The 144,179-nt window shown below is 43.3% G+C and overlaps 3 protein-coding genes across 6 annotated transcripts; 1 reads left to right on the forward strand and 2 right to left on the reverse strand.

The window, feature by feature from the left end:
* Positions 1-20,200: 20,200 nt before the first annotated feature.
* Positions 20,201-39,514, reverse strand: C21H20orf202 (chromosome 21 C20orf202 homolog). Its single transcript, XM_053573784.1, has 3 exons — positions 39,179-39,514; positions 23,874-24,039; positions 20,201-20,718 (listed from the first exon to the last, which is right to left on the reverse strand). The coding sequence occupies exons 2-3, from the start codon at positions 23,937-23,939 to the stop codon at positions 20,485-20,487; spliced, it is 300 nt and encodes a 99-aa protein (XP_053429759.1). The 5' UTR covers positions 23,940-24,039; positions 39,179-39,514; the 3' UTR covers positions 20,201-20,484.
* Positions 38,571-43,521, forward strand: TMEM74B (transmembrane protein 74B). Of its 2 annotated transcripts, none has more exons than XM_053573782.1 (2): positions 38,571-38,933; positions 42,533-43,521. In XM_053573782.1, exon 2 carries the CDS (start codon positions 42,574-42,576, stop codon positions 43,270-43,272), a length of 699 nt encoding a protein of 232 aa, XP_053429757.1. In that variant the 5' UTR covers positions 38,571-38,933; positions 42,533-42,573; the 3' UTR covers positions 43,273-43,521. The 2 variants fall into 2 exon arrangements, with proteins under 2 accessions (XP_053429757.1, XP_053429758.1); XM_053573783.1 differs by having other exon boundaries at positions 38,744-39,170.
* A 9,775-nt stretch (positions 43,522-53,296) lies between these two features.
* PSMF1 (proteasome inhibitor subunit 1) lies at positions 53,297-96,306 on the reverse strand. Of its 3 annotated transcripts, none has more exons than XM_053573781.1 (7): positions 96,012-96,293; positions 89,706-89,858; positions 87,984-88,066; positions 80,551-80,736; positions 59,539-59,592; positions 58,258-58,416; positions 53,297-56,557 (listed from the first exon to the last, which is right to left on the reverse strand). In XM_053573781.1, the coding sequence occupies exons 1-7, from the start codon at positions 96,138-96,140 to the stop codon at positions 56,530-56,532; spliced, it is 792 nt and encodes a 263-aa protein (XP_053429756.1). In that variant the 5' UTR covers positions 96,141-96,293; the 3' UTR covers positions 53,297-56,529. The 3 variants fall into 3 exon arrangements, with proteins under 3 accessions (XP_053429756.1, XP_053429754.1, XP_053429755.1); XM_053573779.1 differs by lacking the exon at positions 53,297-56,557 and adding an exon at positions 57,304-57,732 and having other exon boundaries at positions 96,012-96,306; XM_053573780.1 differs by lacking the exon at positions 53,297-56,557 and adding an exon at positions 57,837-58,059.
* Between the last annotated feature and the right edge of the window lie 47,873 nt (positions 96,307-144,179).

Here is a 144,179-nt window from a genome sequence, read left to right on the forward strand (position 1 = left end):
AAAAAACAAAAACTTGGGTGAATTTCCATCAATGCCCATCTCCACCACAGAAGCAAATTGCTCTGCCCAAACTAAAGGCTGTGCCATGGGCCAGACTGCGGCCCTCCCCGGACAGCTAGAGTTTAATATTCACGCTTTGTGCATCCCCTCGGCTCCACGTCCTCCCTTTCTAGTTTGTGTGCGTTTTGTATCTTGGGAAAAAGTCCAATTTATCTTTGTAAATCGCCCCCAGTGGAGTGAGGTATTTTAAATATAGACTTTTTAAGGGCGGCGCCTGTGGCTCAAAGGAGTAGGGCGCCGGCCCCATATGCTGGAGGTGGCGGGTTCAAACCCAACCCCGGGCAAAAACTGCCAAAAAATACATATATATATATACACCATTTAAGTCAGGGACTTTAAAACCCCCCAAAACAAATTCCTGTGATTTACCATTCCTGAGACGGTGACTTTCCTGAACACTCATTACCTACGCACTTTACCCCTCCCCTCCGTAAAAATCCCCGAGTCCTGGGGGCTATTTCTGGACGGAATTTTCTTTATAGCTGACGACGCGACACGGAACCGGGATCCGGGACGCGGAGAATTCGTGGACGCCAGCCCAGGAAAGGCGGGGTGACAGCGGTGGAGGGACGCAGCCTAACACCGCCCGGCGGGGGCGGAGACCGGGGCGGGACGAGGAGGCGCCGACAGCAGGGGCAGGGACTCCTCCGAGTCCAGGGCCACGAGCTCCCGGGGAAACCGAGGCCGGGAGGGGACCGCGAGCGCCCCTTTCCTCCCGCGCGCGGATGAGGAGACCCCGGTCGCGCCGCAGCCCCTGAAGGGCGGCGAGTGGCGGCGTTTCTGCTTCAGGCCGAGCCCTCCGGTCTCCGCGCCGCGAGCTGAGGGGGCGGTGAGGCTCCCAGTTGAGGCGCGAGTGGGGATGTGAGCTGCCGCGATCCCCATCGCCCAGCCCGCCTACAGCCCACGGGGCCCGCCAGGCCTCTGAGGCTGCGCCTACTTGCAGCGCGGGGTCTGAGGCGAGGCGCGCCCGAGCAGGGTCCGTGAGGAGGATTGGCCACGTCCGCGCCACGGGTCACAGACGCTCTTCTGCGGCGCCTCCAGGTGGCAGCAAAGCGCTCTAGGAGGGGCGGGGCAGTAAGCGGGGCGGGGCAGATGGAAGGCGGGGCAGCACGCGAGGGGCGGGGCAGACAGGGACGGGCAAGGGACCCGGCTGGGACTGGCCAGAGACCGGAAGGTGACAGAGCGGGAGCGGGTTGGGGAAGGGTCGGGATGCACCGTTGCTAGCGCTCAGTCTCTGGTGTTGTCTTACAGCTCAGACTTCCTACATCACCTGAGCCGGGGTACTAAGTATGACAGGTACGGGCCTGAGCTCTATAGTGCCATTGTGAAAGGTGATCCTTCTGTCCAATCTATATACATCCTGATGAAGTAGTCCAATGTCTTTCGTTTACTAGCTAGGGGTCCCTGGAGAAGTTATTTAATCCCTTAAAACTCAGTTTTGCTAATCTGTAAAATGGAAATAATAAAATAGAAATAAATGAACTGGGTATAGTGGCTCAGCCCAAGGCAGGAAAATAGTTTGAGCCCAGGGGTTTGAGGTTGCAGTGAGCTGTGATGATGTCACTGGGGGGGAAAAGGAAAAATAAATAAAGAGATGAAACATGTAAAGCTATAATAAGTGCTCAATAAATATTAACTCTTACTATTGCTATTATTAAAAAGATTATTCACGGGCGGCGCCTGTGGCTCAAAGGAGTAGAGCACCGGCCCCATATGCCGGAGGCGGTGGGTTCAAACTCAGCTCCGGCCAAAAACTGAAAAAAAAAAAAAAAAAAAAATTTATGAAAGGATTATTCACATTGACCTGCCTTTTGGGGACAGCAAATGTTTTCCACTGGAGTATCACAGCTTTCAATAGCTAAAACCAATTGCTAAAACCTGAGCAAAATCATGCCGAGCATAAGGTTCCAAGGCTGGTTTCTTCTCTTGAACTTCATTGTAAATACTAATAAATCTTGGAATAGCAGAAGCAGTCAATATAAGGTTATTGATAAGGTTCAGGCTCCTCGTTGGATATTTTCATAGGTTGTCTCATTTATTCTGCAAATAATCTCACAAGGTAGTAGTCAGTTTTCCCCCTTTTGTGATAAGAAGGTGGCTGGGAAAAAAACCAGCAAACTGTCCAGGAACACATGGTTGGGAATGGTAGAAACAGGATTTCCCATCTCAGAGACCACTCATGCAGATGTCTGGGAAACACTCTCGTTGCCACCCTCCCATCTACTGCCAATGGATCAGCAATCCCATTACTCCAGCTTCATTATGACCTTAATCTAGCTCTTTTCATCATCTTCACCCACCCCACCCCAATCTAAGCTATCTCTCTCCTGGAAAGCTCCAACAGCCCCTTTTGCAGCCTTCCTTCTGTCACTTTCCTCTAACGCCCTTTCTCCTGAAGCCAAAGGGGGTCTTTGAAAAAACAGATCAAATTGTATCACCTCCTAACTTCCCCTTTTAAAGGCTTTTAAGTCTTTGTGTTGTTCATAGAATAAACTCAGTCCCTCCTAAAAACTTCAAAGCCCCGTCTGATCTACCCCTTACTTATTTTTCTGGCTTCATTTCATATGGGTGGATTTACCTTAACAATAATGAGTCTTCAGTTTCAGGGTTCTCACTTGCATGGGCCCCTCTAAGGCCCTAGGAGAAATAGCAATTTGTTCACAGGGGCTGTGTTTTTGTAAACATTGCAGAAATAAGATATTCAACTGTAATCCTTTAAGATTCATGTCTGTTCCCAAATCTCCTTCCGTCACATTGTGTTGGTGGCAATGGAGTACCTGAGGGATGCAGTTAAGGCAAAGATAAGTACATTTAATGTAGCTTCAGAGGGATCTATTAATATTATGTGGTCCATAGTCACTTTGATCTGTACCTAAGTCATTGTTGTCTATCTCAGGTAGGAAAGACTTCCAGGAACACACCTATGGCCCAAGATGCTGACACATCCTGTGCTGTGCCATGAAGATGTAGGGCCATAAATTGTGTTAGTACTCAGCATCGGAGTATGTACATAGGAGATAAGATTTAAAACCCACGGAGCCAGAAGCTAATCCTTGAAAAATTCTTCCAATCATTAGACATACCTAACTTCTCATCAAAGCTCAGTTAAAGCAAAAGTCCTTTTTTGTCAGAAATCTATCTGGCAATGCAACATATACAATTATAGATACCTACTTTTTCTTTTTTTATTTAATAGGAATTGTAAAGTAGAAGATGTCAGTCTTGTGTTTGTAGAGCACAAACATGACAGTACTGTAAACAGAACCATTCGTGAGGGAAGTTGCATGGTCTATGATCTTTATATGGGCTCGTGTCTTCCTTAGCTTATGTACCTAAGCAGCGTCCAGTGCTTACAAATGAAATGGCCTTTAGATCATAACAACAGTAGTGCTTCCTTAAGGGGAATAGACACATTTCAAGTCAAAATAATAAATAGACTTAGGTCATTTGATAATCTAAATAAAATGAATGTATCATATAAATACATTGAGAAATATTTAAATTTCTTGATTATTTGACATGAAATACTGACTTAAAGAAAATGTAGAATTCATACTATACCACCGCAAGAGGGACATCAAAAATAAACTGGCTAATGTGATGTCAACTTAAGGAATATTTAAAATTACCAATTATACAAGAATTACAGCTCATACATGAAAAAACATAGAGGTTTCTCCAAATATGACAATAATCCTAAAAACTTACATGACATCAAGCTTTGCAACTTAAAGAAAATTATTTTAAGTATCCACACGAAAAAGCCGATCCTGTAGAGGAAAGATGGAATTGTTTCCATGGTCTCTTTATAGAAAATAATACAATGAAATGATTATCTTATGACTAGATGATAAAAGATTATTCAGCAAAAAAGAGAAAAATTATACAGCTATGCCATGCAGTTAATTAATAAAAATATTATGCTATGTTTCTAGATTTTACATGTGATATGTGCCAGACTTTAAAATTTTATAATTTATTATTTTTTCTCTTCATTCTAAAAACATTCTCTATTTAGCCTAATTCTGTATATATGGTTTTGTATTCTTTCTCTTAAATGTACTCTAAAGTGTTAAGTTTTAGGTCTCACAAACCTGGATCTGCCTCTGCTCAATCCTCTCCCCCTTACTCCCTGGGCTCTAGCCTCACTGGATACCCTCTGGGCCCATGGCTTAGGAAAGGGCCTGGAATAACAGTAGTATCAGAAACATATTTGTAAATGAATGGATGACTGACTGAAACTGGAATGCTAGAAGATTAACTATATAGAAACATGATTTTGTCTGTTTTATTTGTTGCTACATTCCTACATCCAGAACAGTGCCCGGCACACAGCAGGTGCACGTTAAGTGTTTTTGGAATGAATCCAGGCCTGTTCAACTGCAATTGTAGAGGAACGGACACCATGCTTACAAGGACAGTTACTGATTCTTACCACATTAAAAGGAAACGCTGAGAACAAGATGGTCTCCTGGCAAGCCTAGAGGTGTTTTGTGACTTAGGGGCAATCCCCCAAGTAACTCAGTGTTCCAGAATGAGATAAGATGGGTCACTCATTAGTAAGCATGTATTAAACATTGATGCTTGGTACTTCTTCATGGGGCTTGGGGGAAACAACATGCGAGAAAAGAGCGCATGGCAATCCTTAGGCATGCAGCCTTCATATGTAATTACCTTAACTCTCCACACCTGTTGTGTATAACCTTAATAAATAGCCATTGCGGAGGGGGCTCAGGGACACCCTGCACTTAAGGTTAGCCCGCCTCCTGTAAGCTTATACTTCTAATCCGTGTCACGCCTGGTTCCTTCATGCAGTGACCGAGACCAGGGCCGTAGGGGTCGCAACATGCAAACAATGGGTCTGTCCACTGCCCTCAGTTATTCCCAGTTTACAAAGCACTTTCCTAACATTCTCTCCATACCTCTGTGAGGTGTCATTTTCATATTGGAGTTAAGGCTAAATGGAGGATCAGAGGAGGCAAAGTGACTCATTCCAGGCCAGCTAGTCAGTGGCAGAGCTGAAATTTGAACCCAGATCTGTGGGGCCAGAAAGCCTGTCCTATTGTAGGGCATCTCCCAAAAAGATGCCCTACAATAGGAAAGCACATGATGTCCTACAACCCAGAGAACAGATTCCTAGAAGAATTCCTCCACCTAGACACTAGGTGGCGCCGATGTACAGAGTAGTTACTCTAATGGTACACGGTAAAGGACTCAAAAACACTTGTCACAAGCCTCACTTTGGATCTCCAGCTTTATTTTTTCTCTTCCATCCTGCTTTTGCTTCCTTGGCCATTTGTGTCTCAGTTGTCTCTTCTGTCAAATGGACATATTAACTCATACTTACTAGTCAGATGGTATGCTATGGTGCCTGTGCGTGTTCAACAAACCTGCTGAGAGGAGCCACAGTAATCTACAACTATGTGAAATTTTTCTTAGCCCTGCACATTGGCCAGAGAATGATTTCCAGAAGGAATGAGAGGAAATTTTCCTTTTGATGATCATCTACTGTGGTAGACTGAAAAATGGCCCCCACACCCCAATCCCTGGAGCCTGTGAATGTTAGTTATCTAATGTGGAAAAAGGAGGGGATCTGCAGATGTGATTAAATTAAGATTATTTGTGTGGGGATTATCCTGGATGATCTGAGTGAGTCCTGGAATGCAATCACATGAATTCTTATAAGAAGTAGACAGAGGGGGATTTTACACACACACAGTAGAAGGCTCTTAGAAGACAGAGGTAGAGATTGGAGTGACACTACCTCCAGTCAAGGAATGCCAGCAGCCACCAGAAACTAGAAGAGTCACAAAGGGATTCTCTCTTAGAGTCTCCCCAGGGAGTACAGCTGGCCAACACCCTGAATTTGGCCCCATGAAATTGACTTCTGCCCAGTGAAACATAAGCTGAAATATCACTTGGGAAGGATTTGGGCCACAAGGCAGGGTGGCAGAGACAGGACAGAAGCCTCACCAATGAAGAGGAGCTCAAGAAATGCTGAGAGCAGTGGAGGGAATGCCAGATTCTGGCCTGACTTACTAACCAGGGTGATTCCAGAGATGTTGTCCTGCATTTTTAGAGGTGTTAATAATAAATATTATTAGAGCAACGGTGGGAACCTGCAGCCTTAAGGCAACATGTGGCCTTCTATGTTCTTCAGTGCAGCCTTTTGACTGAATCCAATTTTTACAGAGCACGTCTTTTTATTTTCATTAATGCATCTTTGTTCATTTTTTATATTTTTATTTTAAGTTTAAATTGTGGCAGGCACCTGTAATCCCAGCTACTTGGGAGGCGGAGGCAGGAGAATCACTTGAGCCCAGGAGTTGGAGGTTGCTGTGAGCTGTGATGCCACAGCACTCTACCCAGGGTGACAGCTTGAGGCTCTGTCTCAAAAAAAAAAAAATGATGAATCTGGCAATTTTATTTTCTTGAAAAATAGCTACCAACTTGCAAAGGATTTATGTGGATTAAATATATGAACTCATGATAATATCCATGTAAATGGAATAATAGTGCTTGGCAGCCATTTATGTAAGACTTTTTGATAATATTAGTGAAAAAACAATAATTAATAAAAATTGAGTCAAAAAAGAAAGAAATTCAATGCTTATCAGCATTATAATACTCATAAGGACCACAAATATTTCAAATTAGAGGGGGAGGTATGAAAGGTTGTACTGCAGACATTAAAAGATGAAAAGCAGGGAGGGAGACAAGATGGCGGACTGAAGCCAGCTTTCAACAAAGGCTCCCGTCCAGAAGGAGAGTTAAGGGACAGGAATTTAGTAAGTATCCTGGTGGACTTGAGCCTCACCAAGAGAGAAGGCTGAAGAACGCACATCAACACCGCTGAGGCAAGTTGTGATCACAAGGACGCAAACAAAAGCTGAGACTTCAAGCCAGAGTAGAAGTTGCAATAGGATCGAACAGAAACCAGCTGAAAACAAGACAGAACCACTTTGCTCCACCACACCAGACAGGGCCCCAGTTTCTCAGGCCACAACACTGTACGGGCCCTCGATAAAACCCCAGGGGAAAAACCAAAGGGAGTAAACCATGGGGCGGAATCAGCGGAAAAACTCTGGTAACATGAATAACCAGAATAGATCAACCCCCCCAAGAAAAGATACGGCAGATGTGATTGAAGATCCCATTCATAAACAACTGGCTGAGATGTCAGAAGTCGAATTCAGAATTTGGTTTGTAGACAAGATTAATAAAATGGAATTAGGAATTCGAGGAGAAATTCAAAAGTTGTCTCAAGAATTTAACGAATTTAAAGACAAAACCACCAAAGACTTAGACACACTGAAACAAGAACTTACAGCCCTCAAAGATATGAAAAATACAGTAGAATCCCTCAGTAACAGAATGGAGCAAGCAGAAGAAAGGATTTCTGACATTGAAGATAAAGTCTTCGAACGCTCCCAATCTCTCAAAGAGGAAGAGAAATGGAGAGCAAAAACGGATCACTCACTCAGAGAGCTCTCAGATAATTCGAAAAAACATAACATAAGGGTTATAGGAATTTCGGAGGCTGATGATGTGGCAGCCAAGGGCACAGAGGCCCTTCTACATGAAATTATGAAAGAAAATTTTCCAGACATGCCTAGAGAATCTGAAATTCAGATAGCAGACAGCTTCAGAACCCCAGCACGATTCAACCCCAAAAAGCCATCTCCCAGACATATCATAATTAGCTTCACTAAAGTTAACATGAAAGAGAAGATTCTCAAAGCAGCCCGGCGAAAGAAAACTATAACGTACAAAGGTAAGAATATTAGAATAACTGCAGATCTCTCTGCTGAAACTTTTCAAGCAAGAAGAGGCTGGTCATCAACTTTTAATCTCCTAAAGCAAAAAAACTTTCAACCCAGGATCTTGTATCCAGCTAAACTGAGTTTCATCTATGATGGAGAAATTAAATACTTCAATGACATTCATATGTTGAAAAAATTTGCCATAAGTAAACCAGCTCTTCAGGATGTTCTCAGACCTATCCTCCACAATGACCAACCCAATCCTATACCACAAAAGTAAACTCACTCAGAAACTTCGGATCAAACTCCAACTTCCACACTGGCGAAAGGATTAAAAATGTCCACTGGACCTTTGAAAAACTCGATACCCAAAATTCCACCAGACTTATCCTTACTCTCCATCAATGTGAATGGCTTAAACTGTCCTCTAAAGAGGCATAGGTTAGCTGACTGGATACAAAAACTTAAGCCAGATATTTGTTGCATACAAGAGTCACATCTCAACTTAAAAGACAAATACAGACTCAGGGTGAAAGGATGGTCATCCATATTTCAGGCAAATGGTAATCAGAAAAAAGCAGGTGTTGCAATTTTATTTGCAGATACAGTAGGCTTTAAACCATCAAAAGTAAGGAAGGACAAGAATGGTCACTTCATATTTGTTAAGGGTAATACTCAATATGACGAGATCTCAATTATTAATATCTATGCACCCAACCAGAATGCACCTCAATTTATAAGAGAAACTCTAACAGACATGAGTAACTTGATTTCCTCCAGCTCCATAATCGTTGGAGATTTCAACACTCCCTTGGCAGTGTTGGATCGATCCTCCAGAAAGAAGCTGAGCAAAGAAATCTTAGATTTAAACCTAACCATCCAGTATTTAGATTTAGCAGACATCTACAGAACATTTCATCCCAACAAAACTGAATACACATACTTCTCATCAGCCCACGGAACTTACTCCAAAATTGATCACATTTTAGGTCACAAGTCTAACCTCAGTAAATTTAAAGGAATAGAAATTATTCCATGCATCTTCTCGGACCATCATGGAATAAAACTTGAATTGAGTAACAACAGGAATCTGCATACCCATACAAAAACATGGAAGTTAAATAACCTTATGCTGAATGATAGCTGGGTCAGAGATGAGATTAAGAAAGAAATCACCAATTTTTTGGAACAAAATGACAATGAAGACACAAGCTATCAGAACCTCTGGGACACTGCAAAGGCAGTTCTAAGAGGGAAATTTATAGCACTGCAAGCCTTCCTCAAGAGAACGGAAAGAGAGGAAGTTAACAACTTAATGGGACATCTCACGCAACTGGAAAAGGAAGAACATTCCAACCCCAAACCCAGTAGAAGAAAAGAAATAACCAAAATTAGAGCAGAATTAAATGAAATTGAAAACAAAAGAATAATACAACAGATCAATAAATCAAAAAGCTGGTTTTTTGAAAAGGTCAATAAAATAGATAAACCTCTGGCCAACCTAATCAGGAAAAAAAGAGTAAAATCTCTAATATCATCAATCAGAAACAACAAAGACAAAATAACCACAGACTCATCAGAAATCCAAAAAATCCTTAATGAATATTACAAGAAACTTTATTCTCAGAAATATGAAAATCTGAAGGAAATAGACCGGTACTTGGAAGCACGCCACCTTCCAAGACTTAACCAGAATCAAGTGGAAATGTTGAACAGACCCATAACAAGTTCAGAAATAGCATCAACTATACAAAACCTCCCTAAAAAGAAAAGCCCGGGACCAGATGGTTTCACGTCAGAATTCTACCAAACCTTTAAAGAGGAATTAGTACCTATATTACTCAACCTGTTCCAAAATGTAGAAAAAGAAGGAAGACTACCCAACACGTTCTATGAAGCAAATATCACCCTGATCCCCAAACCAGGAAAAGACCCAACAAGAAAAGAAAATTATAGACCAATATCACTAATGAATATAGATGCAAAAATATTCAACAAGATCCTAACAAACAGAATCCAGCAACACATCAAACAAATTATACATCATGACCAAGTTGGTTTTATCCCAGGGTCTCAAGGCTGGTTCAATATACGTAAATCTATAAATGTAATTCAGCACATAAACAAATTAAAAAACAAAGACCATATGATTCTCTCAATTGATGCAGAAAAAGCTTTTGATAATATCCAGCATCCCTTCATGATCAGAACACTCAAGAAAATTGGTCTAGAAGGGACTTTTCTTAAACTGATAGAGGCTATCTACAGCAAACCCACAGCCAATATCATATTGAATGGAGTTAAATTGGAATCATTTCCACTCAGATCAGGAACCAGACAAGGCTGCCCATTGTCTCCATTGCTTTTCAACATTGTAATGGAAGTTTTAGCCACCGCAATTAGGGAAGAAAAGGCGATCAAGGGTATCCATATAGGGTCAGAAGAGATCAAACTCTCGCTCTTCGCAGATGATATGATTGTGTATCTGGAAAACACTAGGGACTCTACTACAAAACTCCTAGAAGTGATCAAGGAATACAGCAGCGTCTCAGGTTACAAAATCAACATTCATAAATCGGTAGCCTTTATATACACCAACAACAGTCAAATTGAAAAAGCAGTTAAGGACTCTATCCCATTCACAGTAGTGCCAAAGAAGATGAAATATTTGGGAATTTACCTAACAAAAGACGTGAAAGATCTCTATAAAGAGAACTATGAAACTCTAAGAAAAGAAATAGCTGAAAATGTTAACAAATGGAAAAACATACCATGCTCATGGCTAGGAAGAATCAACATTATCAAAATGTCCATACTACCCAAAGCAATATATACTTTCAACGCACTCCCTATTAAAGCTCCACTGTCATATTTTAAAGATCTTGAAAAAACATTACTTCGTTTTATATGGAATCAGAAAAAACCTCGAATAGCCAAGACATTACTCAGAAATAAAAACAAAACAGGAGGAATCACACTACCAGACCTCAGACTTTACTACAAATCGATAGTGATCAAAACAGCATGGTATTGGCACAAAAACAGAGAAGTAGATATCTGGAATAGAATAGAGAACCAAGAGATGAATCCAGCTACTTACCGCTATTTGATTTTTGACAAGCCAATTAAAAACATTCAGTGGGGAAAAGATTCCCTATTTAACAAATGGTGCTGGGTGAACTGGCTGGCAACCTGCAGAAGACTGAAATTAGACCCACACCTTTCACCATTAACTAAGATAGACTCTCATTGGATTAAAGATTTAAACTTAAGACATGAAACTATAAAAATACTAGAGGAGAATGCAGGGAAAACCCTTGAAGAAATTGGTCTGGGTGAGTATTTCATGAGGAGAACCCCCCGGGCAATTGAAGCAGCTTCAAAAATACACTACTGGGACTTGATCAAACTAAAAAGCTTCTGCACAGCTAAGAACACAGTAAGCAGAGCAAGTAGACAGCCCTCAGAATGGGAGAAAATATTTGCAGGGTATAACTCTGACAAAGGTTTAATAACCAGAATCCACAGAGAACTCAAACGCATCAGCAAGAAAAAAACAAGGGATCCCATCGCAGGCTGGGCAAGGGATTTGAAGAGAAACTTCTCTGAAGAAGACAGGCGCACGGCCTTCAGACATATGAAAAAATGCTCATCATCTTTAATCATCAGAGAAATGCAAATCAAAACTACTTTGAGATATCATCTAACTCCAATGAGACTAGCCTATATCACAAAATCTCAAGACTAGAGATGTTGGCGTGGATGCGGAGAAAAGGGAACACTTCTGCACTGCTGGTGGGAATGCAAATTAATACATTCCTTTTGGAGGGATATATGGAGAACACTCAGAGATCTAAAAATAGATCTGCCATTCAATCCTGTAATTCCTCTGCTGGGCATATACCCAGAAGACCAAAAATCACAACATAACAAAGATATTTGTACCAGAATGTTTATTGCAGCCCAATTCATAATTGCTAAGTCATGGAAAAAGCCGAAGTGCCCATCGATCCACGAATGGATTAATAAATTGTGGTATATGTATACCATGGAATACTATGCAGCCTTAAAGAAAGATGGAGACTTTACCTCTTTCATGTTTACATGGATGGAGCTGGAACATATTCTTCTTAGTAAAGTATCCCAAGAATGGAAGAAAAAATATCCAATGTACACAGCCCTACTATGAAACTAATTTGGGACTCTCACATGAAAGCTATAACCCAACTACAACTTAACAATAGGGGGAAGTGGGAAAGGGGGGGGTGGGTAGAGGGAGGGGAATCGGTGGGATCACACCTGTGGTGCATATTACAGGGGTATTTGCGAAACTTGGTAAATGTAGAATATAAATGTTTTGGCACAGTAACTGAGATAACGCCGGAAAGGCTATGTTAACCACTGGGATAAAAATGTGTCAAATGGTTTATGAAGTGAGTGTATGATGCCCCATAATCATATCATTGTATACACTTATGATTTAATAAAAAAATTAAAAAAAAAAAAAAAAGATGAAAAGCAGAAGCAAAGCAAATTCTTCCAAGCAGCAATAAAACCTGGAAATAATGCCACTGAAACAACCTATAAAGTAGCTTATATGCTTGAGAAAAAAGGGAAGCCGTTTAGTGATGGAGACATGGTGGAAGAATGCTTTTTGAAGTTGTAGAATGTTTAGACCATGATAACATTTCAAAGTCCAAACAACTGTCTCTTTCTACAAGAACCATAACTGATTGGCAGTATGAATTAGCCTTCAAGTTAACAGATCAACTTCATGTAGTACTCTAAAGGAAAATATATGTTATTCAATTGCTTTGAATGAATCAACTGATACTACTGACTCAGTACAGGTATTATACTTCATTTGGGTCATAATAGAAGATTTTCTTTGCTATAAAGAGTTACTTGTTTGGGGCACTCTTGTGAACAGAACAAGGGGAATATATATCTTCAGTAACTTTCGAGATAAATGTCATGAAGTTGGACTGAATTTGGTCAACTTAGTGAGTGTATGTACAGATGATGCACCTTCCATGACAGGAAACATGAAGGTTTTATTGCACAGATAAAAAGTACTGACAGATCCAGATGCTTTCATTTCTTTTCAATGCTTTTATTTTGCATTGGCAAAGTCTCTGTGCTACTATTTTAAGTGACACTTTGCAAAAAGTCAAATCAGATCAAAATGACTTGAACATTTCTTTGCATGGTAAAACTAAGTCTGCCTATCATATGTGACCAAAAAAATCTAAGCATTTTGAGAATCTCTTTCCAAAACACTTTTTCAAAAAGATGAAAATTTTCTCCAGTTAGCAAAAACCATCGATGACCATTGATGAGCAGGATGTTATATATGAATTACTCGAAGAATACACAGCTGTTGTAGACCTATTATAATAATCAGAGAATACAATGAAAGGTTCTGACTTTGAGAGTCAGAACATCACACTGTAATTTGCATATCCACCTTACCTAGTTAATATCAGCAAGGCACTAAAGAGCTACAAGTGGAATTGATTGAATTCTCCGTAGATCTCTTACTCCTCTGTAGATGGCATTTTAAAGTCATTATTTGATGCTAAGAAAGATCCGATTGAAATATGGAAAAATGCAGAAAACCCACACCTTCTTGCTTTACAACCATCTATTGCTCCTACTTAACCAACCTACAACCATCCTCCTACTTAACCCAAATCGAGACCCCCTTAAGTTCACAAATAATCGATATTCACCTACAGGACAACTGAAACTGTGGACCTCCATGCTGCAACTAAATATTCAGATGCTCTTCAACAAAAAGCAGACACCACAAAGTAATTAAAAGGTTAGTTAACTTTAAAATGAACAAAATTCTCATTTTTTGATATTAAGTAGTTAGATTTTTACAAAATAATACACATTTTTTACTATATCTAATTGAATTGTCTTGAATGTGACCTATTTGATTACAGCTAAATTATGTGGCCTTCTGACATGAAAAGGTTATTCATCCTCTCCTAGAGTTCCTTTGAAACTGCCTTGTCCCAGACCCTGCCAGAAGCAGGGAGAAGAGGCCACAGGCGGCTGACATGGCTGCCTCCTCTCACCCATGGCACCCCTCCCCCACTGTTACTGATCAGAAGAGCAACATCATATCATGGCAAGAGCCCCGCTTAGGCAGGAGATAGACCTGAGTTTTAATGGTACCACTGCCATTTACTCAATCTCAGTTCCTTCATACATAAAATGGAGATATAATATCACCCTTGCAGAAGCATTGAACAGGTTCATTTCAGTAAAATCTTTACTATGCTTATGGTGCTGGAAGTTAGGACAGATGATTGATAATGATAATAAAGATGACAGTGTTTTGTTTTACATGTATTAACTCATTGATTCCTCACAACAACCCTAGGATAATAGGTAATACTATTATCTCTATTTTACAGATGGTGGAACTGAGGCACAGAGAGTTGAATGACTTGTCCAAGTAAAGAGCTGGGATCTGAACACAGGCAATGATGTTCCAGGCTGTATTTACAATAATTACACTATCCTGACTTTAAAAATGGTAGCTGTCATTATTAATAATAATCACTAAGATTTACTGAGCACTTCTTATGAGCAGCTACATGCTGTCTCATTGTATTTGCTCAACAGTCCTTGAGGAAATTGTTATTATTCTCCACTTTATGGAGGAGCAAATTGAACCATAGAAAAGTTATGTTATTTGCCCAAGGACACAGAGCTGATTAGTAGCAGACCTGAGATTCAAACCCAGGTAGCCTGGTGTCAAAGTCCTAACTTAGATTTATTACACTGTATTACTTATGAATTGATGATGATGAAAAAGAAGAGGAGGAGGAAGGTATAGGAAGAAAAGGAGGAAGGGAAAATAAATGTACCTTATACCAACAGCCTCTGCTATTTCTAGGTGTCAAAAGTTGAGCTGATCAATCAGGTTACCTCTATGGATTTGACTTACAGAAATAGTAGGAGAGTAAAATCTTTAGCAGTGGGAGTGGAACTGAAAAGATGCTGAAAGAAGACCAGAAAGTAAAGCCCAAACCCAGTCACAATGGTAGGAGGAAACCCAGCCGCCTGGAGAGGTCTTGTATAAGTGTTCCATCTGACAGCCTCAGCTAAGGTCCCAAGCAACAGCAAATGCCAAGTGCCAAACATGTGAGCAAACAAACCTTTGAGATGAATGGAACTGCAGCCACCATCAGGCTGCAACGTCTTGAGAGAATCAAAGCAAAAACTTCTCAGCTGAGCCCAGAAGCATGGAAAACATGATTTACAACAATAATGAATGGCTGTTGCAATAATACAGTGATTATTGTTTTAAGTTTGAGGCAGTTTTTGCACACCAATATACACCCCAACACACTGGCCCTATGAGGTGTCACGGCAGGACTGGAGGATGGCTCTGTGGAAAGATGAGCTTCTGATAATTTCTCATCAGTCACAGAATAAGTCCTGACCTGCCTGCCCTGACCCACTCTAGATTTCACACCTTGAACTGTTCTTCTTGCTCCTACATTTTTAGCTTTTGATCTCAATTTTTTTTCCCACCTCTGTTCCCGCCCCACCTTGTCCTGGATGCTGAGTGTGGGTTTGTAGTCCTGTTTTGGCCTTAGCAGAGAAAATCCTGGATTTTCACATGCTCCCTTGATCCACATGCTCCCTTTAGTGCTCACTGGCTGTCCTGGATCACCGTGCTTTCCAGGCCAACCCTCTAGTACCCATGCTGGGGATGTCACTTCCACCCTAGGCCTCAGCATCTGGGCTCAATCTGAGCTTGCTCTGACCTGGGATTAGAAAGTGAATGTGGGTTTCAGATGTTGGGTCTTGGAGAACATAAAATATCCCACCAGAGGGCTAGGCTCAGAAATTCTAGATCTATCTTCCTACATTAGGAGTAGGAAGGTTGTCAGAATTCTTGGTCTCTGGGCCTAGCCAGGGGAGGTGAGGAGAGGCAGAGGGTTCTAGTGGTTGGCAATGAGCACTTGAAACCAGTGTCATTTTTACTTTACATGGCCAGGAAGATAGCTCTCAAGATGATGATAGCTTACAAGCTTGTCCTTTTTTTTTTTTTTTTTTTTTTTTGTAGAGACAGAGTCTCACTTTATGGCCCTCGATAGAGTGCCGTGGCCTCACACGGCTCACAGCAACCTCCAACTCCTGGGCTCAAGCGATTCTCTTGCCTCAGCCTCCCGAGTAGCTGGGACTACAGGCGCCCGCCACAATGCCCGGCTATTTTTTGGTTGCAGTTTGGCCGGGGCCGGGTTTGAACCCTCCACCCTCGGTATATGGGGCCGGCGCCTTACCGACTGAGCCACAGGCGCCGCCCAGCTTGTCCAATTTAATAGTCACAGTTTCACAGCTCATTATATAATAACAAAGCAATAATAATAAGCTGCCATTTATTGGCCTTTTCAGTGACAAGTGCTGCACGAGGTGATATAAATGCGTTATCCTGTTTAATCTGTGCAATAATCCTGTGAGTAGGATTATTATCCTCTCTTTAATAGATGAGGTAACCGAGGCTCAAAGTGGCTGAATAACTTATCTAAGATCAAAAAGTAAATAAATGGCAGTGTTGGAATTACCGTTCAGATTAACAACCATGTTTGTAATCCGGATCATGAAAGTTAAGATCACAGTCTATTACCACTTTACACCATTATATTGACAAAAATTAGAAAGATAATACCAAATGTTAGGAAGATGTGGATTCACAGGAACTCTCATATACTGCTGTGGGAGTGTAAATGGATGGGCCACTTTGGAAAACATGTTACTTGCTAATGTAAGCATTCACATCCCTTCACTGCAACTCTTAGATTTATAAAACTCGTTTACTTGTGCACCGACCAGAAACAAGAACAGAATAGTTCCGGTGGCATTGGTAATAATAGCAAAAATCTGTCAGTCCCGGACAGGTAGGAAACTGAAACCACACCAAGTATTTTAACACAGAGAATTTATTATAAATAAAGAATTGTTAACTAAGTATAAAGTTGTTAACTAGGTGACTGAAAAGTGATAAAAAAAGAACTCTAACTTAAGACATGAAACTATAAAAATACTAGAGGAGAGTGCAGGGAAAACCCTTGAAGAAATCGGTCTGGGCGAGTATTTTATGAGGAGGACCCCCCGGGCAATTGAAGCAGCTTCAAAAATACACTACTGGGACTTGATCAAACTAAAAACCTTCTGCACAGCCAAGAACACAGTAAGTAAAGCAAGCAAACAGCCCTCAGAATGGGAGAAGATATTTGCAGGTTATGTCTCCGACAAAGGTTTTAATAACCAGAATCCTCAGAGAACTCAAACGCATTAGCAAGAATAGAACAAGGGATCCCATCGCAGGCTGGGCAAAGGATTTGAAGAGAAACTTCTCTGAAGAAGACAGGCACGCAGCCTTCAGACATGTGAAAAAATGGTCATCATCTTTAATCATCAGAGAAATGCAAATCAAAACTACTTTGAGATACCATCTAACTCCAGTGAGACTAGCCTATATCACAAAATCCCAAGACCAGAGATGTTGGCGCGGATGTGGAGAAAAGGGAACACTTTTGCACTGCTGGTGGGAATGCAAATTAATACATTCCTTTTGGAAAGAGATATGGAGAACACTTAGAGATCTAAAAATAGATCTGCCATTCAATCCTGTAATCCCTCTACTGGGCATGTACCCAGAAGACCAAAAATCACATGATAACAAAGATATTTGTACCAGAATGTTTATTGCAGCCCAATTCATAATTGCTAAGTCATGGAAGAAGCCCAAGTGCCCATTGATCCACGAATGGATTAATAAATTGTGGTATATGTACACCATGGAATATTATGCAGCCTTAAAGAAAGATGGAGACTTTACCTCTTTCATGTTTACATGGATGGAGCTGGAACATATTCTTCTTAGTAAAGAAGAAATCTCAAGAATGGAAGAAAAAGTACCCAATGTACTCAGCCCTACTATGAAACTAATTTAGGGTTTTCACATGAAAGCTATAACCCAGTTACAACCTAAGAATAGGGGGAAAGGGAGGGGAGGGAGGGGGAGGTGGGTAGAGGGAGGGGGATTGGTGGGGATTACACCTGCGGTGCATCTTACAAGGGTATATGTGAAACTTAGTAAACTATCTGTGAAGCTAGTGAATGATGCCCCATGATTATATCAATGTACACAGCTATGATTTAATAAAAATAAATAAATAAAAAGTTAGTGGAATAAGAAAAAAAAAAGAACTCTAAGATAGCAATAGCAGGAAGTGTCTACCAACCCCAGGTGAGGGAACAAAGAAAAGAGGCAGGAATTGTTAAAACTTAAAAAACTTAGAGGAGGAGCCCTTAATTCAGATATCAGGTCCGGTATCTCTGAGCTCAGAGAAGGGCCAGGTAAGTAGGGAAGGGGCCCAGAGCCAGGGGAGGAGGTACTACCTCTGGAGCTGGTGGCTCTGAACTCAGCAGAGGAGTCCCACCGGGTTGGGACCTAGATCCTGGAGAAGGCTGGAGCTTGGAAGGAGTCACTGTGGTGCGGTGAGGAAGCACTACTGGGTGATAGTCATGGGAGCAGGAAAGCCATAGGATGTGACAGTGAACAGAGAAGGAGCAGGTCCCTTCTGTCTTATCTAGCCTTGTCATCTAACACCACCCTGCAAAATCTGACAGAGTCTAACCAGGGAGGCACCGGCAACACAGGGACCCAGCCCCAGCCCCAGCCCCACAGACCAGGGATTTTTTACATTTTCAAATATTATATAAAAATCCCAGGTTAGTCTGACTACAAACATTGTACTTATAATGCATCCCCTCCACTCTGTTTCACAATGGATTTACTTTTTCAAAGCCGTAGAAACAATATCCTTTTTTGAGACAGTGTCTTGCTTTGTCACCTGTCTTAGAGTGCAGTGACATCATCATAGCTCACTGCAACCCTCCAACTCCTGGGCTCAAGCAATCCTGCTGCCTCAACCTCCCAAGTAGCAGGGACAACAGAAGTGCACCGTCATGCCTGCCTAATTTTATTTTATTTTTTATATAGAGACAGGGTCTTACTCTTGCTCAGGCTGATTTTTAACTCCTGGACTCAAGCAATCCTTCTGCCTCAGCCTCCCAGCATGCTAAGATTACAGGTGAACCATAGTGCCTGGCCCAAACTGATATTCTAACAACGTGCAGGCAGATTAAAAAACAAAGGTCTGCCAATAATTAGACCATCTAAACACCATCACTTTTTATTTTCACCTTTTTTGTTTGTTTATTTTAGTCTTTCTTACAGGCAGATGTAGTTTTTCAGTTATGTCTGTAGCACCTTGTACAACTGAATGTCTCCGCTGTGTCATGAGCCTTGTTGCCTGCTGTTACCGAGGTGGTTGTCACAAACCCTGAGTGAACGAAATGCCATTTTCTTAATGATTCCTCTGCTTCTTTGAACATCTGGACTGTATTCCTGGGGACCACTTTGGTTGCAAATGAGGGAAAGGCTACGCAGATCAGCTTAAACAAAACAAATTGGTGTGTGTGACTGTGTGTGGTGGTTGTGGAATTTACTGGCTTCCGTTGCTGGAAAGAATGTAGAGGTAACTCACAAAACTAGAGCCTAAAACCAGGGACTAAAAAAAGCCAGCACTCTTACTCTCTGTCCATCTCTTGTGTGGCCCTCTCTCCACTTCTCTTTGAAGATTAGCTTCTTTCCTTCCTACTAAGGACAGGTCTTTCCTTGACAGAAAACATGGTCACTGGCAGCCTCAGCTTTGTAAAAGAAAGAGCATCCAGGGCGGCACCTGTGGCTCAGTGAGTAGGGCCCCGGCCACACATACCGAGGGTGGTGGGTTCAAACCCAGCCCCTGCCAAATTGCAACAAAAAAATAGCCGGGCGATGTGGTGGGAGCCTTGTAGTCCCAGCTACCTGTCTACTCAGGAGGCTGAGGCAAGAGAATCACCTAAGCCCAGGAATTGGAGGTTGCTGTGATGCTACTGCACTCTACCAAGGGATAAAGTGAGACTCTGTCTCAAAAAGAAAAAAAAAGAAAAACTTTTTTCTTTCAAAAAAGTAAATAAATAAATAAATAAAAAAGAAAGAGCACCCAGACAGCAATCACAGGGAAGGATTGTGATTGGCTCTGTTGAGTCACGTGCCTCCCCAAATAAGGCAATCGTGTTTTTAGGGCAACCATAGATTCTATAATTGGCCAGGCCTGGAAATCTGTCCATTCCTATAGTCTGAGTGGCAACAGGGCCTATTGTTAGCAGATGAAGGGGAATGGGAAACCTTGCTGGAAAGGCAAGAAAACAGACACAAAGTCATCAAAATACGTTTCAATTTTTCACCATGGCAATACCTGGTAACCAATATTTCACATTTAGCTCCTTCTTAAAGACATTTTAACAATCCCCTTTTAAGAAATTCCCAAGATTAGGATCATGGTACTTGCCAAAGCCATATAACACATTTGCGTTCTCATATCCAGTACCTTAATTGTGCCTCCCAAAGAAACCCTAAGGGACAGAAAATGAACCAGGGCCACAGAGCAGCTGAGTGATGGAGCCAGAGACACACAGCAGATGAAGGCAGAGGTGAACCCAGAGCCTGATGCTGTCCCCCCAAAATATCGCAAAGATTAGACTAGTGGTAGGAGGGTTTAATGTCAGTGACACCTACGGCCAGTTAAGGAAGGGAGCTTCGTCTGCAGTCTTCCCCTCGGAGGAGCTGAATCAGCCCCCTGGAGGAAACATGCTGGCAGCGCCTGCCTTCAGAGCCTGCTCGAGTCCTGATGGGGGAGGCTCCTCCACTGGACCTGTCATCCTCCCATTGGGCACTGTCAGCACGCAGCTCCTCCAGGACACTGTGAAGATGTCTCAGCGTGAGCAGGAGCCTCTGGTCTTGGATCTGCATCTCAGACTAGGAGAGAAGAGGCGTGGGAGGCTGTGTAAAGAACTGATGTTCCCCCATAGAGCCCCTTCCCACCACTGTTTCATCAGAGACAAGCCCTCTTGAGAGTTGCACGCCTTGCAGAAGGCATATCCAGCAAAGCCTTCCCTTCTTCATTGCAAAGTAGAAAGCAAATTGCCTACCTTTCAAGGAGTTTATGATGACTGGTTGAATTAGCCTATTGGAAAACCCTTTCAGGGCGTCAGCAAGGTCAAGATTGCTTCCTTTACTATGTAAGATATTGTTTTCTTTTGTTAACTTCCATTTTCTTATGAGCACACAGTGGAGTTTTCCAGAAGCTAATGACATGTAGTATCACAACAGATTGCAGGAGAAGTAGCTATGAGACTCCAGCTGTGTTCTATTAAGTCAGACTTTAAAGCAATTTGTAATAATGTAAAACAGGGCTGCTCTTCTCACTAAATATTTGCTTTGAAAAATACAGTTATTGTAAATAAGTAATGTTTTATTAACATGTAATGAGTTTATCATTATTTTTAAATGCCTCAGTAAAAAATACTAAGAATTTCTCAGCTTTGGTTTCTAATTCAGTCCATATGGATGGATATAATTCACATAAACAAAAGCTTTTTGGATCCTTAATAAAAAAAGTTTGAAAACCGCTGCATTAGAACTCCACTATCTCCACTCACCTGTCTCCATTCTTTCTCCCATTATCCACTAGAAATTGTTTTCCATACACTTTCCCTCTTTTGTTTTTCTTTTTCAAAATGTTAAAATGTATTTTCTGACTAGGTAATACACAAATTTATAAGCTCCAGAAGGGCATACAGTTAAAAGGCTCCCCGACCCACCCCACTCCACCCTACAACTCAAGGGTCACCTCCTGGAGGAACCCACTGTGAATGGTTCCCAGTTTTCCCCTCCAAAGCTGGTCAAGGCACAGCACATGATCAGAGAATATGTACAGATTCTCAACCCCTCTCTTTCTAAGAGACACTTATTAGCATTATTTTTCCATTAAAAATAGTGTTTTATTTTTGTGATGAAGCAATTACTTTACAGATGAGAAAACCAAGTCAGCATCCTCTACTCAAGCATTAGTGGTAACGCTATCCAGAGAGTAGGTAGCTAGAAAGAGAAAACTTGAAGGTGAAGGTGTAGCCTGCTTCCTGGAGGACAAGGACTCCTCAGGCAGCAAAGTGAGTGGTCCTGGGGCCATCCTTCCCTAATTCCTTGGAAACGTTCAGCCTGTGTTTTCTCAATTCTAGGGTTTTCCTCCCACACAACTTTTGTCCAACCTTCAGTACCAGCTCTAGGGATGTGCTTGTGAGACCACAAAGTTGTACCCAGCACTGAGGCAATGTTAAGGGGGGGATGGACCCAATGCCTTTGGTTCTGAGGATGAGAAACCCTGACTAAGCCCCTTCGATGGTAGGGAAGTGTCTTTTCTCACAAAGCAAGAGGCCCTGAAGTGAGGTAGGCTCTGGGCTCAGTTTGCCCAACCCCTTCAGTGTGAAGCTCCGTCCTGCCTGATGGACAGGTGCCAGGCATCAGACTGGTTTGCTTTTTAGTCACAAGATGGCTACAGCTCTTTCCCTTCTTACAGACCCCACCAGGACTTTGGGGCTCATGAAATCCCAGGAAAAGAGGGAGACATCAGACTGCTGTCCAGGGTAGTCACTGGCCTTCTTGATTTGTCCAACGCTGGTCCTTCCCTGAGGATGGCCAAGTGAGGCTTCTTGGGTAGGTTCCAGAAGGGCCCTTATGGAGTCATAATTCATGAAATTGGGGTAAAAACAAGCTTGAATGGGAAGTTTATGAGTCAGGCTCAGCTGGAAGAGATTCGAGGCTCCGTACCTCTTGGCCTCAAGGAGAAGGAGGTGGTTGGCCCTGAGAGGCTGTGCTGTCGATGGGCCCCCTGCCTCACTGTCCCTCCTCATGGGTGAGAGAGAGGAAGTTCAGTGGGGAAATAGGTACTTTGGGTTCAGGCACCAAGCAGGCCACTTAGGGGACTCAGGAAGGCCAGCTGTCCAGCTCTGGCTGCCTGCGGACTGTGAAAGGCTGCAGCTCCTGCTGCTGGAATCTTCTGGTCCCCTGAGAAACCCTATTGGGTCAGCCCCTCCTTCTGGGGTGAACACAGGGTTGGGTCTCAGCTGGCCTGTTGCCTGGCAACCCAGATAGGTCATTTCCAGATAATCCTGTCTCTCTGCAGAATGAGGAGTGGGCATACTGGGAAATAAAGCTCTCCTGAGTTCCCTGAACTGCTTCCCTCTCTCTCCTGGCTGCTGTCCCCACACACTTTGGGGCTCCTCTCTATTTTTGGACTTGAAAGGCAAAAGGTCTAGCTTCCTGAATAGCCACTAAGGGACTAAGTGACATAACACATGTATTTGGGCAAGTGAGTGCCCATGGGGTAAACTTTTACCAATGGGGAAGAGAGACAGCAGCCCGCTGGGCAGGTAACTGTTCTCTCTGTTCTCTCTCCCCCAAGGTGCAAGGCCTCCTTCCACCTGTGCGGAAACGTCCCGCAGCAGGTAAACCAGCTACCAGGAGACCTCCTAAAGTCCCTTCTGAGGGGGTAGCCAGCTGGGTGACACAATGTCTGGCGTCACTCTCTGGTGTAACATTGGCCTTTGCTGCAACTCCCCATTTCCTTCCACCAAACACTCTGGGCTTGTACCTCCAAATAAATCGTTAGTTCTTGTTTGAGTCTCTGCTTTCTAGAGGACTCAGGCTAAGACAATGGGTATACATCAGGTCCCCCCGTGTCAGGATTATTATAGTCAACATCACATGCCAAGCACTACTGAGTTCGAGCATCTCTTCCCTGAATCCTCTCACCTGCAGCATTGGTACTATTGTCATCCCCATCTTGTGATAAGAAAACTGAGGCTCAAAGAGATAATGCCACCATGAAGGGCCATACACCTAGGACTCAGCGTAATTCTGAAACCAGTCTGGCAAGCACCACACCCAGTGCCTCCCATATAGGCCATGACCTACTTATCCCCACACAGGAGATGACAGTTGTGCTCTGTGTGGCTGGTCCCAAAGGGGAGACTGGCCCATGCCCCAGCCTGGGGGACACCTGGGAGGGAAGACCAGAGAACCTTGGAAAACAGGTAGTGCGGACACAGAGAAACAGAAATACAAAGCCTTACCAGCTCCTTTCTCAGCCACTCCAGGGTCTGTCCAAGATTCAGTGTTGGCTCTTGTGCTGTTTTCATCTCAGTGTCCTTGGAAACAACCTTGACATCGACCTGGTTATGGGCCTAAGGGATCTTTGACTTGTGTAGTCTTCCACTTCCTTCAGCGTGGCAGCACGTTCTGGCCAAATCATTGAAGAGGGAGTTAATGAGAGCAGGAAGTAGCTCACATAGGAAAATGTAATTTGGCTTTTTTTTTTTTTTTTTTTTAAGGGCTTTTGCACCTTGAACAGAACAAGGTAGAAGGAAGGGAGATCATGAAAGGTCTAGTTACCTCGGTGTCTGATGGTTCCAGAAGGCAAAAAGATGTGATGCCAAAAGGATCACAGAGACCATAAAGCTTTAAAATGGTTAAAAAAAATGTTATTATGAAAATAGGTGCTCCTTTTTGAGAGCTTGTTTTGTGTTTTATATATCTCATTTGGGGCACAGACCCCACCTGTCTCCCCAACTCCCTTTCTTCCTTATTCACTTATCTATAATAAACTTAAAGGGAAGTGTTCATTTTCCAAGTTCCCTTACTTCTGGAATACCTATGTCACCCGTTTCTAGCAAATGATCTCCAAGCAAAAATTAGCTGTAAGGCTTCCAGAAAATTTTCATCTTCCAAATAAAAGTAAAAATGCCATTGATGCTTCTCCTTTGTTCCTTCTTTCTCCCTCTTCCTGCCTCTGCCTTGAATGTGGGTGTCACACCTGGAGCTGCAGTAGCCATCTTGCAACCATAGGACAAAAGCCAAAAACAAAAAACTGCAGAGACATTTAAAAATCATTGAGTTACAGAAACAGCATCTGCCTGGTATGTGAGACAATAGACCTCATTTTTTATTGGGCACTGTGCTACTTGCAGGAAAACTCAATCCTAATTGCTACACATTTATTCTTCACATCACAATGTGAAGTGAATATTCCTTAACGCTTGCTTTCATTAAACATTTATTGAGAGTCTACTGTCTGCCAACTTCTGCTCCAGGCACTAGGGGTATCACCCAAAATCAGAGAAATGAAGACCCTACTTTCTTGGAGGTGACATCCTAGTAGTAGTGAATGAAAATAACTATCAAATTAACGATATGATGAAAAGAAATAGGACCTCGTCTCGCATAAGTTTTTAAAAATGTAGATCTGTTCTATCTACATAAACTAGGAAGCGCAAACTAAGAATTAGCATAGTGATTCAAGAAAAAGGTCTGAGATGGCTGGTAAAACAAACTTGACCCATTTTAGAGGAACTTGCCCCCAACTCTGGCTATACAAAATATCCACAAAATTCTCCAGAAGATGAATTCATAATCCAAAAAGACAAAACACACAAGGAAACTATCCACCATGAGTGAGAATCAACAGGCACTATCCACAGCAGGACTAGACCTCTCTTTCCCCAAGAACTTCAAATAAAGATAATTAAAAAATATTCTGAAAAGAATTAAAGACATATAAGAAATAATCAAATCATACAAAAAAGATACTTTTAAAAAAAGATACTTTTAAAAGGCATAAGAATTCAATAGAATTTATGGAAGTAAAAATTACAATATTCATAAATTAAAGAGAAAAGAGTGTAAATTTATTATAGCCCCAGAAGACAGAGCTAGGACAGTGAGTACAGGAGGCAGGTTGAGACTCAGTAGGAGAAAGATGTTGCTTGGATTTCTTATGAGCAGTGGGTATTCAGTCAGTGAAGTACAGAAGCACAGCCCATATGATCAGAGAGACTGGAGAAGGGGCTCCACTGGCTTGGAGGTAGGACCTGGGTCTCTTTCCAAGGGGAAGACCATCTGTGCAGGAAAAGGGACATTACATAGGTAGGCAGGTTCTAGCTCTACCAAACTTTCTATGAGAACTTGTGCCTCATCTTCCCCCTCTTAGGCATAATTAAGCTCAAAATAGTTACCAAAGTGTGTGTGGGGGGGGTGCCTGTGGCTCAGTGGGTAGGGTGCTGGCCCCATATGCCAAGGTTGGCGGGTTCAAAGCCGGCCCCGGCCAAACTGCAACAACAACAACAACAACAAAAAATAGTTACCAAAGTGAGTTGCAAGGAAGGCCACATTTCTTGCACTCTAGGGTTTACAGCCTGAGATGCATTTTGACTGCTACATGCAGGCACAATTATATGTGTAATTTCTCCTAGTTTAATTGTCACTCTTCAGGACCAAAGAGGATCTGAGACATTCCTGCCTGTCACATCCACACCCATTCTGAGCACAAGGAGCCAGAAATTATTCCTTCTAGGTAGGTCATCAGGCTTTGTGTCACATAGCCTTGAAATCATAGGACAACTGCCTGGAACAGAGATTAACACCCTCGCCCAAGACAGCCATCTACAGACCAAACAGGAGGGAGATCCCTGGCTTGTGGGTGACTGGTATTCATGGGGCTGGCTTCTGGGTAGTAGCCAAATGACCCAAACAGGTCTGCTCTTGGAGAGATTGTATTTGCCACAGATAGAGAGGTTGTATTATCACAAGAATTCTGTGACAAACCTCATCCAAACTCCATACTTTCCAACAATGATCATTTAGTTTTGCTCATGAGTATGTGGGTTGGCTGGAATTGTTGCCTGGAGCTGTAGATCTGATGGTCTGAGTTTGCTCTGCAAATCTCTTGTCCTCCTCCTGGAATCATGGTGCTTCTGGGGAATGCTCTTCTCTTGGCAGTGGCAAAGGATAAGACAGCAAGCGGAACCATGTAACGCCTCCTAAGGCTTAGACTCAGAACTGTCACAATGTCACTTTTGTCCCGTGCCATTGGGCAAAGTGAGTTACTTGATAATACATAACCTCATTTCACCTTTAAAACCTTATGATTGCAATTCCCAAACTGTGTGCTCAGGCACCTTTGGCACTGTAGAAAACTCACAGAGGCACATAAAAATATTTAACATTTGAGCGAAATACAAAATCTGTTGGATGCTATGCCAACAACTATCATTAAGTTTTTTGAAGCTACTATTTAATAAACAATTGTTAGGTATTTCTTTGACCTGGTGTTGCCTGACCCAGGAGTCCATTTGCCTGTCAACTGAGTCAATCAATGTAGAAGCAGATAAGAGATCAATAGTTTCACTTTTATTTACAGGAAAACCAGTAATTCCAGAGAGCAGTGGGGATACCTCCCCAAATAACTTCTCTACCCCCTTTTTCCATTTGTTACATTTTATTCACAGTAAAACATCAGCAATGTGATTGCTCATCACAGTACATGTCAAACAGGTTCCCCCTCATAGGTTACAAAGTCACACAGTACCTTCCTATCTTAAAGTGGTTATATCTTCAAAGCATTTTTATTCTAGACTAAATTTATAGTTAGTTAACACTTCACTGGGTGCACAGAGTGCCCTGGGTCCTTGACTGGTACTATGGAGTCCAGTTCCCCAACTTACCTGGACAGTAGGCCCTGGAAGTGAATAAACAATCTCCAGATGTTGGCACGTAGGCTCATCCCGCCTTGTTAGGGCCTAACCAGCAGTGCTCTGCATGAAATGGCTGTTTGGGTTAGCAGTGGCTGGTAACCCTGGCACACTGTGAAAAAATTACTAAGATGCTAAGGGTGCTGTGAACTGAGAAAGTTCAGGATCCTCTGCCTGTGAGACAGGTACCATGATTATATGCATTTCACAGACGATTTGAGGTAAATCCCATTATGAACAACTTTTTTACAGATGAGGAAACTGGGGCTCAGAGAGTCATGGCTTTCCCTAGGATTACTCTAGCACAGCAGTTCTCAACCTGTGGGTTGCGACCCCTTTTTAACAATGAAAATACATTGTGGCATTAGGAAGGTTGAGAACCACTGCTCTCGCAGGTCAGTGACAGAGCTCAAATTAGAACCTGTTCTCCCTGACCTGCGTGGGGAGGGTCTTGCCTGTTGAGATGGTGAAGGGCCCAGCAGGGGCTCAAGCCAGGTCCAGCCTGCCCTCTGCCCTACATAGTGGTGGCACTGAGAGGAGAATGTGGCAGTTAGAATCTTGTGCTCTGGAGTTGGTGTCCCACGCCGACACCTAATTATCCTTGAAAAGTCATTTCTTGTGGTTGACTTGTTTTGATGCACTTTCATTTAATTTTTTCCCCACTCTTAAGATTTTGGTTCAGAGCACATTTTACTTTACAGACTCAGAAAGGCTTGGCGCAGAGGTGAAGGGAGGAGCCTGGAAAAGAAAAGAACTTAAGCCCCTGAGTGAGGAGAAATGTCACTACCCAATATAAAAGCCAGAATGAGCATCCATTCATCACCCACGGGCAGCCAGTAACAGAGCTCCCGTGAACCAGACCCTGACTTGTGTGCTAGGGATATAGTGATGAGCAAGAAAGACCTCACACCTGACCTCTCAAGGCTTATGGCCCAGCGAGTAAGAGGGCCCATTAGCAACTAACTGGTTCAACAATCTTTCTTTATATCACATATCTTTCTCATACACACAAGCACGCACTCCTCTTCGTATATTACACAAATGAATGGATAAATTTGTAAATGAAGACACTATGGCTCATTGGAGATGCGGGTGCCCGGCAAGTCAGGGGCTGTGACAAAAATAGCAGGTTATCCTTCGATGGCAAAAGACTACACTTCCCAGAGTCCCTTGCAGGTTAGCATGCCATGTGATAAAATTCTGGCCAATAGGATACAAACAGAGGTGATGATTTCAATATCTGGGTTTTACCCTTAAAAAGCAGAAGGAGGGTGCCTCCCTTTCCCCCATGTCCTCCTGCTGACTGCAAGGCAGTGAGTGACAAGGGCTGAATCTGGAGCAGCTATCTTGGACCAAAGGACAGAGGATGGCAGAACAAGAAGCTGGAAGAAACCCAGGTTTCTTGTGATTGGGGAACTACCATATCGGCCTCAACTGCCAATAAGATTTTTACATGAGAGAGAAGTAAGTTTTGTTTTGTTGAAGGCACAATTATTTGGAATCTCTTTATTACAGAAGTCAAGTCAATATCCTAACAATATAGCAGCAGAGCTAGAACAGAGCCAAGTTCCCTAATTTCCTCATCCAAGCCTTTCCCACACACCCCACCACCACAACCTATGTATTTAAGTGTCTTATTCTTTTCCAAGTGTTATCTTGTTCATGATCATATCTGCTCCTTCCATAGCAGAGAGAGGACTTCTGTGACCCTCACTAGGTAGACGAAGAAATCAAGATACAAGAGCAGTAGGTGATCTTCTCTGAGTCATGAGGGCAGAGTTATTAGGGGCTCAGAGATGTCCTTTAGCTCTGCCCTTGTGCCTAGTCCAGGGCTCTTCCTACCCTTGAAGGCTGCCTTCTCTCTATTCTGGGCACCTTAGCCCTCATCCCTTTGTAAAATATAAATGAGATGAAAGTCTAGCAAAGAGAAGCTTTTGCACTGTGAGAGCCCTCAAGTCCTCCCACCTTCCTTTCCTACCAGACAAACACATGCCATCACAATAACCAGAGGAGCATGGAGAGAGAATGCAGTTGTTTTGGAGGACCCATCATCTCTTTCTGCAGCTCCTTATCTCCTATAGCTCTCTTTGGCCCAGACAAGAAAGGACAGAATTTATTCATTTGCCTTCTGTGTGTCTTTGTGGGTTCTGAACATACATGCCATGTACTTCTGTATCCTATAGCAAATGTTTCTGAACCCCATCCATATCTCTCCTTGACATATCTTCTCCATGGGTGCCTATGGCTTCCTAGTGCAAGGAATCTGTACTAGCTCAGCCTGTGCATAGGACGGGCCAGAAGTGTTGGGAATAGCCCTCAGCAATGACAAACCAATACTAGTGGCTAAGCATCTCCGTTCCCTCAGCTGTCAAGTGGGAGGATCCAGCAGGACTGAGCGCCATTGCCCACAGTAATGACTTGCTATTGATGTCTCCACAGGGTATGGGCTGCCCTTCCTTCCCATCTCACTTCTCCATCCCTCTACTGTGCTTCCTGGGACGACCTTCTAAATCCTACCACTGCCACTCCAAAGCCTGTCTTGGCACTACTTCCAGAGGAACTCAATCTACAACATGTCTGCAATGGTTTGAATGATGGTGTCCTCTCCAAAATTGTTGAAAATTAATCCCCAGTGCAACAGTATTAAGAGGTGTGGCCACTGGAAGGTGATTAAGTCACGAAAGCTCTAACCTCATCAAGGGGATTAGCAGCCATCCAGGGGCTCAAGGTTGAAGGGGGTGCTTTCTTGCTCTTCCGCCTTCTGCAATGTGAGGATACAGCAACAAGGCCCCATCCTAGCAGAAAGAAGCCCTTACCAGACACCAGTGTTGGAATCTTGATCTTAGAATTCTCAGCTTCCAGAACAGTAAGAAGCATAATTCTGTTCTTTACAAGTTCCCCAGTCTCGAGTGTTTTGATATAGCCCCACAAAGGGACAATGACAATGCCTTATCCACATGTGTCCTGTGTGCACGACTCCCTGCACCTCTTTCTGCACACTCCTGAGCTGTACATGGGTACTAGCTCTTCTGCTCTGTGTGTAATCATCTGTCCTCTGTGTGTCCTTGTGGGTCCTGAACATACTTACCCGTACCTCTGTAGCAAATGCTTCTGAACCCCATTCATGTCTCCTTGACACGCCATGTGTGCCTATGGCTTCCTGTGTACCTGTGTCTTCAATACCTGTCCCAAGCCCATGTATCTAGGACTCCATCCTTCCCCTTCTGTTGGGAATAAAGGGCAGCCCCTGACCCTGGTGAGGTGATGGAGACTCTGGTGAAGCAGAGTGGGCTAATGGAAGCAGCATCCCTTGGCCTCTACTAGCCTTGGGTGTGACTCTGAGGCAAGTAGCCTGAATGATCTGAGCTCTAATTTCCTTTCCTTGTGAATGAGCTCTGGATTACACTTCAGGGTTAGCCAAGCTGCAGCCCCTGGGCCACATGGAAGTTATGTGAGGCCCATTTTGCTTATTTGTGGTATTGGATGTCATGAAAATTATGCATGGACCCTTTTTCTTTTTCTTTTTTTTTTGTAGAGACAGAGCCGTTTATGGCCCTCGGTAGAGTGCCATGGCATCACACAGCTCACAGCAACCTCCAACTCCTGGGCTTAAGCGATTCTCTTGCCTCAGCCTTCTGAGTAGCTGGGACTACAGGGGCCCGCCACAATGCCCAGCTATTTTTTGGTTGCAGTTCAGCTGGGGCCGGGTTTGAACCCGCCACCCTCGGTATATGGGGCCGGCGCCTTACCGACTGAGCCACAGGCGCCGCCCCCTTTTTCTTTTTTCACTCATTAGCTTTCATTAGCGATTGTATATTTAATGTGTGGCCCAAGACAACTCTTTTTCTCCCAATGTGCCCCTGAGAAGAAAATAGGTTGGACACCCCTGGTAGCGGGGCCAGTGAGATAACACACAAAAAGGGACTGCCACACTGGTGTTGCTCCATCAACAACTTCCATCCAGCTTCCTCCTTCTCCTCTCTTTTTGGGCATAACCTCTCCCAAGGGAATGGCTTGAAACCTAGCTACCTAAGCGGTGCTGGTGTGCCAGGCCCCATCCTGGCACATGGGTAAGAGATGACAGTGCAAGCTGCCAGGGTGGGGGGCAGGGGACACTTACTCTTGCAGAAGATGGGAGTGTGGGTCTCAATTTCCCTGCTTCCTCTGTTCCTCTCCTTTCTCTTTCCACAGCAGGGACAGAATGTAAAACTCAAGCTCATTATTCCCCAAGGCTGGGAGCTCCAGTCAGACCAGGTGGCAAGGGAAGGAATGCCAGCTAGGTGGCCTGAAGGTTTGCCAGACACACGTGGGTGTGTCTGTGGATGCTCCTTTCAGGACCTGGAGTGTGCATGTTGGTTAATTTCCTCAAATCCTTGAACCATGTCCCATCACCATGCTATCACGGCTGCTCCATGAAACATTAGAGCTCCAGCAAAACCAGTGAGCAGGCTGGAGCCTGGTGGGTATGAAACAAGTAAATAAACCCAAACACTTTAACTCAGCTAGATTCTGAGAAACAGGGGGAAAGTGAGTGAAGTGTGGGAGGGCAGGCATGTGGCTACTAAGCCCTGGGATTTAAGGTCTATCTCCGTTCCCCTAATCAATCTGGAAGTCACCATTCTGCAAGATACCATGGGTCTGATTGGGACTTCTGCTACTTCAGTGTGGCCATAGGTCAATTTCTTCTCTCCTTGGCACTCAACTTTCCCAAACATGAAAATGAAAGTGACATTAAAAACAGCTCAAGAATTCTGTGAGTGCTTTGAAAACTACAGTGAAACCTAGCATAGTGGCTACAAGCACTGAGCTGGTTTGGTTTTGAATCCCAGGTCTGTGAGATACCAAATGCATGTTTTAATAACCAGAGTTATTGATCATTCTATGCCTCAATTTCCTTCCCTTAAAATAAGGATAATAGTTGCACTTACATGATAAGGTGGTTAAGACAATTAAATGAATTAACATTTGTAAGACATATGCCTGGCACATGGGCAGAGTTATAGGTGTTTGTCAAATAAAATAAATGCACAAATAATTTATTAGTATTATGTCATCTCTGAGCCTTTTAAGTGTTGTTTCCTCTTCCAAGAACACTTTCCTCATTCCTCTACTCCCTTGACCTAGCAACACCTCAGTGTCACTTGGGTTGAGTGAGACTCATTGCTTTTAAATCACCCTTTTGGATGCTCTGCAAGGCGGTTTCACAGTTCTCTCACCTAGAACACTGGTTCAGCTACTCATATACCTCCTAATTTTTTGGCTGCCATTTCCACTTTGATTTACTTATATTTGTCTTTAAACTGACTCTATGAACTAGGGCTACTTCTTCTGAGTGACATAAAATCCCAAGTAATAGTAACTTATGGGAAAAGAGGGGTTTGCTTCTATCATACATAAAAGTATCCCAGGCTGATGTTTCCATCTGGTCATCTAGAATCCAGGTTCCTTAAATTTGATTGCTCTCCCATTCTAATGGACTTCCACTTCATGATTTGAAGAGGGCTGCTCAAGCTTCAGGTCTGCATCCAGGCAGCAGGAAGGACAAAAGGAGAGAAGGAGGGCCTATTCCCTTCCTTTCAGGCCCCTTAATGCATTTTGTCCACATCACCTCCTCTGATATCCTAATGGCTTATCCCCTACTTGGCCATTCCTAACTGCAAAGGAGGGTAAGAAACAGAATCCTTGTTTTGGTTGCAACATGCCAGCTACTATGTACTGATCAAGGATTCTATTCCAGTGGGATAAAAGGTGAATGAATACTGAGGAAATCAGCAGACTTTATTGCACTCACTTCATATGATTCATTTCTTTTCTGCCCTTACTCTAAGCAATATTATCCATGATATCTCTGGTTTCACAAAATAGTGGTGTATTTTTCTAAAATGATTTAAAATCAATACTTAGCCATTGAAATGTATGTGTGCAGATAGAGTGTAGATGGTGGGAGACTTACTTTCATGACCCCCAGTGATCCATGCCTCCCTGCATTTATACCTTCTCCTTGAATCTGGACTGGCCTTTGACCTGCACGAAGCAGCAGAACACAGCAGAAACAAGGTGGTGCCAGCTCCAGGCCTCAGCTTTAAGAAGGTACAACAGTTTCTTCTTTTGTGCTCTGGAGAAAGTTGAGTGCTATGTAAAAACTCTGACTACCTTGAGACCACTATTGTGCAAAAAAGCCCAGCTAGTCACGTGGACAGACCCTGTGAAAGAAAACGGAAAAAACTGACTAACAGTGAGAACCAAGCCCACACATACATGGTGAAGACTGAGCTTTTCTAGCCAGTTCCCAGCTCCTTGTGCCACCCCAGCTGACACCACATAGAAAAGAGTTGAGCTGCTCCAGCTGAGACCAGCTCAAATTGTGAGCAAATAAGTGCTGATTTTCTTTAAGCTGCTACATTTTGGGGTGGTTTCTCATGTTATAAGCCCCTGCCCTTTGGGAAATTCTGAATTATGATACTGTAACGTTCTACAAGAGGTCCCCATTCTCTCTCTCACAGATCACAGATGCTCCCTCTGTATCTAGGTCTCCACAGACACAGAATCGCAGCTTCCCAACGGAGGGCTTGCTTTATGGCAACATGACCACAATAACTGCACCTGGGAGTTCCCTTGCACCTGAGCAGAGGGCCAAGGTTTTTCACAACGCAATTCTGATCACATCCTTCCTCTACTTGTCACTCACCCACTGCAGTACCCACAAGGGGATCTTCTTAGGTTCAACTACACACTCAGATTTAACAGATGGCCATAAGCCACACTTGGTCTTGACCTACTCAAAGGATATAGGACAGGAACTTCGGCTTACAGGCACAGCACTCAGCTGTCAGGTGCTCCTCCTGGGTAGAGTCCTTACTTTATCCAGCAATGCAGTATCACTCAGGTGCAAGAGGAAATCCCCATCAAGTGCTGTGGGAAAATTCCATGTCCTATGGGAGCCAAAATCTTTGGCCCTACCTAGTTTCACAAGTAACCATGCTCAGGAAGCCCAACGTATGAATTTTCCACTAGGTATTTATTAATTCCTCCCAGTCCAGAGGCAATTAACCTACCAGGGGTGTTTAAAAACAACAACTTTATGGCGGGCGCCTGTAGTCCCAGCTACTCGGGAGGCTGAGGCAAGAGAATCGCTTAAGCCCAGGAGTTGGAGGTTGCTGTGAGCTGTGTGAGGCCACGGCACTCTACCAAGGGCCATAAAGTGAGACTCTGTCTCTACAAAAAAAAAAAAAAAAAAAAAAAAAACAACAACTTTATTTTTTTTAGAACAGTTTCAGATTTACAGAAATATCGGGACTTGGTACAGAGGGTTTCCATATGCTCCACACCCACTTTTCCCTACTATTAACTTATTTCATTAGTATGGCACATTTGTTACACTTCATGAACCAATATTTACTTACTATTATTAGCTAAAGCCCATATTTTATTCATATTTCCTTAGTTTTTACATAATGTCCCTGGACCCCATTGAGGACACCACACTTTTAGTTAACTAAATACCATACATTTAGTTACCTTGTCTCCTTAGGTTCCTCTTGTTTGTGAAAATTTCTCAGACTTTCCTTGTTTTTGATGACCTTGACAGTTTTGAGAACTGATCAGGCATTTTGTAGACTGTCCTTTAATTGGCATGTGTCTGATGTTTATCTCATACTTAGATGAAGGTTATGGGTTTTTAGGAGGAAGACCACAGAGGTGAGTTGCCATTTTCACATCATATCGAAGGTATATACTATTAATTATTATGTTGACCTGTTGATGTTGACTTTGATCATATGAATGAGGTGTGTCAGGTTTATTTGTTCAGTTATTTCTATTAGTATGGATTCAAGGGTATTTATTCATAGGGTATTTATTTCATACTGTCTGTTACAATCTAACATTACTTAATTTTGTTGCTCAAAATTTTCCATCTTTCATCATTGGAAGCTCCCCTCCCTCCCTCCTTCCCTTCCTTCCTTCCTTCTTTTCTTTCTTTTGGCAGAGTCTCACTCTATCACCCTGGGTAGAGTAGTGTCATAGCTCACAACAATCACAAACTCTTGGGCACAAGCGATCCTCTTGCCTCAGCCTCCTGAGTAGTTGGGACTACAGGTGTCCACTATAACACCTGGCTTTTTTTCTTTTTTCAGTAGAGATAGGGTCTTGCTCTTGCTGAGGCTGGTCTTGAATTCCTGAGCTCAAGCAACCCACCCACCTCAGCCTCCCAGAGTGACAGGATTACAGGTGTGAGCTACTGAGCCCAGCCATTGGGAGGTCTTTCTTTTCTTTTTTGTTTGTTTGTTTTGAGACAGAGTCTCACCCTGTTGCCCTCGATAGAGTGCTGTAGCGTCACAGCTCACAGCAACCTCCAACTCTTGGGCTTCAGCAAATCTCTTGCCTCAGCCTCCTGAGTAGCTAGGACTACAGGTACCCATCACAACGCCCGGCTATTTTTTTGTTGCAGTTGTCATTGTTGTTTAGCTGGCCAGGGCGGGGCTTGAACCCACCTGCCTCGGTGCAGGTGGCTGGTGCTGTAACCACTATGCTACGGGCACTGAGCCCATTGGGAGCTCTTTTACTTGGCTCCTGTGTTCTTGGACATATGTCCATTGTTGTCTCTGTGTGTGTTTAGTATTTTGTTACTCTCTGGCACTGTAAGATTATGCTCTAATATATTTCTTGCCCAAGTCCTAGAAACAGCCATTTCTCCAAGGAGGCTTGGATCCTTTTATTGGAGAATGGTCTTAGAAACCAAGAACTCTGTACTACGTGCACTTGTTGCTATGGAAGATCATTGCTTCTAGACCCTCTCAGCTGACAGAGCACAGAAATATATATGTGTATGCTAACCCATGTATATACATATCTATTACTATTTCTATATGTTATCATCTACATCTATATTAAGCTAAACACAAATTCATTCTGATATCTCCAATTCTAAACCATCGCCACATGGATAATTCTAGCCTCCTCCTCAGGAGGTCATTTTCTATCATAAGGAACGTTGCTTAGTAACATAGCAGACATATGTTTATCTGTTTCCAGGGAACAAAGCTTGACAGTTAACCAAAGGTCAAATTCTCATGCAGAGGAAAAGGTTTTGTTAACCCTTTACCCATTTTCATCAGTGGGTGCTCACTGCTTTATGGATAAAGAACAAGCTCTGTGGCCTATAAGGTTCTGCGGTGACCTGGCCTGCTGACAAGTCCAGCCTCATCCCCTAGCACGTTCCTTAATGGGCCCTCCATGACCATCACACGGTCTCCTTCAACTCTCATACTCACCATACTCTCTTCTACCCCCTGGGGCCTTTGTCCATGCTAATCCCTTTGCTGGACTTCTCTGACCCGCCTTCTTTAACTGGTTGCCTTCTCCTCAGCCTTCTGATCTCAGCTCAATCCTTACTTTTGTAGGAAATCCAGCCCTATCTTCAAGACTAGGTCAGCGCCCTCATTCGAGGCTTGCACACTGAGGTGGCCTCAGCTTGGTAGCCCTTATGACAGCTGCAATGTTACATTCACTTATCTCTTTCTCCCACTAGAATATGAGCTTCCTGGGGATAGGGATGGAGTCTACCAAGTCAAGCTCCCTAGTTAGCCAATATATAATAGGTGTTCCATAAATATTTGTTTACTTTCTCTGTTCTCTGTTCAATGAGTACTCATCAAGGAACTCCTAGGTGTCAGCCCCTTTTCTAGTATCTGGGGACACAGCAGGGAGGGAAACAGACAAAGCCCTTACTTTCTTGGCACTTACTTTTTAGTGCAGGTGGCACTAAACAAAGCAACTAATGTCAGAAGTAAAGGGTGCTGCTGCTATTTTTTAAAAGGATGGTCCAGGAAGAGTGACATTGAAGCAAAGATGGAGGAAGTGAAGGAATAGAGTGAGTGATGGGGATATCAGAACAAAAAATGTTCCGGGCAGAAGGAACAGCCAAGGCAAAGGCGGTGAGGCAGGACCGTGCACACTGAGAGAAGGAATGGTGAATACTTTCAGAGAAGGTTCTCATCTAATCCCCATCACCCTTTCTAAGTGCATTTCACAGCTGAGGAAACTGAACTCCAAGAGGGGAGCCCTTTGTACAAGGGCACATAAATGTGGGGGTGCAGCTGGGATTTGAACAGGAGCGTGATGCCAGAGTTAACTTCCTTTTGATGCCCCTAACAACTGGTCAGGGCCTCTGGAAGGTGAGGAGAAGAAAGCCTTTCCAGCCTTGGTGCTATGCTGGTCTCAAAGGTAAAGGCACCCAGTTTCCACAGTGACCTCCAGTCTCCTGGCTGGTGAGGACTGCACAGGCCTTTGGAGGAGGATCAGTCAAGCTCTGCCCAGGAGGTGGCTGAGAAGCCCGGACAGGGCCATCTCACTTGCCTGTTCTTCCAGGTGGCCTACCTCTGCAGGCCGTCCCAGATCTCCAGAGCCCCAAAGCCTGCATTTTTATGATCCCTATAGACAGAGGTGGGCAGTGAGGCTCAGAGAGGTTGGAGGAACTGCCTGAGGCTACTGCAGTCAGCTGGCCACTGAGTCCTCCTGGAAACTCTACAATCTTTAGACCAAACCTTTCTCTGGACTTGGTCTGAGCTTCCAAAACGGAAATGTCTCCTCCAATATAGTGCTCTGGGCATTTCACTCAACTCACTTTAATCTCTGCTCTAGAAAGGAAAGTCATTCCACTCAGCACCTTCACTCTCAACCATCTGCAGGGGCTCAGACATGGCGCCTGTCCTTCAGGGGTCGCCAGTCTGATGGAGGAAGCTAGGCATTTAAACAGAACGGCACAATTGTCAGAGTTAAGGGCAATAATGTGGGAAAGGGCAAGCCCAGGCTGAGGGGCTCCCAGGGGAAGGAGCGCGTGTGCGAGAAAGCCAGGCAGGCATACCAGGGCCGGAGGCGCCACAGCTGGGCCTTGGAGGACGAGGGTGCGTGTGATCATTGTCAATGCCCCCAACAGAGCACCCCTCTTGCGCCATGCGCTCCACTGTCCCACGGAGGCAAAAAAAGAGCAGAGGAAGGGGGAAAGGGGGGAAGGGGGGAAGGGGGGTCTCGTCAGATGCTTCCTTTCAAACTTCAGGTGGCGCCCTTGAGCCATGGAGCCGCGCGCGCCTGAGACTGTCCCGACCTAAGGACCTCAGAGAGGACCCTGGCCCCTACCTGGGGGCCGTTTGTGTGAACGAGGAGGGGAGGAGGAGGGTTGAACAGGGAGGAGGGCATCTGGGCTTGGCGCAATAGGGGGATCCCCGGCGGTGGGGGGAGGCAGGCGGAGGGGGAGGGGTCTTCTCCAGCAGCGCCCCATCCCTCCCCCCGCGCCCCGCTCCTCCATCCCCTGTGCCCGGGGACCACGGACTCAAAGCTTCAGTTCCCTAAACCGGGTCGCTGGCGGTACAGATCAGCCCTAAGCCGAGGGGAAGGAGGATGGATTGGTACCCCCGCACCCTTACCCCAGCCCGTCACTCGCTTCCCTGTCCCTCCCCGTGCTAACTCTCCGGACGCCCTCGCCGGCCGCGGGCGGAGCTCCATCCGCGGCGCTCCGCGATCCCCGGCCCCCGCCCCTTTCCCTGTCCCTCTGTCCCCGGAGCCCCCAAGAGGCCGCCGCCGCCGTACGGCTCCGCGCCGCGCGAGCAGGTACGTGCGCCTCCGCAGCGGCTCGGAGCCCGGCCGGGAAGGGGGCGGGAGCCAGGGAGGGCGAGGCTGTGGCGGCCAGGCCCGCGCCCTCCGGGCTGCGCCGCAGGACAGACCCCGGCGGGCGGACGCCGGCTCCGGCTAGGCGGGCGGTCGCTGGGGTAGGACGCACCCTTGCCCGCCGGCCGCCCGGCGTCCTTCGCCTCCCGCGTGGGGAGGCAGGGAGGGAGGCCCGCACAGGTACTCACGCGGGGAGGGTGCTACAGGGGCGGCTGAGGCTGAGGGCCCGAAGCGGGGGCTGGAGGCGCAGGACAGCTAGTCTGACCTCGCGGCTCGCCGAAGGACAAGCGGCCAAGGCGCCCGGTGCGTGCCGGCCCCAGCGGAGCCTGGCCTCCCTGGGCCGCCTGTCCTCCCTGCTGCGGGCGCCGCCCGGTCCAATCAGGCCTGGGCCGGTCCGTCGCATCTGTGGTCAAAGCAGGAGCAGGGGGGTGTGAACGGCGGGCCGGCGGGCGCGCGGGTGCGGTGGGCGGCCGGTGTGCTGGGGCTTTCTGCGCGCAACTTTGCGTATAGCAGCTTGGACCTGCCTGTGCGTATCTGCCCGCCCCAAGGCTTTGTGTACAACTCCTGCGTGTGTCTGTCGATTGGGTTTCGTGAAGCTTCATCCACACCCGCTGTGAGTCCGTCTCCTCGGAAGTCAGTACCGGAGGTGGGTGGGATGTTGGGCCCTGCGGGTCATGATGGATCTGGCTTGGATCTCAGCAGCCCTGGCAGTAAGGTGTGAGAGTTGTGTGAGTATGAGTGTGTATGTGTGTGTGTGTGTAACCAATCCCGACTCCTCCTGGGGTGTGGGTACTAGTGTGACTGCAGATCTGTGGGTCACACATGTGGTTTCCAGGTGTCTGTGGATCCTGAGGGACAGACAGCCCCAGGGGGCTGAGTGTGGAACTGAAGGGTTTTCTTTGGGATCTGACTGCAGATGAAATTGGAGGGTAACTAGTAGGGTTGTGGGGTGTGGGCAGTGGGCACAGCACATGTGTCAATTTATGTTTTTGCTTAGTTTGGGTGATAGGCTGGCCTTGTGGGTATCTCCGAACCTGTGCCTGAGAGAATCAGAGACACATCCTAACTTGGGGGGAGAAGGAGCCTCTGCCCCCTCACTCTGGCATGCTCTTGAAAAAGTTTTGAGATTTTGCAGGGTGAAGGAGATCCCTGCTCCCAGAACTTGTGTGCCCGCAGTTTTCTCAGAGACATGCAGGCATCAGTGTGTCAGTCTGGGGAAGTGATTCCTGGACCACGTTGGTGACTTGTAGTTCTGGGGAAGGTGCTGAGGGAGAGGGTGTGGGGCCACATCTGAGCACCCATATAGCACCCACTGCTGGGGCCTGTTTGTGACTGAGCACTCAGGAAATGTCTTCATTTCAGAAGACAGGTGTTCAGAGTAAAAAGCACTAACATACCTTTCCTTTCTGTCTATTCACTGGAAAGTGAGAACCATCTGGGCCAGAGCTGGTAACCCAGATAGTATTTGGGCATATCCCTGCCCTTGAAATGTTCACTGTTGCTATTAAACAGTTGGATGAAGTAGAGGGTCTACAAGTGAGGGATGGAAGAACCAGGGAATGAGGGCAGAATGATGACACCAGGGTATGGGTTTGCAAAGTTGTAGCGGATAGTAATTACAGAATCTGCATTCAACCTGTCCTCTCTCCCACATACACACCAGTGCGATCTTGGCCATGTTTATAAAATCAAGATAATTCCTAATTGAGGGGCTGGTGAGGTTTATACGTGTACAAGATACTGAGGGAGGTGCAGGGTACAGGGCCCAACAGGTAGTAGGTGCTTAGTAAACATTTACTAAAGTGGGATTTGGAAAGAGGGATGTAGTGATAGAAATGGTTTGTAAGTGGAAATAGGCTTTGTACTCAGATGAAAGGCCCTATGTGTGCTAAGAAGTGTCTGATGCAAGTTCCTATTAGAAGGAAGGTCAGAAAGATTGAAAATATGCCTTTCTACACTGAGGCTCTTTGAGTTTCATTCATTCATTCATTATCACTTCATTCATTTGCTTATCCGCCCCCTCCACACAGCCACAGAACACCACAGAATAAAATCAAGCACAAGAATGCAGAGAATCATTTGTGCATGTGTATGTATGTACAGTGGGCGAACCACTCTGCACTTGGGGGGTTTCTGTGCTGTGTAGGGTCTTGTGTGCCTTGGGCCCTGGATGTATGTACCATCAGAAATCAGTATGTATGTGGAATGGAATAGTTCTGCTGTGGGATCAGGAATTATACGGGCCAGGTTGGGAAGGGGGTTGAGGTGGGAACTGGTCGGGATAGGCTAAACCTACCTACAGGAGGACTCAATTGCCAACTCCAGCTGAGTGTTGTGAGGGACTAGGGGCCTAGGGTGGCCAAATTCTTCATTTTGTAAGAGAAGCCAGATATTCAAATTTTAAAATGTAAAATACTTTCTTTTTATATATTGGCAACTAATTCACCAAAAACAAATAAAAAGATCAGGAACAAAGCAAAGCAAAACTTCTTTGAGCCATATATGGCCCGTGGGCTGTAAGTTGGTGTCCTTTGATGGAATGTCTATGCAGGTGTGTGCTCAGGGACTTTGGCCAGGCATTACCTCTTTGCAGCACAGAATGTGCCCCCTGCTTCCCTTCCCTTCCTGTGTTCCTATTCCACATCCTCCCCCTGCTTCTGTTTACATTAAGAGCATTTGACTTTGACCTTAGTCATGGCTCTCAACTCTGCTCCTTCCTCTTTGTCCTCTTAGCCCTGTCATTCGAACCTGCTGGCTCCCTTGCTGGACCCCTATCCTCCACTCTCTTCCCTCACATCCCAGTAGTTCTTCTATCTTCTGAAAGCTAGGCAATCTCAGCACTTCCTGCTCCAATACCTCAGCTCCCTGTCACTCTTTGGCTTCTTGGCCTGGCTCAGAGTCCTTTGTGAGCTGGCCCCAGCTGACCTCTGAGGCATCCTGTTCCACTTTCCAGAATGTCCTCATCCTGTCTCACTGTTAGAGAATTTCCAACTCATCCTCTGAGGTCTGGCTCAAATGTCACCAATCCCCAGAAGATTCTTTGGCTTTCTCCTCTTTGTTCCTACATCTTTGTCATCTCCACCACATATATACTATCTTATAAAATCCTCATAACAACCTTATGAGGAAGGCATTTTCTTCATTCCCACTTGACAGATGAGAAGACTGAGCCTGGAAAAATCACATCACTTCATCAAGTTTGGTGAAGCTGAGATTCGAGCCTGATGTGCACTCTATCTAAATCCCCTCCATCATAATAGTAGCTCATTGCTCATACTAACTGAGCACTTGCTGTTCTGGGTACTTTATATGGGTTATCTCATTCCCTGTACCAGCACTCTGAAGCAAGGGGTTGTAGTATTATTGTCATTTTATAGATGGGGAAACTGGAGCCCAGAGAGGATAAGTGAATTGCCCAAGGCCATTCACAGACACAGACTGCCTGACGTACCTTCACATGCTCCAGGACAAATGTGATGCCCTGCCACCAGAAGGTACTTGATTGAGTTTTGCTAAATTCGACTCTCTGTTTTCTCTTCTAGCTGCCAAGGGGCCAAGGGATGAGCTGGGGCCCTCCTTCCCAATGGCATCTCCCCCTGGTCTGGAACTGAAGACACTGAGCAATGGTCCCCACACCCCAAGGAGACTAGCTCCCCTGGGCCCAGTAGCCCCAACCAGAGAGGGTGTGGAGAATGCCTGCTTCTCCTTGGAGGAGAATGAAACTCAGTTCCAGAACCCTGGGAACACCAGACTGGGCAGCTCCCCCAGCCCTCCAGGGGGCATCCCCTCACTGCCCCGATCCCAGAGGGACGATGTGTCTCTACATTCAGAGGAGGGGCCAGGCCTGGAGCCCGTGAGCCGTCCGGTGGATTATGGCTTCATTTCTGCCCTGGTTTTCCTGGTGAGTGGGATCCTTCTAGTGGTGACAGCATACGCCATCCCCCGGGAGGCCCGTGTCAACCCGGACACAGTGACAGCGCGGGAGATGGAACGACTGGAGATGTACTATGCCCGCCTGGGCTCCCACCTGGACAAGTGCATCATCGTGGGCCTGGGGCTGCTCACGGTGGGCGGCATGCTCCTGTCGGTGCTGCTGATGGTCTCCCTGTGCAAGGGCGAGCTCTACCGCCGGCGGACCTTCATCCCTGGCAGGAGCTGCAGGAAGACGTATGGCTCCATCAACCTGCGCATGAGACAGCTCAATGGGGATGGGGGCCATGTCCTGGTGGAGAATGAAGTTGTCCAGGTCTCAGAAACTGGCCACACCCTCCAGGGCTCTTAAGTAAGAGCCTACCTTATGTGGCTGCTTTAGCTCCAGGGCCATGTGACCCCAAAGGCCACAGGTTTCGGACTGAGCTCCATATAGGGCCCCCTGGAAGGAGTATGGGTGCTAGAGGGAGAGCCTAGGGCTCAGCCCTGGCCCCACATGGGCAAGTGGCCCATTGATCTGTTTTGTAGCTGAGGTTTTGCATAAGGTTTTGTTTGGAAGATGGCTTCTGCTGCTAAAAATACAAAACATTTGGAAACTGCTGCTCTTGGAAAATGAGGTTTCTTGGCATTTCCAAAAATTGGGAACTGCTTAAAAGATGGCCTTTCCCATTCCTCATGCCTTGGTGAATTCCAGGACCTGCCTGTCCTTATCAGCTGAGTGAGGATGTTAGATGACCTTCGGACAGCCTCTTTTAGCCCCAAGTGGGGAGGTGGCTTCATAATGAGGGGCAAAGTCAGCACTGGGGTGACCTCTCAGTATCCCCACTGACTGAACTGTGATCCTCCCCTTACCAGGCCTCAGTTGCCCTATCTGCAAAGTGAAGAGGTTGGATTGGATGACCCAAGGGCCTCTCTAGTTCTGTCCAGCTTCTGTCTGGCCATCCCTTGAGGAGAGGAAAGTGTCCCCCTGGCACTAACCATTCTCCCTGCCATTTTCTGGCCTGAGCTCAGTGATCTGTCAGCTAGCTAAAGAGCTTCATGGTCGGGCTAGGTTAAACCCAAAGTTTGCTATAGGCTGGATTTGGTTTGGGGTTCTAATTTCCTGCAGCGACTGTTGTTCTGCAGTGACAAATTTTACAGGGCCAAGTGCACAATTTCCCCTGGTTCGCTGGGCAGGAGGGATCTTTTATACAAGAAAGATACGGGCTTTGTTGTATTTCCCTAAGCACGATGCAGGCCTTCATCACCTTCTCATTCTCAGTAGTGTGTCTCTTGGTCCTTACCTTATTCCAGTAGGAGGCAAAAAAAATTTAATGCTGTATTTGTAACTTTACTCTCCCTCCCCCACACACTTAGGAGTAAAGAGCAGCCCCAGTTTAGGGAGAAATCAGGCACTTTCGGGTGGCTTGGACATGCTAGCCTATGTTGATTGCCGATCCTTCTCTTTCTCTTGTGGAAGCTTTCCAGGCTCCTCCAGTCTCTCTTTAAACTCCTGAGCAGGTGAGGAAGTAGGCCCTAGGGGGCAAGGAGATACAGATGTGTGAGGACTGTGGGAGGCATCCTCCAGATGGAATGGTCCTAGAGGGCTTCGAGAGCAGTATGCCTTCTAGGTTGCTTGTATGAAGATTCTAACAGGGCCCTTTCAGTGAGCCCTTGCCACGTGCAGGTCCTGCTTATTCCATATCCACTGGCCATGTGCACCATGGCCAACCTCTCTGCCTCTTGGGGGTAGGAAGTGAGGGGATGGGGTCTGTAGGGTAGATCAGCTGTAATATGAACCATCAGTCCTGTGAATTGAACATCTGGGCAGTGTAATATCACAGCTTCTATGACAGATCAAATATCTGCTCCTGCTGGCAGATTTTGTCAGGAACAGAGGGCTGGGGGAGGACTGGAGGGGATGTATGTTATGTAGCTTGGCCTACTGGGTTCCCTGGTGTTGTTGAAGGGGTGTGGTTTAAAAGAACAAAGCACGAGATAGAGAAAGCACTGAGATAAAGATTCACAAGTCCTGAGCTTCCACTGCTATCAATTTCTCCCCAGCTCCAAGGCCCAGGAGTAGAAAGTGATATGAGCCATTCTAGGTAAACTATAGTAGAATTGGACATGCCAAATAATGGGCTAAGTCTTTCAAATCCACATTAGTAATAATAATAATCAGAGCCATGTGGATTACTGTGATGGTGGGGAACTCATTTGGATACTTAAACCTGTTGAGTGGATGCATTTAGGAACATCGATTCCTATCAGTTTATAGGCAATGAATTATATTTAGGGCCTAAATCTGTTTGAAGATTAAAACCCAGGAATCTCAGGTTTTCTAAGACAGAGAAGCCTGCTTTGCATTCTAATGTAGAAATTCCTTTAGAAAATGTGTATAATGGATCGAGGCAGTCATTACCTTGTCAGTGAATTAAGAAAACTTGAGAGATGCCAAAAACATTTCCCCAAGATTGCAGCTGAGATCTCCAGCTGGTGAATTAGAAACAGGTTTAAGAAGTTGGGGACTTTCTTCACAGGATTTTTGGGTGGTAAGTGTGGAGTCTTCCTGGGGCCCCTGTGGTTGCTGGAATGTGCCTCACCTCCAGAATTGCCTCTCCCACCCAGTATTTCCCCCAGGACCCTCAAACCTTGCTTTTCCTGGTGCATCAAAACAGATATCAATTTTGGAGTTGTTACATGAGGACCTAGGTTTGAATTCAGTTTCTGCCACTGACTGCTGTGTGACCTTGGGCAAGTTACTCAACCTCTCTGAGTCTGGGCATGGTACAGATTAGAGATAAAATAGAGACCTGCAAGGTAAGAGATCTAGGAACAATGACGCTCTCCTTCCCTACCTCAGTTGGGGAGGGCGTAAACACACAATGAGGCCTGAACTCTCAGGGTCAACCCTTTTGCCTTTCCCCACTCACCCCTCACGCCCTACCCATCAGTGGAGCTTGTTAGTACCACTTCCAGAATCTGATCACTGTCCATCCTAGCCTGCTGCTGTCCAGTGCAGAGTACACACTGGTGTTGTGGCTTTCTCTCCTACTCCCCTCTCCAGCCCCCAGTTCTTCCTCCACTTGACAGCCAGAGGAAGCCTGTTAAGAGGGTGCTCAGGTCATGTCATTCCTCTGCTCAGAACTCTCCTACAGTTTCCTCTTACTCCAGGTTAAAGCCAAAATTCTCATCACAGCCAGAGGTGGATTTACTGCAGACCTCTCATTTGCACAGGCCCTTTCCCACACCCTGAATTGGATTTTGTATTTGTAATTTTGATTTATCTTTCCTAAGGACAGCTCCTTAAACTGTAAGCTTCAAGTCCCCCCAAAACCAGGTCCATCCCTCACAGTGGCCTCTGAGTCCCTATGCCACTCTGGTCTCACCTTGACCCCTCGCTCAGTCTCTCCAGCCACACTTGCCTCTTTGTCATTCCTCGACCTTGCCAAGTTCACTTCTACCTGAGGGCCTTTGCACAAGCTGTTTCAGGAACGCATTTTCCCTCGGTGTCTACAAGACCCACACTCTCCCGTCCTTAGTGGCTTTATTCAGATGCTTCTCAGTAAAGCCTTTGATAACCACTCTTTAAAACCTCATTCCCTTTTCTTACCTGTCTTACTTTGCTCTGGAGCCCTACTCACCACTTAGTAGGCTGTGTCCTACACTTTCTGTGTATCCTGCCCACTGGATTGCAAGCTCCATGAGGGCTGGCATTTTAGTCTGACTGGTTCAGGCTGTACTCTCAGTGCTAGAAACATGATTGATGTATAGTAAGTGTTCATTTTTGAATAAATAAGTAAATGTGACAAAAGTTTGCTATGCCTGCCAGTGTAGCAGGGCCCTCTGCAGGTCCCCACAGTCTCCTCCCAGCCGCTGAAACCCTCGTCAAGGGTGAGAATCAGTTGTGCAGAAGCATTGAAGGAGGTTATTTTGTCACTGGGCCCTGCAGTTGGAGCTGGGGAATCTATCTCTGGAACTTGGTACAGCTTTTATATGGAAGAGTTAGGAGCCTCCTTGATAGAGGAAGACCCCTCTGCCCCAGCCTTGTTTGGGCATAGCCAGGTTCCAGCTAGACCTGGGAGACATTTGCTGGGTGCTTAGGAACTTGATCCTCCCTCATCTAAGAACCTTAAGTGCCCAGGCCTAAACCTTTGAAATTTTTTATTTTATTTTATTTTTATATATTTATTTTTTCGAGACAGAGTCTCAGTTTGTCACCCTCGATAGAGAGCCATGGCGTCATAGCTCACAGCAACCTCAAAGTCTTGGGCTCAATCGCTTGAGTCTTTTGCCTCAGCCTCCCAAGTAGCTGGTACTACAGGTGCCTGCCACAACGCCTGGCTATTTTTAGAGATCAGGTCTTGCTCTGGCTCAGGCTAGTCTCAAGCCTGTGAGCTCTGGCAATCCACCTGCTTCACCCTCCCAAGTGCTAGGATTACAGGCATGAGCCACCAGGCCCAGCCTGGACTTTGAAATTTAATTGTCTGTTATCACATCTGCTCCTTACCTCAGGTATCCATCTTCCAGCTAAAGATGCCTGCCACCTGAGAGTCCGTCATATTGCTCCCTTCCTTGTGAATAAGCATGATCTTCCCTGGGATTCTCTTCAAAATGTCCCTCCCTTCAAGTACACATCTATAAACACACATGTACACGAGTGGGGGCACAGATGTACATGTATGCACATGTGCACACACACACACAGTGTTCTCTTATCTGACCTAGCTCAGAAGCTGAGGACATATACTCATATGAAGCAGCCCCACAGAATCTGAGTTCTTTCTTGAGCTAGGCATGGTGGCACAGACTCTGTCCTGAGTATCACAGGCCACAGGCTGCCTGGGGAGACGGCAGTACAATTCCTGCTGTGATGAGGAGGCACAGTGGGCTGTGTGTGCAGGGGAGGTATCTGATTGAGCTGGGCTCAGACCAGGCTTTCCTGGGAGGGGAGTGTCTAATGGGAATCTTAAACAGAGGCCATAGCCAGTATGAGGTGAGAGTGGAAGAGGGAAGGCACTCTGGGCAGAGACCAATAGCAAGAGCAGAGGCTCAGAGGCTGAAAACAGCCCAGGATATACTGGTAAGGAGTAGTTGGGAGGGGTGCTGTAGGTTGTATGCAGGAGTGTCAAGGCACTGTGAGAGGCAGGGGCCTCCTGGGGCTTGGGTTTCATCATCTGATCCGTAGGATGAGGACAACCACAGTGCTTGCCTTAGAGTCATTATGAAAACTCTGAGTTCATACAGGTACAGTGCACTGCACATGCTGAGAGGTCACTGTCAGCAGCTATAATTGCCTGCAGATGTGTGTGGCAGGAAGAATCTTCTGATGTCAGATGTACTGTAGGAGTGACATTGGCACTGGGGCGGCAAGCCCGTAGAATTCCAGACTCTAGCATCCCATGCCCTTTACTCAGGACTCCTTACTGCAGCCAGAAGACATGACCTCAAACTCCATGGTCTCCATCTCAGCAGCCTATCAACAGCTCAATCCCTACTTGGCCTCTGAACCACCAAGGTCAAAGTGGCAGCTCCTGTTCTTCTAGGCCTATGGGAAAGTTAGAGAGTGGAAGGAGTTTCTGGCAGAAAAGCTGGCCCCAAAGGATCAGGGAAGGCAGGGGAAGAAGGTGGCTTGCATGCCAGCCTCTTCCTGGGTGGCAGAGTGTTTGGGTTAGTACTGACTTAAGGCCAATGGCATTCAGCAAAAGCCATCTCCCTTCTCATCTTTCTTTCCTTCCTCTAATCTCTCCGTCTTCCTCCTCTTTTTGATTCCTCTCTATGTCTGCATGTCATTTTATTGAAGTCACTCATGGAGGTTAGGCACCCTCAGGAGAGCTGTTACTACTGCTGACTTGCCTGTCAGGCACCTGACTCTCCTCCTGAAAGTCCTCATCCTCCCCTATCAGATTAGAGCAGGGGCCCAAGTGCAAATGCCTGCAGGACTCAGCAGATGACATTAAGGAACAAAGCAGGTGGCTATGGGCAGCAGCAGGATTAAAGGGGGCGCCTGCCCAGATGGGCTGGGGCTTGACAGAACTCCTGATTTTTCAAGAGCAGCTAAACACCTGGACTTTTGTGTGTGTAAAAGGATGCTGAGAGGGATTATCCTACTGCCTGAGAATTGTGGCTGAGGCCACAGCTGAGGAAAGCAAGTGTGCAATGAGATGCCACCTGCTGGCATCCACCCCTTTGACCCTGACCTAGAGCTTATTAAATCACTAATAGAGAGGGGAGCTAGTTCACAAAGGGGGCTGGACTTTGCCTCCCAGCTGAGCTGCAGGACTTGCAGACCACTTGAGTATTGCCCATCTAGGCATCCTTTACTCTTTCAACAAAGATTTGAGCACCTATTCTGAGAAATGGCACTAAACAGATGAAAAATGTAAGGGAAGTATTATTGAGAGGGCTTGGCATGTATCTTATGATAGGGTATTTGTGAACATGGAGACAAAGTCTTTTTCTGACCTGGAGGCCCATGGGAATAGCCCAAGGTGGCCAGAGAGGGTGGTATGTTATTGAGTCTGGACTCAAGAGAGGATGGTAGTGCTGGGGATCAGGGGACAGGGGCAGTCCTGTGCCCCTCCCAGTGTTCTGAGGTCCTTGAAGGTAGGTGAAAGAAGCCTGGGAACTGAGGAATGGCACAGCACACTCCATCGGGAGATGGGCTATGAAGTCTCTGGAGGACTGGGCAGAGATCCCACCCCTTTCCTGAGAGACAGAGTAAAGCTTTCGCCACCCCCTAAAAGTTATGCATGTGGTTTACTGAAGACCTCAGCATCAAATTAAAACCCCCCACAAAACCTACAAAATGTGGTATGAGTAAGACCACCTCCCCTGACCACCCTCATCATCACAGCCAGTGCAGACAGACACTTCACTTTTCTCCCTTCCTCCTCCCCATCCACTGTGCTGGAGCAGCAGGAGCACAGAAGAGGCCAGAGCCCTCTGGGAACTGGATGTGAGTTGGAAAGGCTTAAACAGGACTGGACTGAATTTCAAAACCAAAGGGCCCAGTTACTTATTGGTTGGGCCCTAGACACTGAGATTAGAAGGGGATTTGACAGAAGTCAGTTGGGTGAAAACACTTCATGTCTGTATACTCCAGTGAACAAGTTACTCATTACATACTATGAATCCTCCTTCAGTTTTCTCTTCGTGCCAGGCCCTCTTCTACGTCCTTACATCTACTAGCCCATGTAAACTTCACAACCCTTGCAGGGGGCCTATCACTACCTCCATTTTACAGATGAGGAAGCTTAGGCACAGATAGGTTATACGACTTTCCAAAGGCCACATAGTTGGAAAAGAGCAGAGTTCAGACTCAATAACATGCCATCATGGATCTAATCAAATTTAATAACATGCAGGCCAAGAGCATGTGGATGGATCTGGGCTGTGGCAGCCATTTTGAAGCCTGTGGTTTATGTGTGAATCGGGAAGTTCTGGGGAAGAGGAGGCAGGCAGGAGGCAGGGTACTGAACCTTGGCCCACTTAAGAGTCACAGATGGGCAGGAATCGCACAGATTGGCAGGGTCTTGAGAGCATCACATCCACCCTTCTCTCCATTTTATAGATGAGGAAAGCCAAAGGGAAGAGGCTTTTCCCAGGGTCACCACGGCTCAGGCCCCTGGCCCACCCATTTCTATAGGCTCCTCACTTGAATCTATGTTCTGGGAACCAAGAAGCCTAAAGGATGAAACAGCTCCCATGGTTCGAATCTGAAGGAGAGGGAGAGGAAGACTCTGTAGTGGAGGTAGGACACTTAAGTTTAGGCCCCCTCCTCTCAGGATGCCTGGATGTCTCCAGGTCGGGCCATGCTGGACTGAGGAGAAGACACTGACCTAATCTAGACCAAAGACCTCCCTCCAGCCGCTCTCGGGAATGTGGCGCTGACCAGGGTGCTGAACCTATATGGCAGCGCCCTCCTCTTAGACCTCCATAACCGTCAGGAGCAGTGTTGAGTGGAAACTCTTTGAAATTGCTGGTGTAATAGCTCATGCCTATAATCCTAGCAATCTGGGAGGCCAAGGTGGGTGGATTGCTTGAGCTCAGGAGTTCGAGACCAGCCTGAGCAAGAGCAAGATCCTGTCTCTAAAAATAGGTGGGCGTTGTGGCTGGCATCCATAATCCCAGCTACTCGGGAGGCCCACTTGAGCCCAAAGTGAGACAAAGTGAAACTGTCTCAAAAAAAAAGAAAGAAAAATAAATTGGAGCCAGAGGATTGGGAAAGTCACTTACTCAGTGCCCCTCGACCTGCTTTTCACCTGAGAGGTGGAGAAGAGTAGTCCCTGTCCTACTCAACTCAGATGGCTGAGGTGAGCATCACTTGAGGCCAGGTGACAGCCCTGCACAGAGCCCAAGCCCATCCCTGTGGCTCAGAGAAGGCTCTTGGGATCTCACCCACACAGAGGGCCTTCGTGGGCCTGTTTCTTCCCCTGTGGAAGGGAGGTTGTGCTAGGTGTGTTTTCAGATGCTCTTCTAGCCATGGTACTCCAGGCATTGTGACTGTAGGTGGAAGTGCTTGGAGACGTGAGGCACACTTTGCAAGCAGCACTGATTTAGGAGTCTTAGACCATCCTGAAGATAGATCAGTGCTGAACAAAGACCAGCATTGTTTGCTTCTCACATGGTCCTCACTTGGTTCTCCAGTTTCCAGAAGGGGTTTCGCCCAGGGATCCATACTCCTTACCTGTGTATAGCAATTCTACTTAAAAGTGCAGAACTAGGCTGATCTGCCGTCCAATCACAGTTTGGCCACCGCTAGGGGTTACCTCCAGCACCTTGCCTAATGCCACTAAGAGTTTACCTCGGCATTGTTAGGATACTACATGAGATGAGGTCTAGCACATAGTGGACGCCAGATAAATTTTTATTTCCCATATTGGGGAGAGCGGTTCCTCTCCTCTTGTCCTTGAACCCTACCCAAACATTCACGTATAGCTGCAGTAATAATAGTGGCTAGCCACACCCATAGGCCTCAACTATCTGTTAGAAAGACACGTTTTTGGTTGGACCTTGCAACAGTTCTGGGGTCACAATCCTGCACAATCCTGCAGTTCAGGGTGGTCATGAGCAAGTTCACACAGTGGTGAGGGGAGGGCTAGGAACCGTACTCATGCCCGACTGATTCTGAGGCCCCTACCTGACCTTGAGCAAGCTACAGGATTTTTCCAAACCCTCTTTTTCTAGTCTAGAAAATGTGAATAATACCTCATTATGGCTATGATTCGAAGCTATCTTATAAAGGCACTGCTTTTCTAAAGACAGATGAAATACATTTGAGTGACCCACAGGGGCAAAGGAGTGGAAGGACACTGGAGGTAAAAATCAAAGAAAACTTGAAAGGGTTCTTACATGTATTCATCATAATGTGCCACCAACCAAGAAGACTGACTCAATTCTTTGTACCTGATATCCAGGTGAAGGAAAAAGACATACACTTTGTACACTTGAACTTCTCAAACCTTAATGTACACACAAACCACAAGGAGAACTTGTTAAAATGCAGATTCTCAGTAAGTCTGGAGTAAGGCTTGAGATTCTGCATTTCTAACAGGTTCCCAGGTGATGCTGCTGCTGCTGGTGGTTTGAGTAGCAAGGATGTGGAAGGTTTTTCCCTCCTTTCTCAGTTCCCGAACTTGTGATCATATGAACCAGAAGAGGAACCTGTAAAAATGGCTTTAAAGGCCTTGAACTGGGGCATGCATTAACAGGTACTCATGGCAAGGACCTCAGGCATGCAAGGCTGTGGCACTGTCTATACCATGGTCCCGGGCCCAGACACAGACACGGGAGATTGGCTCATCATACCTTTGCCCCAAGGCACCTCCCTGAATGTAGAGGTGGGAAGAAGGAATAACAATATTGCCCCAAGATTCCTTGCCACTATGGTTTGAGAGACAATGCAGGTTCCAACAATCAGATATGTTCAATTGAACCTAAATTTGGGACTGAACTGAGTGGGATCAAGATGGCAGTAAGAAAGGCATCCACCTTCTGGCACAGATCTCAGCCAGCAGTTTCTGTGTGGCTCTAGAGTTCCTATTCCTCAGATCATGGCAATGATGATGTGATCCTGCTGCTCTCTGGACCCCTATCTTTTCGGTTAAAAAACTAAATTGTTTATTTACTGCAGCTGAACCCCAGGACTAACACTACAGCAACACCCTCCCACTCCCTCACCCCTCTGAGTCTGTCATACCGACTCTTATAACACTCACCTTATGTGGCTCATCTAGAATACAGCCATTCACATGGTCAACCAGTGTTTTTTACACCATCAGCTTCATGTTCCTCTAAGTAGGAACTACCCTGTTTCCCCGAAAATAAGACATCCTCCGAAAATAAGACCTACTTACAGAAAAGATAAGACGTCCCCTGAAAATAAGACCTAGCGCATCTTTGGGAGCACACCTTAAAATAAGACACTGTCTTATTTTCGGGGAAACAGGGTAGGTCTTCCCCTTTACGCTTCCCACCAGTGGGCTGCTCAAACCTCTTCTCACTTGCTTTGTGAATTCTAAGGTCTCTCCTCAGTCACCTGGGTCTCACCACCTCCCACTGCCCACCATCCTGCCTGCCACCCTTGCCTCTGATCCACGGTTCAGGGTAGAGTCAGGGCCAAGCACGGCTGGAGTGACTAAGGTTGTGCCTTGTGTTATCCTAAAGGCAATCAAGAGCTGGGGCTTTAGAAACCTGCCTTGGAGTCTCTACTTTGGTGCAGAAAGTTGATAGTGACCTATACGCATCCAAGTGTTATGACAGAAAACTGGGGAAATGCATGTAGGGAATCTTTCCTCTCCTTAGCAGGGAGACCTGTCTTATCAGAATTGTATCAAAGCAGCCGAGATTAGGTGAACAGGTAATAGAAAATGTGAAATTCTCTACAGATTCCAATTTTCTTCCTGGGAAGAGGCATGGTAGTAACAGATGATGTTAGAAAGACAGGCCATGAGGGAAGCTGGGTTCCAAAGAGTGAGGGTGTGTGGGACTTACTAGCCATTTTCTAACTATATGTCAATAGGTACTGACCATGCAGCAAATGAATGTAGTTTCCATTGTAAGCGTAAAAGACTCATGATAAGAGCTTATTAATCAGTAAATGAGGGAGAAACACAGCTGGCCTTTAAGAACTGGGAAGGAGGTAAGCCGAGGAGCAGAAGGTGGGGTGTAGGGGCTGGAACAGTTCAAGTGAACTACAGCATTTCAGCATCAAAAGACAATGATTTAGAAACAGACTTTTGCTCTACTTTTAAAGTCACTGGATAAACAATGACCAAAGTGATGCTGTGAATCTCTCTAGACCAGTGATTTTCAACTGGTGTGTTATGGCACACTGGTGTGCTGTAAGAGGATAGGTGTGCCATGAAAAATTTTAAAGACCATTAATTTATTTTCAAAAGAAGTTCAAAGCACAGTATTTTTTTCACTTTTTTTTTTTTTATCAATATCATTTAAGTGTGCCTTGGAAATTTAACTATAGGTTCAAGTGTGCTGTAAGATAAAAAAGGTTGAAAAACACGGCTCTAGACCTAGAAAGGTCATAGAACTTCCCTAGAGATGATGTGCTCCATATCACACACAACCCAGAACCACCTCCAAAAGTCAAACCCAACTCCTTTGTAGCTCATCAGTGATGGTCATCTGACAGTGGATATTAACAAAACCATAGTCTGCTCCCCAAGGGGGACTGGCTCTGGTCTCTGCCTCGCTTGGTCTAGGTCAAAGTTCTCCCGCTTAAAAAAATGGAGGACAATGGGTGGTGCCTGTGGCTCAAAGAAGTAGGGTGCTGGCCCCATATACTGGAGGTGGCGGGTTCAAACCTGATCCTGGCCAAAAAAAAAAAAAAATGGAGAACAAAACCACAGTGAGATGCCACTTCACACTCACTAGAATAGCTGTAAGCATGAAGAATAACAAGTGTTGGTGAGGATGTGGAGAAACTAGAACCTCACACATTACTGGTGGGAATGGAAAATGATGTAGCTACCGTGTAAAACAGCCTGGCAGTTCCTCAAAAAGTAAAACTTAAAGTTATCATGTGATCCAGCAATCACAATCCTTGGTACAGACTCAAGTGAAATGAAAACACAAAAACTTGTACATGAATGTTCATAGCAACATTATTTATAATACAGCTGAAAAGCAGAAACAATGCAACTGCCCATCAACCGATAAATGGATAAACAAATGTAATATGTCCACACAATGTATTATTCAGCTATAAAAAGGAATGAAATACTGCTACATGCTCGTGAATGAATTGTGAAAATACTATGCTAAGTGAAAGAAGCCAGACACCAAAGGCCAGGTATCAAGTGATTCCATTTATGAGAACTGTCCAGAATAGACAGCTCTTAGAGATAGATGTTAGTGGTTGCCTGGGGCAGGGAGGAAGGGGAATGGGGGTGTCACTGATAATAGATATGAAGTTTCTTTTGGAGGTGGTGAAAATGTTCAGGAATTATATATGGTGATGGATGTACAACACTGTGAATATACCAAATTGTATACCTTAAGAGGGTGAACTTTTAAGGGTATATGAATTATATCTCAGTAAAGCTGTTATTTAAAAAAAGAATCAGTTATTAAATGCTGATGTTTATTGTTAAGGCTCCAATCTTTTTGGTTCTACAACACATGCACCTGAAATATTTCCACTTGCTGCTTGGTGATTACTCATATCTTAAAGGAGAGAAGTGGCCCAAACCAAAACAAGCACCAACAGGTTGGCCTGGAAGTTCCTAGAGGCCCCACTTACTTCCTACCAGATAATGTCTAACACATCATCTACACTCCTCCATGTCCTTGATGCAAGAAGACCCCCACAAAAAATGGCTGATTCTACAGACGAATCACTACATTTTGTTTCCAGAGAACAGAATTATGTATGACTATTTTTTTGACCTTTGCCACTAGAAAATCTCAGTGGAAAATTGATTAAGCTTTGCCTTTTCCTCAAATCTCAAAGTCTTAGAAGTTATATACTTTCCCCACTCTGTCTGGTGGTCTCTAGTCTGATATCCCTTTAAATACTTCCTTTTATAATAAAGGATGTTTTTATGAGAACATGTTCTAAGTCCTTTTGGTTGAAGGTATGGTCCAATTCTGAAACAAAACATTCCATTCATCTGCCAGCCTTCAAGGATGAAGGTGATGATCAGTGACTGCATTTGCACCTTGGTCTGATCTCTGGGTCTTTCTCTAGAACAAAGATGTTCTAAAGGCTTCAAAGTGGTCAGCTCCCCTGTCTCTGCGGTCTTTTACTAAATCAGTGATAGGCATGGGTCTGCCAGAAATCCCTAGGGAGCTTCTCATGCCAGCCTGTCCACCTAGGCGTAGCCTCTATCTGAGACCCTAGGCTTAAGTGTCAGGTTAGTTTACTACTCACTCTCACCTGAGCAATCAATCTTAGGCTATAGAAAATCGCCTAGCAGACACCTCAGAAAAGTCTGCTGCCTATGGATAAGTCATACATCCTAATTGAGGAAGAGAATCCAAAGAGTGGAGAAATAAATGGACCCGCCATGGATGAAAGGCTAGCTGTGGAGTGGAAGTAACTAGCGCCTTGATTCCGTGCCTCTTAGCCTGGTGCTCTATGATGCTCTTTCCACTCCAGCACAAGGGCTCATCACTGCCCACGTCTGTCAGGCCTCCGGCTGAAAAGATCCAGAGAACACCAAAGGTCAGGTGGGCCTGGACACAGGGCATAGGCTTCCAGAGGCTGGGGGTCCCTGCTCCTCCCAAAGTTCAGCACCACACTCAGATGAAGCCCATGTTCCTGTGCTCTTGTCTGGGTCCCCGGAGGGCCAAGAAACAGAGTTACAGACTCCGCAGGTTAAGTATCACATAATTCCTGGAACCTTCATTCTTTTCCTTTTGCTCCAGTCTCTAGCGGTTGCCATACACAGAAAGAGACATCGGAATGTTTCAGAGAAGGAAAGGCGCCACTCGTTTTGTAGGCGGGCACAAGGACCTAAGAAAAGGGACTTGCTCAGGGTCAATCAGTAAGTTAATGGCAAAATGAGATTAGTGTTCAGGTCTGTTTGGTTTATTCCTCTGCTTATAGGCTGCTTCTGCCCCGGCACAGATGGATCCAGAGGACTAGCCCAGACAGGAACAACTAGAGGCCTCGTCAGAGTGACGCCATCTTGCCACAATTTGTCTGCCCTTGTGAAAGTCATCCTGTGGCCTATGGGATTTCCCAGTCATTCATTTACATCCACGCAGCTAGACTGGGACCCGTCTATGTGATGTCAAGAGCAACAGCAATTTATCAAAGAAAAGTGCCTGATTAGCAAGAATGGGCCCTTGGGCAAGAAAAGTCATTTAGCCCTAAAAAGACTCAAACTCTGAAGTCTACAACTGGAAGGGGCTTTGCAGTTAAGTAAAAAGAAAAGTGGGAGAACGGCAACATGAATTTTGTATTGACATTTGGTTCTTAATAATAACATCCAAAATGCATTCTGTTCTTATAGTGCTGCAGCTGGGACTGCTTCAGGTCAAGGGTGTATGTTGCCGGGGTCTCCCTCGGGAACTGGAGAGGAGCTGGTGGTGAGAGAGACACACTGATTTCTCTTTGGGACCTATATGCAGCCAAGTGGAAAGCTGCAGCAGGTGCCTTGGCTCTGGTAAGGGGTAGGGAAGCAATCCCAGCCAGGCTGCAAACACATGGGCAGAGTCTCTCGCCCCCAGCCTGCAAGAACACGGCTGTTGGTGGGGCCAGCGGCGGCAGCTCCAGGAGAGTGGAGGGAAAGCTGGGATGTTACATTCTCGAGGCTTTCACAGGTACATGTCATCGTAGCCCGGCGGGGGAAGATGGTCGGGGTTAGGTCTGGAATGGAAAAAGGGGCTGATGAGTTGCAGTGATGGACGGGCCAGGAGCATACAGGCAGATGTGACCCTGTTTGAGGGAGTCTGCCCTCCAGAATGCTGCGGTGATGTGGGGAATTTAAGCATATGCACTTGAGAGCCAGACAACCTGGCTCCCCCAAGTGTCTTTGAGATAAGTTACCTAATTTTTTAGGGCCTCCATTTCTGGATCTGTGAAATCTGGACAGTACTATCTACCCAAGACAGTTGATATAAGCATTCAATGAGTTTCTTTCACATACTTAACTTTCAAGAACTGTTAGTTTCTCCTCCTCCTGAGTCCTCCTCCCTAGAGGAAAGTTGGGGGAAGGGAGGGATTAGGGATAGGGATCTCCTAGAAGGCTCCAGGAGATATCAGCCAGGGCCCTGGAGGAGACGACTCTCTTGGCAGCAACAGGTAAGGGAGAGGCAGGTCTGTGCCTGGGCTCAGAGAACTTAACTGCTGAAGGCAGGTCCTACTCCCCAGCATACCTCGGTGACTACCTACCCAGATGGGCTGGTCCCAATGGGTCCAAAGGGGTCAAAGCGAGCTCCTGGGGGCACAGCACCTGGAGGAAGCCGATTTGGGAGGCCTGACGATGGGTCAATAAGTGCTCTTGGGAAGCCAGACCTCAGAGGATCCACAATCATGCCACCTCTCCGACACCTGAAGCGAGAAAGAAATATAGGTAAGCTGGTGTAGCAGGGACTGCCACTAGAGAAGAGGCACAGGAGGTGAGGATGGACTAAGAACGACTGGATGTCTACTCTGGATGGTCCACGCAGACACAGGGATGGCTGCCTGTGTGCCATCAGGAAGTGGGCAAGAGAAAGAAACAAGCCTGAACAATAAACACACCTCAGTGCTGAGTACTTCTGGTTCTGTAGCGCTTGGTTACATAGGGTTCCCTGAGCCCACAAAACTGGGACTCCTGCCCTGTCCTACACACCAAAGGGGCCAATTTGATCAGGAATAGGAGCCAGAACTTGCCTGGGTCAATGCAGAATCTTCACAAGATTCTAGGCAATATTCTAGTCTAATAATAATAGCATTGAGACAATTCATGATGCTAGTTTTTTTTTGCTCTCTTTCCCTTAAGGGCCTCAGGGTAATTTCTGATTACCTGTGGGTTGCCTAAGTACTGTTCCTGACAGCATCTGTCCCTCACTGAGTTCCATGGACCTGACCTCATGTGTTCAAACTAAGATGAATGAGCTGGTGTTCCCTAAATTTTGAGGTCATTTCTCAAGCTGCCTTGTGGACTTAGGTAATTTCCCCACTGTCTAAAAATAAGCTGAAGATGGGGTCACTGCAGGAGAGGTTACAACCCAGTCTGAATCATTAAGGGAAGATGGTGCACAGCTGAGGCTCTACGGTCTTTAGATGCAGGAGAAGAACCCGAGAGTCCTGTCTTTATTAAGTAAGCTCTGAATAGCCCTGAGCTCCCTAAGGTCTGTGGCCCACCAGATCTGATAAATCCTTGTGGTACCCTCTATCCAAGGGAGGGCTGCTGTCCTCCACTAGGTGGGTGAGGCGTCTGGGAAATGACAGATAATGACAGCTGCCTGCTGGCTTGCTCAGCTTCCCTACAACTCTGCATAGCTCTCCTGCACTGCTCTTACTATGGCAGAGCACAGTAAGTGGCAATGATTTCTCAGCCACTCAGCAATGACTGCCTCCTCACCCCAAAGGAAGAGACTGATGAAAAACTCTAAAATTAGAAGATGACTGGGCCTCAAAAGTCACAAAAGCAAGTTGTGTTGCTATCACCTACCCAGCAGTACTCACCCAAAGGGGTCTAGGTCTTCTCCCCCGACAGCAAATGGGCCCAGGGGATCACACCTGAAACAAACAAGGGACAATTACTACCAGTCACAGAGCAGTCAGCAGCTGAGCTCCCAGGAGCCTGAACCTGATGCCTATGGGGTCACAAATGCACTCCTAGGCATGGAGGACAGGGGAAACCCCTGCGTGAGATCATAACACAAGGGATATTTCAGAGTGGTCTGTGGCCTAGTTTGACACTGATAATTACGTGCAATTAACATTGGTAATTATGTGAAAAGGGTGAAACACTAAGCCAAAATCATGGAGGATCCTAATATGTATAAAGATAAAAATATTAACAGAGGTAAACTCCAGATGGATTTTATTTTATTCACACTTTGTTAAATTTCTCAACTCTGTGTAAGTAACTGAGAAATTTTGTATCAGGAAAATATCATCCGAAGACCAAAAACCAAGACCCCAGGGTTAAGATTTAAAAGGTGCCAGGGTAGAGTGACATCGATGCATGAAGGCACATCCAGCTGCAACAGTGCTTCCCAACCTTTTGTCATATGGCCCCACTATGTAGATATACTATGTATCTGTTCACACACTATACCCGGCTGGAGGGGGACAAACCATTGTAACCTATAGGAAAACCCCCCTTGCCTTGTCAACAACCAGTTTTTATGATCACTGAGAATGCATGAACTAGAAGGAGCATAAATGAGAGCATGCATGCCAGAGAACAATTCTACATTCTCTAATACCCGTACACACACATACAAAACTACCCTACCACTCCAAAGTCATATACCCTATATTCTTTGATCTAGTAAGTTTATGTTTAGCTGTCCATCTTAAAGAAAGAATATAGAATTCAAATTAAAATATGCCCACAAGCCAGGCACAGTGACTCATGCCTGTAATCCCAGCACTTGGGAAGCTAAGGCAGGTGGATCGCCTGAGCTTACAGGTTCGAAACCAGCTTGAGCCAGAGCCAGACCTCCTCTCTAAAAATAGAAACATTGTGGCTGGTGCCTGTAGTCCCAGCTACCAGTAAGGCTGAGGCAAGAGAAACGCTTAAGCCCAGGAATTCGAGGTTGCTGTGAACTATGATGCCACGACACACTACCAAGGGTGACAAAGTTAGACTGTCTCCAAAAAAAAAAAAAAAAAATTGCCCACAAAAACTTTAATCAAGGAAACTGGAATCAGCCTAAATGGGCACCACTTAGGTACATCAGGGTATATCTGTAGTGCAACATTGGAAACAGGAAACAATATTCTTAGACTATTTTGAAAATGATGTGGAAAAATGCTCATGCTCTAGCATGGGGGCAAGGAAGATTATCAATAGCTTAGGGAAAGCAACTGTGAAAAATGTGTGGATGTGTATAAATAAAACTAAAATGAAGCATGCCTAAAGTGTAAACATAGACAGTTACTTCTGAGTGCTGAGTTTCTTCTTTTCTTCTTATACTTCATTTTTTTTTGGTAAAGGATATTGGCATATGTACAATGAAATAAACAGGCATTTTTAAAATTGTGCTTTGTGGCCAAGTGTGGTGGCTCATGCCTGTCACCCTAGTCACTCTGGTTGGCAGGGTGAGTAGGGAGGATTGCTTGAGGCTAGGAGTTACGAGACCAGTGGAAAGAGTGAGACCTGACTTGAGAGCGAGACCCCATCTCTACAATTAAAAAAAAAAGAAAAATTAGCTGGGTATGGTAGTGCACATCTATAGTCTCAGCTACTTGGGAGGCAAGGCAGGAGGATCACTGGAGCCCAGGAGTTTGAGCCTATAGTAAACTATAATACGATGACGCCACTGCACTCTAGCCCAGGCAACAGAACAAGACTCTGTACAAAAGAAAAAAAAATGTGCTTTGGAAGCAATACTTGGGGTAGTAACACAAACCTGACGGTTCTGGGGTACTGGTAGGTCTTGTCAGACATCAGGAAAGCCTTATAAAAAGCAGCTAATCTAAGCTTATAGGTAAGAGGCCATTAGAGAACTGTGAAAAAAAATCCAAAAACTTCAGTCAGTTCTACCTAATGGGCTAGAAAGGATAGTATGAGGTAAGTAGACAAGGCCAGGTTCCCAAGGGAAGGAATTTTTCCTGACCTAGGTTACTATTTCCAAGTCATGGTTCCTGGAGCCAGTAGTCAAAGTTCCTGGTGTTCTCGGAGGAGGTCTGAGAACTAGAGGGAGACGAGGAGGTGCCAGCAGGCATCTCACCTACTTCCATGAGCTTAGCCCCCTCCCTTCAAAGCAGAAAACAGAGAGGGCTTAGAGGCTGTTAGAATGTCAGGTACAACGAGCTTTGATTATTCCTAAAATTTGCAGCCATCTCTATTTTCCTCTCTGGACCAGAGGGTGGGAGGAGGGAAAAAAGCAGAGAACAAAGAAGACTAGAAAGGCAGCTGGAAGGCCCACCCCAATAATTAGTGCACTCAAAACTGTCACAGCATATTCAGCAGGCTCACTGCAACACATGCACACTTCTATGACTCATCATGTACACACTTAGCATCCACTGAAAATAGCACAGGGGTCCGTCTTGTCTTTCTCTCCAAAGGGCCCTTGGCTGAGTCTCAGCCTTGGATGTACTGAATAAAGCTGTAGGGATTTTTTAAAAGTCATTTTTGTACATAGCTTCTATACTCAAGCACCTACTACTTCATTTGGTAATCAACTGAAGGAAAGAGTAAGCCATGCTACCCTACAAGAAAAACCGCATGGCTGGGCCCACTGGAGCAGTATGTCCTGGGGGCAAAGTGGCCCCTTTAGAGGACTGGAGGGCAATCTTGAACATGTACGATTTCCTCCTTATATGCTCTGCTCCTCCTTTCTGTTACATAAAAACAACACACTTCTGGCTTGGCGCCTGTGGCTCAAGCGGCTAAGGTGCCAGCCACATACACCTGAGCTGGCAGGTTCGAATCCAGCCCGGGCCCGTCAAACAACAATGATGGCTGCAACCCCCAAATAGCCGGGCATTGTAGTGGGCGCCTGTAGTCCCAGCTACTTGGGAGGTGGGGGCAAGAGAATCATTTGAGCCCAGGAGTTGGAGGTTGCTGTGAGCTGTGATGCCACAGCACCCTACCCAGGGCGACAACTTGAGGCTCTGTCTCAAACAAACAAACAAAAAACAAACCACACTTCTCTTAGGCACACAAATTTAGCTGACATCTTTCTAATGGCTGAGGTGGCCTCCTAAACTATTGATAGAAAGGCCTCAGGATGGCAGTCAGCAGATGTGCTCTGGACTTTGGGTTTGGGATTATCTAGCTAGTTGGCGGGCGTCTGACACAAAACTTCTGTACTTCAGTCTTTTAAAAGATAAAATTTAAGAAGTAACATTCACAGGGGCTGCCATGACGGTAAAATGCAGTTTTGGACACAAACAGGTTTGTTGACAGGGAAGGCCTGGAAGAACTGAATTAACAGCAGCCGCTGCTATTTACTGAGAGCTTGCTGTGTGTCAGATGCTGTGCCAAATTTAGGCGTTTTTTAATTTCGTTTTTAAAAGATTAATTTTTAAAATTTAACTTTCTCAAGTAATGCAGTCACAGTTTGCAAATTCATGAATAAAAAAGGTATACAGGTTCATAATCTCAGGCTATATCTGTTTTGGAATTTAGTATTTTTCATATTTTAGAAAAGTTAGGTGGAATATATTTTGTGTAATACACCCAAGAAGCACTCTGTAACCAATGCTCTAAAATTTCTGAAAAATGAATAGATATTAACACTTAAGTGGGATAAATGAAATATATAAGGAACTTTGTGCCATTTCAGGTTAGGTTTTACCATGAAGCTTACAAAGCAAACACCTGAAGAGCTCTTGTGATTTCAGAATTGTAAAGATTGTGGACTTGTAATAGTCAAAAATCTTCCTTTTATCCCTGCTTCCCAGCCCACCAGGTATTCCCAAAGACAAATAATAACACCAGTTTTTCTTACATGTTGTTCCAAAGATATTCTGCATTTATGAGCAAATATGTATCTCTCTTACTTTTTTTTTTTTTTTTTGAGAAAGAGCCTCAAGCTGTTGCCCTGGATAGAGTGCGGCGGCATCACAGCTCACAGCAACCTCCAACTCCTCGGCTTAAGCGATTCTCTTGCCTCAGCCTCCAAAGTAGCTGGGACTACAGGTGCCCGCCACAATGCCTGGCTGTTTTTTGGTCGTAGTTGTCATTGTTGTTTGGCAGGCCTGGGCTGGATTTGAACCCGCCAGCTCTGGTGGCTGGCACCTTAGCCACTTGAGCTACAGGTGCCAAGCCATCTCTCTTACATTTTTAATAGATCAATGTGCTGAGCCCCTTACTACATTACCTTATTTCATCTTTGTAGAAGTTCTTTTGGTTATGATTATTATTGTTATTTTACAGATGAAGAAACTGAGGCCCAGAGAAGTTAGTTTCTTACACAAGACCAATGGCAAAGATAGGATTCACACCATGCCTGCCCTCCTTCAAAATCCATGCTCTTTTAATTGGTGTGTTGAGACCATTTATTTTTAATGTGATTATTGTTGTGTTTAGATTTCTAGACCTACTATTTTATTAATTGGTTTTCCAATTGTTCCTTCATTTTTGTTGTTTACTCTTTTTATATTTCAATTTTAACTTATGTTTTTGACTATATCTCTTTATATAGTTTTTTAAGTGGTTACTCAAGAGATTACAATATATATACTTAAGTTTTCACAGTCTACTTAGAAGCAGTATTTTACCATTTTGAATGGAAAGTAGAAACCTTACTAGCATACTTAGGTCCCTTTATTCTCCCCCCTCTTTATGTTACAGTTGTTATATAGTACATCTACATACACTGAAAGCCCCATTAAACAATCTCATAAGTTTTGCTTTCAACTATAAAACATACTTTAGATAATTCAAGAAAACAGTATTATATTTACCCATATATTTACTATTTCTATTGCTTCTCCCTTACTCCTGATGTTCCAAGTTTCCATCTGTTATCATTTCCCTTCTTCCATTTCATTATTCCTTTTGAGAAGTCTGTTAACTATGAATTATTTTTGTTCCTTTTCAGTAGGAATATCTGAATATTCTTCAGAAATGAAGGTGAAATATGCACTAGATATAGAATTCTGGGCTAACAATTCTTTTTGCTCTAAACTTTAAGAATGTTGCTCTACTTCTTTCTGGCCTTCCTGGTTTCTAATGAGAATGACTGAATGATTCCCATTCAAATTCTTGTTCCTCTAGGAGCAATATGTTGTTTTTCTCTAGCTGCTTTTAAGATTTTTCTTGTCTGTAAGACTTTTCAGTAGTTTGATTATGATAAGTTTGGGCAAGGATTTCTTTGGGCTTATCCTATTTATGGTTTGCTGAGCTTTCTGAATCTATAGATTTATGTCTTTTTGCCAAGTATGAAGTTTTCAGCCATTATTTTCTTTAAATATTTCTCTGCACTGCACTCATTTCCCTCTCCTTCTAGGACTCCAATAGCCCCAATGTTAGACCTTTTATAATTGTTCATAGGCCCCTAAGCCTTTATTTTCCATTTTTTTTAACCTCTGTTTTTCAGATAGGACAATTTATACAGATCCATCTTCAAGTTCACTGATTCTTTCCTCAGTCAAATCCATTCTGTTACTGATTCATCCAGTGAGGTGTTTGGTTATTGGATTTTTCAGTTCCAAAATTTCTATTTGGTTCTCCTTTTATTTGTTGAGACTTCATATTTCATTCATTTCAAGACTGTCTGCCCTTACTTCTTAGAGCATTTCTATAATAGCTGCTTTAAATGCTGTGAGATAATCCCAATATCTGTGTTATCACAGTACTAGCATCTGTTGATTGTCCTTTTGTGAGTTGAAATTTTCTTAGTTCTTAGGCCTAGTAATTTTGGACTTTATCCCAGACATTTTCAACATTTTGTTATGAGAATTTGGGGAAATCCTAGTATTTTATAACAGGCAATCAACCAGCTGTTGGGCTTCAGGTTCTAGTTTCAATGTCAGTTCTGTCTCTAGAGGTTTGGCAACACTACCCAGATCTATACCACATAAGTGCTGTGCAGTGGCCAGTCTGGGACCTAACAGTGGGTCATCCTATAGTCTGTAATCAGAGCCTCTGACATGCTATTTATAATCAGATCCACTTATATGCAGCTCTTGTGTGGGCCATAAAATTGTGTGGGGTGCTTTCTGAGACCTTTCCTCTCTGTGGTGTCCTTGATACTTTCATTTCCCTAGAGGGCTCCATTTTGGGTCTTCTTGCCAGAAAGCTGGGGCTTTATTTACCCTGCTCTGGCACACTGTGCCTGTGTCCAGAATCAAGTGGAAGGAAGACAAAGGGAGGAAACACGGCAACTGTGGTTTGCCTCATGCTCTTGAGACTATAAGTCCCCTTATTATAAAGAAAGGTTTTTCACCCTTCCGTTTAGGTGTTTGTAAACTGCTGCAGGCTTGGGTACAAATGAATGGTGAAAAGAAAAAATAAAAACAGGTGACCTTCCCCACCCTCTCTGAGCATTAGTAGACCCCTTTGCTGCTCCCCTAGTCAGAAGTGCAGGGCTTCTCTGGAGCACTCTCTGTCTACACCCATGTCCACTTCCTCATTTTGGGTTTCTCTGAGTTCAGACTGGATGGTACTAGAGGGCAAAAATGGTGAATTCACTGCCTATTTGGCGGTACTTTAAACTCTCGTCTTCTCCAATCTGCTTTCCCAATCTGAAGACTGTACTGGGCAAGAAAGGATGGAATGTACTTATTCCAAAACCAGAACTTCCTTATTTTTGTTTCAAAAGGCCACTTAAAGGACTTTACAGAACCTTTTTACCCAGTACAGAACACCAACATGGCTGCCTTCAATGTAGTTGCTGGCCTACCGAAAGTTGATTGCTGAGTATGAACGCTCGACCTGCACACCAGGCTTGTCTAGGAGTGCCAGTTATGGTTTCATGGAACACCCAGCATCAACAACCTGAATATTTTCAGACCCTAATCCCTAATTCCACAACATTGTTTGAACCACCTAAGCCTGTGCTGTTCAAACTGTAATGTGCAGACAAACCAGTGGGAGAGCTTGCTAAAATGTAGGTCCTAAATCAGAAGATCAAGGGTGGGGCCTAAGTTTCCACATTTTTCATAAGTTACCCAGGGATCATATCTGACATTGCTGGAGGACTGCAAATGGCTAGGCTATTTCCAAGTCAAGGTACAAGTCTGGCTGTGGATTTCTGATGGTCTGGGTTTATTCATCTTGTTTTGCCAAGTGTGGATACTTAGGATTGGTAAGTGGAGATGCTAATTAATTACAGAGAAGCATGTGTACATATACAAGAATAGCACCGGTCACAGTGCCCTGATCAAACAGAGCAATAAACCTTCCCTTCTCCCTGCTCTGAGGATATGAGTTCAAGGGTGAACCAGGGATTGAGAAGGGTTGAGAAATACTACACTTAGGCTAAGCAATTGAAGATTTTTAAGAGAAAGAAAAAGAGAAATAAAAGCTATACAAAAATTACACTAAAAAATTATAAAGAATTCAGAAAAGAAAAATGTCACTTCTAATATGACTCTAACATAATGATTATTCTTGCTATTCTTCTCTGAGCTTCTTTTACATACATGTTTTTATGTAATTCTATTATTATAAATATAATTTTGAATTTCGGTGTTTTCCTCCACATAAGTCCTGCCTTTCCCAAGCTGTCTTTGCTATTAACATCTTTAATGGCCAAAAATATTTACTCAAATGAAACAAATTTTAAAAACTTAATCTTCCTCTGCAGTTGTTGATATGGCTTCTGAGAAGTGTAACTAAAAGCTGCATATAATAACTTTCAAGCACATGGTTTTTCTATGTTAGAAACTGGTAACTTACCCTCTGTCTGTCCCACCAGAGTATGATGGGAACACTGGGAGCAGATAACTTATTTCTTTAGTTGACAGATAGAAAGGATTTGTGCTACTACTGTGAAGCGTGAACAGATCTAGATGATAAGATTTAGATGACATTTTAGAATAAGCTGATATAATAATGAGGTAAGACTCTGGGGAGCCTGGTATTAGAAAGATGTATATCATATTTAGGAAGCCAGAGGGCAGACTCTGGTAGTTGAATCTGGCCTCCTCTCAACTCTCCACAAGCCCTAATCCCTGGAATCTATGAATGATGTGATAAGAAACACTCCTGTGCTTGTTTTGCTATATGACACTGTTGGTCTCAAAAAGGGGGAGATTATCTGGATAGGCTAATCTAACAGCAGGAGCTCTTAAAAGCAGAGAACTTCTCTGGCTGGTGAAAGAAGAGGAGAGGGAAGAAAGGAAACAACACATTATTGCTGTTTTTGAAGATGGAGACAGCCACATGAGGAAAAATCTGGAGCTCTTACAGAACTGATGGGGAGGGATGGGACCTGTCTTACAACCACAAAGAACTGGTTCTGCCAATGACCTGAATGAGCTGAGCCTGTCCATACTCCTGACCTAGAAAACTATGAGTTAATAAATATGTGTAGTTTCATGCCATTAAGTTTGTGGCAATTTGTTCTGTAACAATAGAAATTTAATACACATATGCTGCAAATTGTTTCCTCAGTCTACCAGTCTATCCAAATCCTTGTAATTTGGATTCAGTTAGCTAACAAATGTCATGGGGATAATGCTTTTCTAAGTAACTGAGAAGAAAAAATGAGACAAACCCCAGCATTCATAAGGATAGTAAAATGACATTGAAAGAGTGAGAATGCCAGTTAATTCAACTGTTTACCAGGGTAACGGGCAGTATGTATCAAAATCTTTAAAAACAGGCTTATTCCCTAATGTACCAATTTTATAAGAATGCATGTCAAGGAAGTATTCAGAGATGTGCTCCAAGTTGCATGAAAAGTATGTCCACTGAAGCGTTAGTTATGGTAGCCCCAAATTAGAAATGACTTAAGCTAAAAAAAACTTGCATCGTCCTTGATTTTTCTTCCCGTCATTAAGCCAACCCATCAGCAAGTCCTGTCAGGTATACTTCCAAATATACCCAGAATCCACCTACCTACCTACTACCTTTTACCACCTACCACCACTATTTCTTGCTGGGATGCCTATGTCAGCCTCTTCCTGGTCTTCCTATTTTTACTCTTGTCCATCTCCACAAAGGAACTAGAGAGTTTTTTGTTTTTTTTTTCAATGTAAACAATATGAAGTCCCTCCCTTATTAAATCCATCCGGTGACTTCCTGCTGCTCCTGATCTTGGCCCCAAGGCTCTACATGTACCGGCCTATGCTTACCCCACAGTGTCACCTCCCATCTCTCTGCCCCACTGGTGTACTGTGATTCAGCCACACCAATTTTCTCTTTCTTCTTGGAATAATTCAAGCCAAGATAAGACTGTCCTTTTTTTTTAATGGTTTAAAGTTATATATTTAGAATTAGCCAGCTGGACTTGGTTTAGACTATCTCAATTTTGTTGGCAACATCCAAAGCATCATAATCAGGAGCCAAACACATACCGCCTTCTCTCCATCAGGCCTAACTGGGTGTTGACCTTGGCTGCATCAATGTCACAGAGCTTCTTCACAGCCTGTTTGTCTGGTGCTTGTTGGCTTTGACAGCCACATGAACATAAGTGTGCTGTTGTCTTCTATCTTCTTCATGGCATACTCAGTGGTCAGGGCAACTTGAGGATGGCATAGTGGTCAAGCTTGTTTCTCCTGGGGGTGCTCTTCTGAGGATATCTGGGCTGTCTCCAGAGCTTGTCTTTGGCTGCCAGAAGGTGAGTGATCTCTTTTTGTATGGCTTGGATGCCTCTTAGCCTTCAATGCCTTTGCTTTGGCTTCCGCTTTGGGATGGGGAGGAGCTTCCCTCCGAGCCTTCAGTCCATCTTGTGAGAAGGATGTCTGAGCAACATTATCTTTCTTGAACCAACTGTCAACATACACTTCAAAAGGAGGAAACCCTAAGAACTAAATCCTCTTTAATGTTCATGAGCTACGTTGCTTTGAGCAAGTTAATTAACCTCTCAGTGACTCAGTTTTCTTTTCTATAAAGCTCGGATAACAACATCTACCTCATTCTATTATGATTAAAAGATACTGTTTTACATATATTTTGCACTTAATGTGCAAAGAACTGATTCTTTGCATGTGGTGTGATACAGATTTGTACTTTTCCATATTGATATCCAGGTGGTCCAGCACTATATTTTGAAAAGAATATGCTCTATCTATGTCATCTTAATAATTTAATTTCCATTTGTCATTACTTATGAAACTGTTATTCCCTATTGTGAATAATTGTGCTAAGCACAATTAGCCCTAATCAACTGTGAATTTCCTGATGGTTGAGGCTACACCTCATCATGTATTCTCAGTGGCTAGTGCAATGTCTGACTTGTGGACCCTTAAACAGATTGATTTGGGGATAAGAAAAAGCAAAGCCTTTAGAGTTGGATTCAGATTCTGGCTTCAGCATTTAACATGACCTAGGGCAAGTCACAAAATCTGAAAGTCCTAGCCTTTTCTTCAGTAAAATACCGACAAAAGTATCTATTTCACAGAGTTGTCATACAGATTAAATGAGAATGTTTACAAAAGCATAGTGCCTGGTACATAACGAAGGGTTCGATAAGCAGAATTCAACATTTTTATAACACAACTTCTGTTTCTTACTGGTTGAGATGAAGTTACTTACTATACATAAACTTCACTTTTCCCACCAGGTGTGGTGGCTTACACCTGTAATGCTAGCACTCTGGGAGGCTGAGGAAGGTGGATCACCTGAATTCACAAGTTCTAGTGAGACTCTGTCTCTACTAAAAGCAGAAAAACTAGCTGGGCATTATGGTAAGTGCCTGCAGTCCCAGCTCCTTGGGAGGCTGAGGCAAGAGGATTACGTGAGCCCGAAAGTTTGAGGCTGCTGTGAGCTATGGCACTACAGCACCCAACCCCAGGGTGACTGAGTGAGATTATGTCTCAAAAACAAAACAAAAATATAAACTTCACTTTCCCTACCTATAAAATGGGTATAGCCCTTACTGATCTCATGAAGTTGCTGAGGAGATTAAATAAGAGCATGTGAATGAAACACTTACCATGCTGTCTGAAATAGCTGGTACTCAGCCAACAGTTTAAATACCATTAAACTAACTTTACTATCCATAGAGGAAAATGAAAGGGATCAGTATTATTTGGCCCCCAGAGAATAAGAATGAGGGCAAATTTTAAGAACAGGGAAGAACAGTTTCATAAGTAATGACAAATGGAAATTAAATTTAAATTATTAAGATGACATAGATGGAGCATATTCTTTTCAAAATATAGTGCTGGACCGACCACCTGGATATCAATACGAAAAAGTACAAATCTGTATCACACCACATGTAAAAATTACTTTAAATGGATTATAGATCTAAATATAAAAGGTTAAAATATTAAAGCTTCTACAAGAAAATATATGATAATTTCTCCATGACTTTGGGGTAGAAAGATTTCTCAAATATAAAAAGCTCCAAACATAAAGGCAAAACATTGATAAACTAGATTAAATAAATATTAAGAATGTTTTAATAAAAAACCACCATTAACAGAGTAAAAAGGCAAGCTACTTGTAATGTATATATTTAATGAAGAACTTACATCTAGAATACAGGGTGTCTATAAAGCTCATGTGTAATTTAAAATAGTTTTACAGTGTAAACAGCACACAAACTTTACGGACACCCTGTATATAAACAATGCCTGCACTTTACAAAAAGGCAACCCAATAAAAAAGTGGACAGGAAATTTGAATTGACTCTTCACAAAACAGGAAATCTAAATGGCTAGTAAACTTAAAAAATAAAAAAAGATTTAAAATGTTTGGTTCATGCAGTCAGAACTATTTTATCTTAGAAGCTCTGTGCTTTTTTTACTGTGTAGATATTTGCACTGATGGTACAAAAGCAACAATGGGTGGAAGTGCTGATGCCTTAGTGTGAATGAAAACCGTGGCACTAACCTAGTATTCACTGTGTCCTGCCTCCCCCATCACCCACCCATATCCAGTTTCTTTTAAAATATTCTTTTTTTTTACAGTTTAATATATTTTAATAGCAAACTTACAGGAACAGCACAGAAGACAGACAACATTAAAAACATGTACTTGCATGTAGGACAACTCAGTTAGAAAAGTATAGTGAATGGATGGAATCTAGTGTATGATAAAAATGCTACAAACACCATTTTGTTGCCGTCAATAAGAAATTTACTTGTTTTAAAAAAATCCAAATGCTGGCATTGTCCAGAAAAATTTAACAGGTTTATTTATAATTGTTATAAAGTTGAACTGCTGAAACTTGTTCACTGAAACATTTTGACTTGCATTAATGCTGCACATTCCCGCATTTTACATTAAAAATTCACACACAAATGAAAATGGAAAAACTGCCACTACCTGATTTCTGTCCCCTATTTTTCCAGTCGCAATCATATACTTAAGTATCTTTTGACCTCATGGGGAAAAAAAAATCTAACGTTCAGAACTACCAACAACAGGGAGAAGAGAATTTTTTTTGATAATGAAATGTTTTCCCATCATAGTGGACTCTTAAGCACATTCTCCACGTATGCGGCGTGCTAGCTGGATGTCTTTTGGCATAATTGTTACACGTTTGGCATGGATAGCACACAGGTTGGTGTCTTCAAAAAGGCCAACCAGATAGGCCTCACTTGCCTCCTGCAAAGCACCAACAGCTGTGCTCTGGAAGCGCAGATCTGTCTTAAAGTCCTGAGCAATTTCTCGCACCAGACGCTGGAAAGGAAGTTTGCGAATCAGAAGTTCAAGGGACTTCTGATAACGTCTTGTTTCACGTAGTGCCACAGTACCAGACCTGTAGCGATGAGGTTTCTTCACCCCTCCCGTAGAGGGCGCACTCGTGCGAGCGGCTTTTGTAGCCAGTTGCTTCCTGGGTGCTTTACCTCCAGTGGATTTGCGGGCAGTCTGCTTTGTATCAGCCATGGTATAAAGACCTCCTCACTTACCCGCTTCTCCTTGGGCTGGAGCTCGGCGAGCTAGAGGCGGCGCTGGCGTTAGTGATGGCGGCGCGGCGGCGGCCGCGAACACAATTCTCTTTTAAAATATTCTTGATGAAGGAGTAAAAATAATCAAGTTTTATAAAATCTCAATCTTTGAGCATATGTCTTTTTAATATTCTGCATCAATTGGGAAATATGCATAAAGTACTTCTATTACGTACACAAGTACAATGGCTGTCATGATTTAAAAAGTGCCTGTGCAGTTGCTTAAGTTGCTAGCCAAACTGACCATTTTTTCAAGAAAGACCATTTTTAACTGAAAACAATACGCAAACTAAGGTTACTCAGACTAGACTACATAGCAGACATTTTTTTCAAAAAGGAAGTCAGCCTGTTACTTCAAAGAAAACAATGCCTAGTGGAAACAATGCATGGTGTTTGTTACCAATGATAAAAGTCAAGATTGTAAGCAAAAATTAGCAATTTGAAAATTAGTGTTTACCATTATCTTGACAGCTTCCCAGGACTTTTCTGGTAAGATCAGCATAGTAATGAATATGATTTTTTGATATTGTATAACAAAAGATGTGAACTTTGAACAGATCTTATTTCAGTGAATAAGCATTTTCCAAATGACCAAATACATGCTCTCCTGATATCACATATGAGTAAAAGATCCATTCGAAGGGCATGATAGACTAGTGGATATAATATAACAAATGGACAAAGATCACATTTGATAGGAATTCGGGCTCCACCTTGTAACTTACCCTTAAACTACTACTTGCCAAGTTTTACTGCAATAGCAAAGAAGAATACCCACAATTATTTGAAAAGACTATTAAACTGTTCTCTTTTCCAACAATCTATCTATGAAAGCCTTCAACAAAAGCAAGATATCCATCATGGACTAAATGCAGAAGCAGAAACAAGAATCTAGCTGTCTTCTATTAAGGCAGATCTTAAAGATTTATAAAAGTATAATAAAACAATGTCACTCTTCTCATTAATTTTTTGTTTTGAGACAATATTTTCATAAAAGTTGATTATTTATGTTAACACATAATGGGTTTATTATTTTAAAGTGTATGTATATTTAAAAATTTTCATTTGTAATTTCTAATGTGGTAAATACTGACAGATATAACCCAAACAAGAGCTGTTTGGGATCCTCAGTAATTTTTAAGAGGGCCAGAGCAACCAGTTCCCAAAACCATAAAGTTTTAGAGCCTCCAGCACAAGGAATATAACTCAAGAAAGTAAAAGAAAAAAAAAAACCCTAATATATACAGATGTTTATAGCTGTGTTATGTACCATGAAACATTAGAAGTACTTGAATACCTGCATGGAGACTAGGCGAATCAGAGCATGCTAGTAAAATAAAGTATCAGATACTTAAAGAGCTACGTTTTGCGCTTTAATAAATGGATTGTAAAATTTTAAAAATAAAATGTGGAACCCCACACAAAATATTTCGAACATTTAAAAATACACAAAGATATAGACCAGGATTAAAAATGAATTCAGAATGACATAATAAAAGCTTTATATCTAAAGATTTAGTTTTAGTAAAGCTGGTTAAGCATAGGAAAAATTGCTTTTTCTAAACAGAAAACAGGATTAGTGGCATAGTTTCCTATCTCAGGACAGAATGAGCAAAGGGAAATGGGTTAGCCCTATAATGACAACAATAAAAAGTTCAGGCTGGGATGAAAAATAACTTTCCCTTATAGATCGGTTGTTTTCAATAATTCTTTCTTTGATACCTCAGTAGTAGGAACAACCTACTGTCCGCCCCCAGTCCTCTCTAGCTATAGCCCTAGCTTAAAACTACCCAGTATCACAGCAGACCCAATATCCTTTGATAGGCTCTGGACACATGTCTCTGGACACTGAAGGAAACAAGACTTTACGCGCTAGGGCAGACATCCCAACTTCAATTTTTGTTTGGAAATTTTTAGGTAAAAGAGAAGCAAAATGGGGGTGTGAAAGTAAGTGGTGAGGTACATAACTGTGTCCTATGGGAAGGAGCAGAGGTGACTATTTCTGCTCAGCTCCAGCGAGGCTGTTCAGTGATGGGGTGATTAGCACCCTGCAGCAAGAGTCGGGCCAGCTGCTGCGTGCTCTTAGTCCCTCCTTCCCAACCTGTGGCTCTACCCCAAAATTGGGCACGTAAGGGAGAAACAAAAAGCAGAATTATCGAGTGCTGGTTGTGGAGCAAGGAGGTGGTAGTTGAGCAGCTATAGGAAAAGTATCTGGTGTCATCACAGCCATCTGAGCTGACAAAGGGGACTGGCCAGGTAGTGAGCAGGGTGTGGGGGTGGGTGTAGTGAGGTAACTACATGGGAAAGATCTGATAGGTTGTCAACTCACTAAAGGCTGATGAAAAGCTTCCTAACCATTCTGCCTGCTCTTCCAACCATCTCTTCCAGTTCAGCATCTTAGACCTGTGAGATAAGCCTGCTTGAGAAAGACTTAATTGAGGAGAGAAAAGGGGACTGAATTTGTACATACTGCTTACTACATGACCTGAAGCTGATCAGGTGCAGGGGGGAAAGCATAAGCTGCTGAGCCAGTCCGACTTATGGGAAAGTCCCAGTCTTCACTGGGAAGTTATGCCTCCTCCCTCATCCACTGTTAGTCGCAGCAAGGTAGCAGTCCACCAATCTCATAGTGATAAACGAATGCATTTGGGTCATCAGTTAATGCACAGTGGACAGCCACGAAATGGAAGTTATTTCTACCCCTGACGCACAGTGCCCATGCTGATGATAAAGGAAACAAAACAAAGTTCATAAAGGGCTGGACCTGAGCCCAAATGCAGTTGCCCAACATTCCGTCTGGGTTCACTCTTACACCTAAGTGGCTCCACTGCATCAAATCCTTTCTCAGAGGAAAGATGCGATGTATTTAAAAGAGTGAAACAAAGTTGTCTTTGGGGGACCTTCTACTCATTACACCCTTAGTCTTACTCTCATCTTTGTCAGCTACTTGGATGGGATCCACTATTCACTGAACATTCTCTCTCTCTATGTAATATATATACACACACACACAAATAAAATTGTATTTTATTTATTTACTTATATTTTTCAGACAGAATCTTGCTCTGTAACGCAGGCTGGAGTGCAGTGACTCTACTGTAGCTCACTGCAGCCTTGAATTCCTGGGCTCCAGTAATCCTCCTGCCTCAGCCCCCTAAGTAGCTGGGACTGTAGGTACGTACCACCACTCTTGACTATATTTACCATGTTCTAAGGAATGAGCTCAACATGTGACATCCGTCTTCACATTCAGTCCTATCAAACCTGAGACAGGCATAATTATACCCAAGGTGCAGATCAGGAAAACAAGGCTCTGAGGGGCTGACTGTGCCCACTGAGAGACAAGGAAAGCTGTAAGCTCAGGGTTTGAACCCAGGGGAGGAACTTCCAGAGCCTGTGCTCTTAACTGCCATAAAATACTCTCTCCTTGACATGGTGGTTTGGGTGCAGTGGTAGAAAGAAGGGGGCCAAGTCCAGCCTGCTTAGAGTGGTATAAAAGAGTGCGACAAGGCTTGCTCTTTTGCCTTACCCCCTCCAACCCACCAGGCTTTTCAGCCAAATGTACTGCTGACCACATAAGAATCCTTCAGTGGTTTCCAAGTATCCATGGGGAGATTCATGTACTTCATTTCCATAATGGGCCTTCCAAAATCTGGTCCAATCCTCAATAGCTATTATCTCCCAGGATTCCAGACACACAGTCTTTCTCAAGTCAAACTTCAGGGACAGTCTCACACTCTTGGACCTTGGTGCCTCTGCTCTACTGTTCCTTTAGCCTGGAACAACCTTCCCTCTAAAGGAAATGTGTTATGTAATAACTGAGACACATGAAAAGGTAAAAAGAAAGAACTTAAGGAGTATGTTTCTTCCCCATGAAGACCCAGCTCAGGCAGCACCTCCTCCAGGAGGCCTCTCCCAGGCTATCCCTGCACAAGCTCTGTGCTACCCTCTGTAATAGCACTTCTCTATTTCACTCACCTGTCTCCCACATGAGAGCAGCCCCAGCCCTAGGAACTCCTGAACCCACAGGAAAACAATCATTAGCTGAACACAGGACCCACAGGCACAGGTTTAGACAGAGCTACAAAGAGGTGAAAAAGAGGAGCAAAGAAAATATGTGCCTGAAAAAAGTTATCTGCCCTCCTGCTAATCTTATCTCATCAGGGATGAACAATGTACTTGGGAAACTACATAGGAAAAGGAGCCTGAACCACACCTGGTATTCAGGGAAGGCTTCCCAAGAAAAGGAATGACCGCTAACTAAGCAGGCTGCTGAAGAATGAGGAGAGAGGCAGAGAGCAGAACAGAAAGAGCATCGCAGCCTGAAGTCCTGTCCCACGCACAGCCCTGGAAGGACAGGCAGTGCAGGTAGAGCTGGGGGCTAGGTAGTTAGGGTATCAACTTAGTGGTTAAGTGGGTTGCTCAGTCCAAGATGAACTTACCCAATTAGGGGGAAGTAGAAGGATACAATACGTATCAAGGTAAAAAATTACCAAATGGTGTGGGCCTCAGTTTAGGGAACATTTGCTAAGTGAAGGCTGTGAGTCTTTGGGCTGAGGAAGGCTTTGGGGAAGATACAGATATTGTACTAGGCCCAGAAGATGGGCAGGGAGGCTGGACATGGTGCCAGCCGAGCAGCTGCCTGCTGTAGGCACAGCAAGCCCTGCCCAACCTGCCCTTCAGGTTCTTTCAGCTTGCAAAAGCCCCTGGCTCTCTACCCCAGGAGTTCACCCCATCCTTTACAATACCACCACTCAGTTATTTTTGTCTAAACCTGGGATTATTGGTTTTTGTTCAGGATTTTTAGATCTATATTCATAAAGAATACTGGTTTGCAGTTTTCTTGTGATGGCTTTGGTTTTGATACCAGGGTTGTACTAGCCTCATAGAAGCTGGGAAGTATAGCCTCCTCTTCTATTTTGGGAGAAGACTTTGTGAAGAACTGCTATTCATAAAAAACTCATTATTAAGAACACTTTTAAACACACCAAAAAATAGTAACAATAGCATCATGAATTACTGTGTATCCTCCCACTCAACTTCAACAATTATCAATAGCCAGCCATTTTTATTTCACTTACACCATCCTCTCTCAGTATCTTATACTTTCATTGGGCTGAAATTATTTTATTTATTTATTTATTTCATTTTTGAGACAGATTTCATTGTGTCACCCTCGGTAGAGTGCCACAGCGTCATAGCTCACAGCAACCTCAAACTCTTGGGCTTAAGTAATTCTCTTGCCTCAGCCTCCCAAGTAGGTGGGACTATAGGCACCCGCCGCAACACCCGGGTATTTTTTGTTTTTGTTGTTGTTGCAGTTGCCATTGTTGTTTAGCAGGCCTGGGCCGGGTTAGAACCCGCCAGCCCCACGTATGTGGCTGGTGCTCTAACCACTGGACTACGGGCACCAAGTCTGAAATAATTTTAAAGCAAGTCCTAGACATATCATTTCACCCACGTATCTATCTGTAACAGATAAGGACTTTTTTTTCTTTTAACATAAAAAGAATTTAATTATTTTACCTAGCAAAATTAGCAGTAGTTCCTAATGTTATTTAATACCTGATCCACGCTCAAATTCCTCCAAATGTTTAAACAATGATTTTTTGAATTGATTTAAATCAAAATCTAAACAAGGGCCAACATTGTATTAAATTGATATGACTCTTTTAATAACAGTCTCCTTTTCCCTTTTCTCCCCATGCTGTTCATTTATTTGATGAAAAATCAAGGTCAATTTATCCTATAAAAATTTTCCATGTTCTAATTTTGGCCATTATATCCTCATGAGTCTGTTTAACTCATTCTTCTATCCTTTATACTTTTAAAGTGGGAGTTAGATCTAGATTGAGGTCGCTGTGAACTTACTACTGTATAATATTAGAAGACACTTAATGTCTGGCTGTCCCACTTTTTCTGTTAAGATTGATCAATGGGTTCAGGTGCTATTAGCTTGATTCATCTGTTATGAAGTCCCCTATTAACATTTAACCAACAGATTTAGCAACCATTGATAATTTCTAACTAGAGCCTGTGCCACCCTAATTGGGAATCATAGGCCTGGACTCCAAAATTCTAAAGGCAAAAAAACTTTGTTTCAGCACAAGTTGCAACATAGTAATTTCCTAATTCTTTCAGTTCTTCCAAGCCTAAAATTTTTACCTCCAAAATTTTAGAATCCAGGTTACGATTCCCAATTAGGGTGGCACAGGGCCTAGGTGCCATTGTGGAAGCCTTGGGGGAGTTTTGCTTGCCATAGTAGTTAGAGGACCCCCCTGCTATTCATAGGCTAAAAGCAGAGATGTCAGAGATCTACATGACCAAGAATGAGCTGCATCCCACACAACTTTTGAATGTGTTGTTAGACACAATGTGTAAAAGCCTACATAAGTTACTCGAGTATAAGGTCATTTTTCTATATGTACACAAAGTACTTCTTGTACTGTTTTAACATAAGCACATTTTTCCAGGAATATAATAACTATGTTATAATTGAAGAAATACCATCCAACCACTATTTTGTTTGCAATTCTCCTAAGAGCTATTCACTATTTCAGAACAGTCAGGTTATAATAACAGCAATATAATTTTGTGGTATATGAGTGGCTGATATAATATATCTGTATAAGCCAGCATTTGTCACTGTGCAATTCAAAATAATTCCATATACAGGTGTAAACATTAATATTTTCTAGTATACTCATGATCAGGCACCTATACATTAAAATATGTGTGTCATCTTATTCTTTTCCTCTCTTATAGTTATAACTGTGTAATAATTTCTTTTGAAATGTGCATTAGGTAAATTAGATTATAAATTCCAACTCAATACAGTAAAGGACATTTCAAAGCATATTTGTTTGGAAATGGACAGTGGCTCTAAGATAGCTGAAAATTACTAGTTACTTCAGGTCTAAAAATCTTCTTCAACCTTCTTCAACTTGACTATTGTCCTGGGCTTAATCTTAAATCTTGCCACCATATGCTGGTTAGTTCATAGTGCTAAGAATGAGTTAGGAGCCCAGCCCTGGCTATACCTCTATTAGTGGCTGGTAACCTTAGGCAAGTCATCTTAAAATAAGAAGGTTAGATTAGAGAAGCTGTTCCCAACCTTTTCAACTTTTTATCATTCTCTACTCTCCATAGGACTCAATATTTTTTAAGATTTTTGCCAAAGAGACTTGCAAATTATTACTTGTATAAAATAACTTGATTTTCCATTTTTAGCTAACCAAAGGTATAAAATTACAAACCAGAATAAAATAATGGTCGTTTATATTCATTAAGTGCTTATTATGTGCATTTAATAAATGTAAACCACAGTCAACCTTCCTCCCTAACTCCATCAATGCCAACAACCTCACCCCGACTATCACAATGTGGGCTCCAAAGTGGGAAGTGCTATCTCAGCTAGCGACTAAGGACTCCCCTGCTCCTTGTCTCCTTTCTCAGAGCAGAAGTCTCCAGTCCCTAATACTGCCATCCTCATTTGCAAAGACCTTTGATGTGACTTGCTTTTACCCCACGCTGTTTTGGAGAACTTCTAAAGTTGGTAGTGAGATCAGGGAACTACCTTGAAATGAAATGGGTAAGACATCGAAACTGCACCCTCTGGGAAAGTACTTTTGCATCTCTGCATTTTCTCAAAAAGCCTGGCCTGGGGCCTAAACAAAGAGCTCTGGAATGAAGTAACTGTGAATCACCTGGCCAGCAACCCTGGACTATTGTACATAAGCCCGGAGACAATGACCCTTGGACAGACTTAACTCTGTGTAGCCTCTAGAAAGGAAGCAGACAGCCTTAAGACGCTGAGTAGTTAGGGTATCAAGAATTCACTGCTCCATTTATATTTTCATTTTCTACCTCTATATACTAAGACTTTGACAACTGTGTTGAAAAAACATTAGCACCAGGGAGGGTATCAGTGGCAGGATGGGGATGGCTGGGTGGAACCCCTCTGAAGCATGGGTGTCTGCCCACTGGGGGATCTGTACTCACCAGGGAGGCTGCCGGCTGCTGTGAGGGTGGTGTGAAGGAATCCGGAGTGGGTCCACCTCACTGGCGGTAGCAGGGGGGAACTCCCGAGGGGGACTGTTTACATTAGCCTTCTCCCACTGCTCTTGGATAGGTGTGATGATTTCAGAAAAAATATGAGACCGAAGCTCCTCACTGTTCTTGTACGTCCTGTGGGAAGTAGATGAGGAGTCAACTGCTTGCAGTTGGCTGGCAACCCTGCAAACAGTATCCTGGCGTTCACAGTGATGGCTCTGAGAGCTCTTGGAGTTGCACTTGGCCCTTCTGCAAGGTGAAGAAAGGTCGGTCGTCTGGCCAACCTGGGTGAGAGGGGCAACAGGCCGGCGCTGTCTCCGAGATTTAGCCCTAAGCTTCTTAGGCATCTGAGTTGCCCCTCCTCCTTTACCACCCCATTAGAAAGAGGTATGGCTGCAAGGGGCACAAGGCCGGGACTGACTACTCTTCTGTCCTACCCCACCCACCTCCCTCAGCTTCATTATGTGTTCATCACGTGTCATGGCAAGGGTCAGGGAAGGCAAAGTCTCCACGGGGAGGATGAACCAGGTTCCAGGGCTGGGTGGGCAGGACTCTGGGAATTCAAGGTCTACTTCTGTCACTAACTCAGGGGTCTTCAGAAGGCTGTCCTAACACCCATCCTGCCTGGACCTCTTTTCTCTACCTGTCAGAGACAAGCAATGTGAGCGACAGCTGAGGTGTTGAGGCAGGCTGAGGTAGCAGAGAATGGGCAGGACTCTAGTGTTCCTTAAAAAACTCGTGTTTTAAATTAAGCCACATTCTGGCCCATAAAGCAAACCTCACAAATTTAAAAGAACTAAAATCAAACAGAGTATGTTCTCTGATCATACGGAAATCATACTAGAAATCAAAACAGAAAGTCTCTAAATACATGGAAATTAAGCAACACACTTCTAGATAATTCAGGGATCAAAGAGGAAGTACTAAAAATTACAGCATATTAACATATGTAGGATATAACTAAAACATTGTTGAGAGGAAACTTTATAGCACTAGATGCTTACATTAGAAAAAAGAAAGGAATTCAAATCCATAATCAAAATTCTAATCTTGGGGCGGCGCCTGTGGCTCAGTGAGTAGGGCACTGGCCCCATATACCGAATGTGGTGGGTTCAAACCTGGCCCTGGCCAAACTGCAACAAAAAAATAGCCAGGCGTTATGGCGGGCGTCTGTAGTCCCAGCTACTCGGGAGGCTGAGGCAAGAGAATCGCCCAAGCCCAGGTACTGGAGGTTGCTGTGACCTGTGTGACACCACAGCAGTCTACCGAGGGTGATAAAAAGAGACTCTGTCTCTATTTGAAAAAAAAAAAAAAAAAAAAAAAAAATTCTAATCTAAAGAACCTAGAAAAATTGTGGAATTCTGACTTCATTCTGAACATATTTAAAAACAAACACCAAATAATTGGAATATATTGCAAGCAATGTTAATCTCATTAAACTGGCTTGCAGACAAAAAAAAAAAGAACCTAGAAAAAGAGCAAATTAAACACAAAGGAAATAGAAGGAAGTCATAAAGATAAGAGCAGAAATCCAATAAGATAGAAAATATGAAAAGAACAGAGAAAATGAACGAATAAAAAGTTGGCTCTTAAAAAAAAAGAATAAAATCCACAAAATTCCACAAAGATTGCCAAATACAAAAAGAGAGAAGACATAAATCACCGATATCAAGAAACAGGAGGTATTAACAACAGATCTATAGCCACTGACAGGATAAAAAGACAATACTAGGCTGGGTGAGGTGGCTCACAACTGTAATCCTAGCACTCTGGGAGGCTGAGGTGGTGGATTGCCTGAGCTCACGGGTTCGAGACCAGCCTGAGCAAGAGCTAGACCCCATGTCTAGAAAATAGCTGGGTGTTCTGGTGGGCGCCTGTAGTCTCAGCTACTCAGGAGGCTGAGGCAAGAGAATCTCTTGAGCCCAAGAGTCTGAGCTCGCTGTGAGCTATGACACCATACCAAGGACGACAAAGTGAAACTATCTCAAAAAAAAAAAAATACTAAAGGACAACTTAATTCAACAACTCCAAATAGATCAATTCTTAAACACCACGAAACACAACAGCCAAAATAAAACAGATAATCTGAATAGTTATATTAAATAAAAACTCACACTTAAGCATCCCCCAAAAGAAATCTCTAGACTCAGACAATTTCAGTGCAGAAGTCTACCAAACTTTTAAAGAACAACTTATACCAATTTTACAGTTACTTCTAGAAATATAAGAGGAGGGAACACTTAAAAATTGACTTCAGGAGGCCAACATTACTTTGGTATCAAAATCAAACAAAGACACAAGAAAAGAGAAAACTACAAAACAGTATCTCCTAGAAAACCTAATGGAGAAATTCTCAACAAAATATTGAATTAAAAATTGAATTAAAAAATATATATGTAAAGAATTATACACCATAACCAAGTAGGATTTATTCTAGGTATACAGGCCTAGTTCAAGTCACAAATCAATGTAAACTATCATAATAAGCTGAAGAAAAAAAATCATATGATTATACCAATTGATACAGAAAAAAGCATTTGACAAAATCCAACATAATAAAACCATTCATGATAAGACTCTCAACAAACTAATGATAAAGGGGAACTCCCTTAACTTGATAAAGAACATTTCCAAAAAATCTACAGCACAATAGATTAATGTGCTTAATGGTCCAAGTGGATATTTGCCCCTAAGACTGAGAACAATACAAGGATGTTCTTACTCATTACTCTTATTTAACGTACTACTGGAAATTCTAGCTACTGCAGTAAGGCAAGAAAAAGGAAAGGTATGCAGATTAGGAAAAAAGAAATAAAACTGTGCCTATTTGCAGATGACATGACAGTCTACCCTGAAATTCCCAAGGAATGTACCAAAGAACTCCTAGAACACCTGAATTCAGCAAGGTGACAGAATACAAGATCAAAATACAAAAATCAACTGCGTTTCTATATACTAACAATGAACATTTGAAAACCAAAACTAAGAATAGAATAGCATCTAATAATTATCGCCTTCCCTGCTTTAAAAAAATAACAAAACATGTACACGATCTATATACCAAAAATTACAAAATGGTGACAGAAATCCAGTAAGACCTAAATAAATGGAGAGACATAGCATGTTGATAGCAAAAATGTCAATTCTAAACTGATCTATAGGGTTAATGCAACACTGATGAAAAATTCAACAAAGTTTTTCATAGACATTGACATTTATTCTAAAGATTATATGGACAGGCACAGACCTTAGAATAGCTAAAACTATACTGACAGAGAAAAAAGTGAGAGAGATCATTCCACTCACTATTAAGACCCACCCTATCACTACAATACTCAATACTGGCAGATTAATAATCTGGAAGAATAGATATATAAATCAATAGAAAAGAATAGAGAATCCAGAGACAGATTCATAGAAGTAGAGACAACTGATTCTAGACAAAGTTTCAAAAGTAATCAAAAAAGGAATAACAAATAGAGTTGGAGCCATTGGATTTCCATAGGTTTAAAAAAAGGACCTTGGCCTAAATCTTACACAGTTCTCATTTCTACTTAGAACACAGAAGCTTGGGGACTCTGTGACTTGCCAGACCAAGCTGGGTGGGGGATTTGCGTTTCAATCTGATGAGGTGTGTGATCAAAGGAAGGCCTGTGATCTCCCCAGGTGGGGGTAAAACTCAGGCCTGATTCAAGGACCATCAAAGTCCTGAAGGAGTTCTCACACAATTTCTAAGCCTGGGTAAAACAACTGCCATTTTGGTGCTGGCAAAAGACAGCTCATCCTCTTGTCTGACACAGAAAGAGCATGGCAGAATGGAACACAATAGGTTTATGCTCCTTAGCAAATCAGTTTGCTCACTGAGGGGCACAAATTCCTAAAAGAGGTCAGACACATCACATAATGATCTAAAAAGGAGGGCCAGATACAGGGAGTTCAGTGCTGCTGGCAGGAATGCGGGGGGTGAGGGAGGATTTCTGATCAGGGGTCAGATTTTTTCCTTTGTGTATTTGCAAGAGCTGGATTAGAATATTAGCACTAAGCACTTTATGTGCTGACCTCTCATTTTATTCTCAGAAAACACTCTGACATAGTACCATTGTGTCCCTCATTTCACAGTAATCAAAAACCAAAAGAAAACAAAACATACATTCCCCCCCACACCCAAAGCCCCCAAACAAATGCATTTTTTAAAAATGGAGACACCATCACAATTCTCTCTTCAGTATTGCTGAGGATGCTCTAATGAGGATAAATGGACAATACGGTGCCTGGGTTCCTCCACGGGTTTTGTCAATTTCTCTCCCAATGAAACTCTAGAATGAAGTCCAAATGTCCTTCCCTTACCCCTTTAAGGAGACTGGAGGTGTCATGGTGGTTGCAATACCCAGAAGGGCAGCTCTCTGCCATGATGAGGCCTGGCCTCACTTCTCCTCTTCATTCTTTTGTCCACTACATGCAAAATACCCACAAGTCTTGCTCTCAAGATTATGGCAAATGGGGAAGACAAACTTGAAGAATTTAATTATAAAATACCCCCTTGTTAAATGCTTAACAAAGGATGTTTTGAAACATTAAACATGGGGCCGGAGGACTTCTCTGAGGAACAGACATTTAAACTGGGAAGAACAGAAGATGGTTGTGTGGGTTGGGGTGAGCACTCCAGGGAGCAGGAAAAGATGTGAAGAGAAGGAGAGTGACACCACAGCTGAGGGCAAGAGGTGCAGAACATGGTTAGAGGGATGGGTGCGAGGGCTTTAAGGTTTTTTTCTTTATCCTAAAAGCAATAAACGTTCACTGAAGGTTGTTTTTAGAACTGTGGTAAGATACACATAAAATTTATTATCCCAACCATTTTTAAGTGTGCAGTTCGGCAATATTAAGTGCATTCACACTTTTGTGCAATCAGTACTACTATCCATCTCCTATTTTCATCTTGCAAAACAAACTCTGTACCCAATTAAACAGTAATTCCTCATTCTTCCCCTTCTATTCCCTGGTGGCCACCATCTGCTTTCTGTCTTTATAAATTTGACTCCTTGGGGTACCTCATACAAACAGAATCACATAGTATTTTTCCTTTTGTTACTGGCTTATTTTACTTGGTATAATGTCCTCAAGGGCCATCCATGTTGTAGCATGTGATAGGATTTACTTCCTTTATAAAGCTGAGTAATATTCTATTGTATGTATATACCACATTGTGTTTATCCATTCATCTGTCAATGGACATCTAGTTTGCTTTCACCTTTTAGCTATTGTGAATAACGCGTCTATGAACAATGGGTGTACAAATATGACTTCAAGATCCTGCTTTCAATACTTTTGAGTATATGTCCAGAGTGGAAATTAAGGATGACATAGTATGAGGGACTTTACCTAACAATTGCAATCAGTGTAACCTGGTTTATTGTACCCTCAATGAATCCCCAACAATAAAAAAAAAAAAGGATGACATAGTAATATAATTTTTTGAGAAGTTGCCACATTGTTTTTCATGGTGGCTATAACATGTTACATTCCCACCAATGGTGCCACAGTATTCTAATTTCTCCACATCCTAGACAACACTTGTTTATTTTCTGATTTTTTGGATAGTAGCCATCCTAATGGGTGTGAGATAGTATTACTGAAGGATTTTCAAGCAAAAGCTATAACCATGATCTGATCTACGTTTTAAAATGATTGGTCCCACTGCTATGTAGGAAATCTCCAGGAGGGTGGTCAGCAGGAACAGAACATATAAAGGATCTCCTCACACAGAAGCTGCAAGGACGAGGGGAGGAGACAAAGAGGAGTGACCAGAATGACAAAAGTCTGAAAGGACTGGAATGGGTTCAAAGCAGTTATTGCTGGTTAGGTGCAGTTAAATGCAACAGAGTTTCTGGGCAATTCTGAGATTCAGTTAAGGTTTGATAACTATGAATTTACAGAGATGCCAAGCTTCCTCTAAAACCCTGAGCAGATCAATGAGGATGGGGAAAGTCCCTGAAGTGAATAAGGCAGAAATCAGCTTAACTATATATCCAACAGATAACTTCATTACACTGGTAAGAAAATAAGCATTAATCTAAGTACCTTTGAACACAATACACTCATTATCCATGTCATCAGTGAGATAATCAAAGGACCAAAAGAACTGGAAATCATGTGGAACTTTACTTAGCAGGTTTGTCTTGGTAGGTACTGATATAGAAGTTCAGAAACTATTTGTATGTATTTTAGGACTAAGCAAGGGTAAATATTTTGATGCTATTGGAAATCAGGATTCTTGCCACAGGAGAAGGGAGATATAAGTTTGGAATAAGAGAGTAAGATTCCTGTGATGTTATATTGAAAACAGATGTGTCATTTTAAACTTATATTGAAAACAGAGGTGTCAGTTTAAGCTTTTCCACTGAAAGTGCCTAGAGTCAAACTACTATATGATACCAACTACATGACATTTGGGAAAAGGCAAAACTATGCAAACAGTAAAAAAATATCAGTGGTTGCCAGCAGTTAAGGGGAAGGAAGTGATGACTAGGAGGCACAGAGGATTTTTAGAACAGACTATTCTATAGGATACTATAATGGTAGACACCTGTCCAAGAGTGAACCCTAATGCAGACTATGGACTTGGGTGATGATGATGTGTCAGTGCAGGTTCATCCACTGTAACAAATGTACGATTCTAGTGTGGGATGTTGATGGGGGAGGCTGTGGGTATGCAGGGGCACGAGGTACATGGGAACTCTGCCCTTTTGGGCAGGTTCTGCTCAATTCTGCTTGAACCTAAAACTGCTCTTAAAAACAGTGACTATTAAAAAATTTTTTTTGAGGGTAGAGTGGGGACCTGATTAGGCACACTTCCTCCCAGGACCCTACTCTGACTGAACAAGCTGGCCTGGACCAAAGTAGCCCACTGGATCTATACTATTTTCTCCTATTGTCACCTTATGGGTTCATCTTAATTTACTTAACCATTCCCCTGTTGACAGAAAGTCCTTCCTTATTAATACCAGGTAGTAAACACCTTTGTTCACTTTTCTATATTTTTAAATGTTTTATATTTAGGGTTCTCAACTCAGGATAAAGTTCCAGAAGTGGAATCATTGGGTAAAGCCTTCACAAACATTGATGAGTCTGGATCCATACTATTAAATGGATTCCAAAAAGGGCCATCTACTCTATTGCATCATCTTCTTTCATAGGTACTTCCTATGTACGTCTTCTCTTCAGATAAATTAAAAGCAGAAAAGAGAATTGAGGAGTGACTGTGCCCAAATGTGAAAAGTTCTTTTGTTCATCTTTCCCAATTTTCTGGACGCTTCCACTGGATTCATTATATCTTGCCACTGGTTCTTTCTTTTTCCCAGGGAAAAGACATCATTTAAAAGTACCTGTGGAAGTCACCCAAGTGTTCTGCATCGATATAATCATCTAAGTTCAGGGTCAAGTCTGCCACTTGCTGTGTGCCATATTCCTAGAAAAATAAAAATAGAAAATGAGGGACTGGGATATTTCTGGGTTAATCAGTAGGTGGCCTGGGTGAAAGCAACAATTGAATATCGAACCTAAAGAAATACATTTAAAAAAAAAAGAAAAAGAAGTACATATATCCACAAAGATATATATATATGTGTGTGTGTGTGTGTATACACACTATTTATAATATATGAAAGACCCTTTTAACGCTTGGGGAATTCTCTGATTTAGGAATATTGCCTTTCCAAAGCAGAGACCAAAAAACTTACTTCCCAGGATCCCTCACAGCTCAGGCATAGGAGTAATTAAGGTGTTAAATGGATGCATCAGCTTTGACACTGAGAAGCAGGCCAGCAAGAGCCAGCCATCTTGCTAATGAGGTCTACAGCGAGGCCACAGGGGTCACAGTATCAATGGCTGAAGAGAAAGGGGCACCAGAGCGGCCAGTGTTGGACAGTATCAGCCAGTACCTAATATCTGGCAGAGGTGGCAGCAGCAGTGGTTTCTACATCATGATTTAAGACACTACTCCTGGAAGCCCAGCTTTGAACTTCTTTCAGTGAGCTAACTTGGTTCTTTTTTTTTTTTTTTTTTAAGGCTAGTCAAGTACAGAAGTGAAAAGGAGCCGAAAACAAGGAGTTCAATCTGCAACTGAGTGTGAACAATCAAGTGAGATAACGATCTTCAAACCAGCCTATCCTGGTTCCTTTAATAAACACTTTCTGCTTAACCTACCTGAAGGGATTCTGTTGTTTGCAACCAAGCACTCTCTGACTTAAGATCTAAATGTTCATCAAAAGGGAAATGGATAAATTATAGTATTATGGAATACTACATAGTAGTTAAAATAAATAATATATGTCATACAAATATATCTTTGTATATTCCCATTTCAAGACCTCCAAGACACAGTAAAAAGTGAAAGGAAGTGAGATGCAGTAGAATACATGCAGCAAGCTGCTCTTCAACCAAGTCAAAACTTAACCAAAACAAAGTCCCTGCCCTCCTCGCACTTATAGTCCACTGGCAGAATACAGATATTAAAGCAAAGCACAAATAATCACAAGCTGTGGTAAGTACCAGTAAGGAAAATAAAACGATGGACTAGAGAGGCATAATTTAGATTTTTCTGGCAGCTGGGGGTGGGTAGACAGAACTGAACTTTTTGAAGATGTAAAAATGAGAGGGTGTTAGCCAGGTTGAAGGAATGGCAGAGTGTATGTGTGGTGGCAGGCAGTGGAGGGAAGAAGCCTTCCAGCACAGTAAACATAAAATGCAAAGGCTCCAAAGCAGCAAAGAACTTGGCTTACTCAAGGAATCAAAGTAACCCACTGGATCTATACTATTTTCTCCTATTGTCACCTTATGGGTTCATCTTAATTTACTTAACCATTCCCCTGTTGACAGAAAGTCCTTCCTTATTACCAGGTAGTAAACACCTTTGTTCACTTTTCTATATTTTTAAATGTTTTATATTTAGGGTTCTCAACTCAGAATAAAGTTCCAGAAGTGGAATCATTGGGTAAAGCCTTCACAAACATTGATGAGTCTGGATCCATACTATTAAATGGATTCCAAAAAGGGCCATCCTAATCCCTACTCTCAGCAGCAGAGTCCTGCGTGTCTCAGAGACTCACCAGCACGTTGATGATCATGCTGCTCTCCACGGTGACAGCTTTCACAAGGAGCTTTCTGGACCCATCCTTAGACTCATACCGGAGGACATAGAGGTCTTTATTGTTGTTCCATCCAGCTGGCAGCAGTTCTGATTTCTTATCATCGGGACGTGGCTAAGAAGACACCAGAGATGAGAGGAGAAAGATCATATCCTCAGAACACAGAGCTGTAAGCACCCTAACGATAATCTAATCCCACCATCTCACTTCACAGATGAGGACACAGACGTCAAGAGAAGTGACTTGTCTAAGATCATACAGCAAGCTAGAGGTCTGGAACCAAGATCTCTGGGTATGTGTTCTCCTGCTCTCTTCCTCCTGTCTGGTGCCTTTGTGACACTGCACTGAAACTTGTGAAGAACCTGTAGCCTTTGTTTAAAAATCATCTCCTCTTTATCCCACCACTGAGAATAAGGCAAATCATCTCAAAGGACATTATAAAATTCTAAATCCGTGTTTTTCCAAGTTTAGACCTTGGGCCATCTGCAATAAGATCAGCAAAGTGTTGACTCTGCAGTAGTTTAACAAAAATTATAGGGTGGGCAAGGTGGCTCACACCTATAATCCTAACACTCTGGGAGGATTATACACACAAGTTCCAGACCAGCCTAAGCCAGAGCGAGACCTCGTCTCTAAAAATAGCTGGGTGTTGTGGCGGAAGCTGAGGCAAAGAATCGCTTGAACCCAAGAGTTTGAGGTTGCTGTGAGCTATAACACCACGGTATGACACCATGGCACTCTACTGAGGGTCAACTGGTCAAGGTCAAGGTCAACGTGTTTTCCAAAGAAGTACCAATTTATGTTCCCATTGTTCCTCCTGTTGTTCAACAGAGCTCCTGTTGTTGTTCCTCACAGTCAGCAAGGTTGTTATTGCCCAACTTCTTAATGCTTGCCAACCTAGTGGGCATAAAATGAATCTTACTGTGACTTGTGATGTCTTCTTTTCTTTTTTAATAATCTCAAGACTTTCCTTTACACACTAAAGTTTGAGACATAGTTCTTATTTTAAGATTTATTATTTATAATATTAATTAATATTAAATAATATATTATTTAATATTATTATAAACAGTTCTTATAATAAAAATGAATATGGTGATTTTTAGGTGGGAAAGAGCTCTTAAACAAGACCCACAAAAGAAAAAAAATGCTGCCTTTGAAACTGTTCATAATTTCTGCCAGTCTTTAGACTTTATTTTTATTTTTTTAGAGATGGGGTCTTGTTATATTGCCCAAGCCGGTCTCGAATCCTGGCCTCAAGCAATCCTCCCACTTCAGCCTCTCACATAGCTGGGACTATGGTTGTGAGCCACTGTGCCTGATGGTGAGACTGTTCATAATTTAAAGCTTTTACTGAACAAAGTTAACAGGCAGCCACAGACTAGTAATATTTGCCATGGCTACAAATGAAAAGAATAACTTGTACACAAAGACCTGGAAAATGAACAATAAAAATTGAGGACACTCAAAACTGGTAAAAGATACACACAATGAAAAGAGTGGCAGTAAATAAAAGGTTATTCAATTTCACTAGCAATCAGAGATGCACAGGTTGAAATGATGAGACACCAGATTACACCCATTTGACTGGTATTAGCCATTTTTCTATTTTTTGCCCTATGTCTGTATGGGTGTGGGGAGAATGGAACCTCCCAGGCACTGCTGGTGAGCATTTAAACTCATAAAGCCCTGCTGGAGAGCAATCTGGTAGTGTTTAGTACAATTAAGTTAGCTAATACCCTATGACCCCAAATCCCTTACTCTTGGAAAAAACCCTGAGCACAGATATAGTGGGGATGTCGAAAGGGTTCTTCATCATCACCTTGGCTAGGGCAGCCAAAATAGGTTAAGTAAAACACAAAAGATGCTTACAGTGGAATCCTATATGGTAGTCAGAAAGAACAGACTTGGTCTAAATGTAACAATATATATGAAATAAAAAGTATGATTTAAAGAAAAGATCAGGAAAAAAATGAGGCTTTACAGCCCAGCACCATTTATGTAAAATTTTAAAAAGCCCACAGAAATACTACGTATTTTTTCATAGATGTCTATTTGCATCATTCAACATGGGGCAGATGACTGGGATGATCTGTATTCATGAGAATATGGTGGAAGGTGACCAGAGATGAAGAACAATGGTGAAAAACGCAGGTCCAGCAAAGCAGGACTTCACACACACCAAGAACTACGGGAGACTATGAATTGAGAATTGTTGGTCTCTGCTCTATGGTGATCCCTGGTGCTCAGGAATTCACTGGGGAAGGCAGTCCCAAATAAAATCCATGATGTCACAACTGGCATGGCTTAAAAAACCTGGCTGGATGACAGTAAAATTCACAGGCCTGAAGCAGAGAAATGTGAGTGCTAAAAAAACAAAAGTGAAACTAATGGAACCATTGTTGAAATGGGAAAGAGAAACTATTCCCTCACTCTAAACTGGGTAAATTTCCTGTAAATATGTTTAGTGTTACAGATTCAGCTTTACCTTGGAAGCTAGGAATTTGAGGATATGCCTTATCCTCGTTCTCTCAAAGGCCTTTTAATTTATATTATAGCTTCTATGTACAGCATTCAATCTACCAGAGTTCTCTCTTGGAATACAGATAATGTGATCTGCTCACCACCCCATTGCCTTTGGCTCCCAAAGTAAGGGAAAATCCCTGAGGTCAGATGAGGCTGCTATCTCTCACTGCAGTGGAACTGATGTTCCCAAAAAGCAGAGGTGGGACTGAGAGGCCCACTGACAAGGCCCAGTGGTATCAGGGCCAAACATGGCATTCAACAGCACTTTGGACCCTGACACCAAATTATCACGCCTCCCAGAAAGCTACAGTTGGAAAGTAGCCAAAGAACATGGCTGTGTAGTTTAACTCCTTCTGATGAAAAATCCAAGGCCTAAGAGGGACTGAGAACTGCCCCAAGGTCACAGCATGTCTGGGTTTGCAATTCAAAACTCACGGATGCTCAGGCTATGGCTAGTGAAGATTTTCCCCCCAGGTCCACCAGACTGACATCAAGACATTAAATATAATTGTCTTCTTAGGCAAAATCCTGGGGCCAGAAACATTAATGGCGATGAGTTCACTCCAAGGCTTCTGGGTTAAAATGCACCCACAGAAACACAAACTGATCATTTCAGACATTTTCTCTCTTTTATCACAATCCCTAGATTTCCTATAACAAAACTCAAAATTTTCTAACTTATGTCTATGGTCATCTCTATTCTCTTGCCACCTATACCACTCCACACAGTGGTAAAGCTCTTATGAGGAGTGGTGCTGGTGCTAAAAAAGAAATACAAATTCGAATCCTGGGGTTTCATTGAAACAAATGGCCATGTTGTTCTTCTAATCAAGTTTTACGTACACAATTCCCCTTTACCAGAAGACAAAGAGGACAAAACCAAATATAAAGCAGACAATCTACCTTTCTATTTAACTTTTGTATTATATAGTCAAGTACACACTCTTTGGACCTTCCTCACCTTCTTATCACTCCCAGAAGGGTGTGAGGGTATACAGGAGATAGAAGGCAACACAAACACCTCTAAGCTTGGCAAACACTACTGTCTCAGCTGAGTCTGCTGGCTCCAGACTAGAAAATTAAACCTTCTCTTAAATACACCAGCAGGAAAGATGCCTCTCCAAACAGCTTCTACTCTGAATAAAAGTAGACTCAGCAGAAGTGAGAGAAGGACAAGTGTAACCTGAGTCCCAAGGGCTAAAGGAGAAAAGGCAGAGAGAAAAAAATACACTACACTCCGGTTTGCAATCCAAATACTCATCCCCTCAAGAGGCGTGCAAGATTTTGTCCTGAGATGGACAGAGACGTACACAATGCTTTCCAAAACTCCCATTTCCACGGCTCCTTGGCCTCCCCAAAGATGTCTGGAACTAGCACCTGTTTTTGGTCTGCAGGGGCTCAACACAGGTGCTCAATAGTATAGAATTAGATGGACCCTTAGGAACTGGTCGAGAACCTTTGTGTTTTGAAAAACCCGCATTAAGGAGATCATATTCTTTTTACACATCACCTGAAAACTTGGGGCCTCAAGTATATGGCAAGGGGATGAACCCAGCTGGAAGGAGGCACCAACCTATGTGAACTGATGTTCTTAAACTGTCAGGATGAATGATGGGACAAGCAGTGGGAGCAGCTCTGCAGTGTTGATATGTGTTTGTGGAATCACAAAAGGAGAAGTGTGTCAGGCAGGTCCTCTGGAACAGGTTCCTGGGACTCGGGACAAAGGGTAAAGGGATTCTGACAGCACGGCAGGGCAGAAGCAGCTAGCTGGGAGTATACAAGGCAAGTGAAGTACAGAGAGGGGCAGAGAGCAGGGCGGGCCTGTTTCATCTGAAGGAAAGAGCAAAAGGCAGGGGGAACTAAGCCTCACTCCTCTTTCCAACCCACTGTTCCCAGCATCATCTTACACATCAGCCTTCTGGGAGAACTTTCTAGGAAGAGTTCAAATAAAATGACTGGGGCAGATGAAGGGCTGTTCGAGATTAGAAAGCCAGAGTGGGGCAAGTGGAGAGACACAAGATTTCTTTTGGGAGGTCTATGCACTGAGATAGGGGCCTGATACTTGTGAGTGGGGGAAGGGGGGGTTGTCTCTACCTTGTCCCAACATCTAAAATTCTGAAAGGCAAGGTAAGTGGAATAAAGTGCAGTGTCAACAGAAGGGCCAGAGACAGATACATTTGGGAGGAAGAAACGGTTTCTGCTGGGGGGTGGGGGCGCTGTGAGAAACACTAACCCTTCTTTTCCAGCCTTGTCTCTAATCCTAGAGCCTATGTGAAGGATAAAGTGTATGTGTGTCTGGAGGTGAGAATGGGGGTGCTGAATGTGTACCTGGGGTCCCAGTGAAATATTTGAGGTCTGAATAAAAAGAACCAGAAATCCATGACAGTTCTTGTATTCTGATTCCTGATGACAAGGGTGAAGTGTGAGAGGGGCACAGTGGTCTTCGTCCTTAATTCTAAGAGCAGAGAAGAATGGGACAGCATGGATGGGGGGATACCGACCCAAGTGCTTGGAATATACAAAGTGTTTGAGGAGATGTCCCCAAAGCTAAGCCAGAGAAGAATATTAATAAGACTCTGATGTACATCTGAGAAGCTAAAAAAGGATTAAAGGATTGGGTGGGGTATTGAGAACTGAAGCAGTTAGAAATGAGCAGAAGGTTAAAATCTTCTGCAAGATGCAAGAGATGGGTGGTTTGCTTCCCAGAGCTGGTCTTGGTTCTGAGAGTGGGAGGACCAGTGACACTGAGGGGCAAGCATGAAGTACAGAGTGCCCAAGTGTGTGTATGTGGAGAGCATGGTTGAGAGGACATTTTGTCTAATGGTGTATATGGGAAATGAAGGGGCAATAAGTGGGTGAAACCCAATTCTCTCAGGAGGCTGATGTATAATGATTGGAGGAGGGGTGGGGAAGGTTATAGGAAGGGTACAGGGAAGATGGGGGAATTAGAGAAAAGAATTAATAGGGTGGGTTGGACTGAGCAGTTCTGCGGTCCTCTGGGGATGACAAGGTCCCCAGTTGTAAGAAGCAGAACCTGGCGATGTGGGTGCAGGAAGAGCTGACCCTGTAGGGACAGCTATGGGGAGAAAATCTTTTTTGACATTTACACTCGGGGCATATATGTGTAGGGAGTGATTGTTTCCCTGAGTCGGAACTGGGGATGACAGTGGTGAGTAGGCTGGCTACATTGGGCCCTTCAGCAAAGGGTGAAGGATGTGTGAGTTCGCTGGGCCCATGCTAAGGGGTGAGGAAAGGGTCCTAAACTGGGGCAGGATAGGTCAACACTCACCTCCATACCCATGCTTGGATTCAGATGTGTGGTGAATTTGTTAGCCCCTTCAACCTCAACCCAAGCGGTGTGGTAAGGGTTTAGAAGGGGTCAGGTGAGTGAAGAATGCTCTGGAGAGCTAAACCCCTGTCTCAGTGCCAAGTCCTCATAATCCTGGCCTAAGAAAACTACCAGGTTTTAAATACACCAGCAGGAAAGAGTCTGTTAAAAACAGAAGCAAGTTTCTGTCCACGGGTTTACAAACCATGTTGTGTCAGCTGTGCTGTGAGGAGCTCTGGGCTGTGCTGTGCTGGGGCAGTTGAGCATCCCAGATCTGCAAAGTATACCAATGTTGTCCCGAGCCCCGTACTTGGGGAGGGGGTAAAGGCACACTCTCTGGACCAGGCTTTCGGTCCTCCAGTTTGGGCAGAAGACAGCATCCCCCCTTCCCACTGGCTGGCTCCGTGGCGTACCTGGTCACTGGCACCCAAGCTGTAGTAGCCGTGTGTCACCACTTCCCAGTGCAAGAAGCAGACGAGCGCGTCCTGCGTGCAGGTGATGGCCGGCGCTGCCGATGCGAACAGTACTTCCAGGCCCGCCATGAGTAGTGCCTGAGGCTCCTGCGTGCGAAGGAAGGCGGGGTGAGTGCAGTGAGCCGGCTCAGCTCTCCGAATGGCGGTAACTCCGTTCCGCTCTTCCGTAGGCTCTGGCCTGGCCTACACCTGCAGCCAAAATGGAGATTCCCGGGGGCTGGGGGGCGGGACGGGGGGGTGGAGAGGGACGGCCTCCGGAAGTAGCTCTGAGCGCCGGCGTATCTGTGCGAGGCACGCCGGGCTGGAAACGCGAGCGCGACACTTAAAGGTTCCGCTAGGGAGCGCTCGCGGGGAGCGCGGCCTTTCAAAGCCGGACTCCGCGTCTTCCCGGCTGCTGCTGGTTCCCAGAGAGGCCACCTTGTTGCGAGCCGCAGAGTTCCCACAGAAAAATGGGATGTGGTAGACAGGGGAAGAGGCCAGGAAATATGCACGTAGTATTCACGATTTATGTGCCTCGTTTTACAGATGAGGAAACCCAGGTACAGAGGGATAATTTGGCCAAGATGACAGCCGGAGAGTGGTGGAGAGGGTATGGGAAGTTGGCAGATTGTCTCCTAGGATAACATTCATTAAGTGCTGATTGCCGAAACCTTTATATCACCCTGTCAATAACTCCACGAAGCATGTTCTGTTTTCATCCTCATTTTACAGATGACAAAACGGCTTACAGAGTCGAAGCCACTTCTCCAAGAAGACACAATTGCTGATGCACTACCAAATTTCAACCATTTATTTGTCTACCCACTTTATGATCTTTACCACATATAATTTCTTCACCACGTTTCTTGAAATCCAATTATTGTTGTTTTTAACTCAAATAAATTTAGTTTTTCTGTCCCAGTCAGACACTGGCATCTCTCCCTTGGATGTCTGACAGCATCTGAACTGTTCCACTCCATAGTCTCCCTACAGAACCAGAGAGATTCTGTAGGACACTAGTCAGACTGTGTCCCTCTGCTCAAAACCTAGTAGGGTTCCCATCATGCTCAATGGAAAAGTACAGTCCTCCCTGTGGTCTGCAGGAAACCCTTACCCCAGCACCCCCACCAGTCCAGTACCTGGCTGACAACGTCTTTCAAATTAATCTGAGGCTACAATTTTTAGGTTACATTGTTCTCACTTGACAACGTCTTTGTCAACTGCCCCCTGCATCCCCTGGCTGTAGGAAACGTGGCTCCCCTTTTCTCTCACATCCACATCTGATTCAACAGCAGATCTAGTTGGCTCTACTCTCAAAAGGTATTCTGAATCTGACCACTTCCCACCACCTGCTCTGCCTCCACTCTGGTCTGATCTTCCAGCATCTCACACTTACAGTGTTGCATTAGCTTCCTAACCAGTCTCTGTCATCACATGTTCTGTTCTCCAGGCGTATGCATGCCTATTTCTGGAATGCTCTTTTCCCATGTATTTGCATGGTTTACTTCTGCTCCTTTCCTCACTTCCTAGAAGCCCCAACAGAGAGCTTCCCTGACCACCTCATCCAAAATAACCTCCACCCTTCAACCTCTTACCCTGATTATTTTAGTGCAAACCATTAATCATAACTATATTAAGTATTTAATATAATGGCTGTTTATCTAATGGCTGTCTTCCCACAAGACTGTGACCAAGGAGTAAGGCTCATACGTATCTTAAACACAGAGGTAGCTGATTGTTTTCTGGGCTTAATACACAGTTATTGAAAGAAAGGATGAATGAGACTGAATGAATGAATTTCTGGCTTCAGGACCACCCAGCTGGACCAGGTCTCACTCCTTTACAGTCCACTGCTCACTTTGTTAGCTGGCCCTGTGCCTCCCCAAATTCTTTTCTTTTCGTTTTTTTTTTTTTAAACAGTCTCATTTTGTCACCATTGGCAGAGTGCACTGGCATCATAGCTCGCAGAAACCTCAAACTCTTGGACTCCACTTGATCCTCTTACATCAGCCTCCCAAGAAGCTGTGACGACAGGCACCTGCCACAACGCCCAGCTAGTTTTATTTATTTTTATTTTATTTTTATTTTTTGAGACAGAGTCCCACTATGTCACCATTGGTAGAGTGCCGTGGCGTCACAGCTTATAGCAACCTCAAACTCTTGGGCTTAAGCTATTCTCTTGCCTCAGCCTCCCTAGCTGGGACTACAGGTACCCGCCACAATGCCTGACTATTTTCTGTTTTCATTGTTGGTTAGCTGGCCTGGGCTGGGTTCAAACCCGATTCCCTCAGTGTATGTGCCTGGCACCGTAACCACTGTGATATGGGTGCCGAGCCGCCCAGGTAGTTTTAGAGACGTGGTCTAACTTTTGCTCGGGCTGGTCTCAAACTCCTGCACTCAAGCAATCCACCCCAGCCACCTTGGACTCCCAGAGTGCTAGGATTACAAGAATGAGGTACCATACCAGGCCTCAAATTCTTTATTCCTAGGACTTCCCTGGGGTACCCAGATTCTTGAACCTCTTCTAGAGAGATTCTGGATGAGCAGGTCTGAGGTAGAGTTGCTAGCATGTTGACCACATTCTGGGTGATGCTAACAGTGGTGGTTGCAGAACCCTTCTGAGGTGTACTGCCTATGGCACAAAACTATTTGCCCTTTCCACCGAGAAGCACTTCACTTTCAGGCTTCCCTGCTTTTACTTGCTCTTTCTTTTCTGCTTGTAATATCCTACCCAGTCGTGGAAAGTTTTCCACAAGTTCATTCATTCCACCAATCTCCATAGGCAGGACTGACATGGACAGTAGTGCAGGTTGTTCGTTGCACAAAGCTGCCTACCTGGTGGCAGCCCCATTCCTAAGTGCCTACTTTGAGCTAGATCCTATTCCTCTGGAGTTCACTGTCTGGTGGTTAAAAAAAAAAGTATATATGAAGAGAGAGAGAAATAACATAGTATAAGAACTCCCATGATAGAGGCGTACTCAGAGGTCTGTGCAAGCCCAGAGAAAGCATCTGACTCAGACTGGAGGTCAAGAATGGCTTCTTGGAGGACAATATGACTGATTTCACAGAACATTAAAGGAAGATTGGGCCTGGATTAAGGAACAAAGATGTTCCAGTGAAAGGGGACAACATGTACAAAGGCATGGAGGTGTGAAATGCAGCTGATTCTGTGTGATCAGATGGTCAGTGTTGCCTCCAAAGTGAGGCTTTCCCTCATGTCTTTTGCCTATAATTAATTACTCTTCCTCAGTGCACCTGGCATCAGTAGGGTTCCAAAGGTGGGCACTGGACAGTGAGAGTTATGGGCTTCGGTTTTATAGACAGTGCAGCCCCTCTTTGTGTCCACCAGCACCCTCACCCACACCCGTTGGATCAACATAGCTTTGCATACAATTGGTTGTAGCTTGTGTGTCAAAATTCTCCTTCCCAGTTCTACACCATCATCCCTGTCTTAGCGTGGATTCCCTCAGAAGACAAGGGCGAGACAGGATTTGAATGGTTTATTTGGGAGCTGATTCCAGGAGATAGGAGTCAGGGAGTGGAGAACTAAGACAAGAGGAGACAGCCAGTAGAGGGAGTGTGATCAAGCTATTTACCTCTGTGGGCAACTGGAGCTCTATCTTGTTAGGGAGCTCAGGGAGGCAGTGTAAGACATGTCTTAGAGTTGTCCAAGCTAAAGGTGTCTGTCACAGATCGAGAGCTTCTTCTGAGGTCATGAAAGGCCCTCAGGCAGAGAGTTGCAGAATTTAGAGAAAGCAGTCTTTGGTGCTTTGAGGTGACTGCTGAGCAGGGGGAGGAGGCATTGTAGTTGAGTCTGTTATGTCCCTCAAACCCCTAACTAAGGGTGAGCCATGTCTTAGAAAGTGTGTGACCCAGCAGCCAGCATGGAATAGGCATTAGTATCTATGTATTGAAAGAATGAAGCAAGCTCTGTCTCTTGCCTCATGACCAGAACTGTGTTTCATCTGCCCTGATCGCCAGGGTCCTCCAGGCATGGGGGGAAATAGGAGCATCCCATGGGGCTAGAGTTTGTACATGTCTTGCCCCTGGTCCATCCAGCAGTTTCTGTGGACTTACCTACATCAGCAAGAGTCCCAGTCTGCCCTGTGAGGCCTGTAAGTGGCTGAGAAGGGAAGCAGGTGGCAGGTGCCTCCCTGATTTGGCCCCCACTACCTGGGGAGAACAGAGCCCATGCCAGAGCCCATGATGTTAGAAAGAACTTGGCAGGTGGCTGCAGCCACCAGTTTCTGGTTGCCAAGTGACAGGAATGTGGCCATTCCAAACTCCCTGTCTCCCTGGAAACAATGACGAAGTGAGCTGAGGGCAGTGCTTAGATCAGCCTTGAGGTGGAACCATTCACCACTGTAATTCTTCTCCTTTGGCCTAGCATCAGTTCAACCATACCACCTTCTCCACAAGCCCTCCGTGGTTACTGTATCTCTTTGCTTCTACTAAGTAGCTAACTGGTACCCAACACTTCTCATTCTCTCTGTCAGTGGGGTACCCGATATACTTGATACCCAGAGCAGATATATTTTTTCTGAAATGCATTATTGTTTTAATGTTTTATTAGTTTTTATTGTGGTAAAATACACAGAAAATTTATTATTTTAATAATTTTAAATGTATAGTTCAGTGATATTAAGTACATTCATGCTCTTATGCAACCATCACCAACAAGCATCTCCAGAACTCTTTTCATCTTCCAAAAGTGAAACTACCCATCAAACACCAACTCCCCATTTTTTCCTCCCTTTAGCCTCTGGTAACCACCATTCTACTTCGGTGTCTATGAATTTGACTACTCTGGGTATTTCGTATAAGTGGGATCATACAATGTACTATGTGTCTTTTGTGACTAGCTTATTTCTCTTAGCATAGTGGTTCTCAACCTTCCTAATGCCGCGGCCCTTTAATATAGTTCCTGTGGGTCGCGACCCACAGGTTGAGAACTGCTGTCTTGGCATAATTTTCTGCAGTTTCATCCATGTTGTAGCATATGACAGAATCCCCCTACTTCTTAACACTGAATAGTATTCCATTGCGTGTATCCACTGAAATTTTGGTTATTTATTCATCCGTTCATTGACACTTGAGTTGCTTCCACCTTCCGGCTATTGTGAATTATGCTGCTATGAGCATGGGTGTACAAATACCTCTTTAAGACCCTGCTTTCAATTCTTTGGGGGTATATACTTCAAAATAGAATTGCTGAATCATGTGGTAATTCTATTTTTAATTTTTTTAAGAACCACCATTCTGTTTTCCACAAGAGCTGCACAATTTTACATTCCCATCAACAATGTACAAGTTTTTCAGTTTCTTTACATTCTCAGGAGCGCTTGTTATTTTCTGGATTTCTTTTTTTATAGCGGCCATCCTAATGGGTGTGAGGTGGTATCTCATTGTAGTTTTGACTGGCTTTTCCTAATAATTACTGCGGTTAAGCATCTCGTCATGTACTTATTGGCCACTTGTGCATCTTTTTTAATAAATGTCTATTCAAGGTCTTTGCCCATTTTTTAATTTGTTGGTTTGATTTTTTGATTGTTGAATGTTAAAAATTATCTATATCACAACTTGTATATTCTGTATATTATTTATTTGTTATTTATTTATCAGATATATTATTTGCAAATAGTTTCTCCCTTTCTGTGGATTGCCTTTGAACTCTGTTGATAGTATGTTTTAATATATAAAAGCTTTTAACTTTTATAGTGTCCAATTTGCCTGTGCTTTGTTGCCTATGCCTTGATGTTATATGTAAGAAATCACTGCCAAATCCAGCATTGTGAAGCATTTACCTGTGTTTTCTTCTAAAAGTTTTATAGTTTTAGGTCTTACATTTAGGGCTTTGATCCATTTTGAGTTAATTTTTATGTATGGTGTGAGGTAAAGATATAACTTCATTCTTTTGCAGGTGGATATCCAGTTTTCCCAGCACTGTTTGTTAAAAAGACTATTCTTTCCCAAATGAATATTCTTGGCATCATTGTCAATAATCATTTGGTCATACATGTAAGGTTTATTTCTGGCTTTTTTTTTTTTTTTGAGAGACAAAGTCTCACTTTATTGCCCTTGGTAGAGTACTGTGGCGTCACAGCTCACAGCAACCTCCAACTCCTGGGCTTAGGCGATTCTCTTGCCTAAGTAGCAGGGACTACAGGTGCCCACCACAATGCCTGGCTATTTTTTTTTTTTTCTTTTTGCAGTTTGGCTGGGACGGGATTGAACCCACCACCCTCAGTATATGGGGCCGGTGCCCTACCCACTGAGCCACAGGCGCCGCCCTATTTCTGGCTCTTTATTCTCCTCCATTGGTCTATATGTCTGTCTTTAAGCCAGGATCACATATTTTGATTATTATAGCCTTATAGTGAGTTTTGAAATCAGAAAATGTGAATCCACAATGGAACAGATAACTTTTTAGCACCGCCCTCCCATCTGTGTAACAAATTTATTTTTAGTAATAAGCACATATGATCAGTAAAAGATATCATTTTCCCGATTAATTCTTTGCTCATGAAAGTGTAACATATACAGTTTATAACTCCCTTCTTAATGTATAATTCTGTGAGTTGTGATGAATGCACATAGTCCTATAACCACCATGACCTCTGGGTATTTCTAGAACTAAGAGAATTTTAAAAAATCATCTTTATAGAAGTTTTACTTACATACAACAAAATAATTCATTTCAATTATACTTTAGAAGTTTTGACAAATGCATAAGTCCACGTAATCACCATGACCAAGATACAACTCATTTACATTACTCCAAAAAATTTCCTCACGCCTTTTTGCAATAAATCTTTCAAAACTCTCACCCAGGCGATCACTGAGTTGTTCTTTGTCTTCATAGATTAATTTTGCCTCTCTTAAAATTTCATTTAAGTGAAATGTATATGTTCGTTCAGGCTCTGGAAAGCATATGTTAAGATGGAGTTAGAAATTTATCTGCGGATAAAGCTCACAAAAGACAAAGGAGAATGGGAACAGGAGTATGTAAGGAGAACCTTGAATCCTGTACGCAGGTCTGGCACCTATGATAGAAAAGAGGGAAAGAACTAGGACTGGACAGGAAGAGCCTCAGGCTTCAGGGAGTCCTGGGAGGGTCTCAGCCAGCTGGACTGGGAATTCCAGCACCAAGATTTCCCAGAGTCCTGTGTTGGGCTGAAATGGCCAGCCCTTGGTACTCATTGCATGCCCAGTTGGCTGCCCATGAAGAGCGTAGCTTCGGTGATGTCCCAGTGGTGCTACAGCTGAAGGCTGTTAACAAACTGCACGCCTCACAGCTGGTTGGCAACTTATTTTCTTGACAGGAGATCAGCTCCCCTCCTTGGCTGACATAAAATATGACTTCCTTCATGCCTGGCTTTTTTCACTCATCTTCATGTCCATGTTGTATCAGTCTCTTCCTTTTTATTTCCGAGTAATGGATATGCCCCACTTCATCCATTCCCTTATTGTTGTGCATTTGGGCTGTTTCTAGTTTGGGGCGATTATGAATTACGCTACTATAAACATACATGTATAGGTCTTGGTGTGACCATATGTTTTTATTAGTCTTGGATAAATTTATAGGAGTGGAATTGCTGGATCATAGGGTAAAACGTTCGTTTGTAGGAAACTGCCAAATGTATTACCAAAGTGCCATTTTGTACTCCCACCAGCAATGAATGAGAGCCCTAATTTCTCACATCCAGCAGAAAAGGATTGAAAATGAAAAATGTGCTGATTACACGAGTGGATGTATTATAATGCAAAGATTAGGGAATGCTACCACCAGCTTTCGGAGATTCTGGAAGGTGCAGCAGCTGCAGGACACCACCAGCAATGCCTCCTGGCAGAGGCTGCTGCCAAACTACATCCTGAAACTCCAAATTCTGCCTCTATTGTTGGAGAAGCGATAATGTGCCTCTGCATCTGCCTCCCAGCAGCTGGATCTAACTGAGAACCCTGCTGGAAAGTCATTCTGAAAAATGCCGTTTTTAGGCTCCAGGCCCCTGAAATACCGGGGAGAGGCACAAAAGGTGTGTGTGCGCTGCGGCTTTAATAGGCCAGTTGCCCGATGTGTATTAACTCATTTAATTACTACAACAACTCTTTAAGGTAGAAACCATTATGACTGTTTATTTTAAAAATGAGAAAAGTAAGGTAAGGTACAGAGATGTTGCACAACTGTCCCTAAGCAGCAGAGTTAGGGTCTGAAGCCTACACACCATATCCCAACAGTGTGGGGGCTCCCACAGCTTCACCCAGAGCTTGCAGAATGCTAAGCACTGAGTTCTGAGCTCTACACAGGAAAACCTTGAGTTATGACTAAGGACCATTTTGCAGGCCTTGGCTGGAAGAAAGAAAGCCTTGCCCTTGGGAATAGCCCGCCCCCCTTCACTGGGGGCTGGGACAAAGAAATGGTCTAGGCAAAGGAAGTCCTTCCAACTGCAGGGACAGATGGAGGGTCCACACGGAGACAAGAGAAGCCACAAGGGGGCGCCTGGGCCCACCCAAACGCCCAGAGGATAGCCACTCAGGGCAAGGTACACATCTCCTTTAACCTGACTCTTCACCAGGAGATTCAGGGGAGCCGTAGACTGGAGCCCCCCGCCCCCAGCAGGCTCTGTCCATACTGCACTCAGTATTCACGCCTGGAAATACCTGCTTTTAGCTCTGAGCGTCACTGACTTCAGGAAGAGTTAGTCCTCAGAGAACCCAAGTCCCACGAGACAAAGGCCAAGGCCACTCTCCTTCTGCATCCCTGGCTTCCCTCAACAAACATCCTTGTCTCCATCCCTTCACAGACTTGGTCCTAATCCTTTCCCCTGCCCCCACCCCACCCACATCCAGCATCAGCCCCCAAGTCTCATCAGACACTTGCCTACATTGGTCAGGCAGGTGGAGTGGGTGACCAGCCTCACCTCGAAAGGACAAAAGCTTTGCCTAATGCTCCTCAGACTAGAACATCAGCTTCTTGAGCACAGGGATTTGTGTCTGTCTCGTTCACTGCTGTACCTCTGGAACCTACAACAGTGCCTGGCGTACACGGTAGGTGCTCAATAAATATTTGTTGAATGAATGAATAAATTAACGGATGTACAGTGTGGGCAAGTGTTGAGGTCTTAGAGCCATGAAAGCTGGGTTCACCTCTCAGGCTCATTGCTTACTCACTGTGCAACTTTGGGCAAACAACTTACCAAATTGTCAAGTAGGGATTATGATGACCACTTCCCCAGGGCTGTTGGGAGGATTCCTGGAGATGATGTCATAACGTGTATCCCACAATGCTGGCTTATGGCAAGGGCTCCTAAGTGCTAGGTCACTATTTTGAGATGATGAAGCCTTGGAAAGCACTATTTATTTATTGAGGATTTATCATGTATCTGGCGCTTGGCTCACATTAGCTAATTCAATTTTCTTAACGACTTTTATGAGAGGTTAAGTAGTTCTGAGAAATTAAGTAACTTCCCCAGGGTCACACCACCGAGAAGAACAAACTCAGGTTTAAGTCCAGGTCTTAAAGCCTGCAACATGCAAGGTCTCAGACTTCCTGGGTGTCAGTCCCGGCTCCTTCACTTGCAAACAGTATGACCCTGGGCACATTTTTCAAGGGAGAGGTCTAGGAAGGGACAGAAGGGGGTCACCACCTCAGTCTGGACTGTTCTTTGGGGTTTTAAACGTCAAGGACTCCACCAACTGTACTGTTGCAGTCTGACTCCTTGGAGACTGAGCGACCTGCCAAGGCCTCGAGAACCTACTGCTTCATCACAGAGTCACCTGGCTGTCATCAAGCACCAGACTTTTTCCAAATGTGTTCTTGGTACTCCACCTGTGATGAGTTCACAATCTAGGTAGGCAGGACACACACACACACGCACGCACGCACACACACGCACACACACGCACATGCTTTAGCTGCATAACTTTGGGCAAGTTGATTTGCCTCTCCAAGTCTTAGTTTGCTCACTTGTAAGCCAAAAGGTGGTAACACCATGTATGCAGATTATATAGAGAATCCACATGGAAAGGCTGAATCCTGAGCACTGGAGATGAGCAAGGAAGAAGACCGGTTTCCAGGACTACTACAATAAGAATCAGGCATGGATTTCTGAGGCTCTGCTAAAAGATAATTTTCCAAAAAAGGTTAAAATCATGGTTCTGATATAGCTATGAAAAATGAACAAATAAAATAAAGATTGTGTTTTACTTGTTAAACAATGACAGAACAAGACAACTGCTAGTTCAAGGAAAAGTCAAGAAATGTACCTTTATATGGCATAGGGGAGCTGAATTATAAATGGAGGCAGAGCTAGTTTTTCCACAAAGGGGAGGGAAGTCAGTTCTATGAAACAAGACAGCATTTGTGTATTAATCAGTAGACTATGTTGAGGTGAAGGGAAAACTTCCCCTGGGCCCTCTAAAGTTTCACTGAAAAATCAACTCACAAAAGGCAGATTAATGAGAGAGAAGGCATACAAAGTTATTACTGGCCAGGTGTGGCGGCTCATGCCTGTAATCTCAACACTTTGGGAGGCCGAGGCAGGTGGATCACCTGAGCTCAGGAGTTTAAGACCAGCCTGATCAAGAGCAAGACCTTGTCTCTACAAAAATAGAAAAACCAGCCAAGCCTTGTGGCAGGTGCCTGTAGTCCCAGCTACTCAGGAGGCTGAGGCAAGAGGATCACTTAAATCCAGGAGTTTGAGGTTGCTGTGAGCTAAGATAATGCCCCAGCACTCTACCCAGGGTGACAAAGTGAGACTGTGTCTCAAAAGAAAAAAAAAGTTATTACTGACAAGTACATAAGAGCCTTCAGAATGAATATCCAAAGCCAAAGTTATGGGAGAAATTGTCCATTGTTACGCTTAGGTTCAACAAAGTGTGGACAGCTGTGTGGAAATATAAATGGGCAAAGAGGGTATAATCTAATGCTAGTGGCCTGAGTTTCTCTAGATTCTTCTTGGCCTCTCTGAACGTGCACCCCCTCCTTCTGGATGAGGCAGGACTCTCTCTGGAATGGGGCGCTTATAACCTACAAATAGTAGGTCTGATAAATTTCTTTATGGTCAGTTTTTTCACACAGAAATATAGAGGGAAAGTTAAGGTAATATTTTTAGGGTTAGGTTTTGTGATTGGCTTTGAGGGAAAAGGGTTTTGGTTTCTATGACTTGCCTTGGGAAAGAGGGACTCCAGTTTTTAAGGTTCGCTTCTGGGGAGAATGGGACCGAGAGGAGGGTAGGATAAGGTCAAAAAACCAAAACCAAAAACTTCTGCTTCTGAGGTCTTCATGTTGGGGTATTCTTTTCTGAGTCCCAGCAACTCCAACTTGCAAAGAGGTGTGAAGTAGCTCACAGTGAACAAGGCTAGAATCACACAGGCCCAGGAAGTGGGAGGTGTACTTTTCTCTATATCCTAGTTTGGCCTGGAGATTCCAGCCTTCTTAACCAGCACTTTTCAATTTCTCTGGCTTTCAGTTTCCTCATCTGTAAAATGAGAAATTACCTCCTGGTTGCTGTGAAGATGAAACAGGCTGGTAGAGTGCATAGAATGGGGCTCGCAGATAGCAAATTATCTCCAGAACTATTCCTACTAGGAACACCACCGGCCAAGTGACAGTGTGCGTCAGCCACCTTGTTGGCCTTGCTTATGCCCATTTCCTCCTCTTCACAGCAGAATAGAAGAGAAACAATCATAACCTTTGGTTAGGGAACTGAAGCTTACAAAAGAGGTGGCACCTGACCAAGGCCACCTTGAAAGTCAGCACAAACTAGTTTAAAACCCAGGTCTGTTTAGTCTCACGAACCATGTTATTTTGTTGAAGGCCTACGTGACCCTGGTAGGTTTACTTTCCTGGCTAGGTCTGGGTCTGCCCATCTGAGGATCAGGTCAGCTGGCCTCCTGAGTGACATCTTCTCCATTCCCTCCACTTGGTGGGGCTCTTCACAGCTGCCTCGCTGGGAACCTCTGGGACCAGCCTGGCAGGCTGGTGGCAGAGGCGTGGTAGGTCATGACAACTGGCAGGCAGGGACCTGGCAAAGATGAGGTCCAGCTCCGGCACACAAACCATAGCACATCTAGAACCTCCATAGTTTCCACCTTGCTCACACAGCCTAGTGGAAAGGGCGGGCTCCAGATGGACTTTAACAAGATAAAAGGAAAAGGTATTTTTCAATTTGGGGACCAAACCCAAGTTGGCAAGGATGGGAAAGACGGGGTAGAAGCCAGCTTCATCTACCTTGTCTGTGGCCCAGCTTTCATCCTGCACACAGCTGTCACCTGAGAGTATCCTGTGACAGCTGCAGAAGCAGGCAGGTTGTCTTGCTTTGGGTCAATGCCAAGTCCTCAGTGAGGTCAAAGGGGGAACCTTGTCTTCAGAGGTTCAACTGTCAAGTCTTCACAAGGGCTGTAGTGTATACGGATGCTTGGTTTGCAAAGGAAGCAAACTCAAACTGGTTTGGGCAAAAAAGCAATTTATTGGCTTATGGAACAAAATTGTCCTAAGAAAAAAGGTAAAGTGGGGAGAGAAAAGTGGGATTAAGAGTGAGACATTGTCCTAGGGAGGCCAGGGACAGCCTCACTGAAAAGGAATGTTTGAACAAAGGCTTAAAGGATGTGAGACAGTGAGCAGGGTGATAGCTCAGGCAGCTGGAACAGCAAGTGCAAAGGCCCTGAGGTAGGACTGATCCTGGAGTGTGTTTCGAGAACCCAGGAAGGGAGGTGAGGGGTGAGAGATGAGGTCAGAGGGATAACTAAATGTAGGTAAGTACTTGTAGGTCAAGGAAAATAATTGGGAAAAAAATTAAAGAAAAAATTTTTGAAATAGGATCTCACTCTATCATCTAGGCTAAAGAGCAGTGGCATCATCATAGCTTACTACAACCTCAAACTCTTGGGGTCAAGCCAGCCACCTGCCTTAGTTTCCCAAGTAACTGGGACTACAGGTATATACCATGATGCCCAGCTAATTTTTTAATCTTTCATAGAGACATAGTCTTGCTATTATGCTCAGGCTTATCTCAAACTCCTGGTCTCAAGCGATCCTCCTGCTTTGGTCTCCCAAAGTACTGGGATTACAGGCATGAGCCACCATAATCAGACAAAGGTGTTCTTTAAAATTTGTTTCCAGGCCCTATATATATATATGTGTGTGTGTGTGTGTGTGTGTGTGTGTAGATATATGTATATACCCATATACATATATATACACATATACATATATATGTATTTACACACACACATATATATGAATCAAATGGATATTTTGGAGTTGAAAGCACAATAACTAAAATAAAAAATTTAATAGAGTGGCATAATACCAAATTGAAGCAGGCAAACAAAAAAAAAGCAAACTTGAAGTTACATCAGTTGAGATTACGCTCTAAAGCAGTAATTCTCAACCTTCATAATGCCGTGAGCCTTTAATACAGTTCCTGTGGGTCACAACCCACAGGTTGAGAACCACTGCTCTAAAGAATAGGAAAAAACAAAACAAAACATAAACAGACCATCAAAGGCCTGTGAGACATCAGCAAATGTAACATCATACATCTAACAGGAATTCCAGAAGGAAAGAAGAGAGAGAAAGGAAATATTTATAGAAATAATGTGATGAAAAATGCTAATCTACACATCCAAGCAGCTCAACAAAATCTAGGATAAACTCAGAGATCCACACCTGGACACATGATAATTAAACTATTGAAAGTCAAAGACAAGGAGAGAATCTTGAAGGCAGCTAAAAAGAAAAAAAATCACTCAGCAGGTTCAAGGGATTCTCAGTAATATTAACAGCTGAGTGGAATGATATATTCAAAGCACTGAAAGAAAAAGGCTGTCAGGAATTCTATCCTTGTAGGCACAGTGGCTCACACTTGTAATCCCAGCTACTTGGGAGGCTGACATAAGGGGATCTCTTGAAAGCAGAAATTCAAGACCAGCCTGGGCAATGTCGAGAAACCCCATCTCTTAAAAAATGAAAAAAAAAACTAGCTGGGCATGGTGGCACATGCCTTTAGTCTCAGCTACTTGGAAAGCTGAGGCAAGAGGATCACTTGAGCCAAGAGTTCAAGGTTGCTATAAACTATGATCATGCCACTGTACTCCAGCTTGGGTGAAAGGGTGAAACTCCATCTCAAGAAACAAAACAAAACAAAACCCACCACCACCAACAAAAATTCTGTGTCTAGTGAAGCTATCCTTAAAAAATGGAAAATAAAGCTGGGCAAGGTGCTTACGCCTGTAATCCCAGCACTCTGGGAGGCCGAGGCAGGTGGATTGGATGAGCTCAGGAGTTGGAGCCCAGCCTGAGCAAGAGCGAGACCCTGTCTCTAAAAAACAAAAATAAATAAAAATACCTGAAAGTTGTGGTGGGTTTCTGTAGTTTCAGCTACTTGGGAGACTGAGGCAAGAAGATCGCTTCAGCTCAAGAGACTATGGTTGCTGTGAACTATGATGCCACAGCACTCTACCAAGCGCAAAAAAAATGAGACTCTGTCTCAGTAAAAAAATAGAAAAAGAAGCCATTCCCCCCAAAAAAGAAGAAAATTTATTATTTTAACAAACCTACCTTTAAAAAAATACTAAAGAGAATTCTTTTTTTTTTTTTTGAGACATTCTCACTATGTTGCCCTTGGTAGAGTGCTATGACATCTCAGCTCACAGCAACCTCAAACTCTTGGGCTTAAGTGATTCTCTTGCCTCAGCCTCGCAAGTAGCTGGGTCTACAGGCTCCCGCCACAATGCTTGGCTATTTTTTGGTTGTAGCTGTCATTGTTTGGCAGGCCCGAACCCACCAGCTCTGTTGTATGTGGTTGGCGCCCTAGCCACTGAGATACAGGTGCCAAGCCACTAAAGGGAAATCTTTAACCTGAAATGAAAGGACTATGGACAATAACTTGAATCCATAAGAAAAAATAATATCCTAGTAAAGGTACACAGTGTAAATATATATAGTATAAATATATTTTTGTTTATAAATATTTTCCTCTTATCTGATTTAAAAGATTTCTCTGTAAGGAAATGATTACAAATCTGTGTTGATAGCCATATAGTCTATAAGATGTAATTTGTATGACAATAACACAAAGGAAATAAAAGCCATCCTGGCTGGAAAGGAAGAAGTAAACCTATTGCTGTTTGTAGTTGACATGCTCATGAGCTCATAGAAAATCCTGAGAACTTCACAAAATAAGCTAGTAGAGCTGATAAAGTGGGTCAGCAAGGTTGTAAGATATAAGATCAATATGAAAAAATCAATTATATTTCTATGCATCAGCGATGTGCAATCTAAAATGTAATAAGGAAAATAATTCCTTATATTATAGCATCAAAAGAATAAAATGCTTAGAATAAATTTAACAAAAGAATTATAAGACATGTACACTGAAAACTGCCAGAGATCATTAAAAGAAATTAAAACTTCTTTTTCTCTTAACCAATTTTTATTAAATCATAACTGTGTACATTAATGCATTTATGGGGTAAATGTGCTGATTTTATATACAATTTGGAATGCTTACATCAAACTGGTTAACATAGTCTTCACCTCACTTACTTAATTATTGTGCTATTTATACTCTACTCTTAATAGATTTGACAAGTACCCTTGCAATATGCACCAGAGGTGAGGTCCCCAGATTACCCTCCCTGTACCTGGCCTCCCTCTCCCCTCCCCTCATCCCCCTTTTCCCTCCTTCATCCTAGACTATGGTTGAGTTTTATCCTTCATATGAAAGTGTGGGTGATTATATATTGGTTTCACAATAGTACTGAGTACATTGGATACTTTTTCTTCCATTCTTGAGATACTTTACTAAGAAGAATATGCTCCAGATCCATCTATGTAAATATAAGAGGTAAAGTCTCCATCTTTTTTAAGGCTGCATAATATTCCATGGTATACATATACCACAGTTTATTAATCCATTCATGGGTTGATGGGCACTTGGGCTCATTCCCATGCCTTGGGAATTATGAATTGGGCTACAATAAACATTCTGGTGCAAATATGATTTTTGGTCTTCTGGATATATACCTAGTAGAGGAATTGCAGGATCTAACAGCAGGTCTGCTTTTAGTTTCCTAAGTGTTCTCCAAAATTCTTTCCAAAGGGAATGTATTAGCTTGCATTCCCACCAGCAGTGTAAAATTTAAATAAATAGAAAGACATGATGTTTGTGGATTGGAAAAGATAATATTGACAATATTCCCCAAATTGATATATAGATCATTGCAATTCCTATCAAAATTGCAACTGACAACTTTTCAGACATTGATAAGCTGATCTTAAAATTCACATGGAAATGAAAGGGACTAGAATGTCAAAATAATCTTTAAAAGAACAAAGTTAAAGGACTCATATGTCCCTATTTCAAAAGATACTGCAAAGCTATAACAATCAAGAGAGGGTGATACTGACATAAGGACACACATATGGATCACTGGAATAGAATTAAAGTCCAGAAATAAATGCACACATTTATGTGCAATTGGTTTTTGATAAAGATACCAAGATAACTCAATGAAAGGATGGGAGGAATAGTCTTTTTAACAAATAATACAGAAATAACAGGATACAAAAGGTTGAAGGAGGACCCCTTTCTCAATACATATATATAAATTAACTGAAAATGGATCAAAGTCTTAAATCTAAGAGCTAACACCATAAAACTCTTTGACTAAAGTGTAAGACTAAGTCTTCATTTCTTTGATATGACATCTATCAAAGAACCAAATAACCAAAGAAAAAAACTGAAAACTTTCATAAATCAAAGGACACTATCCAGAAAATAAAAGATAACCCACAGAATGGGAGAAAATATCTTCAAACACTTATTTGATAAGGGCCTAGTATCCAGTCTATATACACAGAACTCTTACAACTCCACAAATAAATCTAATAATCCAGTTTAAAAATAGGCAAAGGAGTTGAACATTTTTCAAAGAAGATATACAAATGGCCAATATACATATGAAAAGATATTCAATATCATTAGTCATTAAGGAAATGCAAATCAAAATCACAAAGAGATACCACTTGACAATAAAATTAATATAATAAAAACAGAGGGACAGTATCAAACACTGGCAAGAATGTGGAGAAATTGGAACGCTCCTATGTTGCTGGTAGGAATGTAAAATTATGCAGCTTTGAAATACAATTTGGCAGTGCTTCAAAGAGCTAAACATAGCACTACCATGTAACTCATGAATTCCAATTCTAGATATATACTCAAGAGAATTGCAGCATTATTCATGTTAACTGAAAGCAGAAATTATCCACATGTCCATCAACTGATAATTGGCTAAACAAAATGTGAACTATTCATAAAATGGAGTATTAGTCAACTGTCAAAAAGAAAGGAGTCTTGATACATGTTACAACATGGATGAGTCTTGAAACGTCACGCTAAGAGAAAAGAAACCAGACCCAAAAGGCCATATGTTGTATGATTCTATTTATGTGAGTCCAGGATAGGCAAATCTTTAGAAACATGAAGTAGATTATTGGTTGGTGTGGTATAGGGGGGACTGCTAATGGGTATAAACTTTCTTCCTTTTTTCTTTTTTCTTTATTTCATTTCATTCCATTTCTTTCTTTCTTTCTTTTTTTTTTTTTTTTGGAGACAGAGTCTCACTATGTCCCCCTCAGTTGAGTGCTGTTGGCATCACAGCTCACAGCAACCTCAAACTCTTGGGCTTAAGTGATTCTTTTGCCTTAGCCTCCCAAGTAGCTGGGACTACAGGTGCCCGCCACAACCCCTGGCCATTTTGTTGTTGTTGTTGTTTGGTAGGCCTGAGCTAGGTTCGAATCCACCAGCCCCAGTGTATATGGATGGCACCCTAGCCACTGAGCTATGGCACCGAGCCGTCATTTCATTTCATTTATGAGACAGTCTCACTCTGTCACCCTAGATTGAGTGCCCTGGAGTCATAGCTTTCAGCAACCCCAAACTCTTAGATTCAAGTGATCCTCTTGCCTCAGCCTCCCCGGTAGCTGGGACTATGGGCACCCGCTGCCACACCCGGCTAGTTTTTCCATTTTTAGTAAAGATGGGGTCTCACTCTTGCTCAGGCTGATCTGGAACTCCTGAGCTCAAGCAATCACTTGCCTTGGCCTCCCAGAGTGCTGGGATTACAGGCGTGAGCCACTACACCAGGGTAGAAAGGCCTAATTTTGCTAACAATTAACTAAAAACCCTTGAATGACAGTGACAATGGCTTAAGCATGCCTGGGTTCCTTACTGATCACCAAGCCCTCTCCCATCCACTATTCTGTCTCCTCCTGGGGAGGTCAGCAACCTCCTGTCTTGCAGATAGGGACCTGATAGAGTCGAGCTGCTTACAGCAGGTGACCTAGCAGGTGAATAAGAAGGTTTGTGATGTAGTGAGTCATTGATCCTCCCTGGGCCTCAGTGTCCCCATCCATAAAAATGGGGAAAAGAGCACTTAGGTCAGATAATTTTTTTTTGTGGTTTTTTGGCCGGGGCTGGGTTTGAACCCGCCACCTCCAGCATATGGGACTGGCACCCTACTCCTTGAGCCACAAGTGCTGCCCAGGTCAGATAATTTTTATACTCCTCCACCTGGTTTGAAGTTTCTGGAGTACAAGAGAGAAAGAGAAAAACAGGAGAAAAAGAAAGGGAGAAGAAAGAATAAAGAGTGACAGTGTTAAAGTGGTGGTTTGGATTCCAGCTTTTAGTTTTTTAGGTCATAATGAGAATGAATTCAAACCAGATGTTGTTCTGGTGACTTGCAGTAGCTCAGAGTGGAACGTGTTGTGATAATATCACAGTAGCATGAAGCAATATATCTATCAACAGCCCCAGTGGGAGTAAAGCAGTTGGCATTTGCAGGGACTATGTCCCCACCCTTGAGTTCAGCATTTTAAAGGACCTCGGACCCAACTGTGTTTCCCAACTCTTCCAGGAAGGGCACATTCTTCAGAGAGTGTCCAGCCCCCAGCTCCCACTCACACCTCACTGACAGGGCGCGGCAAGGACCCCAGCCACTCAGATGGCGACACATTCAAGGCAGGCTGGCAAGGCAGGAAGGGCAGCGGCCCAGGAGAGCCGAGCTCAGTGGGGGCCGTGGAGTGCGGCCCAAACAGCCCACAGGATCACAAGCCACATTGTTATTACTTTTTAATTAAAATGGCGTCTTTGCTGCTTATTACAAAGCCATGTCTGTTTATTTTAGCAAAATTAGACAGGAAAGACCAGGAAAAAGAAAACATTAAAAACGACTCATGACCCAAAGAGAGCCAATGTTAATGCCTGGGTATATTCAGAGTTACGAACTAAATGCCCACAAGGCCAGGCAGGTAATGTAAATGTGAATAGGGTACTATTAAAATTAGCATAAATATATGAATCAAATGGTAGTAAAATCAATACAAATTTGTGGCTAGGGTGAATTAATATTAATATAAATATTAATATGTGAACAGTGACATTACGCAATAACAAGAATGTCTGAATCTGTGAAGTAATAGAGAATATATGGCCAAGTGTAAAGGCATTCACAAGTCAAAGAGATTTAAAATATTGATTTGGGCTCCAGGGGCCACCGGTTTGAAATTCCTGCTAGGTATCCTTCTAGATCTTTATATATAGTATGTATATACATATATATGCACATGTGTGTATCCATAAGTAACCACACATATACCACATATACAGGTAAACACACATATATACATATAAACTACTCCCTGCTTACACTACTATCTATGGACTGTGATTGCTGACAGTTTTAGGTATCAGCAGTCACGGTCCACAGATACTAAATGGCAGATTTCAGTAATAAGTAAGAAGTTTTAAATTGTGTGCTGTTCTGAGTAGTGTGATGAAATCTCAGGCCATCTAGCACCGTCCCACTCTGGACATGAGTCATCCCCTTGTCCAGCATATCCACACTGAGAACCACCTGCCTGTTAGTCATGTGGTAGCCAGCTAGGTTATCACATCAACTCTTGTGTATCATAGTGCTTGTGTTCAAGTAATCCTTATTTTACTTAACAGTGATGCCAAAGCTCAAGAGTAGAGACACTGGCAATTTGTATGTGCCAAAGAGAAGCCCTAAAGTACTTCCTTTAAGTGGAAAAGTGAAAGTTTTCAACTTACTAAAGAAAAAAAATCGTATGCTAAAGTTGCTAAGATCTCTGGTAAGAATAAATCTTCTATTAGTGAAATTGTGAAGAAAGAAGAAGAAATCCGTGTAGTTCTGCTGCCATACCTCAAACTGCAAAAGTTGCAGCCACAGTATATGACACTTGCTTAATTCATATGAGAAAGGCATTAAATTTGTGAGTGGGAGACATGTACAGAAACCTGTTTTGATTGTTGGTGGTCAGGATTGGTACTATTTGCTGTTTCCGGTATCCACTGGGGGTCTTGGAATGTGTCCCCTGCAGATGTTCCCTTCGTCTTCTCTGGATGAATACTCAGCTTATTTAGCTCTCAACAGCAATTATTTTTATTTATTTACTTATTGTCTTCCTGTCCTGCTAAACAATAAGCTTATAGCCCTGGGGCCTAGCTCCGAGTCTGACACTGGGATGTTAATACAGGAATGATTGAATGAGTGAGCAATGAAAACTGTACATTCAGTGCTTAGCATGGTGCCCCGCCCATAGGATGTGAGCCTGAGTGAATGACTGGTCCCTGGAACAACCCAACAACTCACCCATCCTTCATCACACTTGGAAGCGTCCTCTCGAAGGCCACAGCTCAATTTGGAAGGCAACAGAAGGCTGGGTGTATGGGACTCATGCTGCTGTTTTTTTGTTGTTGTTTTTCCCCCTTTCAGCAAAATCTCCTGTGACCATTTAAAGCCAGGAAGCAAAATCAAAGGGCCCTAGATTCAAAGGACACTAATTACCTTTCAAAGAGTTCCCCTTGGCTTTAGCCACACGTTCCAGTCAGAGGCTGTGGGAGTTTGCGGTTCCTGTGCCGGCTTTGAAACAGGGAGGGATTAATGGGGCTTGATTAAACCACAAAAGTCAGGAAGTGCAGAGGGCAGTGAGGAATGCTGGCCACCTCCGTCCTGGAGTGGGGGAACAGTCACTGACCTCCCCTCCTCCCACTTGGTTGGACGGTCTGATAAAGGCGCTGAAGGGGAGGGTGTCTCCCCCCAACGCAAGGGTACCAGGTTCATGTTTATGATGACATTCATGTACATGAACATGACTGTTATGCTAGTGAGAACGTGGTCTTGCCTTTTGTTAAAGCAGCCCTTTAAGGAGGTATAGTAAGAAACCTATCCACTAATTTTCCATGGCCTGACATCTGAACAGCAGACTCCTCAACTCCACAAAAACAAGCTTGCACTAAAATAATGACAATAGTAAGTACCAGTTCACTGAGCACCTATCTTAGTACTAGGCACTGAGCTTATTACTTTATGTGGTTAATCTCATTTCAGCCTTATATAACTCCCTAGGGAGGACACAGGGACTCTCATTTAGCCCTGTTGCACAGACGGGGAAACTGAGGCTCTGAGAGGAGGAAGTGACAGACCAGCGTTAGCCGTGGGACTCCCATTTAGGAATCTGAACTATTCTACATTGTTCACTCTTTCAGTGAATTCTGAAGGCTCATCCCCCTGATAGTCCAGGATGAAAGATTCTGCAGAAAACAAAAAGACAGCAAGATAACAGGAGGAGAAAGATACACTGCAGAAGTCTGTACCCACTGGTGGATCCTCATTTAGTTTTTATTAATCCCTCCAACTACTGAGAAAGAAACTGGTAACACCTCCTATTGGGAAGCCTTTCAGCAGTGAGTACCTGAAACTCAATTCAGTGAGGAAGACACTGTGGATTTGGTTGTGACATATCAGCCCTACCCTTCTGTGCCTGTCTCCATTACAGAGGTTGGAAAAGCTAAATACACACTTTATCAGCCCCCCTTTGCTTCCAGAAGGGCCTACGTGGCCAATTCCAGCCAATGAGACATAAATGGAAGACTTTTAGGGGCTTTGGAGAAGCCTGTACTTTGCCGATTAGAGAAACAATCATTGCTTGTAGCAGCCTTCTCTACCTCTTCTCCTGCCTGGAATGTGATGTGATATTTGAACTATGGCAACCATCCAGTGTTTAGAGGGAAAGGTCAAGAGAATCACAGACATTTCTGAGTCATCAAACTAATGCTAGTCACTATTTCTAGATTTTTTGAGAATTAAAAGAATAAAACTCCTATTTAAGTCTCTGTTAGCTGGATTTTCTATTGCTTGAAACCAAAAGCACTTTAATGGATGAAGCCATCTTACTATGTCTTTCTTAAGAGTAAGGAAATTCCTCCATAAGGTTCCTGCCTACCCATTCCCCTCATATTGATGCCAGAATTTCGTCTTCAGTCGGTTCTTGGTCTCAGTAATTCGAAGAATGAATCCACGGACCATAGATCAGTGGTAAGACAGGATTTACTTTTACAGAAAATAATACAAAAACACCAGAGCTCCTGGCAGAGAGAAACACCCCAAGCCAGGGGGAAAAGTGCTTTCTCTCTCTCTATCTTTCTGGGCTCTTTGTCCAGGGGTATATATATATATATATATATATATATATATATATAGCTGCATGGGTCCTCTGTAGTTACACAGCGGGGACTCTGTAGTTACATGTAGCTTGCATGGGTCCACTGTAGTTACCTTTAGGGTGGACATAATGAATGGATACAATCCCTTTGCCTCCCAGGCCTAGGAAACCTACACGAAATTGACCAGGGCTGGGAAATGGAAGTTCCCCGCTCAGCTGCAAGTGCAAGGGGAGGGAGACACCAAGGTGCTGGTGTTTCCCCAGCAGTTGTCTGGCCCCTCTGGCTACTGGAGCCCCCTGCAGCCCCCCGCCCCCCACTTCTAGCCGGCTGGTTCCCCTGCCAGTTGCCACTGCGCCACCACCACCAGGGCAGAGGTGGCAGGTCCTCCCATCAGCTCAACCGAGCTGGCTGGGGTGCCACCTGTCCTATATCAATATCTCTGTCTAGAATTTTGTTTCTTACAAACACTGAACAAACACTAATTGCTAGTCAGGGGCAAGGAACCAACGTGGTGGCTTAGATCAACATGGTTCTTAAATTTGAATTGCATCAGTATCTTACCCGGAGGGCTTGTAAAACCCAGATTACTGATTCCTATCTCCAGAGTTCTGACTCAATTGGTATAAGAAGGTATATGAGAATTTGCATCCCAGGGAAATGTTCTGCTCTACTATTTTTACAAGTAAAATCAGAGAAAGTTCATTGTGGGGAGTAGTCAAGGAAGGCTTCTTGAAGGAGAGGCCATGAGATAAGTTTTAAAGAAAGCTTAAGTTCAGGGAAGTGTAAGAATAGAAGCAGGAAGGAAGGCCTTGAGTAAGAAAATGACCAGGAAGAGCACAAAAAGGTGTGGTACAGAGCAAAATGGAAAGGATTGGATTGGGTAGACATCCACTTATAAAGGATATTCATTATTGGCTTCAGGAAGCCAGTTGATTTTGGAGGTAAGAGGAAGGTAGGTTAAGATAAATATATATGTGTGTATATATATATATATACTTTTTTTTTTTTTTGCCAGACTTGGATTCTAACCCAGGCTCTAATTCATTTATGTTTTTGCTGTTTTTTTCCTGAGAAAGTCAATTTATCTCTCTTAGCATTTATTTTTCTCTCAGCTTTAAATGCAACTACTGATGCCTTTCTCACAGGGGCTGTTATAAGATCCGCATAATATAATGCATGTAAAATACCTCATGCTAAATACATGATAGCAAAAAGAAAAAACTCACTTTGAGAAAATCCTACATCTCAAACTTTCATGATTTGTTAATAGGCAGGCTAAAGGTCTACCACCTGATGATTTCAGGAAATATTGAGTTAAACTTTTCTTTATTGTAAGACTTTGTAGTCTTTAGTATGCTAATATGAGTGCTGGATCTCGTGAGAAAGACAGTGGCTGTAGTTTTCCTCAAACTTGTCTTGCTCACAAAATGCTTTTTAAAAAAATATAAATCTTCATAAACATTTTGGGAAATACAATTTTTGTAAATAAATTCCCCAAATTCAATGTAGTATAGTACATTGAAACTGATGTAAAGCATCAATGTACTATACTACCAAAAGTTGTAATTTAAACCCTAATGAAGCATAAAAATGACAGCATTTTCTCAGTTCATTAGATTGTATCCCTGTATTATAACTTTCTTACGTTATGCTGTGATAACAAAAAATCATCAAATCTCCCTGGCTTAAAACAAAAAATGTTTATTTCTTGCTCTTCTTACATCCAGGACTGACTGAAGCTGTAACCAACTCTCTTCCTCCTGCGCCCCATCTGATGAAGCAACTTTATTTGGAATCTGGTACTCTGGTGGAAGTGGGGAAAAGCCACAGTGGAAACATGTGGTGATTCTTAAGGCTTCTGCTCAGAAGTGGCATTACATCACTCACATTCATATATCATTGGCCAAAGTAAGTCACATGGCCAGGCCTGATGTCAGTGGCACAGGAATATAACCCTCTCTCAAGGAGAGGGAAGGAGCTTAGGGAATTAAAAAATAAATCCACTATGTTGTTAAAAGAAAAACATTAGACAAATTACATTTAGCAGAGTTTATTGGGGGCAAAGAATGATTCATGAATCGGGCAGCACTCAGAACTAGAAGAGGTTCAGAAATCTCTGCTTTAGCAGTGTGAGCAGTGCATTTTTATAGGCTGAATGTAGAAGCAAAATATAGAAATTACATGATTGGCTATAGAAGTTAGGCTATTTGCCTTATCTGAGCATGACCTGGTAGAAAGTCTCTTATTAGAGGTTAGTTGGAAGTTCCTAATTGGTTAAGTGTCTGGTTTAGTTTTAAAGTTTACACTGGACTTAGGTTTGCTGACATGGGAACCTAAATCATGGGCACCATTTCACCCTAGTGGCCCTACAATTAAAAAAATTTTTAACACTGTCATCTTGAAAGTAGCTACCCTGGTTTTTTTTTTAATTTGGCCAGGGCTGGGTTTGAACCTGCCACCTCTGGCATATGGGACCGGTGCCCTACCTGCTGAGCCACAGGCGCCGCCCTTTTTTTTTTTTTTTTTTTTTGTAGAGACAGAGTCTCACTTTATGGCCCTCAGTAGAGTGCCATGGCCTCACACAGCTCACAGCAACCTCCAACTCCTGGGCTTAAGGATTCTCTTGCCTCAGCCTCCCAAGTAGCTGGGACTACAGGCGCCCGCCACAACGCCCGGCTATTTTTTGGTTGCAGTTTGGCCGGGGCCGAGTTTGAACCTGCCACCCTCGGTATATGGGGCCGGCGCCTTACCGTCGGAGCCATAAGCGCCGCCCAGCTACCCTGTTTTAAAATACTGCCTACTTTGGATTATTCAGTAATCCAGAAAGGTATTTCTTTACAGTGGGGCAAAACAATGAATTTGTATTTAGCATTTCATAGTTTCATATTCATTCATTATTCATTATTCATTCATAAGACTATATTCATTATAGCTTTAGAGTGAGTGAATGTTGATGTCTTTTGTAGGATGACTCCTCCTTTTATAGGCTTGATATTTCTAGTCTTTTATACTCCAACATGAACGTTGTAAAGTTCAGTGAAAAACTCTGATGGGATTTTGCCTAAAATCACATTATATGATAAATTAAATGGGAGGAAAACTGCCACCCATGAATTTGCTACAGTTCATCATTTACTTAGGCTTTCTTTTATGTCCCTTAATACAGATTTACAGATTCCTCCATAGAGATTTTGCACATCTATTAAATTTGTCTCTGGGAATCTCATAGATTTTGTGGCTAGAGAGATAAGGTCTCTTTTTTAAAACTATATTTTCTCATTTGTAATTGCTGCCACATATAAACACTATTGATTTTGGAATGTTGATCATCTTTATTCAGCAACTCTGATGAATTAAGACTCTTAAAAATTCTGATAGGTCACATCCCACTTCTGACACCACTTGTCAGGGCCCTGGACTGGCCAGGTCTCAAGCCAGCTTAACTAGGTTCTGAATGCAGATCACTAAGCTACCTTGCTCAGGAAAATTTGTCTTAGGTGCCTCAGGGCTATCCACTTTAGCTGGAAAGAGAGAGAGAGTGTCTTATAGAGAGTAAAGCAGTCTTCTTAGAAAGATAGATCTTAGTCTTTAACAGAGCTTAGTGATCTGCAGGCAGAAGAGGAGACAGATTCACAGTAAGTGAGTCTGTGATAGAATGCACGTGCTCCTGACTGCTTGCTCTTCCAGCCTAATATAAGGCTGATCTCGTGCCTCTCAACACCACAGGTGTAGAGACTGCCAATTCATCACTGCTCTCATCTCACGAGCTCTTATGCTTGTTAGGAGATCTAAATCCCTCTCCATGCCCTTTCCACCAAGGGGTGTTCCATTATTGAGCTATACAGGTATTTCTTATAAGTCTCACTCCTCCTAGCCATAGGCTATACGGGCTGCTACATTGATAGTTTGTCTGTAGTATGAAATTTCTATGAAGATAATGATGTCATTTTCAAATGGCAGTAATTTCTATCCCTTCCCATTATACTGCTCCCTTATACACTTTTCTCTTTTTCTTTTCTTACTACTTTGTAGTTTATGATGTATATTTAATCCTCCAGAAGCTCAGTAAGTTTGGTATTTTGATTATTCTCATTTTATAGATGAAGAAATTGAGGTTTGGAGAGAACCCAAGTCTGTCTTACTCCTAAGTAAGTAAGCAGCTCTTACTCCTAAGTAAGACTTAGGTGCAAGAGCTGCTTCATCTGCTTTGATTTTATTTGACCAAAAAATCAAATCAAAATGGCTCTCGAAATTGAGAAATTTAGGCATGGCTGATCTGAGGAATCTTACTGGTGTCACTGGGTCACTCTCCCCTCTCTCTCTATCTCTCATCTCAGCTATCTTGTCTGCTGGCTTCATTTTCAAGCAGTTATTCCCCATATTGCATTAAAGATGGTTGCCAGAGGCTCCTTACCTTACCCCTGGCAATGCTAGAGAAAACCTAAGAATCTTTCTACCTCAGCATCCATGTCAATCCCTGAGAAGAACTCTGATTGACAGCCTGGTCTTGTACTCACCTCCCCCACTGGACCACATGATTGACAGTCCCACTACCCAGTAGAATTGCTTGGAGTTAGAGGTGGTAGGGAGAGTTCCCAAAAGGAAAAGAGCAGATGGAGAGTGATGCTAGGTGGCCAGAATGAATGGCAGATGACCACTGTATCTGACTGGGGAGTGAAGTCAGGAGGCTTGCATGCCATGTTGGCTTTGCCACTAGTACTTTTGGCATATTGTAACTTCTGGGACTTTTACTTTGCTTATATGGCAAATGGAGAGTCTAACTGTGCAGGTGGGGATTAAATAAGGAAGTACATGGTAAAGAAGATCTGCAAAATAAAGTTCTTTGTCAGGGATTGCCTGCATCATCACTGTACTTAATTAGTGAAGTCACCTCTGTAGTTTAAGAACCTTAAATGGCTCCCTACTACCTGACTCATTAAGTTCATAACCCTAGTGGGCCTATAAGTCTCTATAGTTTGGCTCCAGCTGGCCCACCTCACTTCTCCCTAACCCACTTCCTCCACTGTAAGCTGGCTGGTCATTTATTTATTTATTTATTTATTTATTTCAAATTAATATGAGGGTACAGATGCTTAAGTTACATTGCTTGCATTTTTTAGGTAGATCCAAGTTGTAGTTGTGCCCCTCCCCTAGGAGGTATGCCATAAACCCTTATCAATCTCCCTCCCCTCTCCCCCCACTTGAGTTTTATTGTGTTTTTCTCTTGTACGAGTATTTGTTCATCTACTGGTTTCATATTAGTATTGAGTACATTTGATACTTGCTTTTCCATTTTTGTGATACTTTACTAAGTAGAATGTTCTCCACCTCCAACAAGGTTTATACAAAATATGTAGAGTCTCCATCTCTTTAATGGCTGAATAGTATTCCATGGTATACATATACCACAATTTATTAATCTATTCATGGGTGATGGACACTTGGGTTGATTCCACATCCTGGTGATTGTGAATCGAGCTGCTATGAACATTCTAGTGCAAATATTATTATGGTAAAAAAATAATTTTTTCCCGGGTAGATGCTTAGTAATGGGGTTGCAGGATCAAATGGGAGGTCTACTTTTATTTATTTATTATTTTAATTGGGAGGTCTACTTTTAGTTCTTTGAAGATTCTCCATACTTCTTTCCATAGCATCTGTATTGGTTTGCAATCCCACCAATAGTGTAAAAGTGTTTCCTTCTCTCCACACCCTAATGGCTGGTCTTCTCTTGACCTGCCTACATGTGGTTCAGAGTCAATTCCTAGTTACACTTGGTGTGAACTCACTCACTTGCCTGAGTGACTCTGGACAAGTTTTGTGCTTTCTGTGAAACTCAGTTTGCTCATCTCTTGAATAGTAAGAGTTAATTATACCTCACAGGGTCACAGTGTTACATGAAAGAATGGATGTAAATTGGCCAGCACTGTGTCCTGTGCACTCTTCTGGAGATCCCCTCTAAGGGGGTAATCAGCAAAGAAGGTATTTCCTACTTGGGAATACTTGGGCCCACCAGAGGCACTTGTGACAGATTGCCCAGTGTCTTAGTCTGTACATCCTGCTTGAGCAAACTACCATCAACGGGGTGTCTTGTAAATAACAGAAATGTACATCTCACAGTTCTGGGGACTGGGAGCCCAAGACAAAGGCACCGGCATATTTGGTGTCTGATGAGGGCCTTATTCCTGGTTCATAGCCTTATAGTTGTGTCCTCACATGGTGTAAGGGGCAAGTGACCTCTCCAGAGCACATTCATGAGGTCTCTACCTCCCAAAGGCCACACCTCCACGCACCATCACATTAAAAATGGGTGCGATCAGAATTTTACGTCCAAGGACTATAAAGAAACATATTCCTGGAGAGGAAGAGGAAGAGAAAATGATTGGGTTGCTGGGTCCATGGGGAAGAAGGCGGCTCAGCCATGCTTAAGATGCATCTGAAGTTAGGCTGTGGCTTGGGACCAGCCTGAATCTGTGGTCAGAAGAGAGGATGGGTGTGAGCAGGCAGCATGCCGGTGCCTGGCGTGGAGTCTGGACCAGCAGTCCCACATGGCTGTGTGCTCCAGGAGCACCTCTGCTCTTGGTTCCTAACTTATATATGTCCTCCAGGGATGTCACTGCTTCACTACACTGTGTGAGCTGGATCTTTACCCACATCTGCCCTTCAAAGATGCTGCCAGCCACATTCTGGAGTAGTCCAGCCTGCCATTTGGCATGACCCACACAGTGCGTGATGCTTTTCACCAATGCCCTTCCATCAAGAGATGTAGTCCATCTCTCCCTTCCCTTGAATCAAGTGGGTTTGTGGTGCCCACCCAGCTGAGCACAGCTTCTGAGTCATCCCAGCCCAGGCACCAGATATGTAAGTGAAGAAGCCTCCAGATGAGTCCAGCCACAGCCAATTTGAGTCTTCCCAGCTGAAACCCCAGACACCATGGAGCTTAGTCAAGACATGCGCACCTGCCCTGTCCAAACATCTGACATAAAGAATCCATGGACATCATTAAATGGCTGGTTTACGTCACTAAATCTGGGGTGGTTTGTTACATGGAAATATGAACTGGAAAATTGTGCTTCTAAAAATTTTGATTCTGTTGCCAACATTTAAAATTGGGAGGTTTCACGTACAAACTTGAATTTCTGGCTTTTAATGAAAAATCAAAAAATCTGGCTACAATGGGCCTCTATCCCTGATTGGCAAAAATTGATCAGAGCTACCCCTTCGAGAAGGGTTATAGATAGCCTGTCTTCCTTAGCCCTCTTCTGACCATCTTTGCTTGTATAAGTCACCTACCATACCCCATGGGCGTGTGGCTATGCTGGCCTGGGGCCAGGACCATCCGGTCACCTCATGGGGTACCCAAATTCTCAGAACCTTTTCCTCTCCTTGATGACATCCCTGACCTCTGTGAGTGACCCTCCTTTTACTCATCAAACTATATAAATCTATGAAATCCTGCAGAGGTCTAACCTATGCTCTGCTTATAAAACCACTTACGTGAAATAAAAACCAGGCAGGGGCTGGGGGTGGTGATGGCCATGTCTGGAACTTGCTTGTCACTGTAAACAATTTCCTGGTGATAATCTTTTCAATTATCCTCTCAAACTTGAACTGCTGTGTGAAATCAAGCTGGGTGCCCTTGGCTTATTCTATACATCTTGGAGTCATTAAGATCTGGCTTTTATTTTAGGGTGAGCTGTCCAGAGCCACCAAGGCCAAGATTTCCAGGATCCCTGACATACATCACAGTATTATAGAAACTTAGAAACAAACACAGCACAGTTCTACTAAATCACAGACTGGTCTTAAAGATCAGTCTATCTTAACACTAAACATAGATGGGCCAGGTACAAATTCTAGTAAACATAACTTTATTTTTCCTATACAAAACTTAATTGATTTGTAAACTTTCATTCATATAGGTAGCAGAGACTCAACTAATTAAACAATTTAACAAATGTTTATCAAGGGCCTCTATGCACCAGGAATTTTTTGAGGGGGGAATGGGAATATAACCACAGACAGGTTGGATAAAAATCTCAGTCACTATGGCGTTTACTTTGCAATCCATTGGTAGAGACGTTGAAAAACAAATGTGTGATGAAATGTCCTAAGTAGGTGGTAAGTGTTCGGAGGAAAAATCAAGCAAGGGGAAGGGAGAGGGATTATTATTTCATGCAGGGCAGCCAGAGAAAGTGTCCCAATGAGGTGACCTTCTATATAGACACCTGGAATTTGTGAAAGAGTGAGGCCCAGGATGTCCCAGGGAAGAAGAGTCCATCTGGGGGAGGAAACAGGAAGTGTAAGGCCCTGGGGCTGAAGCTTACTTAGCCTGTGATGGGAGAAATGGTGGGAGGACTTCTGTGGCTGAATGAGGGGGGAAAGAGAAGAAGAGTGGACATTGAGGTTGAAATCTCAGTCAGTTAAAGATTCTTCTCCCCACCCCTCAGGTTGTCTAAGTCCTGAGGGATCACGTAATCCCAGGATAGGAAGGAGCCTCTAGTCCTAAATAAGTCATCCCTTCCCGCTGGCAGCTCCAATGCCTTCCCCATCCTGATTTTCAGCCAGGACTACTGGCTTGTGGTACCTCACTTATGCCACCTTCAGGAAAGCTCCCTTTGTTTCTGTGAGCCTGCCTGAGGCTGCTCAAGGCTGTCTGCCTGGGCCTCAGACACCACCTGCAGATTTCTTCAGCTCCCGTCCTATGCCAAGAAGGATGATCCGACTGGGACTCAGCCTCTGCCTGCCTTCCTTGCCTCTGACATCTCCTTGAAGGGATGGCAGAGAGAAGTTAGAGGGTGAAAATAGTATTGGATCTAGTTTTCATGAGACCTGAAACTTATATCATTTTGGGTGACTTTCTTAAAAACAAAAATTAAAGGAAAGAAAATTATGAATATACATTTAGGTGTGGATGTGAATATTTATTTAGAATGAGAAAAGAAAATGAAAACAGGTTACAGTCTTTTAAAAAAACCTGACAAAACCCCAAAGTGAGAAGAAAAATCTAGAGAAATAACATACTATTTTTATTAACTATCTGGCATCTCTATAGCACTTTTACCCTACATTTTTTGCTGCAGATTTTATATCAGAAACCATGTAGATTAAGAAAGAAGGAAGCAAAACAGCACATTTAAAGTGCTATATGACCATTTGTCCTTCTTTCAAATATTACATTTGTCTTTTGTTTTACATCTACATACATGGAAATTCCCACCTGACAAACTTTCACTTTTAGCTGTCAAACATATTTTAAAGAACTCAACAGGAGAAGAACAAGACATTTTGGGGTCAGGTGCTGTGGCTCATGCTTGTAATCCTAGCACTCTGGGAAGCCAAGGCAGGTGGATTGCCTGAGCTCAGGAGTTCAAGACCAGCCTGAGCAAAAGCAAGACCCCCATTTCTAAAAAATAGCCAGGTGGTTGGTGGAAGCCCTTAGTCCCATCTACTCGGAGACTGAAGCAAGAGGATCACTTGTGCCCAAGAGTTTGAAGTTGTGACCTGTGACACCATGGCACTCTGATGAGGGCAACAAAGTGAAACTGTGTCTTAAAAAAAACAACAAAAAAAGAATAAGTCATTTTAGGTTCCGTGCCTGTAGCACAGTAGTTATGGCGCCAGCCGCATACACCAAAGGTGGCAGGTTCAAACCCGGCCCAGGCCAACTAAACAACAATGACAACTGCAACAAAAAAATAGCCAGGCATCGTGGCAGGCACCTGTAGTCCTGACTCTTCGGGAGGCTGAGGCAAGAAAATTGCTTAAGCAGAAGAGTTTGAGGTTGCTATGAGCTGTGACACCATGGCATTCTGCCAAGGGCAACACAGTGAGACTCTGTCTCAAATAAAAAAAAAAGATAAGCCATTTTATATACCCCAGTATTTACCATTTTATGACCTATTATTACCATTTATGTTGCTTTTCCTTTATTCCTCATATTCCAAGTTCTATTCTTTTCTCTTGCTTGAAGAACTTCCCTTAATAATTATCTTAGAACAAGTTTGCTCATTAGGAATTCTCTTAGTTTTCCTTTACTTGAGAATATCTTCATTTCACCTTCATTCCAGAAGGGTATTTTTGCTAGATACAGAATTCTGAGTTAACAGTTTTTTGCTTTCAAAATTGCTAGAATTCATACTTACAGGTTGATTCATATTATGTGATGACTCTGGACTGTGATTTGGATCTAGGAGGGACCCACTCCCCATATATCTTCATGTGACCTTGGCCGGACCTCTTGAGCCCTTTCTGGGTTTGACGCAGTGCTACCATTCTCTGTGTCGAAGTATATATAAGTAAAGTGAGATTAATTTGCAGGTGGATTTGGTGTGCACTAGACTCCTTTGAAAAGGAAAGGTATCTATCTGTTCCTGCTGTCCTTCCCTTACAGTTCTCCAGTTCTACTTGGAGATTTCTCCCCATTTGGTTTAGAACAGGCTGATTAGGAGCCCTCAGAACTGTCTGAGAGAAACACAAATACGTCACCACTCTCACTGGGAAAATATATCTCCTAGAAACACTTTGGGAGATATGGGCTCGGGTTTGAATTTCTTCTGGGGCTTCATAGGATTGTAGGGCCCAGGAATTCTTATGCATAGAGAAAAGAGACACCCAGCATTATGGGTTGAATTGTGCCTTTCTAAAATTCATGTGTTGGAGTCCTAACTCCAAGTACCTCCAGATATGACCTTATTTGGAAATAGAGTCATTTAGATGTAATTGGTTAAGTTAGGATAAAGTCATACTGAAGTAGGGTAATCTAATCCCACATGCCTGGTGTTCTTATTAAAAGGGGCAATTTGGACACAAATATGCCCACAGCTGGAACACCATTAGAAGATTGGAGTTTGTGGCCATAAATCAAGGAACTATCAGAATCTAGCACAAGGGCCTGGAATGGATGCTTCCCTAAGACACTCAGAGAGAGCATGGCTCTGCTGACACCTTGATTTCAATTGTGTAGCCTCCAGAATGTTGTTCTAAGGCACTTAGTTTGTGGTACTTTGTTACCTCAGTCATAGGAAATTAATATATTCAGTGTCCCTGTAAAGTAGGGGTTGCAAACTCAAAACCCACTGTCATCATCTTGAAACACAGGCCCTATATGTCCAAAACTTGCAGTTTTTCCAGAGAAGCCAAAAATCTTAACTTGTACTGGAAATCTTTCTGGGATTAAATGTTGACAGCCAATTGAAAAGATTTAAAATTCTCTCCATCATTCAAAAATAAGAACAGCAGCAGCAATAACAACTACTGCCTATTTCTTATATCTACTTTATAGCCTAGTGTCAAGGACTCAAGTTCGAATTTGATTCGATCTAAATTTGAAATTTCTTGGAAAATTCTGGGAAGAGATTAGAAACAATGGAAGCTAATCTTGGGATCTTCTTAAACCTGCACACAAAAGCAGGCAAAGCAAATGGACAGCAAATCAAAAACTCATGGACAACATTTATTGTGAGACCAAATGACAACGTATTCCTTTATTCCTTTTAACTCCCATCAACAGTCACAAATGTGTATGATACCAAGTCTGTGCCAGAAGAAGCCAATGTAAACAACCTATGTCTGACAGACTTAAAGTAGTATAAACCACAAATAGCTAACACATATTTAAAATTGAGCCGGATACAGTTGATGGAAGTGAAGTAAAAAGAAGATCCTGCCTAAAGTGGGGAGGGGAATAGAGTATCTCAGAAAGCAAAGCCACCATATTTTTGAACATTATATAAAACTACAAAACAGGGAGCTCTAGGTATTTAGAAGAGCTCCCTGAACTGTGGCCTTAAATAATCCTTCCCTCCCAGTCCAGCCACCAGATGAATGCAGCTGAGTGAGTGATGCTAGCTAATGCCACACAGAACGGAAGAACCATCCAGCCCAGCCCTGCCCAAATTGCCGACTCACTTATCATGAGAAATGGTAAGTTGCTGTTTTAAGCCATTAATTTTCAAAGTAAATTGTGATGCAGCAATAAATACCATAAATAATAGAAACCTGTTTTCTCATTGTTCTGAGGATGTTGAAAAGTCCAAAATCAAGGTGCTTGAAAATTTGATTTCAAGTGAGTTTCTGTTGCTGACTTGAAGGTAGCTGCATTTTCTCCATATCCTCACATGGACTTTTTTCTGAGCAGGAGAGAAAGTTTGTTTTATAAGTACACCAAGTCCTATTGGACTAGGGTGCCACCCTTATGACATCATTTAACCTTAATTACCTCCCTAAAAGTCCTCTCTCCAAGAATAGTCATGTTAGGGGTTAGAATTCCAACACATGAATGTTTTGGTGGAGAGAAAAGGGCACAATCAGTTCATAACAGTAGCCAATAGTCAGAGAGAAAAATGTCTGTTTATAAAATTATTTCAGTAAAAACAATGAAAAAGGTAAAATAGAATTAGAACATCCCCATTTTCCAATCCCCAGTGAACTAATGGATGTAAGCATGGAGTGTCTTCAGTTTCTCAAAGAGAGACAGCCAGACATGATGTGCCACATGCTGAAAGAATACAGCATTTGAGCCTGAGCAAGCCTCTGGATCAGCTTTCTGTTTATACTAAATACGGTGGACAGAGGAACATGCTGAGCATCACCAGGAGTATGCAGTTAACAAAATCCAGACTGTGAGACTCCGTACAGGTCTAATGGCCTGGATTCTTCAACAGATAAATTTTAAGGCAAGGGAAGAGATGTAAGGAAAGCCTATAGATTAAAAGAGACTCAAAAGACATATTGATATTTCTTAAATGGGCAAATCTGAACCAGTGTCTGGGGATGCACACTTGGGAGACAAAACAAACATTACAGTGTTGTGTTTGCTATAAAAGTCAGGATAATGTTGCTTTTGGTGGGAAGGAGGTGGGTGCAATTGGGATAGAACATACAGAGGCACTTCTGAGTGGCCAGCAAAGTTATATTTCTTGACTTGAGTAATAGTTACAAGGATTCAGTTTACAATGATTTAGTAAGTTAAACATTTGCTTTATGTGATTTTCTATATCTGTTTCACTTTAAGAATGTTTAAAACATTTACAAAATAAAAATTTCTCTTAAATGGCAGTCATGGACACAAAGGTAAGAGATTGATGACAGATAAGAAGTTATTTGCAATTTCTAAAGCTGAGAGGAATGAATGACTAGAATATTCAAAAAGGTCCTTTAAATAAGTGATAAAAATATGTAATCCGTAACAGAAAACTGGCAAGGGAGATGGATCCCTATTTATGGAAAAAGAAACAAGCTAACAAGTGAATGAAAAATGCTCAGATTAATTAGTTGTCTGTTAAAATAAAACATTAATGAATTATCATTTTACCTCTATTATCCTGGCAAAAATTAGAGGGCTGGTAATGCCAGGTGTTGGCAGGGATGTGGAGATAAGAGGCTGCAGACATGGCTGGAAAGAGCACAGACTGGAGCAGCCATTCTGTTGAACAATGTGACTGAACTTAGTCAAATTAAGTATATTCGTATGCTATGACCTAGTGAAAACAAAATATCAGAAAACTTGAGCAGATTAAAGAGGAATTTGGGAGTTCTGTAAGAGATCTTCTCAACTCCCTGGGAAATCACAAAAAAGTAACTCCAGTTCCTACTGAAGGGGATGGCAGCTGCAAAAATTTGGACTTCTCTTTAGGATCTGTCACATACTATCCATGTGATCCTGGACAGGGTCTCCGAGTCTGTATTACCCAAGCTAATCATATTTCTTCACTAGGTTAAAATGTACATTTGTTGTAGTTGCTATAGTGACAGGAAGTGAAAATCAACCTAGGTGTCTAGTGAGAGTTTGGCACTCATTAAGAGAGCTTCTAGATAGAATCATTGGGAGTTATAAATATATAAATATTTAAAATCATGAGACCAAATAAAAGCATTGCTATGATTTGAGTGCATCCCCCAAATTTCATGTGCTGGAAAATCATGAATGCAACAGTGTTGGGAGTGGGGTCTTTTGGGAGGGGTTTAGATCCTGAGGAAAAAATGGATTAATGCCCTGATGGAGGGGGTTTGGCCCTTTTTTGTCATTCTGTCCCTTCTGCCATGTTCAATACTATTCCTCCCCTCCAGAGTATGCAGCTCAAGGTGCCATCTTGGAAGCAGAGAGCAGGCATCACTGGACACTGAACTTGTCAGCACCTTGATCTTGGACTTACCAGGCATCACTGGACACTGAACTTGTCAGCACCTTGATCTTGGACTTACCAGGCATCACTGAACACTGAACTTGTCAGCACCTTGATCTTGGACTTACCAGGCTCCAGAACTGTGGAAAACAAATTTCTGTTCTTTATAAATTACCCAATCTGTGGTATTTTGTTATAGCAGCACAAATGGACTGCATCTCGTGGGGGTATATAGAAAGAAGAGAAGGAGTCCTAGAACTGAGTTATGGCGCCTCCAACAGTCAAGAACATGAGGACAAACCTACAGAGATAACTGTTTCAAATGCTCCTGGGCAATCAGGTAAGGCAAGAGCTATGAACTTACCTCTGGATTTGGTAATGTAAAAGTCATTGGTAACCCCGATGAGGGTGGCTTTTGTGGAATGAAGGAAGAAAACCTAACTGGTGTGGAAAGAAAGGAAATGAAGATAGTGAGTACATACAGTTTTTGAGGAGTTTCACTACAAATGGGGAGAAATAAAATATGGAGGTAGCTGGATTATGGTGATACAGGAAAGTGGACCCAAAAATTAGAGTTTGGTTTCTTCCCTGAAGGCCAAGTGAGTTCCTGGCTTCACACAGAAAAGAATTCAAGACCTGACAGTGTAGAGCAAAAGCAAATTTACTGAAGTATGAAAGAAGCTGAAGTATGTCTTGCTCCAGAGGCAGAGCAGCAGCTGTCAGAGCAACAGAGAGCAGCACTCTGTGAGTTTCCATGGTCTTGTTTTATACCTTCTATTAAATTGTATGTTCATTAGAGGAAATATTATTCGTAAGATTTCTGGGAAGGGGTGGGGAATTCCTAGAACTGAGGATTCCTCCTCTTTCTAAACTATACAGGGTAACTTCCAGGAGTTGCCATGGTATGTGTAAGCTGTCATGGTGCTGGTGAGAGTTTCTTTAAGTATGCTGAAGAATTATAATTAGCACATAATGAGGAGTGAGGGTAACTCTAGGTAGTGTGGAGGGGGGCATTTTGGTTCTATGTGGTGTAACTCTCAGTCCATTTTGCATTGAACTGAGGGACCCCAAGAGGCCAACACCAGCCAAGCCCTCTGTGGAGAGATAAGGGTGCAGCCCCTCCCAGCGATCCTCACAGGCTTTTATTGAAGTCAGGCATGAGAAAATACAGCACAGAAGAAATCTTCAAAGAGAGGGTAAAGCTTACAAAACAAGGAGTTTATCTTTAGCTGCATGATTAAACTCTTAACACCTTCTGTTTACTTCTGTCTTGACTTTTTCTTATCACTGCTAAATATGACTTAGGGCTGAGACAGTATTCTGCATCTAGGGAGTATTGTTTTTAGTACTCAGGGACAGCGTGATGCTTGGATTTTTCCCAGAGTACTCTGTTCCTAGTGCCTAGCTCTTTTTAACGCTATGCTCTATCCTACAGTTCTAGGTGATTTGGGCCAATTTCTCCATCAGTGCCTGTTTAGAAGAGACCTTGGTTCAGAGCTTATGACTCCTTATTAAGCAGGGCCTTCTGATTTCCTATCTCAGAGGGAGGTTTTTTTTTTTCAAATATGAGAGACTAATGGTATATTTGTCTGCTGATGGAAATGATTCCACAGAGATAGAAAGATGATGATTATAGGAGCAAAGTCCTTGATTAGGTGAGAGATGATGGGATCCAGGCAGGGAGAGAAAGAAAGGGAGAGGGGGAGATTCAGAGAGAGAGAGAGAGAGTATTAACTGTGGTAATGGGAGAATATGGACATTTTTTGAAAATTACTACTACTATTCCACTTGCTTCTAATTGTTGAGTCATCAGTTAGAAATGAGGAGAAGGAGAGCTCAAAGATTTGAAGTAAAAGAAAATGGTTACCAGGAGAACAGAAAGGTAAACTGACTAGAGAAACATGGTAGTGTTGTCAGGCAGCATATAACTAGGAAAAAAAATACATAAAGTGCTAAAATTGGGAAGGAAGAAACAGCAGGGGACTGAGCTGAATTGTGTAGCCACTTTCACCCTGGATCATTTGCCAATTCTAGGTGAAAGCAGGATGCTGAAAATCCAGGTATATATGGCAGAGAATACCACTGTGGGAGAAACCAGCAGAGTCTTTGGTAGACTAAGAGGTGCCAGTACACAGCCAGTAGTCTCTCAAGACACTTACTGGATTCTGGTGCTCATATAGGAAGCTACAACACCTGGTATAAAACCTCTGAGAAGATGTACTCAGTGTGTGACTGTCAGATTCACAGGAGACTGACCTTCCCAGGGTTACCATAAAGTCTTGACTCAGCTCAGTCTCTGACTGGATTAAGGTTATAAACCCCACTCTGTGTCTAGAAGAGGATAGATTTCTAGAGATACATATTATCTGGAGTCTCTACATTATTCGTAATGAGTGGCATTTGATTAAAATTATTAGTTATACCAAAACTAGGACCACACATCTGAAAATGAAGAGAATAAAATAGATGCTAGAAACAGATGCACACTAATAACTCTAAAATACTAATATGATGCACAAAATAGGTATATATAGATAATTTCTCCTGAAAACTGGAATCTATTTAAAAAACCATCAAATGGTAGCTTTAGAATGAAAAAATAGATCTGAAATGGGGACTCCATAGATAGAGTTAGCAGCAGATTTGACACAGCAGAAGACAGGATTAGTAAACTTTTAAAAAGTAAAAAATGTCCAAACTGGAAGATATTCCATGAATTAAAAATGATAGAAAATACATGGGTAGATATATAGGACCAAGTAAAAAGATAGACATGAATCCTAGATGGAGAAGAGAGGGAGAATAGGAAAAAACAATATTTGTAGAAATAAGGGCTGAGAATTTTTTTCAAAAGGGTTGAAAGACATCAATCCACAGACTCAAGAAGCTCTGTAAATCCCAAGCAGGATAAATACTAAGACAAGAATATCATAGTAAGACTGCTGAAAAACAAAGACAAAGAGAAAATCTTAGAAGTAGTCAAAGGTAAATGACACATGACCTACAGAAGAGCAACAATCAGACTTTTCAACAGAGATGATGAAAGCTGGAAGATGACGAGATACATTTATAAAGTGCTGAAGAAAATATAACTGCCAACCTAGAATCCTAAGCCAGTGAAGGTGTCTTTTGAAAATAAAAATCACAATAAAATGGAAGCTGAAATAATTTATCACCAGAATACTTGTACTAAAATAAATATTCAATAAAGTGAGTTTCACAAGCCAAAAGAAAATTATCCCAAAGCACATAATTTCAGAGATGAATAAAGTGGTAGGAAGAAAATTTTGAGTTTATCACAGTCCTCAAATTATAACACATTATTGTCCTCAGGATATATAAACATTTTCATTTGTTCTCTTTTCTTTTTCTCCTTTCTGAATCAACCTTCCTATTTCCCTTGCCTTACGATCCTCCACCCTAAGAAGGCACCCATGTTAGTGTATACTTGGTGTCTTCTTTGATATATACGTATCGCTAAAAATAATAAATTTTGTGTATGTGTGTGTATGAGTTTTAAATGTATGCAAAGGATATTGGGTTATAGATCTCAAAACAAATATATGATACCAGATGATAACAAACACTGTGAAGAAAAATAAAGCAGGTACAGACTCAAGTGATCAAGGAAGGCATCTTTGAAGAGGTGACATCTGAGTAGAGATCAGAATGGAGTCAGAGAAGAAGTAGCAGCAATAGTAAGTGCAAAGGCCCTGTGCAGGAGCATATTAACATGTTTTAAATGATCCTCCTAAGTTTCTTGGAATCACCCATCAGGACTCCTGACTCTTGAGCCCCAGTGACTCATTTGGTTCTAATTTTGATGATTTGTAGCACCTGGTGCTGCAGCAGAGCTGCCTCTGGAGTTAACACCCTGTAAACCTGTCCCCCTTAAATGGCACCATGTGCATGTGCTTTGGCACAACTATAATTGCAGTTTGGGTTTTAATTAGAGGAAGTCCCCTGGGGTATTCGCTGTGAGCCAGCAAAGGCAGTTGACATCCTCCTGCAGGGTGCTCCCAAGGATGTGCTCCAGCCACAGGGGGCTGACTGGTCCATGGGGGTCACCTGGGAAGCTTAGGGCTCCATATGTAGTGACAGAAGCTTACACCTGCCCATCAGGTGGAGGGGGGCACCAGTCTTTTCTTCTAGGATGGATTCCCTATGTTGGCATCACTTCTCTGGAAGGGGAGATTAGAATTTCTTGCCTCATTAAATAGGGAAACTGAGACAAAAATTTCTTAGACTTCCTTCCTGCAAGTGTCAATCAAATTATTCATAAACCATTTACTGAGCCCCTGCTTGGAGCCAGGATCTGTGCAAATACCAGGGATAAATGAGTAAACAAGCCATGATTGCTGCTGTCAAGGAACATAAAAGCAGTTCACATGTTGATTCTACTTCCTGAATAGTCTGTCCCTAGTAGAAGCAGTTATGATATAGTAAGATGGAGACTTGGAATCTTATCTTCAATCTGAACCACCTCTTGGGTGGATAGGACCCAGGGTGTCTGGAGGATAGGACCCAGGAATCAGGATTTTAAAGCTCTCCAGGTGATTCCAAGCTTGTGGATCAAGGCTTTAAACACCAGTTAAGATACAGCAGTGAGAGGTTCTCAGGGTGTGGTTCAGGACCAGCAGCATCGCTTTCACCTGGAACTTGTGAGAAATGCAAATGTCCAGGTTTCACCCTAGACCTCTGGCATCAGACCCTGTAGGAGACCCAGCAATCTGTGTGTGAACCCTCCAGGTGATGGTGATAGGTTTAAGAAGCCCTGAGATAGATGGGGGACAGGCGTGGGAAGAGAGGCAAGGTGCTCAGATTGAGTCTTGAGTCAGTCTGCATTTAGAGACCAAGTGGAAGAGGAGAAGCCAGCAGAGAAGACGGAGAAGGAACAGCCAGAACTGGGAGAAGCCCAGACGGGATCATGTATCAAGGAGGGGTGGCCAACTGGGTTGAATGTTCAGGGGAATTCACATAAAATAAGACCAGGAAAATGAAAACTGGATTTGGCAGCATGGAGATCCTGGGTGGCTTTTTTCAAACATTAAGCACAGTCTGCAACCATCACTGCCTGTTGCTGCCACATGGTGCCTCTGCTGAGTACCAGCCGTGTGGGAAAAGGGGCAGCCTGCTTCTGTTCCAAGGTGTCAGCTCTTTCTGGTTTACATGCCTCTAATAGAGTAATGAAAACATTAAATGATTAATTCAGGCAAAGAATTTGGAACAGTGCCTGGCGTATATTAGATGTTCAATAAATGCTTCTTGTTTGTGCTAGTTCACACAGCACACCTCAGTGCAAGCGTAAGCTGGTGCCAAGGGGGCTTTAACCTCATCCCCATAATGTGCCTATCCCAGACCCTCTCCAAGACCCCACAGTGAATGAGTGGATGGAGAGGCAGATTTCTCCTTTTCTTAAGGGGCTTCTTTCTTCTAGACCAGTGTTTTTCAACCTTTTTTTTTTCTTTTAATCTCACAGCACACTTGAACCTATAGTTGAATTTCCATGGCACACTTAAATTATGTTGATCAAAAAAAAGTTTAGGGCGGTGCCTGTGGCTCAGTGGGTAGGGTGCCGGCCCCATATACTGAGGGTGGCGGGTTCAAACCCAGCCCCAGCCAAACTGCAACAAAAAAATAGCCGGGTGTTGTGGCGGGCGCTCCAGCTACTCGGGAGGCTGAGGCAAGAGAATCTCCTAGGCCCAGGAGTTGGAGGTTGCTGTGAGCTGTGTGACGCCACAGCACTCTACCAAGGGTGATAAAGTGAGATTCTGTCTCTACAAAAAAAAAAAAAAAAGTTAAAAAAAAGGATATATTTACTGTGCTTTGCATTTCTTTTGGAAATAATTTAATGATCTTTAAAAATTTTTGCAGCACACCTAAGATACTCTCACGGCACATCCATGTACTATGGCACTCCAGTTGAAAATCAGTGTTCTAGACCTTAGCTTGGGCCACCCCAGTTCAACAGAACACGTCTCCCTAATTGTGGTTGCCTCTGTAGCAAGCTGCCCAGAATCCCTTTCAAAGAAGTGACCCGGAGTAGAGTGTCGCTCAGAGCTGAGGCTGTGACCCTGGAAGACCTGACAGCTGCAGGCTCAGGAGACTGTGGTCACCCCGTCAGCATCAGCCTCAGCTCTAGAGGGCCATTTTATTCCGGGCCACATGCATTGTGGGGCAGTCTGCCTGGTGAGGGAGCAAGCTTTCAAAGTGGGAATGGGGTGAAGGTCCAGAAATTTTGGCCTCTCTGAGGAAACTCTGAAGGGTAATTCTTGTTTCCACGTTCCTCACCGGCTTGGCCAAGGCTCTGTTGGGTTGAGTTCCAGTTCTAGTTCCAAGTCTGCTCCTACTCCTACTGATGGCTCCCCCTTCCTTTTGTAGATGTTGAAGCCTAATAAACACCTCCCACACAAACTCTGTCTCAGCGTCTGCTTGCAGGCAGCCCAGCCTGCTGCACCCATTCTGCTTCCTGGAGGCCATGCATTGGCTCTTCCGCCTCTTCCTCTCATAAGAACATGCATGCAGTCCCCAGGCGTGAGCTCGGCAAACCAGGGAGGAAGGCGAAGCGCAGCCTCTGTCAGGCCCCGAAGGCCTCCACCGCACGTCATTCCAGCAAATGGTGCCAGCTTGCCTGGCATTTACACAGCCGGTGTGTCCTCCTTGGCCAAGAGACTAAGGCATCTTGTTGTTCCTTCCGAGTCAGAGCAATGGGTGGTGGTTTCTGTCGTCTCATTATACGTTGCACTTATTTGTTCTTAGTCTGCTTGTCCCACTAGCTTGGGAGTTCTCCCTGTCCCTGAGGATATGGAATATTTTACTCATCTTTGCACGGAGAAGGCTCTAATAAATGTATGTTGAGTGAATGCCTATAAGTTCTGCTTCCTCCCCTGCACTGTGAGATCTTTGAGGATGGAAATTGTGCCTTTTTCTTGCTTGGCACCCCAAGGCCTGGCAATGGCCACAGAAGGTGCTAATAAAGGTTGTTGGGTGGGTGGATGGATGAATGATTTCATGCCATGAAGATTGGCCACTTAAGAGCAGAGAAGTAGGCTACAAAATGCCCCCAGTGAGTACCACTTGGGAAAGAAGGAATAACTTCAACTTGGCCTCGGGGAGACTTGCCAGAGAAGGAAGTTGCTGAGCTGCACTAGGAAGATTGTGGAGTGGGGGTGAGGTGCTCCTTGTCAGGGGACATGGAGGGACAGTGTGAAGGTGGAACCCACTGTCTTTCCTGCCCTCCCTACATTCACGATCCCTTTGGATCCAAGGAATAGCCCCACTCTCAGTCTAGGTGGGGTTAACTCCTTCCACCCCTGAGCTGGAAAGGTACATAAGCACAGGACTCAAGCCTGGCCACAGATGGGTTTGGGGATGGGCTCTTGGCCTAACCTGACCCATCAATGCCAGTCTGCCTCAGGACATTTGCTAGAACTTATGGGAAAGAGAGCAGAATCTATTAGGATGTCTCTAGCTGCAATTACAAAAACACAACCAAACAGACTTAAGCATAAAAATGCTTCATTTCATATAGAGAGTTTGTGAAGGACAGGGCAGTGTTAGGGCTGTTTACTCTGATTGCTCACAACATGATCAATGGCCTAGGTTTTCTTTCCTATTTGGCCATCTGAAGCCTACCAGCCTTGTCCTCACAGTCACGAAAATGGTGCTGTAGATCCAGGCATCACACCTAGCCATGAGAAAGACCAAAGGCGAAAATGGGACTGTTTTCTCCTCTGTGGCTCTCATATCTATGGACTACAGTGCCCTCACATGCCATGTTCTAACCAGTTACAGGCCAAGAAAATTGCTTTAGGCAGCTCATTCTCAATGGGGGCAATCTTGCTTCAGAGCAGGGTGTAACAAAATCCTAGATATGACAATGGTTTGTGCACCTGCAAAGAACCACAACACATAAATAGATATATCTGTGATATTAAAATTTCATGGGAGGCACTCTTAGGACAAAGAACTTCTAAAGCAACTCCTTAGAGCAATGATTCTCAACCAGTGTGCCATGAGAGGATGTTAGGTGTGCTACAAACATTTTTAAAGATCATTAATTATGGCAGCACCAATAGCTCAGTCGGCAGGGTGCTGGCCACATACACCAAGGGTGCAGTTTCGGGCTTGCTAAACAATAATGACAACTACAACCAAAAAATAGCCAGGCATTGTGGTGGGCACCTGTAGTCCCAGCTACTGGGAGGCTGAGGCAAGAGAATCGCTTAAGCCCAAGAGTTTGAGATTGCTGTGAGCTGTGATGCCACTGCACTCTACCCAGGGCAACAGCTTGAGACTCTGTCTAAAAAAAAAAAAAAAAAAATCATTAATTAAATTGTTTTCGAAAGAAATTCAAAGCACAGTGAGTATCTCTCTCTCTCTTTTCTTTTTGATCAACATAATTTTAGTGTCCCAAGTAAGTTTAACTATAGGTTCAAGTGCGCCATGAGATTAAAAGAGATTGAAAAACACTGCCTTAGAGGGTTAACAATGAGGGGCAAAAAGATTAAGGAACATTGGCTTAGGCCAATCATGGCTCACCCCCTGTGTTAGCTTGCCTGCACTGCCATAACAAAATACCCTGTTTCCTCGAAAATAAGACATCCTCCGAAAATAAGACCCACTTACAGGAAAGATAAGATGTCCCCTTATTTTCAGGAAAACAGGGTACCACAGATTAGGAAGCTTGAACAATAAAAATTTGTCTTCTCACAGTTCTGGAGGTCAGGAGTTCACAGTCAAGGGGTCATCAGGTTTGGTTGCCTGTGAGGTCTCTCTTCCCAGCCTGTAGACAATCGCCTTCTCTGTGCGTCCTCACACAGTCTTTTCTCTGTGCATATATGTGGAGGTTGTCCACATATGTGGTCTTTCGTCCTTCCTTTTCTTTCTCTGGGTAGAGTGCCATAGTGTCATAGCTCACAACAACCTCAAATTCCCGGGCTCAAGCAACCCTCTTGCCTCGGCCTCTCAAGTAGCTGGGACTATAGGCGCCCACCACAATATCCAGCTAGTTTTTCTGTTTTTAGTAAAGATGGAGGGGTTTTGCTTTTACCCAGGCTGGTCTTAAACTCTTGAGCTCAGACGATCCACCCACCTTGGCCTCTCGTTAGCGTAACAGGTATAAGCCACTGTACTCAGCCGAGACCCTGTCTTCTTTTTTTTTCTTTGCTGGGGCCAGGTTTGAACCCGCTACCTCCGGTATATGGGGCTAGCGCCCTACTCATTGAGCCATAGGTGCCGCCCCGAGACCCTGTCTTCTAATACAGCCACGTGGAGAGTTAGGGCTTCAACCTATGAATGAGAGAAGCGCTGTGCAGAATTCAGTCTTTAACACTCCCTGAGACTAAGTCTCCCTCATCTGAAACACATAGATCTGAAGAGCAATCTGAATGCAGGGCAAAACCAGGGCCCACCATCCAGGAAGAGCACAGAGGTTGGGGGTTAGGGGATCACCTGTGGCTGCTGCAGGAACTTCTCTTCCCCAGGAGTTGCCAAGGTGGGAGGCTGTGATCTTGGATTTGTCAAGATGGAGAGAGATGACTGCCTGGGGAACTAGTGAACACCTAAATCCACACTTCCTTTGTCTTTGGTCTGAATCAGCTTGATTTAGGCATCTGCCACTTGTCACTAAACAATGGCTGGCATATGCAGTAAGTGGAAGCTGTTGGTATGTTCCCCCGTGTTACAAGTGGTCCAGAGGTTCATGGTGGGGACTGAGAGGTGATCTCAGCTGCCAGCACCAGGGCAGGTGATCATGAAGGATGCCCACCTCGGCTGAACCTTCAGCAGTCACAAGTAGTGGTTCCACACAGGTGCAGGCTAGATCTCAAGACAATAGTGTTGAATTATGAAAGGATAATAATCAATAATATCAATAGCATGTATGCAAATTAAATGAGCTATAAAAGGGTAAGAATTAATAATATCATTTATGTAAATTAAAATCTTCACACAGGCTCGGCACCAGCAGTTCAGTGGCTAGGGCGCCAGCCACATGCACCAGGGCTGGCAGGTTCGAACCAGGCCCGGGCCTGCCAAACAATGACAACTACCAAAATAAAATAAAATAAAATAACCAGGCTTTGTGGCGGGTGCCTGTAGTCTAGCTACCTGGGAGGTTGAGGCAAGAGAATCACATAAGCCCAAGAGTTTGAGGTTGCTGTGAGCTGTGACACCACAGCACTCTCCAGAGGGGAACATAGTGAGACTCTGTCTTAAATAATAAATAAATAAATAAATAAAAATAAAACCTTTTTTTTTTTTTGAGACAGAGTCTCACTATGTCACCCCAGGTAGATTGCTGTGGCATCACAGCTCACAGCAACTTCAAACTCTTGGGCTTATGTGATTCTCTTGCCTCAGCCTCCCAAGTAGCTGGACTACAGGCACCCACCACAATGTCCAGCTATTTTTTTGTCATAGTGATCACTGTTGTTTAGCTAGCCGGGGCTGGGTTTGAACCCTCCAGCCCCAGGGTATGTGGCCAGTGCCCTAACCACTGAGCTACGGGCACTGAGCCTAAAAATAAATCTTCACTCAATAAAGAACTTTGCATATTTTCCAAGGACATGCACATGTTTAAAGACATATACCAATAACAGGTTAAGGGGGGTGCCAGGTGGGGGAAGGATAAGGGACATATAATAAAAGAAGGAAAGTTCTCAATTCTGGTGACAAAAATGTGGCAGGAGCTAAGGCACGTGATTAACCTCTCTCTACTTGGCTTCCAATTAGGGAAAAAAGGAAGTGGATGTCCCATTTGGGGACCAAGGAACAAAGAGTGGGAGAAAGGTATAGAAAGATAGAATTCAAAATTTGAGACCCTTCATGGGCCCTGTTCTGGAGGGCTCTGAAGCCCGAGGTGTTGAGCTATGTTTTATAGACAATGGGGAACTTTGGGAAGTTTGGAGCCAGACAACCATATGATGTAAGTTAGGCTTTTGGAAGGTCACTCTTTCGGCTGTGAATAGCTGGATGGCATGGAAAGGGAGGTGGACAGTTGCTCTTAAAATTGTACCTATTGGGGCAGCGCCTGTGGCTCAAGGAGTAGGGCGCCGGTCCCATATGCCAGAGGTGGCGGGTTCAAACCCAGCCTTGGCCAAAAACCAAAAAAAAAAAAAAAATTGTACCTATTGAAAAATGGCACCTGCCATCATGTTGTAAAGTAGCTCTTGGTTGGGAAATGTCAACTGGGAAACTTTGAGTCCCTGACACTTCCTCTGCACAATTATCTCAAAATCCAAGCAGCAAGTATGCCCAGTAACTTCGGACAATAATGACCACCCTGTGCAAAGTGCGTGGCCTGTGTTTTCTCATCCAAACCTTGCAGCACCCCAGGAGGTGGGTGCTGTGATTGTGTCAGATGCCGGAAAGGGGGCTCAGGGCCCACCCTCTCCTCTGAGAGAGCAGGCTACACCCGGCCCACCCTCTTCCTATTTATTTTCTATTTTCCAGTTTAATTTTGGGCATAT

This window comes from Nycticebus coucang, chromosome 21 (assembly GCF_027406575.1).
Source record: "Nycticebus coucang isolate mNycCou1 chromosome 21, mNycCou1.pri, whole genome shotgun sequence".
Taxonomy (NCBI): domain Eukaryota; kingdom Metazoa; phylum Chordata; class Mammalia; order Primates; family Lorisidae; genus Nycticebus; species Nycticebus coucang.

Coding starts and splice junctions, on each gene's coding strand:
- PSMF1 (XM_053573779.1), bottom strand. CDS start 96,140: ATGGCGGGCCTGGAAGTACTGTTCGCATCGGCAGCGCCGGCCATCACC. Junction 80,737..87,983: donor CACTTGGGTGACTTCCACAG/GTACTTTTAAAT, acceptor TACTTCCCACAG/GACGTACAAGAACAGTGAGG. Junction 58,417..59,538: donor GAAGACCTAGACCCCTTTGG/GTGAGTACTGCT, acceptor TTCTCGCTTCAG/GTGTCGGAGAGGTGGCATGA.
- C21H20orf202 (XM_053573784.1), bottom strand. CDS start 23,939: ATGAAAACAGCACAAGAGCCAACACTGAATCTTGGACAGACCCTGGAG. Junction 20,719..23,873: donor AGTGGCTGAGAAAGGAGCTG/GTAAGGCTTTGT, acceptor CTTCTCTCCTAG/TCTGAGATGCAGATCCAAGA.
- TMEM74B (XM_053573782.1), top strand. CDS start 42,574: ATGGCATCTCCCCCTGGTCTGGAACTGAAGACACTGAGCAATGGTCCC.